This window comes from Diabrotica virgifera, chromosome 3, assembly GCF_917563875.1.
Source record: "Diabrotica virgifera virgifera chromosome 3, PGI_DIABVI_V3a".
In the NCBI taxonomy this organism is placed as follows: domain Eukaryota; kingdom Metazoa; phylum Arthropoda; class Insecta; order Coleoptera; family Chrysomelidae; genus Diabrotica; species Diabrotica virgifera.
This window is the reverse complement of record NC_065445.1, coordinates 112,888,407-113,010,302: the sequence shown is the minus strand read 5'-3', so window position 1 is coordinate 113,010,302 and position 121,896 is coordinate 112,888,407. Positions and strand designations below refer to the sequence as shown.

General features: G+C 33.1%; 1 protein-coding gene and 2 long non-coding RNA genes across 5 annotated transcripts; all 3 read left to right on the top strand.

Annotated features, from left to right (window-relative positions):
• Nucleotides 1-3,324: 3,324 nt before the first annotated feature.
• On the top strand, nucleotides 3,325-4,406 carry LOC126882044 (uncharacterized). The gene is made up of 2 exons (XR_007697097.1): nucleotides 3,325-3,827; nucleotides 3,916-4,406. It is a non-coding gene; the product is annotated as an uncharacterized LOC126882044 (long non-coding RNA).
• Nucleotides 4,407-10,270: 5,864 nt separating this feature from the next.
• LOC114327449 (glutaminyl-peptide cyclotransferase) lies at nucleotides 10,271-94,386 on the top strand. 3 transcript variants are annotated; one of them, XM_028276072.2, is made up of 7 exons: nucleotides 10,271-10,397; nucleotides 10,496-10,600; nucleotides 16,368-16,695; nucleotides 41,701-42,025; nucleotides 47,651-47,781; nucleotides 59,068-59,209; nucleotides 77,076-77,236. In XM_028276072.2, exons 2-7 carry the CDS (start codon nucleotides 10,520-10,522, stop codon nucleotides 77,176-77,178), a joined length of 1,110 nt encoding a protein of 369 aa, XP_028131873.1. In that variant the 5' UTR covers nucleotides 10,271-10,397; nucleotides 10,496-10,519; the 3' UTR covers nucleotides 77,179-77,236. The 3 variants fall into 3 exon arrangements, with proteins under 3 accessions (XP_028131873.1, XP_028131874.1, XP_028131872.1); XM_028276073.2 differs by lacking the exon at nucleotides 77,076-77,236 and adding an exon at nucleotides 94,246-94,386 and having other exon boundaries at nucleotides 10,311-10,600; XM_028276071.2 differs by having other exon boundaries at nucleotides 10,311-10,600.
• LOC126882045 (uncharacterized) lies at nucleotides 52,424-53,138 on the top strand. The gene is made up of 3 exons (XR_007697098.1): nucleotides 52,424-52,650; nucleotides 52,797-52,942; nucleotides 53,085-53,138. It is a non-coding gene; the product is annotated as an uncharacterized LOC126882045 (long non-coding RNA).
• Nucleotides 94,387-121,896: the final 27,510 nt, after the last annotated feature.

Here is a 121,896-nt window from a genome sequence, read left to right as displayed (position 1 = left end):
ACAATAAATAGTAAAAATATTTTGTAAATATTTGAACCATTTTATATTTTTATCGCAACTACAAATCCGGACCGATTGAAAGGAGCACGGAATTTTTCATTACTTATTTTGTGACGAATTCGGGGATTTTTTTTTTCTTTGAATGATATTTTGTAGCGACTGGCAACAACATCTATACTGACTTATGGGAATTCCTCGTTTATGACTAACAATTAGTCCTGTCGCCAGGGGGGGTACAACGGCCTCGTTAATTCAGATGGACTTACCCAAGTTTTTTTTATGTATTTTGACCCGTAGAACACGAATTTTTTGGGTAACAGTTGATCCGGATGTCGATAAGATTGTTATAGACCAAGAACTTGAGGAATCAAATAACAGCGATTTTTGGCAAAACAAAACAATATTTTGTATTTTTTGGGTCATTTTAAGCAAAAAATATTTCTACAAGTTTTTTAGTAGGATGCACAGTTTTCGAGATAAACGCGGTTGAACTTTCAAAAAATCGAAAAACTGCAATTTTTAAACCCGAATAACTTTTGATTAAAAAATAAAATAGCAATTCTGCTTAGCGCCTTTGAAAGTTCAAGTCAAATTATGTCGGTTTTGATTATTTGCATTGCTAAAAATTTATTGTGTTATTGTTAAACAAAGCTACAAACAACTAGTGCGTGAGTGATGTTTCTATGATTTCTCATTTAAAATCGAACGAGTAGGTAGAATAGGTACTAGTGCAATCAAGACTATTTCTACGTTACATGCGTTAAAACACATGTAAAAGCACGGGAAACCCTACGTGTTTATAGCTTTGTTAAACAATAAAAAAATAAATTTTTACCAATGGAAATAATCAAAACCGATATAATTTGACCTAAACTTTTAAATGCGGTAAGCAGACTTGCTATTTTATTTTTTAATCAAAAGTTATTCGGGTTCAAAAATTGCAATTTTTCGATTTTTTTAAAGTTCAACCGCGTTTATCTCGAAAACTGTGCATCCTACGAAAAAACTTGTAGAAATATTTTTTACTTAAAATGGCCCAAAAAATACAAAATAGTGTTTTGTTTTGCCAAAAATCGCTGTTATTTGATTCCTCAAGTTCTTGGTCTATAACAATCTTATCGACATCCGGATCAACTGTTACCCAAAAAATTCGTGTTCTACGGGTCAAAATACATAAAAAAAACTTGAGTAAGTCCATCTGAATTAACGAGGCCGTTGTACCCCCCCTGGCGACAGGACTAAATCAGCGATAACTTCTATTGCATACATCGGCAATTATTTTACTTCCGTATACGTTATTCAGTGCGTGGAACAAAGAAAACACTTTATTTGTTTGAATACGAATTGCAAGAAAAAATTGTTTAACTCGGCAGTCAAATACAAACAGATCAGCTGAGTGCAATGAGACTTGCATTGTATGATCGATTAGGTTTTTGTTCACTGCAAGAAGGTGGTTTGTTCGAACATTTAATTGGTTAGAGTTTTTTAATGCCTTTAATTTTAATTTAATGATTGAGAATAAATTTTTCAGTTGGTTGTTTTCTTATAAAAAAAATAACTATTTTGTTATGTAAATTAATTGTTTTTTCGATGTAGTCATTTTCCTTTCTTTGTTTTTTGGGAATGTGGCAACCGGTGCTACATGAAGTCAATGATGCACAAAAATATTTACAGAAAAAAGAACTTGACTGTGCGCTCAAAAAGTGAATGCAGATGATATGCAGAGAGGAATGGTCAAATGGTGCTGTAGGTTATGCAAAAAATATGTGTGAAGAACTTGAAATTTCTATAAAACCTCGGAGGCGCATAACAAGAAAGCATATTTTTGATGACGGAACTAGAAATGCTAACTTGTCTTGTGAAAATGAGTTGAAACGAAAGCTGTTTTATTCGTTAGAAAGAGTTATTGTAGAAATTCGTGAGCGTTTTCAACAACTACAGAATTTAACGGATAAGTTTGCTTATCTAACGCCGGCTATATTATTAGCTCCAGACAACACTGAATGTAATCTAGACTACGCATCTGACGAAATTGACGAGCAGGATTTCAAGCTGGAAATACTTCGACTGCAGAATTTCGTTGCTGCTACAGACAACGAAAATAAATTGATTAATGAATTATTTAAATTTATTGTTAAATCCAAGCTGAAAGATACTCTGCCCAATATTTTAATAATGTTCCGAATATTTTCACAGTTGCTATAAGCAATGTCAGCTGTGAGAGAATTTTTCAAAATTGAAATTGATTAAAAAATATTTAAGCTTGACAGTGAGTACTCTAATACTAACTAATTTGGCTATTTTGTCTATTGAGCAAGAGGTGTGTGATGCGACAGACATTGGCGGTGCAATAAAAGACTTTGCTCTTAAAAAAGTAGACGTATAAATTTTTAATTGAAGACTAATTAAAAATTAATTTTAATTAATCTTGTCGATCGTCAAGGTGTACCTAATCTTAAGTGATAGGTACCTACCTAAGTTATACCGATGTATCTAATTGGTTTTTTTTTCTATGGAATTTATGGTTTTGGTGAGAACCAATTAGCCAGACTATGTTAGATTGTATAAATAGTTTGTGTAAATTGTTTCATAGTATCAAACTTGAGCATGATGTATTCATTTGTTTTGTTAGTAATATGTAGCATTAGTAAAGTGTAAGGTGTTTAATTTTTTTTTCCTTCCGCGCTAGAGCATCAACCCGGTTCAACGCAGCGGAGGTTTTAGCCCTCTTTGTGTGTATGTTTTTATTTTTTTTTTGTTTTCTTTTTTTTTTGTTTTTTTTTTGTTTTTTTTTTGTTTTTTTTGTTTTTTTTTGTTTTTTTTGTTTTTTTTTAATTGGTTTATTTTTTTAATTGGTTTATTTTTTTTATTATTTTTTTTTATTTTTTTTTGTATTCACCTTTTTTTTTCTTTAATGCTTTACATTTAGTTTGTTTTGCAGAATTGCTTACAAAATTGGTTAGTAATTTTACAATTTTAGTTTACAGTTTATGATGTGTTGATGAAGTACATAAAGTATATTATTATTTCCTGAAAAAATAATACAATTTAGGTCTATTGGAAGATTTATCTTGTAGTGAATTAAGTTTTTATATAGATTATTAATGTTTACAATATTTATTGGACATTCAAGTAAAACATGTACCAATGTACCCATTTTACCACAACTACACAGTGGATCGTCTGTAATTTTTATTTTGTGCTTATAATAAGGTGTTAGTGCATGGTTTGCACGTATTCGATTTATTGTGGCGACAAAGTTTCTGTTTGGTATTTTGTGAAACCATGGTTTTCTGGGGATCCTTGGCTGGTGTTTACAAAAGTTTGTTCCGGTTGATTTTATTTATTATTTTTTTTAAATATTTTATAAATAATATTATTTTATTACGGTTGAAAATTTAGTAGTAACGTTTGTTGAGTTTTGGTTGTTTATAACCGATTATTTTGTCCTTGGAGGATGTATAATTTGTATGTTTGGATGTATATGCTTTTTGTGTGAGTCAGTGAGAAAAGATTTTTGTTGTAGAGTTTTTTGTTTTGAACGCCTTGTTAGCAAATCAACAACGTTCATTCTTTTCAATAAATATTTTTGAGAAAATACTTGAAGCCTGGTCGGCGATTTGGATTCCTAGTTTTTTTTAATTGAAATGGTACTTTTTCAATCCTTTGGTGGGATGTACTGGGAATTCTCTTATTGAGGTATCCGTTGGTGTGCTGGAAATTTGGGGCACGTAAAGATTTGTCTTGGAAAATCCTCTAGAGATTAATTCGATGTTTATTAATGGCCAGGCTGAGAGTCGTGTAATAGACCCTTTTGTATGTTAAAGGTAAGCTGAAGTCATTTTTGTTCAGTTTATTGGTTCTCAGTTTTAAGAAGTTAGTTCAGTTATTTTTATTTTCTTTTTCTTTTGCTAGGGTGTTCCGGTATTCAGTAATTGTATGTATTTATCGATCCTGAGGCTTTAAAGAAGTAATAGAAGTACATTTATTTACCAGATTTACATTTATTCAGTATATTGGAAATAATACATTTGGCAGATTTATTTAGAAGTTCGATATTTGACGTTTAACCTTTTGACATTTTGACACAATTTAAGGAAGATTGCAGTGTGTTTATCCAGGCAAATGATTTTTTTTATTGAAGAAAATAAGGACGGTAATAGATTTTATTTTATTTTATGGGAGAAAACAAGAAAGAACAAGGTACAATTTAGATTGGGTTAAGGGGTCTAAAAAGGGGACTAAAATACAATGATTTTTATATTTATGTGAAGGAAACAGCTGGTTCTGGTTTATTTTTTTAATTAATTACTTACTTTTGTTCTTATAAACTATTGAAATCAAAATTAATATTTGTATGTAAAAAGGGACTTAAAATTTTGTTGACATTATATTCTCTATAGTTATCTAGTGTTTTATTTGAACTATCATGTCTCATGCTCATCTAAATCAAACCAACTAATTAAAAATAATAATTCCGACTGAGAAATAGCTGTGGTATGTTGATGCACTGTATAGGTTTTGCCATATCTCATTTATTTTGTTCCTTTGATTTAAGAATAAATCGGACGGGGGTAGTTTAAGATTTAGTCTTCTCCTGATGTTGGAGCTGTTTTTGCTAAGGCATCCACCATTTCATTACCTGTTATGCCTGCGTGTCCCTTTACCCATAGATATATGACGACTTTATTCTTGATGTGTATCTCATTATGTAAATACAGGATTTTTGCTTCAATATGATTAACTGATCTATTTATTTTAACATTTTTAAGTTTATCTACTGCACTTTTGCTGTCCGTACATATTATAAATTTGTCGTGGTTAGAGCCGAGTACGTATTTCATAGCTTGCACTATTACTGTTAGTTCTGCAGTGTATATGGAAGCTTCCTTTGGTAAAATAAATTTTTTGTCAGTATTTTTCTCAAAATGGTAAAAGGCACAACTGGTATATTCTTTTGACTTTGATCCATCAGTGAATATAGAATCATAGTTTGGCCAGTATTTGTTTTTTGTTTCGTTGAACTTTGTTTGATTGATACTTGCTACTTCTTCACTTTCAAAATAGTAGGTTCTAATTTCACGTGAAAAAATTTGTTCAGGTGAGTAAATTAAAACTGGAGGGAGTTGGTTGGAATAGAGTATATCTGTAATGTCAGCTATTTCTGAGAAAGTTTCTACTATAAGGGGGGTTTTCTTGAAGTGCCAGTATCTATGGGTCCAAACTTGAACTGTTAGTGACTGTACACTATTGAGGTAAGAAGTTTTTTTTGAAATGGTTTTTATCATGAATTTTCTGCTCAATAGTTGTCTTCTTAGTTTAAGAGGAAGTTCCACGGCTTCAGCTTGTATAATGTTTATGGGCGTTGACTTAAGATATTCCAGGCAAACTCTTAAGCATTTATTTTGTTGCATCTCGATTTTATTTAGATGTGTATCTGCTGCTGTTCCATAGAGTTGACTTCCATAATCCATTATTGATCGTACCATTGTTTTGTAGAATAGTAAAGTCGTGTTTGGGTCTGCTCCCCACTTTGCTCTACAAAACGCTCTTAGGATATTTATAGAATTACTTGTTTTTTTGATAATTTGGTGGATACAGTCCTTCCATAATAGTTTTCTATCTAGATGCAGACCAAGATATTTTACAGAGTTACTAATACAGAGTTTATATTTTCCTATTGTTAATTGTCTTTGATAGTTGTTTCTGTTTCTAGAGAAAATACATATATTGGTTTTGGACTCGGATATGGAAAGTCCCATGTTGTCTAGGTATTTTTGGATTTTTATAAATTCAGTGTTGATATTTTCTATACATTTGTCCTCTGATTTGCTACTGGTGTAAATAACAACATCATCAGCGTATTGAATAATTTTAGACTTTTGTGATATAACATTTTCTATATCCATTGTGTACAGGCTGTAGAGGATTGGGCTCAGGATACTACCTTGTGGTAATCCAGATCTACATATTCTTGATTCCGAAATTTCTTGATTTATCTTTAAGGAAACTGATCGATTAGAGTAAGCTGATTTTATGAAGTTGGCAAAGGAGGTTGGTAGACCAATATTGATGAGCTTCTCTTCTAGTATATTTATTTGAACATTATCATATGCTGAAGTTATATCCAAAAATGTGGCCAAAGTGCTGTATTTGTGTGTGAATCCTAGATAGATGTCATTTACTAGTATCGTTAGGGGTTCCAAGGAAGATCTTCCCTTTCTAAAAGCATATTGTGAGTCAGGTAATATTTTTTCATTTTCTAGCCAATATTCAAGCCTGTTCTTTATCATTCTTTCCATGGTTTTAAATATACACGATGATAAAGCTATGGGTCTATATGAATCTGCATTTCCATTCTGTTTTCCAGGTTTTTTGATAGGTACTATGATGTATTCTTTCCACATCGGTGGAAAAGGAATCCTATTTATCCAAATCGAATTGAACAATTCCAACAGGGCTTTCTTATGGTCTAAGGGCATTTTATGCAACCTATTGTATGAAATGTTATCCGCCCCGGGAGATTTATTATTTGTTGATTTAATGCAATGATCGAGTTCCCATAATTGAAATAACGATTGTAGGAAAGAAGTGTTCCTATTTACAGTAGCTATTTGTTGAGTAATGTTGTTTTCGACCCATGGAGGTGAGATTTTTATGTGGAATTCGCTTATCCAGTCTTCTTTGGGGTCCATTAGGGGTTTATTCGCTTGTTTTCGGTTTTTATATCGGTTTACTTTGTTCCACACTTCTTTAATTGGTGTATTTTGATTTAGATTTTGGCAGCAATTTATCCAACTTTTTTTCTTAGTTTCTTTAAAAGTTTTTTTAGCTACTGCATCAAGTCTTTTATATTCTGTTAGATTATTAAGATTTGGAGCCTGTGTGTAGGTTAAGAAAGCTTTTCTTGCTTTAGCAGCTATGTTACAGGTTTCGTTCCACCAGTCCTTTGAGCAATGATTTCTATTTTGTGCGTTTGATTTTCGTAACGGAATTGCTTTGTCGGCAGCTTTGTTAATATTGTCGATAATGCCCATTAGTGATGATTTTGGTTCTGTTGCTTCAAGGGTAGCGGTGTATACATCCCAATTAGCAGCCTTGAGTCTCCATATATTATGTTTTGTCTGTTTGATTTGCGCAGGTGGGATATTCCTTCCAAATTGTATGTGTATTGGTAAGTGATTAAAGCCATAAGGTTCTTCTAAAGTACACCACGTAATTAGTTGTGTCAGATCCTGTGTACAGAGGGTCAAGTCTACAGCTGACTTCTTATTGTTTGCTAATGTAGGTGATCCGTCGTTTATAATTACTAGGTTGCATTGTTCGATAGCTTCCAAAAGAATCTTGCCATAGATATCGTCATATCCATCGTTTCATGCCAAACTATGTGCGTTAAAGTCGCCCCCAATGATGAATGGTTTTGGAATTTGTTCCAAAAAGTTAATCCACTGTTGTAATGATATTCTAGTTCTCGGTTTAAGGTATACTGAAACGAAGTAAATTTTTTTATGTATATATGGAAAATTTACCGAGATACAAGTATGCTCAAAACTGATTGTAGTTGGAATTGAGACTTCTTGGTATATTAAGTCTGATTTTAATAAAATGGCAGAGCCGCCGTACCCGTCGTCCCGGTCACAGCGAATATTGTTGAAGCCTTTAAAATTATAGTATTTTTCTGCTTTAAACCATGTTTCCGATAGAAGTGCAACGGAGTAGTTGCCCCTATCTAGTAGATATTCTGTTATTTTTATTAGAAACTGCCGAACGGCAGTTCCATTGAAGAATATTTATTGCATGGCTGAGGTCTGAGAATGTGATGACGTGTTTCCATTTATAGTTAATTTGACTAAGTTTTCGAGTTCTTCCTTATTTATATTTATACTTTTTGTTACTAAAACTTTTGTGACAATTTCTATAACTAATTCTAATATTGAATTTATCATGCTCAAGTCTGAAGGAGATGCAACTGGATTATTATTAATATTTCCCTTATAGTTAATGCTGTCTAATATTCCTCCCGTAGGTAATTGAGATCTAGGGGAAGATATAATTTCATTATGCAAAATTAATGTTGGATCTCGACTATTTGGTCTCTGTCTTTTGAATGTTCGAGAATTTGTACTATTTGAATTATTATTGTAGAATATATTATTAGTTGACATTTTGTTAATTGGATTTGATGGGAATTGGGTGGGTGTATGATTATTGGGATTTAATGGAGGGAAAGTTTTGAGGCAGGAGAGGTTTGTAGTTTGTTCCGTATTTATGGATGTTACTTTTGCATAGGAGTTTCTGGGGAACTGTTTGTTTGCGTCTTGATAACTAATATTATTGGAAGACATAGCGTCTTTAATAAGTTTTTGACACTGAAATTCTTGACACGCGCTTAAATTTGTAGTAAAATGATCCCCCGAACAGTTAAAACATTTTGGAGTGAGATCGGTCTTTTTACATTCTTTTGAGTTGTGGGATTCTTGACATTTATCGCACCTAGCCTTGCTCTTACACTGCCCACCTGTATGTCCAAATGGAAGACAATTAAAGCATAATAGCACCTTTTGTTTGTATGGTTCGACTTCCTTTAGTACCTTGTTGATTGTTATATATTTTGGTAGCACTTGTGACTTAAAACTAACTACGCATGTTTTTGTTGGAATGTATTGAGTACCGTTTTCATCTACTTGCCTTCGATTTAATCTTGTGACTTGAAGGACTTCAAATTTACAGTGTAAATCGTACATTTTTATTCTGTTTTTAACATACTCTACTGAAAATTCTGTGGAAATATCTTTTATTACGCCCTGTCTAACTAAAAGAAACTTAGGAATGTATATGTCTAGATGATTATTTTTTATAAATATTGCTTCATTTTTTTTTAGATATGATATAGTTAGCCGATTTATAATCTTTAAATTTTATACGTATTTTATTTCTTCCTACTGCGTCAACGCTTACAATTTTTTCATCAATTTCTTTAAAATTTGTGATAATAATGTCACCTATCCTTAACGCGTTTAATCTGCCTTTAAAATCGGGTGAATTATTTTCTAAATATGCGTAAAAAGGTCCTAGGTCGTTTTGTCGGTAAAGAAATTCCTCCCTTTTTGTTCCTACTTCTTTGTTTATGTTATTTGTTATTGAAGTGTGTACATTAGCAAAGTCATTATCGATAATGGGTTTATTATTAACAAGTTTTGTGGTACATTTTTGTAACTGGAACAAGATTTTTAAATCCTAACAGCTCCTCCTTTGAAGATGTTGCATGTTCTGTATCCATTTGGGTTTCTAAAACATTTTTATCGGGGGCGTCGCCCCCGCTAACTGCACTCATAACTTTTTAATGTTTTTATTCCGATTTCGCTTTTTTATTTGGTGTAATTAATTTACTTTTAAAGTTCACAAAATATTTATTTAAATATCTAATTTATAGACACCGGTTTTAAAAAACAAGCTTCTTTCCTACGCACGTCTGACTACCACGACGAATGGAAGCTAAGTGATCTAATTGGTTAAAGTAAAAGAATTTTTGTATTAATAAACGTGATTGTAAAACTTAGATAAACTTTTTTTTTTATTTAAAATCTAACCTGTATAATGCAAAATAATGACGACTGTTCTCGCCGAAAAGTATATATTAAATTAAAATACCTAAATAAGAGGGCGGCAAAATTGTCTTCCGCCCCGGGCAGCCGACACTCACGCTACGCCAGTGCGCATTAGAAACATAATGTTAATTAAAGGAATAATCTCAGAAGATGACTTATCAACACAACAACTTATCTAGTTCGGACATATTCAAAGAATGGGTAAACAACGAATACCAAAGAAAATACTAAAAGGGCAACCAGAGGGAAAGATAAAACGAGGTAGATCGAGAGAAGGAAACATAGGAGGTCCTCTAGAGGACCTATGGAACAATCAGACGAAGTGGCAATTGGAAGTCGAAAAACGCCGGAGAACGTTAATACACCGACATGTAGTAGTCGTAGATAAACATAAAATTCACTAGTTTATATTATACCTTTCTGTGAGATTTTCCCCATCTCAATTGTATATTACAAATATTTCGCAAAGTAATACTTCTAGTAGAATCTATATATTATATGTTTTGTTACATCAATTCATATGAGAACAAGTATATCGTAAAATAACATTAATTTATCTGATAAAAGTTATGAACTTTAGTATTTCTTGGTCTTGGAAATAGACTATTCCACATTACACTCCCTCTTGGTTGATTATACACATCCTAGTTTTGACAGGAGAGCAAGACATTTGACTCAACAGCTGACGTTTTGACGTAATTCCTTGTTTTGACGTGGTTTTGACATTTTGATTCAGAATAAGAAGTAAATTCAAATAGTGTGTGTAGTTCCTGAAATGGGGGTTTTTAGGTACTGGTGGGGCTAGGGATTACCGTTTATAATAATTTTTGCTTTTCAGCTTTTAGTTGTCATTAGACATCAGTAGGTAAAGTGTTTATTTGTTTTAGAGGACAACTTTTATTTTTAAGATTATGATTTCCACAATATTAAAGTCCCTGATTGTGGCAACAGTTTTTTTTGAAGGAAACTGCAATCAGCTGAAAAAAATTCAAGTAAGTACATATAATTAAGATAATTGTTGCATTAGCCCTTGAACATGCATTACAATCACTTCTTTACTTTTTTTGTTAACAATTCGTATCTGTAGTAGCTGTTCATTTTGGGTTTTATTTAGATTTTCGTTTCTAAGAGCATAATATGCTTTTATCCAATGCAAGGGGATTTTAACATAATGCAATAATGTTAGATCAGAGGAAAATATAATAACCAGGGTCATATTTTACTTATTAGAAGCCTTGGGCTGGCCTATAATAAATAAAGCACTAAGTATTTTGTTAGAATCGAAAAAGAAAATAAAATATATGCAAAGTTTTAGCTTTATTTTCATTCCTTTACAACAGGAATGGCAAAAGCTGGCCACAGGCCAGATCCGTCCCTTTGGCTTACTTTATCCGGCCCATTGAAAAATCCCTCATGCACCTTTTATTAATCTCATTCGTGCGATTTTGATGAAATCAACAGTATTAGTAATTCTTTGTCCAAATGGTTTAAAATGACACTTTTAATATTTTTGTTAAAAAATTTCTTGGAGAGGGAAAAAACTCCACCAAAAACATTCAGGTGTGCACAGATGTACGCTGTAGGGTATAGTCCTCCGGCCCGGGAGACATTTTGAAATTTTCATTTTGGCGCTCGCTTAAAAGTATTTGGCCACCCCTGCTTTAAAGGCCTGGATTCCATGTACCAAAAAAAGTTGATTAATAGCAAACTGAAAATTTGTTAATAGCTTAACTGTTCTAGTCAGACAAACTTTGATGTATGGGACCACTGGAACAGGGGAAGTTTTAATTGTGGAACAGTTTAAACATTTGGAATGTCAGACTATGAAAACATCTCATGTATTTTGTCGGAGAGAACTTCCAATTGATTTTGTTGCTCTTTCATTAAACTCTCATCCAAAAATTAGACTGCTATTTATCACCACAACATAATTCCTGCCATTTGACACATTCTATGTGTAGGACTTACTAAAATGCCCAGTGGGTATAAATACCAGTCTGATTTTTGCATGAGAGTTTAATGAGAGGGTAACAAATCAATTGGAAGTTCTGTCTGGCAAAATACATGGGACGTTTTTGTAGTCTGATGTTCCAAATTTTTAACATGTTCCACAATTAAAACTTCACCTATTCCAGTGTTCCCGTACATCAAAGTTTGTCCTACTAGACACCCTTAAGCTATTAACAAATTTTCAGCTTGCTATTAATCATCATTTTTTTTATACGCGGGATTCAGGCTTATTACAGTAACATTATTTATTATGTATTCATCATCATCATCATCAATGGTGCTACAGCCCTATGAAAGAGCCTCAACCTTCCCAAGTCTATTACGCCAGTCAGTCCTATCCATTGCCAACCGTTGCCAGTTTCCATCCTTCCATTTAAGTTTTGGTCTACCCCTATTTCTACTTCCCACAGGTTGTGACATAAGGATTCTTCTAGGAGGGTTGTTATGCTGTGATCTTACTAGATGTCCTGCAATTTAAGTCTTCCTATTCTTATAAGAGATACTACATCTTTACCACCAAACATATGTTTATATCTGTGGTATACCTCTTAGTTGTACCTCCTCCTCCAAATACCATTTTCACAGATACCACCGAATATTCCTCTCAGGATCCTTCGTTCAAATATAAGCAGAAGGTTTTCATCTGCCTTGGAGATGGTCCATGTCTCCAATCCATATGTCAACACTGGTTGTATAAGGGTTTTGTATATGGTTATTTTTGTTTTTTGGCTTAAGTTTCTGCTTCTCATTTCTCATGTGTCTACTCAGTCCAAAATAGCATTTGTTCGCTAGGATTATCCTTCCTCGCTTATCCTAGGACATCTTATTAAAAATATTTCCTCTGTTGTCTATTCGGGCATCTCTGACCGCCTTTTCCAGAGCTATGTTGAAGAGGAGACACGCCAGCACATCTCCTTGTTGCAGCCCAACATTCGTTTCAAATGCCTGTGATTGTTTGCCCTGTTATTATGTATTATATTATGAATAGATAATTCAAATAATGTAATAAACACAAATTAATTAGTATCCTCAATTAGTCCTTATAAGTACCTATCTATGCTGATTGAAAAGGCAGCCTTCTAGATTTGAGTTAAGCAAAATCGTTAATCATATCTTCAAAATCTATGTTTTCAAGCATATAACATTCTATCGACATTAGCGACAAACTGTTTAATCTTACTTGAAGCATTGTACTTCTTAATTCATTTTTTATTCGTTTTAATTTAGAGAAGGGGCGTTCCCCACTGCAGTTTATTACCATCATACTTACAAAGATTCTCAGTGCCATTTCTATAGAAACAAGTCTTCAATTTTGTTCTCTTTTAAAAGTTGCTATATTTCCAGAATATTATTAATCCCTTCAGTTTAATTTTGATTAGTTTAGATAACCACTTAGATAACAAATTCAGTTATCATTTAGTAATCGAGTAGAGACTAGGGGGCCCCAATTGATCATGGGATCGTGTGCCCAGTGGAAAAGAAGGGCTTGATAATAACCTAACGATCATTAACTTACTGGTCATGCCATTTTTGTCTCTACAAATAAATTTTACTAGGTAATTTCATCAATTTTAATAGTTAAATAGCTTTTATGTCTAACTTTAGTCTAAGTAATGAAGCTTAAAATAGGACAAAACCTCGCATTCTTTACAGAATAGATCGATTTGCTTGAAAATTTGAGAATGAGTAGTGGATAGTCCAAGGATCAAAATCTATATCATGCCGAAAGGCGCTTTTACCATGGGGGTGGTTGCCTCCCCATCTCGGGGGTGGAAATTTTTTATTATATTTTAATCGCAAAAGTTAGTAAAAACGTTCATTCTAAGTAAAAAAACGTTGTATACATATATCAATGTTTTTAAGGCTATGGGTACATAATTCGCAAATATTTTACGTGTATCCCTACTTTTTCTGTCTTTACACGGCAAATTACGTGTAGTAAAATTCACACTAGTATGGATATGTAAACATTACTAGAATGTCATTCTACTTGAAAATGTCATCATTAATTTAAAGAGATGGGTTTTGAATGTTCTTGGATAACTGTTATTTTTATAATTGGAAATTATTAATTCAGTTAATAAATGTGATAATTTTTTCACTAACTATGTATTCAGTGATTGTAATAATTTATTTGTACAACAAAGACTAATACTCAATCGAAAAAAGAGGAAAAGTGTTACAAGTGATTTTTTAATAATATATTGTTATGGAACGCTTACAATTTTGAACATCTTTAACAACAAAATACTTGGATCACAGAATATATTATCCTGATGTATTCTCTGCTTGGATCTTCCACAAATAATACACAATAAATAACTTTTTATTAAGTTCACGTCTTAAATCAATTATTTATCAAATACACTATATTTCAATAATATTTAATCAATAACTCAACATTTTCCCGATGCAATGTCAAATATTTAAAATTGTCACTGATTGTCAGTGTCTGACTGACAATATATGCTGACAATATTATATTCGGCTGAGTGCGTTGTAAGACAAAGATATATTTGGAAAATATTACCACGGCATTGTGTTTATTTTTTTCGAATCCTGAAAAAACCAATAAATATTTTTGAAAAATTTAAACGCGGAATGAAAGACTAAATTATTACCGAGGGCCGAAAGTCCCTTAGAATAAATAAAAAGTTTATTTTGAATGATATATTTGAAATTAAAAATCACACTAAATTTTCTCTTAGTTTTTCACCCCTGTAACTTATTAAAATAAACATTATAGAAGTTCTCAGGGACTTTCGGCCCTCGCTAATAACGTGATCTTTCATTCTGCGTTTAAATTTTTCAAAAATACTTATTAGTTTTCTCAGGATTCGAAAAAAATGAATCCCCATTTGAATAGCATTGCAGCAGAAAATACGTACCGATCCTCTTAATATGTTTTCTGTTAATAACTCCAAAAGTTCTCGTTTTATCAAAACAACTTTACTCAACAAAAATGTAGCTTATAAAAAAATAAACAAAACCGTTTTTTAAAATTTTCTTTAAGACCAATAGTAATCGAGCTATACTTTATTATATGTTGCCTCTTCTTCAGTCAAAACACGGGCAAACTACGCATTTTTCGAGGACAACTTGTTCAAACTAAATTAAACTACTTAAAAAAATCTATCTCTAGAAATCCAAAAAAAGTCTCTAACTCAAAAATTAAGTGACTTACAATGAAAAGAATGACAGTCTCTATTTTTTTCAGCGAAAAAGTGATCGCAACCAACCTCCGAATCACCACCCTAATTAAAATTAGGCATTGACCTTATTTGGACTTTTTTATTTATGTATTAATAGGTTCTAGAAGTTTGACCGGCTTATAATGATTAGTTTTTAAAAAAATGGGAGTTAAAAGCGAATAACGAATTTTTGTAGTTTGGAAAAAAATGACCTTTTCTTCAGAATAGCAAGATTAGCATCAGAGATACGAAAAAATGTTTACATATTAAATTGTAGCTTATTTAATTCCTAAGAACCGGGTGTGCGAAAATTTTTTCTACGGCAAAAATTGAGTGAGTTATTGACAACTAAAGCTTGTAATAATATGCAAAAACCACCTTTACCAAACCTTTCAAAGTCTTTTGCAACTGAGGATGTTAAAAAGATATGCTAATAGGCTTATAGACCTTGTAAAAACCTACAAAATTATTTTTTAACAAACTTTCTAAGATAAATAATAAAAAAGTTACGGTTAAAAAATCAATATATATTTTTTGAAAAAAAAAGGAGAAATCCAATTGGAAGCATAATAATGTAAGTTAGCGGTGTTTTTAGTCATTGACCTTATTCATTCTTATTTATTTATGTATTATTAATAGATTCTACAACTTTGAATGGCTTAAAATTATTAGTTTTTAAAAAACTAAAAGCGAATAACAATTTTTTGTAGTTTGGTAAAAAATGCCATTTCCTTCAGAATAGAAAGATTAGCATCAGAGATACGAAAAATTGTTTCAATATAAAATTGTAGGATATATAATTCCCAAGAACTTTTTTTTTCTCTGATTCTGGCTTTGGTTTAGAACTAGAACCTTTAGCCACGTAATTGTATAACTTATCACTAAGTCAGGGGAGTAATGTGTAGTGTGTGTGTTGAGTAAGTGTCTTGTTACTTTGCAAAGTCGACGTCATTGTCTTTGCAAAGAGACGCTAATTGTATCTGAACGTCTGCGGTCCCTCCGGTGAGTACCGATCCCACAAGGACAGAAACTATTTTTCATTTATTAATTTATAATAAATGAAAAATTTCTGACCCTGGTTGGATTCTCCCAAGAACTTGGTTTGAAAAAAATTTTTCTACGGCAAACATTGAGTGAATCGTAAATGCGAAAAACATTGAATTTTTCTATACAAAACTAACACTTTCGATAGCGAATAAATCGAAAACTATTAATTTTATCAAAAAAATGTATAGAATATTTTTTACTTAGAATGAATGTTTTTATCAACTTTTGCGGTCAAAATATAATAAAAAATTTCCACCCCCGAGATGGGGTGGCAACCACCCCCATGGTAAAAGCGCCTTTTGGCATCATATAGATTTTGATCCTTGGACTATTCACTACTTATTCTCAAATTTTCAAGCAAATCGATCTATTCTGTAAAAATTGCGAGGTGAAAAGCTTCGGTTCCTGGCCTACTTGGCAAAATAGGTCTCTTTATCAGAGAGACCACTGTTTTTTTCAAATTAAAAATAGAATAACAGTGAATAAAACTTTTTTATAACTACTGTTACAGATGAGCCACCAATCTACTCAGCTTTCTGAAAATGCCATGAGGTACTTATCAAAACTATCAAATGTTAAGTACACTAATGAAGTTCTAGATAATATTTTAATACCTCGTGTTGTTGGAACATCAGGGCATAAGAAAGTTTTTGAGTATATAAAGAAAGAGCTTAAAAACCTGGACTGGAACGTAGAGGTTGATGAGTTTGAAGATGATACTCCAAAGGGTCGTCTGATATTTAAAAACATTATAGCCACATTGAATCCAAATGCTGATAGGTATCTAGTATTGTCTTGTCACTATGATAGCAAGTATTTTGAGGATATTGTTTTTGTAGGTAAGTTTTTATTTATTTTTTTAAATATAGTGAATACTGAATGAGTTTAATGAATTAATAAAGTAATTTAACCAATTAAGTACATATTCTAAAGCAGGGCCGCGTTTAGGTCAATTGACGCCCTAGGCAATTCTGTAGTAGCCGCCCTTCAAGCATGTACCATTTTTGCGAAAAAAGAATTGCAAGCAGATTTTTTTATTTAAATAAGAATACATAAACATTTTCATTCCAATTCGATCACATCAGATTTCTTTCTTGATTTTTCTTTGGAAAAATTATCATCTTAATGTCGTCATAATTTATCGCCTTTGTTACGTCACTTTCTATGGACAAAATCGACACATTGTTAAAACGTTTTTGCGTCATACTTGATCGGAAATTATTTTCATGACTATTTTAAATTCTTGACATTTTCAAAAATGATCTTTCAGCGGACACGTTGGTTGGCAACTGGGAGGCACAAATAAATGCGCAAAGCAATATCAAAATTAGAGAAAATATCTTTCAATCCACTCTTCTTTAAATATTTAGATAATATGTCAATTATTGGAGATTGGTGATTTTATTGTGGTATCCCAATGAACCTTTAAGTGAAAAGTCATCATTCATGTATGAATGATGTAGGTATCTATTAGTGCAGTCAGTGAGGGTATTTGGCTCCGAATTCCATCCTACTGCATCAATTTACTTGATATTTTCACTGTAAGTAGGGAATAGCTCAAGAAACAAAGTCTACGCTATATCCTATGGCGCTTTTAACTTAGTGGTGGTTCCCACCCGTTCTCGGGGGTGGACATTTTTTTTATCAAACTAATACCGGAAGTGACCAGAGAACCTAATTCTAAGCAATAACTGTTTTATAAATTTTTTGAAAACTCAATACTTTTTAAGTTATTCGTGGTTAAAAATTTGCCATTTTCATTGAAAAATGACACTTTTCGGAGACTGTTTTTTTGGGAATACCATAAAAATTGTGCATTTAACGAAAAAAACTATATAAAACATTTTTGTATTTTATGAAAAGTCATATAAAGATTCATTTTTTCATAAATCTTCTAATTTTAATAAAAAAAGAGATGGTAGGTGAAAAAAGATTTTTTTGGTGCATGCTCAAATCGGTGTATTCAACTTAAAATAACAGAAATTGTCGATTTTAGGGGTATAATGCTATGAATACATTTTGTAGTGCTTGAAAAGACCTTTAAAACGAGAACTGTTAAATGTCGGTTACATTCAAACTAAGCGAGATATGGTGCAAAAAACTTATGACTAATGTATTTTAAGGAAAAATAGTATAAAAATAGTTAAAGTATACTTAACCCCCCATCCCCTATCCACCAGAATTTAAATGCATCGTTTTTCTTCTAGAATACCTTTTACTATAGTGTTATTTCTATATTCAAAAAGTTGAACGGGTTTAAAATGAATGGTTTTTGGAAAAGAATAAGATCAAATTATAGAGCGCATTTTTAAATTTTCCTAAAAATCTTCGTTTTTCTCCATGTAACTCGAAAGTGATAAGAGATACGTAAAAAATACCTTACAAAAATGTAGGTTTTCTTTTAGATAACAATTTTATTTTTCTTTCATTACTGTATCTCATTATCATTTTCGAGTTACATGGAGAAAAAGGAAGATTAAAAAAGATTTAAAAATGCTCTCTATAATTTGATCTTATTTTCTTCAAAAACCATACATTTTAAACCCGTCCAACTTGTTGAACATAGAAATAACACTATAGTAAAAGGTATTGTAGAAGCAAAACGATGCATTTAAATCTGGTGGATGAGGGGTTAAAATATAAATACTTCGCATTTTATCTTAAAATAAATTAGTCATACTTTTTTGTTGCACCATATCTCGCTTAGTTTGAATGTAATGGAAATTTAACAGTGCAGTCGTTTTAAAGGTCTTTTAGGCAGTACTTACAAAAGATATTGATAGCATTATATCCTTAAAATCGACCATTTCTCTGTTATTAAGTTACACACCCATTTGAGCATGCACAAAAAAATTCTTTTTATTTACATTTAAATTTTATATACAAATATTTTTTATACAGTATTTTTGCCGCCCTCTCATAATTTGCCACCCTAGGCAACTGCCTATATTGCCTAATGGATAAAGCAACCCTGTTCTAAAATATTATTCGAAAAGCTATATTAGAGGCAAAACATACCATACTTACAAATTCAAGTACAGTAAAACCTCGATAGAACGGACCTCTATTTAACGGACTTCGGATATAACGGACAAAAAATCCTATCAAAAGTAAAACAATTTTGAATGTACAAAAATAAGAAAAATCGAATTCTGGAAGAAAAATCAGCAAGGACAGGATCTCGGCACTGCTTTGTGCTAACGCCGATGGATCGTATGGATTGACTGTTATAATTGTTGGCAAATATCGTAAACACAGAGTTGTCAAAGATATAATGCATAATCTGTCTGTTTCATAATATAACTCTAATAAGCATGGTTCACCACAGATATTTTCAAAAATTGGGTTTTTAAAGAATTTTTACCTGCAGTGAGAAATTTCAAGAGAAGAAACTGAAAATATCACCGAAAGAGGTAAAATGTTTATTAGACAACGCTCCTGCTAATACCCCTGATAATATTCGACATTCAGAAGATGGCAACTTTAATTGTATCTTCTTACCAAAAAATTCATCGCTTATTCAACCCATGGATCAGTGAATAATTTTGGCAACCAAACGAGTATATTGCAGAAAGTTTTGAGATGAAGTAGAAAAGTAAATAAGTAGTAAAAAAACTTGATTCCTTTTTTAATACAGATTTGTACACACTATCTAAATACAGTACATATTTAAAAAAAAATTGATTGATTTTAAACCTATTTTTATACAACGAACTTTCGGGTTTAACAGACATACCGTCCCCCCAATTAGTCTGTTATATCAAGGTTTTACTCTACTAATAGAAAAACCACATTCAAGTATTCATTGAGGTGATGGAGAAAACAGTATTTGTGAAATTGTGAAAGAAAGACATTGGGAGGGATATTGGGATCTATCTGCTACAATGGTATGTGAACTAGGTATAAGGTTCAACCATGAGATACCAATATTACAAAGAGCGCTCTATAGCACAATATGCAAAAATACAAAGATTGTGCTGGCCAGGTCACCTTATATGAATAGATAACAACAACACTTAATAATAGATAATATTGTAGAACACTTAGTGGAACTATGGTGAGATGTCAGCCAGTAGGAACACCAAGTAAGAGGTGAAGAGATATTAGGGATGGATAACTGAAGGAAAGTAGCCATGGAAAGGGATGCGGATGCTGGGAGAGGGCTGGGGCTGACTAGTCCCTGGTCAGCTCCTCGCATAATCCCCTCTTGCCAGTCACTTGAACCTATATTCGAGTACGGCTGTAAAAAAATTCGGAAATATAGTATCACCCTGTATAATTCAACTTTCTATCTGGAACTTTTTGGTGTCTTCATCAAGTCAGGTAAAAGCTATACCTACCTCTTTCAAGCTTAATCAAGGTAATATCATCATTATCACAGCCAGTGGATTATGGCAATGCCGGGGGTGTCCAGTTCGTGATTCTATTTATCATTTCTTTTGGTGCTCTTCTCATTATGTGTCCTGCCCGGTCTAGTCGTCTTGCTTTTAGATATCTTGCTATGTTCTCACCTCCCATTTCATAGTTTCTCAGTCGCTTGTTCATTTTGGTCCCAATATTGATCTCAATATTTTTCTTTCTACTATTCTTAGATTTTCTTCATCTTTTTTTGTCAGTGTCGTGGTTCCCATTGCATACGTGATAACTGGTCTCATCAAAGTCTTATAAATTCTGATTTTTGTTTGTCTGCTGAAGTTTTGGGGTCTAAGTAATTGCTTATTCCTTTCAACAGCTTGATTACCCTTCTGGATTCTCTCCTGTATTCTGTCTGTGCTGCTTTTTCCTATTGTTACACCTTACACCAGGTAGTTGAACTTGGTTACTTCTTCAAATCTATATTTTCCCGTTATAATTAGCCCCCTTCCAGCTTCCTCGCCCAATTTCATGTACTTGGTTTTGTTTTCATTAATTACCTACTAATCCCGCCTTTTTTGCTTCTACATCCAGCTTGTTGTCAAGAATGAGAATTTTAGTTCCCAGCATAACCGAAGTTCAGGGATAAACCTCAGTCAAGTAAACTGTAGATTAACTTAGTTATGAGAAATCGGCCCTAATAGAAAAGTGCATAGAATACAAGCCTATCTTTCTTATATTCGTAGAGTATGAAAAGGCATTTGATTCTATAGATCCTCATACAATTTTTCGAACATTGACTGATTTACTACACGGCAGCATTTACTACCTGGAGAGTACACGCCACTCCGCGCGGGCCATAAATACCTAGAGGGTTTGGCCCTTGTTTAAGGATCGTAAATCACAAATCACAAGTTAGTGCCACAATTATAGAAAAAGAACTTCCTGTAATGCTGTTCAACAAGAATACCAATTGGGAACAATATAGAAACCAAATTAATGCAGAAATTGACTTAAAAATATCATTAAAAACAAAAACAGAAATTGAAACTGCAGTAAATCAATTAATAAACATCATCCACACTGCTGCGAAAAATGCAACACCAGAAATGTCAAATCACAAAAAAAAAACAACACTGCCCAGTAATAATAAAAAAGAAAATAGCTGAAAAAAGAAAACTCCGAAGGATTTGGCAGCGCAATAGATACCCGACAAACAGGATAAATTATGACAAAGCTTCTAGAGAATTGAAAGAGCTTATTAACAATATAAAGAATGCATCATTTAACGAATATTTAGAAAATCTGACAAGTACAGAAGATACAGACTATTCGTTATGGAAAGCGGTTAAGAACTTAAAAAGACAAAATGAACAAATTCCTCCGATTCGTAAAAGAGACCGAACATGGGCACGCACTAACGAGGAAAAAGCAAATACCTTCCGAGAATATCTGAAGGAAGTCTTTCAACCTCTTCCATCGCAAAATACGCCTGAAATAGAAGCTAAAATCAAAGAAACTCTTGAAGCTCCATATCAAATGTCCCAAATTCCAAAACTCTTCAAAGTCAAAGAGGTACATGAGACAATCAGAAGAAACTTAAATCCAGATAAGGCTCCAGGGTTTGATCTGATCAAAGGCCGTCTTATTAAAGAACTCCCCAAAAAAACTCAATTTGGATCCCCCGTGTTGGGAAATTCATTACATTACCTTAGGGCATTATCCTAGTTGCCATGTGACCATCATAAGGCATTTTATTAAAGTATGCTCTTTTAACGCATCTATGTTATATTTAAAGGGTTTTTACCCGAATATTTTTCTCTGGTGGCTCAGCTAGCATCCAGTTTGTAAGTATAACCAACTTGCTCTAACCTTAGTCAAAATTTAAATACTTACCAACTTTACATTCATTAAATCGGTTATACTTATTTTTAGATCTAACATTGATGATGAATTTTTATACCTTTTACAAAGAATTTTTTCCAATTTTAAATATTTTCTATTTCTCAAGGCATGCCACACCACGTTCCGTTGGATGCCAGCTTAAATTGCCTATATATAGGGACAGCCTTTCGTACCTGGTATTAAAATTTATTGACTTTCTTTACTGAATTAGCAAATTACACTGCGCGTCAGAGAAAATGGGTCATTTTTTATTTCTCTAATTTCTAAACCTGTTGTCCGATTTAAGTGATTTTTTAAATTATGTTCTAGCCTTATTCTTTAACAATATCGCGGTAATAATATTGATGCTAGACAAGTAAATTGACATTGTATACCGGGTGTACTAAGCAAACTGTGTTTTTTTCTCAAAGTTCACCAAACCCTGTGGAATGTTCTAGCATTTATAAAATACTGAAATTAAAACCCAACTATAGCCTCAGGTTTTCTTAACATTCTGTTTTTTGATTCATTCGCTTATACAGGGTGATTGATTAGTGGGGTAAAGCTCAATAGATCCGCTATAGTAATAGATATCAATAAAAGTTAATAACAAAAATTGTAGCCAACTTTGAGATTCATATTATAAAATTAGTTACATTGTTACAGGGTGTTCAATAACCTAGTGACAGACCAAACTTATGTTTTTTTAAATGGAACACCCTGTATTTTATTTTATATTCGAAATCTCCTTAACTGCCCCATCACAAAAATATAAAGGTTTGTTATGTTATACAGGGTATGTACCAAGTTATAACCAATTTTATATGAAAATGAAACAATTTCAACATCCTGTATAAATAAAAATAAGCACAACAGAAATGGTTCGTTGGTGCCATATTTTTTTATTGACCGTCAAAATTTTCAAAAATGATTGATGCTACTAATTTTCTTTATATCAAATACAGGGTGAGTCAAAACGCAAGTACATCTTTTTCTCAGTAATTTTAAATGGAACAACCCTGTATTTTATATGACTATTGAAAAGTACCATTACTGTACTTTAATTTTTATATAATATTCCGTATGTCCAAATTTATTAGTTTTCGAGAAATTATCATTTTTCAGAGCAAATTATTAATTAGGTGTCTAAATTTTTCCAAATTTTAAGTAAGCCATGACTGAACCGTTTTTATGAAACGTAGCTTCATCTCCAAATAGTACATTATCCAAGAAATCTATCTGTTGATTGATTTTATCTAAGGCCCATTCACAAAATAATATTCTCTTTTCAAAATCTTCCTGAATTAATTCTTGGTGCATTTGAATGCGTTAAGGGTGGATTCTGTTTTTTGAAAGAATTTTTTGCACAGAGTAGTAACTTTGTTCTTTTTCTTTGGAAATATTTCGAATACTTATATGTGGATCTTTAGTAACTGTCAGCAACAGATCTACAGTCGGAAAAATGAAAGAATACCCATGAACGAACATATAAAACACGCTGTATTTTCCTGTTACCGTGTCACAAAGAAAATTGCCCAGCGCAAGTAGATGTAACAATAATTATTAGATGTACTTGCGCTGGCTAATTTTTTGTGTGACACGGTGACAGGAAAATACAGCGTGTTTTATATGTTCGTTCATGGGTATTCTTTCATTTTTCCTACTGTATTTCGTTTTCCTCTGTTACAGTACTTTTTGCTTGTTCGTGTTTTTCATACCTAACTGAACCAGTGCGATTAAACCGATCCTTCAATCTTTCAAAAATTGCTTTTGTAGGTTGTCGTCTTCCAGGGAACCGCTCATGACAAAATAAACCGCTCATGACAGATTTACCATTTCCTCAACAGTAAAATTCATCTCAACTATTTAATAACACAATAACAGTTTTATCACGATGAACTGCCAGTTTTCGGCCACTCAGTCATGGCTTACTTAAAATTTGGAAAAATTTAGACACTCATTAATAATTTGCTCTGAAAAATGAAAATATCTCGAATTCTAATAAATTTAGACATAGGGAATGTTACATTAAAATTAAAGTATGGTAATGGTACTTTTCAATAGTGATATAAAATACAGGGTGTTCCATTTAACATTACTGAGAAAATAATGTACTTGCGTTCTGACTCACCCCGTATTCGGTATAAAGAAAATTAGCAATATTAATCAGTTTCGAGAATTTTGACAATCAACAAAAAAATATGGCACCAATAAACCTATTGTGCTTATTTTTATTTATACAGGATGTTGAACTTGTTACGATTTTCATATAAAATTGGTTATAACTTTGTACATACCCTGTATAACATAACAAACTTTTATATTTTTGTGATGGGGCAGTGAAGGAGATTTCGAATATAAAATAAAATACAGGGTGTTCCATTAAAAAAAAAACATAAGTTTGGTCTGCCACTCGGTTATCGAACATTTATACTAATTTTGTAATATGAATCCCAAAGTTGTCTATAATTTTTGTTATTAACTTTTATTGCTATCTATTACTATAGCCGATCTATTGAGCTTTACCCCACTAATCAATCACCCTGTATGTTGGATAATACAAGGTGTCCCAAAAGTAGTGGAACGGTCGAATATTTCCTGAACTAAACATCGGATCGAAAAACTGAAAAATACGTGTTCAATTATTTTCAAAAATCTATCCAATGACACCAAACACCAACCCCCACTACACCCCCTGGAGGTGGGGTGGGGGGTAACTTTAAAATCTTAAATGGAAACCCCCAGTTTTTCTTGCAGATTTTAATTCGTTACGTAAAAGTAAGCAACTTTTATTCAAGACATTTTTTCGAGCTGTGGATAGATGGCGCTATAATTGGGAAAAACGATTTATCCTGATACCATAGGTAAATTATAGAAACGGTCTAATATCTCACCAAATACACTTCCAAATGAGAAACTAAAAAACAGATTTTTAATCTTTTTTGAAAACCTTTCGAATAACATCAAACGTGACCCTCCAACCCACCCCCTGGGGGTGGGGTGGGGGTAACTTTAAAATCTTAAATACCAACCCCCACTTTTATTACAGATTCGGATCCATCACAAAAAAATTAAGCAACATTTATTCGAAACATTTTTTGGAATTGTTAATAGATGGCGCTTTAATTGGAAAAATACGATTTATTAGCGCCATCTATCAGAAATTTTAAAAAATGTTTCGAATAAATGTTGCTTAATTTTTTATGGCGAATCCGAATCTGCAATAAAAAGTGGGGGTTGCTATTTAAGATTTTAAAGTTACCCCCCACCCCACCTCCAGGGGGTGGGTTGGAGAGTCATGTTTAGTCTTATTCGATAGGTTTTCGAAAAAGATTAAAAATATGTTTTTTGGTTTCTCATTTGGAAGTGTATTTCGTGAGATATTAGACCGTTTCTATAATTTACCTATGGTATCAGGATAAATCGTTTTTCCCAATTATAGCGCCATCTATCCACAGTTCGAAAAAATGTCTTAAATAAAAGTTGTCTACTATTACGTAACGAATCCAAATTTGCAAGAAAAACTGGGGGTTTCCATTTGAGATTTTAAAGTTACCCCCACCCCACCTCCTGGGGGTGTAGTGGGGATTGGTGTTTGGTGTCATTGGATAGATTTTTGAAAATGATTGAATACGTATTTTTCAGTTTTTCGATCTGATGTTTAGTTAGCGAAATATTCGGCCGTTCCGCTACTTTTGGGACACCCAAAGTTAGGTACCAAGTTAGGAATTAGCTATGTTCTTCATCAATACAGGGTGTTTCTAAATAAGTGCGACAAACTTTAAGGGGTAATTCTGCATGAAAAATAATGACCGTTTGCTTGATAAACATATGTCCGCAAATGCTTCGTTTCCGAGACACGGGATGTTGACTTTTTTCTTACAAACTGACGATTTATTTATTGTTCTAAAACCAGTTGAGATATGCAAATGAAATTTGGTAGGTTTTAAGAGGTAGTTATTGCGCATTTTTTGACAAAGAATTTTATATTCACCATTGACGTGCATACGGGTAATATGACCCGGATGCGGGCCAATGGAGAATATAAAATTCTTAATTACATGTCAAAAAATGCGGAATAACTCTTAAAACCTCCCAAATTTCATTTGCATATCTCAACCAATTTTGGAGCAAAAAATAAATCATCAGTTTGTAAGAAAAAATTCAACATCCCGTATCTGGGAAACGAAGCATTTGCGGATATAAATATGTTTATAAAACAAACGGTCTTTATTTTTCCACCCTTTAAAGTTTGTCGCCCTTATTTAGAAACACCGTGTAGTGATGAAGAATATGGCTAGTTGTTAAGTGATGAAGAACATGGCTAGTTGTTAAAGTACCTAACTTTTGTATTATCCAACATAAGCGAATGAATAAAAAAACAGAATGTTAAGAGGGGCTGAGGCTATAGTTGGGTTTTAATTGCAGTATTTTATAAGTGCTAGAATATTCCACAGGCTGTGATGAACTTTGAGAAAAAAACACAGTTTGATTGGTACACCCGGTATACAATGACAATTTACCTGTCTAGCAACAATATTATTACAGTGATCTTTTTAAAGAATAAGGCTATAACATATTAAAAAAATCACTTAAATGGGACAACAGGTTTAGGAAATTCGAGACATCAAAAATTACCCATTTTGTGGGTGGCCCGTTTTCTCTGACACGCAGTGTATTTTGTGTTGAATTGTATCTAAAAATATCTGTCCTATATTTACTACTGACTAGATTTTTTCTTCGTTTTTTATATATTTTTTGTATTTTTTTCAAATTTTTAAAAATATACGTAAATCTGTTTAAAGAATCTTTTGTGAGTAATCATTTTGGTTAAATAATAAATACCATCGTAATGATCGACTTCCGTTTTGACTTGCGGGTGTCCATCGCGGAAATAGACTACTTATTAAACAGTACCTACATGATAATTTTGCCTAACCTCATCCTATGAATATGTGCCAAAACCATTTTCATAACAAACGTAAATAATGTGGTTTTGCGATAATCACATAACATCTCTTAATACATCTGTGTTAATTATTATGTAAAGTCCATTAGAGTTGTGAGTTCAAAAGCTGTTTATCTGTGACATATCAACGTTTACCTCTTATCGGAATAATAAACATGGGATTAACAAAAAAGCCGAAGATAATGTTTATTTAGGGATATTAGATAACGAAAATTAGCTAAACGAAAAGTGTACCATGTATTAAAAAGTAAAAGTTAAAGTTAAATGAACAAAAATAAAAAAAAAAAAACAAAAATAAAAAGAAACAAAATTAATGGTCATTACAAAATATCCAAAACATACAAAAGAAAACGCGACACTCCATATTAAGAGTGTAGCCGCAAATATTTTACGGCTATCACTACTTTTTCTGTCTTTACACGACAAATTACGTGTAGTAAAATTCTCTCTGGTATGGATATGTAAACATTACTTGACAATGTCATCATTAACTTTAAAGAAATGGCTTTTGAATGTTCACTTGATAAAGTGACTTTTTAATAATATATTGTTACTATGGAACGCTTACAATTTTGAACATCTTTAACAAAAAAATACTTGGATCACAGAATATATCCTGGTGTATTCTCTGCTTGGATCTTCCATAAATACATGTATCTAATAAGCAATAAATAACTTTTTATTAAGTTCACGTTTTAAATCAAATATTTATCAAATACACTATCAATGTTATTTAATCAACAACTCAAAATATTCTTGATGCCATGTCAAATATTTAAAATTGTCACTGTCTTGTCACCATATTCTATTCAGCTCGGTGCGTTGTATGACAAAGATAGCGAATGTTTTTTAATTGGCATGGACTATATATGTCAATCAGCCAGTCACAACATGAATATTAAGAAGAATGTACATTTAAAGACCGTAAAGTCCATAAAATATCAATAACGAAGAAAAGTTAGTTCAGTTGAGATGTAATTTAAGTACTGAAATTAAAAAGATAATACTAAGCTGAGGTAAGCTAATTATAGCTTCCTTTCAACATCATACGTGTGTTCAAAAACGATCTACAAAAATTTAACAGCAATAACAATAATATAAGAATAATAAACAAGACGGTAAGGTCCTCAAAGCTCCATAGCAAGTTTTTTCTTTGTTGTTGTCTACCGCGGCTCCCTGCTCAATTCGAAAGCTGCCTTGCTATGGACTGTCCAAGTTGCTCACCACATTTTCTCTATATACAAATACATACATACACATATACCTACTTTTAATACTTGATACTACAAAACTTTATAGCGAATGTTCGATTTGGAAAATATCACCACGGACATGGTGTCCATTTTTTTTGAATTCTGAAAAAATTAATAAATATTTTAAAAAAATTTAAACGCAGAATGAAAGACTAAATTATTATCGAGGGCCGAAAGTCCCTCAGAATAAATAAAACGTTTCTTTTGAATAAGATATTTGAAATTGAAAATCACACTGTATTTTCTCTTAGTTTTTCACCACTGTAACTTATTAAAATAAACATTATAGAAGTTTTCAGGGACTTTCGGCCCTCGGCATAAACGTAATCTTTCATTCTGCGTTTAAATTTTTCAAAAATACTTATTAGTTTTCTCAGTAATCGAAAAAAAAAAAGAATCCAATTTAAATATTATTTGAGCCGAAACATTGTAATACAAAATATCTAGGAGCATTGGCTAGTCAAAACGCAGAACAAACACAAGAGGTTAAAAGCCGTATAGAAATAGCAAGGACAAAATTTGTGAAAATGAAACATCTAGTATGTAGTAAAGATCTCAGAATGGATCTTAGAATAAGGTTGTTGCCTTTCAAGGATTTGCCCTCATTTGCGGCAGTAAAGTAACACTTTCTTGTACTGAAAGAAGAATTTTACTTTACCTGCCGCGATTAATCGAAATTGAATGTAAGTGGTCGATCGCAGTAGGTAATCGATTATTTATTTGAGTTAACTTACAATTTATTTACTTTAATTATTATTAAAAATATTGTACAAAATGTTAATTAAATTTATGTCAAAATGTGAAATTTTGTAGTATTTTGTAATTAAATTCATATACAATAAATCAAAACTTTACCGATTTAGTAATTATTCAATATTGATAATTATCGATTAAAAATCGAAAGCGGCCATCTTGCAAAAGTTATCTGTCATCACTGCCATGAAATTATTATGACGTCTAAAATTTAAAAAGTTCTTAAATTGTAAATTGCAAGTAAGTGTTAAAACCAATATCAAATTATGTTGGCGATAAAATTTTGTATGCACCACGTCTGTAAAGACTCTTTATCGAACTCGTCTGTTATTCGCCTCGCTCGCTACACTCGCTCTGATAAAGAGTAACTTTACTGACTTGGTACATAAATAACTATTTTTTAAACGATTTCCGGCGCGGAAACCGAAACGTCAAACATTAGTTTGGTTTATTAATATCGTAAAACATAATACTACTAAAATCATAGATAAGATTAAAATCATAAACTTCCTCCAATATATTTTTAGCTCGTACGTGTTAACTTTCAATATTATTTACTTCAAAATGCATTTATTATCTCTTTAAATAAAATATGTATCTTGACTTTTACACAAAGGTCATTTTACATTCCATAAGATGCAAATTATTAATGTTAGTCCAGGCTGTATGCTCGCCCCCGTTAGGTAAATTATTCCGATCCGTTTTTTTGCACAAACTTACTCAAAAAGAGATCCTTATAAGAAATCCACAGGGTACCAGGCGCGGCGGTACCGCGGTCGGAAAATTGTTTAAACATTTTTTTAAAACAAATTCTGTTTTTAGATTCTTTGGGTCATTTTGAGCAAAAAAAAGTTCTCTTATGATTTTCTTCTAAAATTTATTGTTGTCGAGTTATACGCGATTTAAAATTTGAAAAACGCGAAAATGGCCATTTTCACGGCTTGATAGGCCTTTTCATTCACAGTCATTTGTTTCGAGCTTGTGTCATATGTCGTATATGTGCATATTAATATTATACACAAATTATACAACAAATGACAGAAGAAAACAAATGACAATCGATCAAAAGCCCTATAGCTCAGTTAAAAATTATGATTATGAAAGTCAGAAATTTTTGTCATTATTTTATTACAAAGCTGTTATTTTTAGTTATTAGCAATGAGCGCTAAGCGCGTAATGAGGCGGCCGTCCGCGAGAGAGATGCACCATTGTCGCCTCAATACGCGCATAGCGCTCATTGTTCATAATTAAAAATAACAGTTTTGTAATAAAATAATGACAAAAATTGCTTCAATATCTTGTAGAGGGAGCTTTAAACTTTGATTTGGTCACTTTCTGACTTTCATAATAATATTAGTAAAAATAATTTTGTACTAAGCAACAACATTTTTGTTTAATTTATTAATATTTTGTATTTTGACAACGACATCCAATTTAGACGTCAAAACCTTAATAAAAACCTGTTTTTCATTAGATTGTGGCTTATTTCCCATTTAGAATAATGCCACAAGGAAATGTCATCTTCAGAACAACATTCATAATAATAATAATCCACAAGGAAAAAGTTTTCCTCTAGTTGGCTGTATACCATGTAATACAAAAAACAGTAAAATCCTGCCACATCAAAATCACATAACTAGTTTTCGACTGGTTTACCAGTCATCATCAGTGCTTACGTGCAATGTACATACATGCTAACCACCAAGATATTATTTAACAAAAATATGTGGGTCAAAGCCCAGTAAAAGTAGTCCGTCAAGGAAACATTGGTTAAAATGCTACATTAAGCGTGGATGTTTAAAATATTTTCTAATCTGCCCCAGGTAACATCTGATCTGTGGATTTAACTTGTTCACATGTTGAAAGTATGACGGCATAATACATAATAATAATTTTTAGCCAAGTTATGAAGCCTTGAAAACGGCCAAATCGCGTATAGCTCGACAACAATCAATTTTACAGAAAAATCACAAGAGACCTCTGTTGCTCAGAATGACTCAAAGAATCGCAAAGAATTCCAAAGTAAAAAAATAGATTTTTTGAATTTGTTTAAAAAAATTGTCAAACAATTTTCCGACCGCGGTGCCGCCTGGCACCCTGTTGATTTGTTATAAGAAGGACCTCTTTTTGAGTAAGTTTGTGCAAAAAAAATGAATCACAATAATTTACCTAAAGGGGGCGACAATACAGCCTGGACTATCGTTTTGTCAAATAAGCAAAGAAACAGCATGGATGTAGAACTTAAGCTTCACGTCTTTTTGTTTTACTTTTACCGATAAAGTAGTCAACAACCAGAATATATACATAGATATATTAAATTAAGATACGTATCCGAATTTGAAAACAGCATTTCCTATGTGGTCAGATTTTCAGTAGGTCCAACACTTGTCTGATCCATATTTTTGGTTAGAACTTCACGTCTTGTGGAGCTTTCATTTCAAGATAGAATAGATATATACAGGGTGTTTCATTAATAATTGGAAATATTTTAACTACAGATTCTTGAATCTAAATCATTTAAATAAAATGTGTCTCCTTACTGAGTTACGGAGTGTTTTATTTAAAAATTTAAAAACTATTTGTACCCAGTACTTTAAAACTATTTGACGTATTCTTGTCATACTTGGCAGAAAGTGTAGGTACTGTACACCCTACCAAATTATGTTAAATACCTGTTACTGTTACTACCAGAGACGTACTACAGAGGAAAGTGAATGGTTGCCCCTTCCGAAATTCTACGCCACTGACGGAATTGCTATTTTAGCGCAATTTTTGGATTCTGCAACACTTTCTATGTAAATAATGTACTCCTTATTTGTGACGATAAAGTCATTATTTGTCGAGATATTTGAAGTTAAAAATGAAGCGGTACGGTTATTTTGATTAATGTATTAATTATTATGTCGGTGTTTTTGGGTTATATGATTGCATTTATTGTTTTCACCCTATTTTGAAAAAATGTGAAAACTTTGAATTATCCACGTCCGTCTGTCCGTCTGTCTGTGAACACAACTCCTCCGTCAATATACCAACTAGAATGACAAATGAATGGTGTCAAATGAAAGCTTATAATCCAAGGATGGTACTAAAGGTGAGACATTTGACCTAGGCTGTCTGTCCGTCTGTCCATCTGACCGCGAATATAACTCCTACGTCATTGTTCCAGATAGAATGACAAATGAGGTGTCAAATAAAAGCTTATAATCCAATGATGGTAATAAAGGTGAGAAATTTGACCTAGGCTGTCTGTCCGTTTGTCCGTCCGACCGCGAATATAACTCCTCTGCCGTTATACCAGGTAGAGGGACAAATGAGGTCTCAAATGAGAGCTTATAATCCAAGGATCGTACTAAAGGTGATAAAGGGCCTAGCCGGGTAAGATGATGAAAAATGCCCCCAACTCGATTCGAATTCCATATAGGTCACCGTTTAGCATATACAGTGAAACTAACTTTCTGAAATTTTTAGCCCCCTAGGTGGTCATGTGACCCACCTAGAGCCTAATTAGGCTTTTTATGTTTTTATTTTTTTATCTCAGCCGCATCGAGAACTAGCGAAAAACTTTAAATAAAAAATTTGTAAGATTTAAAAAGTTCTGTACGAGAAATTTTTTTTTAATTTATGGCGGGAAATTTTAATTTTGGAACGATTTTAAAATTTTAAATGAGTATAAAAAAATAACTAAGACATTCGTTTTCAAGAAAAAAATTTATAACGTGTATTTTTGCATAATATTTCACCCTGAATTTTTTCAAATTTTTAAAATTGGTGTAACGCACCTTCAAAAATAAAAAACCGCATTTTTTCGGTTTTTTTTTTCATTTTTTGATACAATTTTATACATATTTTTCAAAAAAGGTAACACCGTCACTGGAGCAGGTAAAAAATTTAAAAAGAATTGGGGTTTGCTTAATAAAAATTTTTTGTAACACCATCCATTTTCAAGATACAGGGCGATTTGTAAGATTTAAAAAGTTCTGTACGAGAAATTTTTTTTAATTTTTGGCGGGAAATTTAAATTTTAGAACGATTTTAAAATTTTAAATGAGTATAAAAAAATAACTAAGACATTAGTTTTCACGAAAAAAATTTATAACGTGTATTTTTGCATAATATTTCACCCTGAATTTTTTCAAATTTTTAAAATTGGTGAAACGCACCTTCAAAAATGAAAAATCGCATTTTTTCGTTTTTTGATACAATTTTATACATATTTTTCAAAAAAGGTAACACCGTCACTGGAGCAGGTAAAAAATTTAAAAAGAATTGGGGTTTGCTTAATAAAAATTTTTTGTAACACCATCCATTTTCAAGATACAGGGCGTTGAAGAAAACAAAATTTTACACATTTTTTACGATTTTGCCGAAACTACTGGCAACATTGTAATAAAACTTGGCGGGTTTTAAGAAATAGTTATTGTGCATGTTTTGACATACAAATAAGGATTTTATATTCATCATTGGCGCGCTTAGGGGTAATGGTCTGAAACGCCACTGACATATTTCAAATTAACAATCATTTTTAAATTCCTCATTCAATTTGCGATAAAAAAACTATCTTATAATTTTTTCATACGAGGCGCCGTTTTGCTGCAAAAAATAAAATATCTTAACGCTTCCAAAGTATTCGAATTAGTTTTTATAATGGACGTACGAGTTTACGTATGTAGATGTAGAAACTACTAATACAAGTTCGAATACTTTGTAAGGGTTAAGATGTTTTATTTTTTGAATAAAAATGGCGCGTCGTATGAAAAAATAGGAAGATAGATTTTTTGTCACAAATTAAACGAGGAATTCAAAAAGGATTGTTAATTTGAAATATGTCAGTGGCGTACTATCTTTTTTCTTTAAAAAAGTTCAGACTATTACCCGTATACGCGCCAATGACAAATATAAAATTCTTAATTGTATGTCAAAAAATGCACAACAACTACCTCTTTAAACTCGCCAAATTTTATTACAATGTTGGCAGTAGTTTCGGCAAAATCGTAAAAAATGTGTAAAATTTTGTTTTCTTCAACGCCCTGTATATTGAAAATGGATGGGATTACAAAAAATTTTTATTAAGCAAACCCCAATTATTTTTCAGTTTTTTACCTATTCTAGTGACGGTATTACCTTTTTTGAAAAATATGTATAAAATTGTATCAAAAAACGAAAAAATGCGGTTTTTTATTTTTAAAGGTGCGTTTAACCAATTTTAAAAATTTGAAAAAATCCACCATCTACCACCCAACGTTTAATTTAAGCGAAAAGCACTGTTTATTTGTTAAATAAATATTTTTTTCTATTTTCTTGCAGCAGTTAAATGTATTTTGAATTAAATAAATTACATACATTATTTTTTGCGTCAATTATTTTAATTCAAAAATTATTTTTTTGGCTACTCTGTATAAATAGTAATGTTAATGTTTATGTTACTGAATATAGAATAGACCTTTCTAATGAGTTACCACACGACCCTTATTCGCATTTAAAAAAATCGTCGATTTCGTCATCACGGCCAGATAGATGACGTCACTAGTATGATAAATACGCCAAAAAATTACAATTTAAAAATAAAAATCATCCTGTTTCGGGATTTATCTCCAAATCGCCCATTCTCGAGAAAATGAATTTATTTCATAATTTTGCCCCTCTCTGTATACGTTCTTAAATTTTTAACTGAGACAGACACATTGTACTTGCAGAGAACAACGAACACAGTACTTGTAAGATCATTATTCACACTTCGTTATTTATTCCTTTTCAATTAGAATTCAGGTATTGTGTTCAAGTGTATAATATACATTTTGCAATCTAGGTAACCACAAGGTTATCGATATTTCTATCATTGTTAATATGTACTGAGTACTGACAATAAATATTTGTTTATTTAAATTAAGTTTTTAATTTAATTACACAAAAAACATAATTAATTCTGATCAATTGATACAAGATACAGCTGTATGGCGTTTTTCTAATGTAGGTAGTCAGAGGCGTAACAGAGGCCCCCGTAGCCTGGGGGGGGGAGGGGGGCAAAATGTTGGGACCCATCTTGCCTTCTTATGTAAAAATGTGTTGTTGTTATAATATTTTACGCATACATACGCAACGTTTTTAAGCAGTGCAGCATTGAAAATGAAGTTGTCCATCCAAATTAACAAAATTGTAAATATATTCGCTAATAGTAGTACACGGAGAAAGTTGTTCATCTCATAGAATAATATTATGTAACATTGTAATCATATAGTAAATTTTGTTATATTTTACATTAATGTACATTTTTCATCTTTATTGGTATAGAATAATATTCTGTACCAATAAAGATGAAAAATGTAAGTTCTTATAAACAATGCTTGAATACACTAATAGCTCAGTAAATGACCATTTTGGAGTGTAATTATCAGCGTCACAACGGATGTATTTGCTTGACAATTTTTAATGAGGTAGTAGTTACCCTCCACTTTAAAGTTGTACTTGTGCTGTTGGTTGCTTTTACTTCGGTGGTGAAAGTCACTCCTTCTCGGGGGTGAAAAACTTACGTTTAAAATAAGTCCGGAAATGGATAAATTGACTAATTATAAGCAGATTTTGTTCTAGAGTTTCTTTATCTATGTCAATACTTTTCAAGTCATTTACGAGTGAAAATGTTTATTTTTCAACAAAAAACCACGTTTTCAGACGGTTTTTTCGTAACTAACTCAAAAGTAAGTATTTTATCGAATTAAATATTAGATATCGAAAAATTATCGAAAAAACATTTGTAGCACAAATGTAGCGTATAAAATACAAATAAATGGTGTAGTCATGAAGTCTATCGACACAGTAAAGGCACAGTTGAAGCTAATGAAAAATTGTTCTCATTTTTCTCAAACACTTTTCGTGGAAAACTCATTAAAACTTTTTTAAATGTTTAAAAAAAAACCTTTTTTTATTTTTTATAAAAGTTTCTAGCACCAAAACTATGCGAGTGACGCTCTAAATAAAGTTGGCCCCTTTTTTGGCAAAAAAATCGTGAAAATCTCCCCATATTTCGCCTCCCAAATAAAATTAATCGTTAGCGCTTTACCATTTACTTTAAATATTTTTTGTTTATATGATCTGTAAGTTTGACGGGTTCGAAGTTCTTATTTTTGAAAAAATTTGTTTTATAGTAATTTTTTTTATTTTGCCCTTTTTTCCCTTTGAAAAAAGGCCTTTTTTTAAAAATAGTTTAAAAAGTATTAGTGAAACGAAAAATCTCAAAGAGTAAAGAAATGTAAGTTTTGTTTTTACAAACATTTTGGCTTTATTTTGTTTTTTTGTAAGACAAAATTGGTTAAGATATGGCTGTTCAAAATATGCATACAGTCGTGATTAGTGACTCGTTTAAGTCCTTTTAACCAGAACCGTTTCAAAAATAAGAACTTTCAACCGGTGAAACTTACAGATCATATAAAGAAAAGTTTGATGCTAGAAAAATAAGAATGATACATACAAATAAAAATAGAAATAAAAATAAAATTGATGCTTTTATAAAAAATAAAAGTAAAGCTTTTTTTAAACACTTTAAAACAGTTTTTAAAATTCCCTTCGATTTGGAATTTGACGAATAAGAAAAACTTTTTATGAGCTACAACTTTGCTTTTACTGGGTCGAGTTAATTTTTTTATAAGCTACATTTTTGCTGACAATATTTTTTTTTCTATCAGATACTTAATATTTGAGCTATTTGCGAAAAACCGCTTGAAAACGTGTTTTTTTGTTGAAAAATAAACATTTTCGCTCACAAAATAACTCCAAAAGTATTGAGCTGACCACTTCGGTGGTGACACTGAAAATTACATGGTATCGTCGTATGTTACGTTCATTTACTGGGCTGTAACACATATAGGTATTTGTTACAAATGTCGCATCTAGTAATTTTGTAAAGGAGGGACCCCATTTTAAATTCTGCGGGGGGGGCTGCCGAACGGAATTTGTATGTATAAATCAATGATAATAATGTAATAAGTAAGTTTATTAAGTTTATTTTTAAAACGGGTACCTAAACACTCCGACTTCCGGCGTGGAAGTCGAAACGTCAATAAGTTCAAACTAAAATTGTGGCTTTATTTTCCAAAGAAAACAGCAAGTTATAACTTTGGTTCTTACAATAGGATCAAAGTTTATCGAACGCCATTTTGTTCATTTTTTCAAAAAAAAAATTTCATTTTTGTAAAATTTTAATACATACCTATTGGAGGGACGCCGGTGTTCAACATTCCTCCATGGAGAGTTTGGAGTAGTTCCAATGTCTCTTTCCAGCGTTTTGCACTTGCAGTAAGTTCAATGTGTCGCTAAGCCTTCGATAGCTAAGAGGAGAACTTTTAATGAACCGTAAGATGCTGTAATTCTGGCCTGTTGAATTGTGTATGTAAATAAAACACTTTTATTTTGCTATGACTGTAATGAAGTTGAAAAAAGGCAAGAAATAGAATTTTACATGTGAACAATTGAGTTACAACTATCCGTGAAAGACGCCACCACACATAATTTTACACTTTATGTACCGGCTTTTTGCTAATTGCCGCGTGAAGAATACTCTTCAAACAAGCGTAATGAAAAAGTGCGTTCTTAAGAAGTGTCGATAGTTGACTGACTGTTGCACCCTTGCATCCCGTTAACAAAACTTTCCGTTGGGGGGTGCTTTGGGTAAAAAGAAGGCGGAGAGTAACATTCTTGGAAGATTTCTTCAGGCAATGCGTAATGGAATTATTTTATGGTTGTTACAGAGGCGGCGCGGAAAATTGTTGTTGGTGAAATAGAGTTTATTTTGGGTGGAGAATACAGTTCTCCAACACCTATTATCTAATCGTTTTGGAGATACAATCATTAAATCAATTAAAGTACCCCGCACAAACCTTATGGAAATTAAGTCCCAGTGGATTTACTTCATACTTTGGGAAAATACTATTTGAAGCATTGTGATGAAAAGTTTTCATGGGCACAATTCGATCGTGTGGAGGATTTTCAAGATATAGAGGCACAAACTCGGAAAATTATAAGATTTACTGGGTATTCCAATTCCCTGAGTTACTGATTATCTGGCAACATATAGAAGTTTGGATCAAAGAAAAGTACTGGTAGTCTAGGATTTTTTCCTGGCTATCCAATGGCGATCTTTACTTTGACCTTGACCTTCAACGGACGTCATCTTCTAGAGTTTCGAGGGTTTTCGGCATTAAATTGATATAAACAGATTACTCATCTATTTTTGGGATCGCTAAACACGAATATGGCATCAGAATTGACCTCCGCAGGACGTGTTGGCCAGGGTCACTGCAAGGGACGTCATCTTCCAGAGTTTCGATGGTTTTCGGCATTTAATTAATGCAAATGAATTACTGAACGGTTTTTTGAGGTCGCTAAACACGAATATGCCACCAGAACCGACTCCCGGAGCACCTGGTTTCCAAGTTCGATGAAAGAGGCTCCTGGAGTTTCGAGTATCTTCGGTACTACATTAATGCAAACGGATTAGTTATAGAGTTTTGGGGTTGCTGAATACGAATACGTGATCAGCACAGACACAGCAGCACCTGTGTCTAAGGTGCCTAAGACAGGTCATCTTCTGGAGTTTCGGAGGAATCAAATGGATGACTCTTAGGTTTTTGGGGTTGCTGAACATGCATGCACTATCAGATCCGACCCACGAATCACATTGTGCCTACGGCACGTCATCTTCTGGAGTTTTGAGGGTTTTCGGCATTAAATTAATAAAAACGGATTTCTCGTGGCTTTTCTGGGTCGCTGAACGCTAATACGCCATTAGATCCGACCTACGGAGCACCTGGTTCCTAAGGGTATTCATCTTCTCGAGTTTCAAGAGTTTCGGCATTAAATTGATACGAATGGATTGCTCATAGATTTTTTGAGTTGCTTAACACGAATACGCCATCACAACAGACACCGGAGCGCCTAAGGCCTAAGGCACGTCATCTTCTGGAGTTTCGAGAGTTTTCGGTACTAAATTGATGCGAACGGATTGCTACACATCGAGTACTAGGTAGTTTTCTGAGTTGCTGTTGAAAGAAAGCGTACAAATTGGTGAAAAGTTTTTTTTGCTATTTGTAGATTTTTATTAAAATAACTATGTTGTGCTATTCAATTGTTTTAATTATTTATAAATATAAAATAAATTTATATCTGACAATGTTTTTCCTTCATTTATTCTAAGATCGATTTACTATTTTCTATTTTAATAGTGTTATTCATCGTGGTCACTAGATACTCCAGAGTCTTTTATATGAGTCATATTCGTGTTCAGCAACCCCAAAAACACAAGAGTAATCCGCTTATATCAATTTAGTACCGAAAACTCTCGAGACCCCAGAAGATGACGTGCCATAGGCACCAGGTACCCCGGTGTCTGTTCTGATAGCGTATTTGTGCTCAGCAGCCCCAAAATCCCATGAGCAATACCCATCTGCATCAATTTAATGCCGAAACTTGTCGAAACTTCAGAAGAAGACCTGCCTTAGGCACCAATTGCTCCGTGGGTTGGATCTAATGGCGTATTCACGTAAAAACCTGTGAGTAATCAGTTTACAGTAATTTAATACCGAAAGCTCTCGAATCTCCAAAGCATGACGTGCCTTAGGCACCAGGTACTCCGATGTCTGTTCGGATGGGGTATTCGTGTCCAGCAACTCCAAAAACCTACGAGTAATCCGTTTGCATCTATGTAGTACCGAAGACCCTCAAAACTCCAGAAGCCCCTTTCATTGAACTTGGAAACCAGGTGCTCCGGGATTCGGTTCTGGTGGCATATTCGTGTTTAGCGACCTCAAGAAACCGTTCAGTAATTCATTTGCATCAATTAAATGCCGAAAACCATCAAAACTCTAGAAGATGACGTCCCTTGCAATGGCCCTGGCCACCACGTATTCCGGAGGCCAATTCTGATGGTATATTCGTGTTTAGCGATCCCAAAAACCCATGAGTAATCTGTTTATATCAATTTAATGCTGAAAACCCTCGAAACTCTAGAAGATAACGTCCGTTGAAGGTCAAGGTCAAAGTAAAGGTCGCCATTGGATAGCCAGGAAAAATCCTAGACTACTAGTACTTTTATTTAATCCAAACTTCTACATGTTGCCAGATAACCAGTAACTCAGGGAATTGGAATACCCGGTAAATCTTATAATTTTCCGAGTTTATGCCTCTATATCTTGAAAATCCTCCATACGATCGAGATGTGCCCATGAGAACTTTTTATCAGGATGCTTCAAAGAGTATTTTCCCAAAGTATGAACTAAATCCACTGGGACCTAATTTCCATAAGGTTTGTGCGGGGTACTTTTTAATAATAAATTATCTTACGGGTCCTGCATAATAATAAGGTATAATAGGGTATAATAAGTCCTGCACTGTTGTTTGTGTATATTTGATTATTGAATTCAAAATAGTCTTGATTGTGGGTAATCCTCTAAGCCCATTGCTATCAGATATATTTATGAACCAACTTGAAACAACAATTTCTAAACATCCCGTATTTAAACAGTTCTTATATTGGTGGAGATACGTGGATGATATACTAGTATGCTTTACAGGAACTAACAGACAACTTGACCAATTTCTATCATATATTAATTCACTTCATAATAATATTGAGTTTACAATAGAAACAGAACAGAATAACTCCATAAACTTTCTAGATGTAACGATTTCCAGACTACACAACAAACATGAGTTCTCCGTATATCATAAAAACCTACCCATACTGACACAACTATACACAATTCATCATCCCATTCTACACAACACAAATTAGCAGCCTACCATAGCATGATACATAGACTGACAGAAATTCCCATGACAAAAAATAACTTCGAGATAGAACTAAACATCATTAAACAAATAGCAGTAAACAACGGCTATAACGAACAAACAGTTAACAAAATTTTAAACCAAAAACTCCATAAGAAAGCCCTGAAATTAGTGTATCCACCACCACAGAAAGAACCCAGTACCTTCTGCTCTCTCACATATACTGGCAAGATAACAACAAAAATAGCCAGATACATAAAAAAGAAAGGAAGAACACCAGCTTTCAGAACTAACAACAACTTAAGCAAATATATTAAGAACAATAAAAGCCGAAAGAGAAAGCAACTACAGAGTGGTGTGTACAAACAACTTGTGGTGACTGTTCGAAAACGTACATCGGTCAAACTGGCAGAACTTTTGACAAACGGATAGCAGAACACAAAAGGGCATTCAACAATAGAAAAACAGACACTTCTACATACGCACTTCACCTTCTAGATCATCATCATTCTTTCAATGAAGAGTTTCAAATTCTGCATATTCAAAATAAAGGCCTTAAGCTATCTTTTTTAGAATCTATGGAAATTAATAAACTGAAAAATACAGATATAATTCTGAATGACCAACTCGAGATAAACAGCTCCCCACTCCTCAACCTCTTCAGTTGAAGACTTAAAAAGGCAAACACATTGTAAACTATATCACTTGAGAAAGGCACTCTGCCGAAACTGCTGTAGTCACTTAGTTATAATAAATTTTGTGGAAGTATAGAAAACAAACGTTTTCAGTGTTTTATTGTTAGATACCTTTTTTTTTTGAAAATTTTCATTAGAGATTTTAGTTAACATTTGTTTTAGGGGCTATCGACTCAGCAGTCCCTTGCGCTATGATGTTAAATTTAATCAAAGTAATGGATAAAGAATTAAAGTCAGTACAATCAAACTCTTTAAGTTTAAAACTTATATTCTTTGATGGAGAAGAAGCTTTCGTTGAATGGGGACCCAAAGACTCTATATACGGTGCTAGGCATTTAGCACAAGTGTACCAAAACAAAATAGAAACAAGTCGTGCATCTGGTGAAAGGATCAATGAAAATCAGAAAATAGATATGTTGATTTTGTTGGATTTGATTGGACATAAAGCTACAAGATTCTTAAGTACATCACGAGAAACGGAAAATTGGTAAGAACAATTTATGTGTCTTATTATTTCATCACCGTTATAAGTATTATCACCAATTTTAAGTTTAAAAGTCATCACCACTACGGTTGGTCCCTTTTTAAAAATTGTTTATATTAAACAATTCAACTATTCTTTTAGTTATATATACATGTTGTTTTTCTTCTCCTTCAAAATCCTTTTTATAAGCAATTCTGTTTGTTCATTGGCGGATTGATACCTCTATGAAAGCTGAATACTTAATTAGAATTAAATAAAAACTATACTTAAATCATATTGTTGAAAAAATCAAATATCGCGCAATACCATAAAAGTGATAGTGAACGTATAAAATTACATGCATACTTTTGATCACATACAAAGTCTATGTTGTGAGAATAAATCGCTAACGAATGCGCTTTGGTAGAAGGAACAGTACTAGATGGAAATAAGAAAAAATATTCGAGAGTGGAGCCGAAAAACACAAGAAAAATCAGTAGAAAGAAAAGATCCTTAAACAAAATCTAAAAGAGAACCAAAACTTATTTAAACTCAGTTTCACACTGAAATCCATAGCTAGTGAAGCTGCAAACAATGAAAATGCACGTGATGAAATAGGAATAACTGAAACTGAGGGAAACATAGCTTCCGTAACTGAAGAAGATGAAAAACATGTAACGGCAGCTCTATTCCAGTTCAAGAAGTTAAAGAACCAGAAACCGAAACTAAGTTAGAAATTCAAGTTAAAGATAAATTGAATATATTTTTACGAATTGGATTACGGAATACAATGACTGAAGAAGTACGAAAATTTTGAATTGGGAAAGGTCTTTAGAATGTAAAAACCTTGATGGAAGTTTTTCAGCATCAAAAGGAAATTTTGTAGGCATTACAAGATTTTTACACAATCTATGGTTTTTCGAAAACATATCAGTGGAACAAAAATTAAAAGAGATTGGCTAACGTATTCTCCCTCAAATGGAATATCGTATTTTGGGTTTATTTAGTCCGTGTACAACTTTTTTTCAGCCTCTACCCACCGTTGGGAAGTTATGATCAAATGCTTAAATGAAACTCCACTAAGCGATCTCATTCACCACTATCTAGACCTTAAAAGAATAAGCAGCACAAAATGGACTGCACGGACACGTGCAACCAGACCTTTGTCTAAAGGTTACAACGCTTTCAAATCTGCTCTTCATACTCTTGCTGAAGACTCTAATCAGAAAGCTGAAACAGTTCATGAAGTGCTGTTGAAGTGTTTGTTGAGAGAAATGTCAAAAAAAAGAAACTTTCATAATTAATGAGTTTTGGGCAACAATTTTAGAACGTATCTGTAAATTATTACAGAGAGAAGATATTGAACCTAAAACTGCAGTTCAGCTTTTTAAATTCACTTTTGGAGTTCTTAAAATTCTAAAGAGATCATTTTGCTTACTACGAGCAGAAGGTCTGCGATCTACAATACTCTGCCGACGAGAGCAAACAAACGCGAGCAAGAAAACTACATTTTGATGATGCTAATTCCAAAGAAGTTTTTCTACAGGATGGTGAAAAGTTAGAGGTTGAAACGAATCTACCAATTTTGGATAAGCTAATTATTGAGCTGAGTCGTCAGTTGACAGCGTATGAGCCAGTAACTCAGTATATGGTGTTTTGTGTGTTTTTCCAAAACAGTGATACTCAAATAAAGAAATGTGCTTCAAAACTACATGAAATCTATACTGATTATATTGAACCTGAAATTTATGATGAACTATTGCAGTTCAAATATTTTATAGTTCATTTTCAGGACTGATAGCGAAAATAATTGCTTCATAGTCTTTTTGGGTTCAAATCGAAGTTTCGAAATTTGTCAGTAGCTTGTAAGATTTATCTTACGCTAATGATTACAAATGCAACAGTCGAACGATCATTTTAAAAAATGAAAATTATTAAAAACTGTAACCGTTCGACAGTGGCACAAAATAGGCTTAACACAGGAATACCTCTCGGAGATGAAGGGGTTATCCGAGGTTTTGGAGGGAAAAGAAAGAAGTTTCTTAAGGGTCTCCTAGCTTGGGTTGCCTAGGGGCCTTAAGATTCGTAATCCGGGACTGCAGTGTCACTCCATCTTTTGCTCGGTCGGCAAATACTTCTTCTACCGATTGGTAATTTATCCCCTTGGTATTTTGACCACACGTGGCTCTCCCATTCTGTTTATGTGGTTATTCCATTTTTTTTTCTATTTAGTGTCCATTCGTTTATACACTGTACGTTACATTTTCTTCTAATGGGTTCACTCCTCTTTCGATCTCTCAGCGTATTTCGTGTAGTTTTTCTCAGTACTCTCATCTCTGCCGTTTCCAGTAGTCTTTGTGTTGGGGCTGTGTCGAGTCTTGTTTCTGATGCATATATTTTTGTTAAACTGGCTTTATAAATTTCTGACTTCGTCTCAGTGTTAATTTGTCGGTTTCGCCATACAGTATTAAGGCATCTTGCCAATCTATTTTCTTTTTTTACTTGATTTCTCCCTTCTTTATCCAAGCCTCCGTAGCTGGACAATGTAATTCCAAGGTATTTTATTTCCATTGGTTGTTCAATACTGATGCCGCCAATCCCTATTTTACATCTGATTGGTTCTTTACCGATTACTATTGTTTTAGTTTTCTGAGATAAAGTTGTCATATTTCTTTTGCTATTATGTTAAATCTGTGGACCAATCTTTGCAGATTATCTACATATTGGGCTATCAATATTGCGTCGTCTGCGTAACAGAGTATTTTTCCTTCTTTGTTTCCTATTCTGTATCCTCTTTCTTTGTTGACGCTTTTGATGATTTCATCCATTATGCGTCATCCTGTCTTATTCCGCTGCCTATGTTGTTTTTCAGTTCAGTTATTCATAATTTGAATTAAATATGTAATTATTGTGTTCTTTTAGCAGTGAGAATAACATAATATAAAATCACTAATTGTTCTTCTATAATTAATTTACTATAAAACTGATAGTTAACCGTGTAGAATTAAATATTCGGAATTACATCGTTGCACATCCGATTAGGAGACCTTTTAAATTAGGTGCCCCGTGACCTCGGTTTGTATTTTAAAAAATTGTCGATTGTGGCATTAAGACAACACTGATGACGTTATGTCCAACACATGTATAGCAATGATGGACATTCAAAAATTAAAATTGACTGAGTCTAAAAAAATTAAGATTTTTTTAAATGTCGTCTGTTTCTAAAATAATTAATTTATTCCACACTTTTGCATCATCATACTACATACATCCGCTATGCTATAGCTTTAGCTTCTTATAATTTCTATTTTTTTAAAACCTTGCAATTATGAAAATGTGTTAGATCTACTTTGGACAACTACTGGAAAAAGAGTATTGCCTAGAAAAGTGCCTTAATAATGCAGATGAGAAAAATGTTGAATTATTATATTCTTTACTATCTAGTAATCGTTGGAGTTTTGTCAGAAAGAATTTACTGAACTAAATATGTTTATACACTCACCGGCACAAAATTTCGGCTCTAAAAATGTTTGATTCAGTTTGACAATTTATAACTTTATTATAGACCTCTATTTAACGGACTTCGGATATAACGGACAAAAAATTCGATCATATATAAAAATTAAGAACCTTCTGTTAACGTTATACTTTCATGGACAAGATTCCGTAATAGATTTAAAAGAGTTGGAAGTTCCTGGTGTCTATAGGACAATACATAATAGTGCCGGAGAAGAAAGTAACTGAGAAAGATGTTTTACAATGGCTAGAAGTGGATGAAGGCGGCCCTGGATATAACATCATTACTGAAAGTAAAATAGGAGATGAAGTTATGAGCTTAAAAAATGAGAATGGAAATGAAGATAGCGAAGAAGATAAAACAACACTGCCAAAAATGAAGTTATCGTAGGTAAGATCGCATTTCGATGATCTAAAACATTTATAATATAGTACAGTGTACATATTTAAAAAAAAATTTTTGATTTATTTTAAACCTATTTTTATATAACGGACTTTCGGCTTTAACGGACACACCATACCCCAATTACCAATTTTACCAAATTGGCAAAATTACTTACTAAAATTACTAGCCAGTTGTGTCTGAGTTTAGCGAACCCACTTTACCGACATACAAACTGATACATTAATAGTACAAATAATAGAGTTATAAATTGTCAAACTTAATCAAAAATTTTTAGTGGCGGAATTTTGTGGCGGTGAGTATAGATACCATATTAAAAATCTCTTGGTATTCTTTTAACTTCTATCTATTTGTCTTCCTTAACATTAGCTATACAGAGAGGTCCTAAATTATGGAATAAATTCATTTTATCTAAAATGGACGACTATAGAGAAAAATCTTGAAACAGGTCGATTTTTGTTTTTAAATTACAACTTTTTGGCATATATTTCATACTAGTGACGTCATCCATCTGAGCGTGATGACGTAATCGATGATTTTTTTAAATGGGAATAGGGGTCGTGTGGCACCTGATTTGAAAGGGCGTTCAATTCTCTATTCAGTAATACAAACATTAATATCATTATTTATACGGGGTGACCAAAAAAATTACTTTTGAAATAAATTAATTGACGAAAAAAGAAGAATGTTTGCAATTTATTTAACTCAAAATACATTCTATCGCTGTCACAAAATAGAAAAAAATATTTATTTGGCAAATAAACCTTGCTTTTCGCTTAAATTAAATGTTCAAACTGCCAAGTGGTAGGTGGGAGGCTGTTTGTGATTTAATTTAAGCGAAAAGAAATGTTTATTTGTCAAATAAACATTTTTTTTGTATTTGCTGACAGCACTATAATGTATTTTGAGTTAAATAAATTGCATACATTCTTCTTTTTGCGTCAATTAATTTAATTCAAAAAATATTTTTTGGTCACCCTGTATAAATAATAATATTATTGCTAGCAGTTGCCGCTAGGGCATCTAAGCCATTTCGTTCGTTGCAATTCGGGACTGCACGCTGGGGTTTGTTTTGGTTGGATCAGGGAGAGCAGCATATGTGCCTCCTGATGAGAGACTAATAAGTTTCGAAACCGGTAGAGGTGCTTGCAGCGCTCTCTGATTGGACTGGAATATGGTTCGGCTGTATTTTCGTTTTGCAACGAAATTGAAAATGGTTATTCATTTTTGATTTACATTTACTCTGTGTGGAGTATGAAGGGAACCAGTCTCGTTGGAACTTTACCGCGCTGAGCAGATGTGACGTGAATTGTAAATTGTAGAATTCCCTCATCTTCCTTAGTCTCAGCATCCGTATGGCTTGCAAATTGTAGAAGCCTCGGAGGTGTAACCAGAGAAGGTTCCCATTGTTTTCATTCTGGTGGGATATTAGAGTGAAAACTTAGTCTCTTAATAATATTATTGTTTATATTACTGAATAGAGAATTGAAAACCCATTCAAATCAGGTGCCACACGACCCCTATTCCCATTTAAAAAAATCATCGATTACGTCATCACGCTCAGATGGATGACATCACTAGTATGAAATATATGTCAAAAAGTTGTAATTTAAAAACAAAAGTCGACCTGTTTCCGGATTTTTCTCTATAGTCGTCCATTTTAGAGAAAATGAATTTATTCCATAATTTAGGACCTCTCTGTATATTCACTACAAATAAAAAAATTATAGGTATTTACGCCTTGCGAACATTGAGACTCGTTTAGGAAACTTGAGCTTACTAGAAGGTTCACAAACACATTTTGTAAAAAGGCGTCAATATGGAGGTGTAGAAGATGATCACATACCATTTTTACAAAGAAGTAAGTAAATTGCTTTCTTATTTTATATTTATTTAGAAATTGAATGCATGGTACTCTGGGCAAATGAGTAAAAAACAAGGGAAAGCTATTTACCAGCAATTTTATTGCTGGAATCGAATTTTATGATTCTAATATATTAATAATATAGGTATGCAAAGTCCACAGATAGTGTGCTATGTTTTTATAAACAAATTAGCGCTCCGAAATCGTGTTTTTTTCAATTATTGCTCTGTAACTCCCAAGATTTTAAGTTTACCCCAAAAACACTTAAATGAAAATTCACCGTAATTTAATTATGCGTAGAGATATTTTTTCCCGATTTCCTTCCACGAAAATTTTCCTCGGAAAATCTGGTTTTTTCCAACAAAATCTTTTATTTTCAACTAAAATTTTAGATAAGTAATTTTGGTGACATAAATGCTTTTTTGGTATAGATTATATTATATTCTCAAAAGCCGGTGGAAATTGAACGAATAGTTTAGCATTAATTATTAACAATTTACGGTCGCAACAAAACCCATAATTAGTATACCAGAATAACTATGATTTTCGCATAAAAAGGCACTACACCTATCTAACGTACTTTATAGAATTAAAATTGAACTATTTGAGCCGCATCAGGAATGTTTTAAAGTTATAAACAATTTTTTGGCTTACAAACAAATTGAATTTCTCAGCAACTATTAGATTTAATTAAATTAAGAAAACGATATTGGAAAAGACGTGGCAGGAAGCTTCTTTTAAAAGAAAAACAGTTTAATTGCTATGGGTTCCTGAGATACAGCCGGTCAAAGTTGACCGATAAATAAATAAATTAATTTATTATAACAAAACTAAAGCATCTCTGACATTTCGTAGCGCGTTAGTTAGGTTTATTCAATTGAATTTCTCAATTGAAATTCTAATTTCTTCTAGTTTTTGATCGGGTTTTGGTATTTTTGGTATTTTTCACGCGTAATACCGATCGTTTTTATTATTATAATATATGTCATAAGTTTCTTGAAATTATGAACATTTGTATGTAGAAAGAGGAAAGGTAACGGTTCGAAAATTACCATCATATTGTTTATAACTTCGTTGCAAATGCCGGTCAACTTTGACCAGGAACCACTCATCGCAATTAAACTTTTTTTCTTTTAAAAAAAGCGTCCTGCCACTTCCTCTCGAATACCGTTTTCTTAATTTAATTTAATTTAATAGTTGCCGAGATATTCTATTTGTTTGTAAGCCAAAAAATTGTTTATACATACCTTAGGCCGCTAAAATAGTTCAATTTCAATTCTGTAAAGTACGTTAGATATGTATATGTAGTGCCTTTTATACAAAAATCATAGTTACTCTGGTGTATTATATGTTAAGTATTTGTTAAAATATATCGAATACGCCACTGTTTATGACACACTAATGTCACATCGCCATTATATTAATTAATTGTCAAACCCAAGAAGGCGTCATGTACTTTTAGAAACAGTAAAATACACTCGGGTGCAAAAAAATCGATCCACTAAAAATTTGGTCATTTTTGATGTCTCGAATTTCCTAAACCTGTTGTCCGATTTAAGTGATTTTTTTACCATGTTATAGCCTTATTCATTAACAATATCGCTGTAATAATATTGTTGCTAGACAGGTAAACTGTCATTGTATACCGGGTGTACAAATCAAACTGTATTTTTTTCTCAAAGTTCGCATCATCCTGTGGACTATTCTAGCGTTTATAAAATAATGAAATTAAAAACCAACTATAGCCTACGGTTTTCTTAACATTCTGTTTTTAGATTCATTCGCTTATGTCAGATAATAAAAAAGTTAGGTACTTTAACAACTGGCCATGTTCGTCATCAGTACAGGGTGTTTCGAAATAAGTGCGGCAAATTTTAAGGGGTAATTTTACACATGAAAATAATGACAGTTTGCTTTATCATCCGCAAATTATCATCCGCAATCATATGTCCGCAAACGCTTCGTTTTCGAGATACGGGATGTTCATTTTTTTTACAAACTGACGATTTATTTATTGCTTTAAAACCATTTGATAAATGCAAATCAAATTTGGTGGGGTTTAAAGCGTAGTTATTGCACATTTTTTAACATACAATTAAGAATTTAATATTCACCATTATCGTATAAACGGGTATTATGACCGATCATATTACCCGTATGCACGCCAATGGTGAATATAAAATTCTTAATTGTATGTCAAAAAATGTGTAATAACTACGTCTTAAAACCCACCAAATTTAATTTGCATATCTTAACTGGTTTTAAAGCAATAAATAAATCGTCAGTTTGTAAAAAAAAATTGAACATCCCGTATCTCGGAAACGAAGCGTTTGCAGACATATGATTATAAAGCAAACTGTCATTATTTTCTCATGTAAAATCACCCCTTAAAGTTTGTCGCACTTATTTAGAAACACCCTGTACTGATGAAGAACATGTCTAGTTGTTAAAGTACCTAACTTTTTTATTATCCAACATAAGCGAATGAATCTAAAAACAGAATGTTAAGAGAACCGGAGGCTATAGTTGGCTTGTAATTTCAGTATTTTATAAACGCTAGAATAGTCCACAGGGTGATGCGAACTTTGAGAAAAGACACAGTTTGATTCGTACACCCGGTATACAATGACAGTTTACCTGTCTAGCAACAATATTATTACAGCGATATTGTTAATGAATAAGGCTATAACATGGTAAAAAATCACTTAAATCGGACAACAGGTTTAGGAAATTCGAGACATAAAAATGACCAAAGTTTCAGTTGATCGATTTTTTTGCACCCGAGTGCATTTAATTTAAATCAGTTTAGTTTGTCCATAAGTACAATAAAATAAGAAACTGAAGTATCTAGGAGTATTCCCCGTGTAATAGCTCCATCATAATTATTCTGGCTATTATTGCGACCGTAAATTTTTAATTAACAATTTCATTGTTGCTAAACTATTTGTTAGATTTTCGCCGGCTTCCGGAAATAATCTACTACAAAAAAACTTTACTGTCACCAAGCTATTTAATTACATATTTTGGTTGAAAATTAAAAATTTTGTTGGGAAAACCCGGATTTTTCGAGGAATATTTTCGTCTAATGAAATCGAAAAAAAAAAATATCTAAAAAAATTATCTTCGGAATTACAGAGCAATAACTGAAAAAAAAATTGGGAGCATTAATTTGTTTAAAAATAAAATAGCACACTTTCTGCGTACTGCATACCCATAATAGGCATACCTATAATATGCAATTTTAAGATACGATTCCAATAATAAAATAGCTGGTAAATAACTTTTCCCAAAAATGGCTTTTTTTCGATAAACTGCCCAGACTATAACTTTATTTCGGTTATGACCAAGGATAGCAAAAAACTGTTTCCCTTTAATTTTTGTTTGTGTAGACAATATGTCTTCAAACATTTTAAGGACGGTATGTATAATTTGGGAATGTTTATACAGGCACCAAATTTTACCTATCTCTTTCCGTCATTTTATGTGAATTTTGCTATCATAATTATTACTACGCCAGGTATTATATACTTTTCTGCTGATTTTACGAGTACCTACATATATTTACAATGTGATCGGAATAACCTGGAGCGGCTAAAAATAAATGTTTGAATTTGTTAAATTATTGAATGGATAGAGTTAGAGCAAAGAAATTAAATATAATCCTGCAGTAAGGCAAGGGCGTCGTCTATCACATTATTTAATTCAAGTTTTAAAGATAATTTTCTATATGACAGAAATCAATGGGAATGAAAATGATTCACCTCCGACTTTGTTGAACCTTGTCATGGTGACATTGTTTATCAGTAGGAAAATAGGCATTGGATTGAATTAAAATTGCATGGAACAATGAGCACATAGTTGAATTCAAAGATACGTCAATAGTCATGAAAGAAACAGCCAACAAAATGAGAAGAATCGAAGAATCAGCCCTTACCTTACATAAAGAAAGAAGGATGTAGCAAACTCGTCAGTAAAATGTAGCTGGCTTTGTTTACTAATACTAGAGTTACGGCCGTAGCGAAGTGGCTATGTTACTTACTTAACAAGATGGAGGGCCCGGGTTCGAATCCTGGCACTGACAAAATTTTCAATTTCTAATTTAACTGAACCGCCACCGTGCTTTGGAGGACACGTAAAGCCGTCGGGTCCCGGCTACGTAAGTAGTCGTTAAGTCATGTAGGGGCACTTGCGAGACCTGAAATAGAGATGTTGAAAAAGTAACTATTCGTTACAAAGTACTCGTTACTAAGTACTCGTTACTTACGAATACCGAAAGCAACGATTACTATACAGCGAGGCAAATCGTTACTTTGATTACTCTGATTACTTCGTACCAATCGTATCAGAGCGAGTAACGACTATTGTATCTACTTTGATTACTTTGATTACTCTGATTACTTCGTTCCTTCGTACCATCGTATCACAACGAGTAACGACTATTGTATCTACTTTGATTACTTCGTTACTTCGTACCAATCGTATCAGAGCGAGTAACGACTATTGTATCTACAACCAGTACCCTTGATTACTTTCTAGCAGTCGTATCCCAGCGAGTAAAAACAGATCGGTGAAGGTCGTTGTTATATCGGAATACCTATAGTAGTATACATACCTACTGAGAAATACGATTCTCGATATGATTACCGGTACTCAAATACAAAAATAACAAAAGTAATCATAGTAATCAAATAATTTTTATCCCTTAAACAGATCGGTGAAGGTCGTTGTTATATCGGAATACCTATACAAAATACCTACCTACTGAGAAATACGATTCTCGATATGATTACCGGTACTCAAATACAAAAATAACAAAAGTAATCATAGTAATCAAATCATTTTTATCCCTTAAACAGATCGGTGAAGGTCGTTGTTGTATCGGAATACCTATACAAAATACCTACCTACTGAGAAATACGATTCTCGATATGATTACCGGTACTCAAATACAAAAATAACAAAAGTAATCATAGTAATCAAATAATTTTTATCCCTTAAACAGATCGGTGAAGGTCGTTGTTATATCGGAATACCTATACAAAATACCTACCTACTGAGAAATACGATTCTCGATATGATTACCGGTACTCAAATACAAAAATAACAAAAGTAATCATAGTAATCAAATCATTTTTATCCCTTAAACAGATCGGTGAAGGTCGTTGTTATATCGGAATACCTATACAAAATACCTACCTACTGAGAAATATGATTCTCGAATTACCGGTACTCAAATACAAAAATAACAAAAGTGATCGTAGTAAGCAAATAATTTTTATCCCTTAAACAGATCGGTGAAGGTTGTTGTTATATCGGAATACCTATACAAAATACCTACCTACTGAGAAATACGATTCTCGATATGATTACCGGTACTCAAATACAAAAATAACAGAAGTGATCGTAGTAATCAAATCATTTTTATCCCTTAAACAGATCGGTGAAGGTCGTTGTTATATCGGAATACCTATACAAAATACCTACCTACTGAGAAATACGATTCTCGATATGATTACCGGTACTCAGATACAAAAATAACAAAAGTGATCGTAGTAATCAAATCATTTTTATCCCTTAAACAGATCGGTGAAGGTTGTTGTTATATTGGAATACCTATACAAAATACCTACCTACTGAGAAATACGATTATCGGTATGATTACCGGTACTCAAATACAAAAGTAACAAAAGTAATCGTAGTAATGAAAGTAACGAATACTGTGAATGATTACTTTATACAAAAGTAACGATTTGTAACGAATACTCGAAAGTAACTATAATCAATATCACTACCTAACACTAGACCTTAGCCAGAAGGTTACACGAACTTTACTTTTTACCAATACTAAAAGAAGAAGTCAGTGGTAAGAATATACCACCATTAATGGGTTAATAGAAGGTGAGACAAATCATCTACAACTAACTGCATAAGAACACAAAATCAGAATTTCATATCAATCCGAGGGTACATCACTCGCAGAATTTCAACTCAAAACATTGTCATTTAGCTACAAGACCGAGGCCAAGTAAGTCAACTGTAAAAGCGCGAATTGATAAACATCTACAAGTTTACAAAATTTCTTGATTTTTAATTTTTTTTTTTGAAAACGATTTCCGGATTGCAAATGGAAGCTTCAAAACATATAAATACAATATTTAACTTTGACATGTCAAAAGAAAACAATTTCAGAACCGATCTATAAAAAGTTTAATTGTAAAATTAAGATTTCAAAAAACATTTACCTACACAATAGTTATAAAATGGAAAACATTTTTATTGAGTACTAGCTGACCCGGCAGACTTCGTACTGCCTCAATAGATAAAAACAAACTTTTTTTTTTCTCTAATTCTGGCCTTGGTTTAGAACTAGAACCTTTAGCCACGTAATTGTATATCTTATCACTAACTCAGGTGTAATGTGTAGTGTGTGTGTTGAGTAAGTGTCTTGTTACTTTGCAAAGTCGACGTCATTGTCTTTGCAAAGAGACGCTAAAAAACAAACTTTTGTATACAATAAACTTAAAATAAACAAAAGGAATTCGTAATTAATAAACAAAAATGCTCGATGTGAATGAGGTTTTATTATTATTTTTAATTAATTACACATGTTTGAAGTAATAAAGTTTAGTTAGAAGTAACAAAATAAAATTTGTAGTGCAACAGTTACAATCTTAAATTTGTTTATCTTATAATAAATATAACAGCTTTATTTTATCTACATTCAAATAACCCTGTATTTATAATTGGGTTCGGGGTTGTCCAACTATATAGGTGTTGATTAATCAAAATAAAATTAAATTAAAATTAAATATCATTAAATAAAATAAAATTTCATAAAATTGAATAAAAGTAAATAAAAATAAATAAAACTGAATAAACTAAAAATAATAAATACATTAAAACAACAATTAAATTAAATAAATGTAAATAGAATCTAACAAAAATATTTAAAATTTAATAAAATAAAATAAAATAAACACTCAAATTAAATAAAATTAAACGAAATTAATTAAAATTAAATAAAATTTTATCATTTGCTGCTTGTTCTTTTCGTGTGCTCAGAACTTTTCTCCGGCTTGCCGTTCGTCAGAAAATTTCGGTTTAGAGATATTTTTTGAAAATTTCTAAAAATTTAAAAAATCATATTTTGCCCAATTTAAGTCCAAAAGTTAAAAAGTTGCACTTTTCTTCGATGAAATTTGTTGCTCGTTCTTCTTCTGTCCTCAGAATATTTCTACGGCTTAAGATATTTATTTCGGACGCCGATTGTGCTAGAGAAAAAATTTTAGTACGGTTCTGCTCGGAATTCAGCAAGGAGTATACCTACTTAATTTCGTATTTTTCACGCCATTTTTGTGAGAGTTATGGCGTCATGGGTAACCCCCTTATGACCTACGGATATGAAATATAGATAACAACCTACTCCCAGACCGGTCGAATATATCTGCCAAATTTCATAAAAATCGGCCAAGTCGTTTCGGAGGTGTATGGCAACAAACAGAGGCGGCTTTACCTATTGTGCAGGGTGTGCGGTGCACACGGGCGCCGGGATGTTGGGGGGCGCCGAGCGCCAAAGAGCGGGTCCTTTACTTTGTTTCAACATAAAATATGCTTTAAAACGATTAATGAAAAATTACATTGACACTTAAGCGCGATTTATAGATTGCCACTCGCCCGTCCAGATTAAAGATTGCCGTCCATTCCTAAAGCTTGAAGTCTTTTATTTTGTCGGTCTTTTACTTCCCACACTTCCGAGTTGTACAGGACAATTCCTTCCACGATAGTTTGGTAGATTCTTTTCTTTGTCTGATTTTGCAATCCTTTACTCCACCAAATGCCAATCAGCTGTTTTATAGCTTTTCTTTCTTGACTTATTCGATATTCTATATCTTGATCGCATGTGGAGTTTTTGTCAAAAATAGAACCTAGATATTTAAATTTTTCACATCCTTTTATGTATTCCCCTTCTAATTCTAAGTCTTCAGTATCACTTCCGACTACAAGGTATTTAGTTTTCTCAATGCTCATTTCCAAACCCCACTTTCGTTACTCCTCTTTCAATTTTCTAATCATGTAACTGGCGTCTTCTTTATCAGCAGCAATCACAACTTGGTCGTCAGCAAATATCAACGTATACAAATAAGAATCTCCTACTGGTATGCCCATTGTGTGGCATTTCCTAGTCCAATATTCTAACACATGTGTAAGGTAAATTGTAAATAAAGTGGGCGACAGACAGTATCCCTGTAAAAGGTCTTTCGAAGTTTTAAAGGTATTTGAAAGTTCCGTTCCAATTCCTGTTGTTGCATTAGCATAGAGATCTTTTATTGTTTGGATCTATTTTCTATTTAAAGTGGTTATTTGTAATACCTTAAACATTTTTTTCTCTGGGAACGGTATCGTATGCTTTTTTTAAGTCTACAAATACCATGTGAGCTTCCAGATTTCTAGCAGAACGTTTTTCTAGTAGTTGCCTTATGCAGAAAATGTTATCTGTGCATGATCTTCCTGCCCTAAATCCACTTTGATCTCCGGACTCTTGCGACTCCTTTTCTATCCGTTTCTTTATTATACGTCCGTACTGTCTTCCAACTGAGCTGGTCACACCAATGCCTTTGTAATTACTACAATTTTTTCTACCACCCTTTTTGTATGTAAAGGTAGTTATGGACTTTTTCCACTCAGAGGGCAGGTCACTATTGCCTGAAAAGCATGAGTTGAATATTTCAACTAAAATTTCTTTTGCTTGTGTCGTGCTGTGCTTGATGAGTTCAATTGGAATACCTTCGGGACCAGGAGTTTTATCGTTTTTCATTTCTCTTAACGTTAGTTCTAGTTCTTCAATTGTTATATCTTCTAGTTGTTCCAGTTTTTTCATTCCAGGTTGTTTGGGTCGATGATAGTTTGCCTTACATATTCCTGTCTATTCTCTTGCAATAGGTTTTTAAAGTATGTTTCCCACTCGTTTATATTTATAAGGGATATCTGGCATCTGTCTTATACGTTTTGTCTTGTATTTGATATTGTTCTCCAAGCTTCTCCGCTTTTTTTCCTCCCATAAGAGTGTCTAATTCTTGACATTTCTTCAGCCACATATATTCTTTGGTTTTAATCACTTCTTTTTTTGTTTCCATTCTTATTCTTGCATAGGTTTTTCGGTCTTCTGAGCAATTGGTATTGAGCCATTTTTGATATACTTCTTTTTTCCCTCGTCTTTTGTTTTAAAGAATCTGTAAACCAAGGGTGATGAGTGTTATTTGAGGATTTTTCTCCTAACGCTTCGAATGCAGCTTCATGTAAGCACTTTTTTAGCCGATCATATTTTTAAAGGTTCATTTTAAAAAGTTCTTTTTTAATTAAATATTTTTAACAGATTTGGGTAGGTTGTTCTGATGCCGTGAATACATATTGGCTCCCGACATCATTTAATATTGCATTATTTGCATCTGGATTTTTGTTTGCATTATAAGCGTACCTAATACCCTCTAATACTCTATGTACTAGTACTAGGTAGGTAATACCTATTCAACTATTCCATTAATTTTGACTGCGCGTCTACCAAAGGGCGCCAGGGCATCGACTGCACACGGGCGCTACATAGGCTAGAGCCGCCTCTGGCAACAAACATTGTAAAAAGAGCATTTTATACATATAGATGTAAAATTTTTGGTGGCTACTAAAATGACGATCTAAAACCGTATAAACCTTCCCTGAACTTCCCCAAATAATTCAACATCAAAATTAGCCAAATCGGTCCAGCCATTCTCGAGTTTTATCGAGACTAACGAACAGAAATTGATTTTTATATATAAGATATTGATTTTTGGAAGACAAATTATTCTTCATAAGCGCCTTGCATGACATAAAACTAAAAATGTAACCAATCCACGAGGAAAAATTTCCTATAGTTGGCTGTATACCATTACAAAAACATAAAATCCTTTATAAAAGGAATATTTTTTAAAATCCCCATACAGGGCTACATTAAAGACAGAACTAGTTTTCGATCGGTTGACCGATCATCATCAGTGCAATCTTAGAATCTACATGCTAACCACCAAAGTAAAAATATCTGGGTAAAAACCCTTTACAATTGATCCGTCATCGGAACATATGAAAAAGATGTGAATTATAACATGGATGAATAAAATATCCAATGTTTTTCGCCCGAGGTACCAATGAGCTCAGATCGTCAGTATCGTCAGATAGAGCTCATTGGTACCTCGGGCGAAAAACATTGGATATTTTATTCATCCATGTTATAATTCACATCTTTTTCATATGTTCCGATGACGGATCAATTGTAAAGGGTTTTTACCCAGATATTTTTACTTTGGTGGTTAGCATGTAGATTCTAAGATTGCACTGATGATGATCGGTCAACCGATCGAAAACTAGTTCTGTCTTTGATGTAGCCCTGTATAGGGATTTTAACAAATATACCTTTTATAAAGGATTTTATGTTTATGTAAAAATGTAACCGTTGGATATACATTTTTTATAGACCTGGATCCCGCGTACCAAAAAAGTTGATTAATAGCAAGCTGAAAATTTGTTAATAGCCTAACGGTGTTTAGTCGGACAAACTTTGATGTACTAGAACACTGAAACACGGGAAGTTTTAATTGTGGAACAGGTTAAAAATTTGGAACGTCAGACTACCAAAACGTTCCATGTATTTTGTCGGACAGAACTTCCAATTGATTTGTTACCATTTCATTAAACTCTCATGCAAAAAGCAGACTGGTGTTTATCACCAACTGGGCACTTTAATGAGTGGAACACGAAGAACATGTCAAATGACAGGATTTATATTGGTGATAAATAGCAGTCTGAATTTTGCATGAAAGTTTAATGAAACGGTAACAAATCAATTGGAAGTTCTGTCCGACAAAATACATAGGGCGTTTTCGTAATCGGACGTTCCAAATTTTTAAACTGTTCAACAATTAAAATATCCCCTGTTCCAGTGTTCCCGTATATCAAAGTTTGTCCGACTAGACACCGTTAAGCTATTAACAAATTTTCAGGTTGCATTAATCAACTTTTTTTTGGTACGCGGGATGCAGGCCTATTAGACGTATACGAGGTGTGTCAAAAAATGCAGAATTAGTTAAAAACTAAATTAGTTTTATTTTTGACAATTCTGAACAACAATTTGACAAAAGGTAACAATCAAAGCGTTTTCCATGTGATTTTAACTTGCTGAGGCCTACTATTCTACTGTTATTAACTATTTAATTAATTTATTTTTTATTAGTTAAAATGATTTTTAATTTTTAGACGTACCGATTCTCCACTTAATATCAATACCTTTCGGATCAATTTGGCACACGGAATACGACAATCGAGATGCAATAGAAATGAGTGTAGTGGAGAATATCAACAAAGTGTTGAGGATCTTCGTGGCAGAGTACTTAAACATGTCAGTACCCAGATATTAGTTAATAATCTCAGTACCGAAAAAGTCTATATGAGAAGTATAAATCGTATAGGCTTGCATAGTTATTTTTAGTTTTCTTTCATACCCTTGGAGTAATTTTGAATATTTATTACTTCTATATTGTGGTTAAATGACAAAAAATACTTAAGAATCTCAGAATAATCTCATAAAAAGTTGAGTTAACGCTGTCCGTTTGATGATATAGATTTTGGGCATATTTTTGGTTGTAGTTAGTGATACTCTTTACAGTTTTGATTCAGAAGTCAGGTGATGTAGTAATTAGGCAAATACCATGTGCTTGATACATTCCTCTAAAACCTTGATACATTCCTCACAGTTCAATGCCCTAAATCCAGACCGATTTAGGTAGACTACAAAGGACTTTTCCGCACTGCGACTGAAAAGATTTTTTATGTTTCTTTTTTCAGTAAACTTGAACATACATACTTTGTTTTGTCTATTCGTACTCTCTTATGCACTGGAATGCACGAGCTCAACATGCTCCAGTTATTATCAAGTATACAGGGTGTCCCCGAAAATAGTTCGTTCCTTAAAGGTATAGATAGAAGGCTCAATGTAGAACAAAAAATTCTTATAACATTTTTTTTCTAAATTCAGCCGTTTGACCAAAAAACGAAAATACATTTTGATATGAAAACTGAAGTCTGGCAACAACGTGTAATTCAAAGTCAGTCACAATAGTAGGTTTCTAGGTCAGTAGTTGTATCTGGTAGGTAAAATAATGTAAATATCAACCAAACCTTCTGCAGGGGTCTATAGTGTTTACATTTTTTAACCCTGTCCGTGGTCGTCCCCTTCATCAAACAAACCAAGAATTTGGTTTGTTTGATGTTATTGGCATTGAATATTTGGCATAATTCGTTATCTCGTTTTATTCTGAAACAAAAGAACGGGTATTTCTTATTTCTTAACAAGTAGGTATTTTGGGTATTAAACAAATATTATATCCATAAGGATACATAATGGGTAAAGTATGCAATATTTTATGAATTACCCAGAACACTAAATGGAGAGGCCTATAAATTTCTTGTAAAATGTTTTGCCAGTACTTCTTGAAGTTCCTTTGCAAACACGACGTGAAATGTGGTTTCGTCACGACGGAGCCCCAGACATGTGAAAAATCTTCAGGATACCACGTTTAAAATTATTCCAAATTTCAATAGATTTCAGAAAAACATTACGTAGGTACAAATAATTTTTCCTAGGTGCATTTACATTTTAGGAATTAAACCATAGTTACTTAAGTAAAAGTTATAATTTATGTAAAATTTCGAACCCTAATTATAAAACCTTAATTAATTCAGATAATAGCAAAAATGCCAAATTATTAAAGCAAGAAATAATTATTTTGCAGTTAGATACCTACCGATGTCAACAACCCCAAAAATCACACCTAAAATAGTAAATAAACAAGGGGTTCCATTAGGTTAAATTTTCAACAGTCACAACAAGTTCTTCTACGCTACGTTGCCATGTCATTTAAATTCATGAAAATAAAAATTCTCTTATATGGAGAACAATGTAATTTTTTTCTTGGAAACGGTTAACGTTAGAAAAAAATGTTATAGGACTTTTTTGTTTTAAATTGTGTATTATAGCCATACCTTAAAGTAAGGAACGCACTATTTTCGGGGACACCCTGTATATATAAGAAATAAATATGTCGAAACATAAATATATTCGAGATTACCTCGAGGGTGTGGAAAATACTATATATTTTTTATCTTCGATAGAATTAAACATTTTTGATAAAAAATTATCCTAATTGTTGGCACATACCTACCTGTTCTTTACTAATAATATTATTTAGCATAAAGCTTAGAAAGAAGCTTATTAGCCAACCAAAATTATATTGAGGATTCGTAATGTGCTCAGAATGACGTATTTTATTCTCTTATTTGCTATCTCTATGCGATGTTCATTTTCAAAATAACCTTGACAATACTTTCAAGTTTCTTCTAGTTATATTCTGTATAAACATGTTGTATTGGTAGGTCCCCTACCAATACGTAGTACAATCAATCATATTTCCTTTTCAATTGTTGGTAAATTTCTTTTGTCACTGCCATCTCTAAGTTCGTCGTAATGAGTCATGCGTATACGTGTGTTTGATCAACGTGTATACTTGACTGGCTAGAGAGAAGAAACGAAGAGCATTACTGTAGTTAAACATCCAATTAGATGTAAGCTTGTAGTGGAGAACAAGCCTATAGAGCAGGTCAACCAATGCAAATACCTCGGTGTAGGTTTATCCAATTACCATGACCCAGTTAGAGGCCCAAGACTGCAGATAAATAAGGCCGCAGTCAGATCTGGATGTTTAAGAGATATTGTCTGGAATAACCCATATGTGCGAACGGACAGCAAAGTTAAAATTTATACGATTTGTATCCGGCCCGTAATGACTTATGGGTTAGAATCATCAATCAGATCAAAAGTATGCTACGTACAACCAAAATGGAGATCCTAAGAGCAATACGAGGGAATACAAGAAGGGACAGAATAAGAAACATCACCAGTGAACAAAGCGGTGTACAAGATGTAGTGAGATGGGTTAAGTAAAGATGAAGAGAGTGGTTTAATCGTGTAAAAAGAGGATGGAGGAGCATAGTATACCAAGAACTACGCTAGAGCGAAAACCAGCTGGCAATCGACTACCGGGGAGACCACCAAAGAGATGAGGATATAGCTGGCAGTCTACTTGTCAAGGAATACTTCAACAATGGACTAAACGATCTTCGGATCCACAACAACAACACGAAGAAGAAGATACAATTGATGTACCTGGTTTTTTAGTAGTATTTAAGTTTACATAAGCACTGTTTGTCGACTCGGTAGCCCACCGAGCCGACAGCGTTCAATTCACTGTGAGGCGGTATAGCGGTAGATGGCTCTAGTCATACGTCAGCCAGACATTTTGCTAACGTGTAGCATAAAATACAAATTATGTCCGTGACTTTGAATTGCATGTCAGAAGTGAAAAATTGGGTCTGGCGAATGAGGAGTACAATGATAGATCTTTCCTCGATGAAACTCATTCTTGTACCCTAGAAGTCAATGGCCTCAATGGTTTTTAGCACTCCTGTAGCATTGTAAATTCTGTTTACCATAAAATTTTGTCTATGTTTAAAACGGGGGTAGAAATGTGATAGGGTAATGGAGAATTGATGAAAGGATTAATAACTTAACCAGTTGAAATATAGATTTTTTTAAACACAGTTAATAATTTTCAATTGCATTCTTTGAAATTAGTTTGTAGCCTTTTTTCTTTTTAACACTAAATCATCGTATAGAAGTGATTTCATTGTAATTTTATTATTTTTATATGAAAAGGGAAGTGTCAACATTTAAATATTTTGTTGCTCATATTATTATTGGAATGTTTAAATCTATTGATATTACTAATATAAAAATAATACAATATAAAAAAGGTATCGATATCTTATTTATTGGTGCACATTTTTTAGAATTTCATATTGATAACCAGTGATTACCAGTGATTAATAATAAATAAATATAATTGTAATATAATGAAAATGTTTGTATATATTTGACTATTTAAAAAAATAACAGATTGTTTTAGGCATGTTGCATTTTAGCTATCGAAGCTTTAATTTCTTATTTATACTTTGATAATTTATATCTAAATTAGTGAAACACATACACTTTTTAATACTTCGCTGATATTTATTAAATTACTTAAGCACTATATATGTTTATATTCAAAATGTCAATCAGTGACTATTATATTCTTTTTTGAAGCAAGTTATTTAATTTAATTTTCTATTCTAAGTTATTTTAGTTATTAACTAAGCAAGTATTTTAATATGTAACTTAGGAGAAAGGAAAAAAGGAACAGAATTTTTAAACACAAAGTAACGACCGTAACAAAAGTGTTTTAGATCAGAAACTAATTAAATGTTTAGGGTCTGGCTCTACAGTAGGGTCAAGTTTTCTGTGTATAAAATGTTTTTATACCGAGTGGGTGTCAAATAAACCAAATCTTTATACTATTTGTATGTAGTTTTACCGCGTACTAAAGTTTAATATCTAAAGTGGTGAATGTAGAGATTCCCATTAAGGGGATGGGTACGTTTTCGGCTGCAATGCCATTCAAATGGGGATTCATTTTTTTCCAATCCCGAGAAAACTAATAAGTATTTTTGAAAAATTTAAACTCAGAATTAAAGATTACGTTATTAGTGAGGGCCGAAAGTCTCTGAGAACTTCTATAATGTTTATTTTAATAAGTTGCAGAAGTGAAAAACTAAGAGAAAATTTAGTGTGATTTTTAATTTCAAATATCTCATTCAAAATAATCTTTTTATTTATTCTAAGGGACTTTCGGCCCTCGGTAATAATTTAGCCTTTCATTCTGTGTTTAAATTTTTTAAAAGTATTTATTAGTTTTGTCAGGATTCGAAAAAAATGGACACCCATGGTAATATTTTCCAAATCTATCTTTGTCTTACAACGCACTCAGTCGAATAGAATATTGTCAGCATATTTTCAGTCAGACAGTGACAATCAGTGATAATTTTAAATATTTGACATGGCATCGGGAATATTTTGAGTTGTTGATTAAATAATATTGATATTAAGTGTATTTGATAAATAATTGATTTAAGACGTGAAATTAATAAAAAGTTATTTATTGTGTATTATTTGTGGAAGATCCAAGCAGAGAATACATCAGGATATATTCTGTGATCCAAGTATTTTGTTGTTAAAGATGTTCAAAATAATTGTAAGCGTACCGCGTACCATAGTAACAATAAATTATTAAAAAATCACTTTAACACTTTTCCTCTTTTTTCGATTGAGTATTAGTTTTTGTTGTACATATAAATTATTACAATCACTGAATACATAGTTAGTAAAAAAATTATCACATTTATTATCTGAATTAATAATTTGCATTTATACAAATAACAGTTATCCAAGAACATTCAAAAGCCATCTCTTTAAGCTAATGATCACATTTTCAAGTAGAATGACATTCTAGTAATGTTTACATATCCATACCAGTGTGAATTTTACTACACGTAATTTGCCGTGTAAAGACAGGAAAAAGTAGGAATAGCTGTAAAATATTTGCGAATTATGTAATGATGGCCTTAAGGCTATCCCTACTTTTTCTGTCTTTACACGGCAAATTACGTGTAGTAAAATTCACACTGGTATGGATATGTAAACATTACTAGAATGTCATTCTACTTGACAATGTCATCATTAACTTTAAAGAGATGGCTTTTGAATGTTCTTGGATAACTGTTATTTGTATAATTGCAAATTATTAATTCAGTTAATAAATGTGATTTTTTCACTAACTATGTATTCAGTGATCGTAATAATTTATATGTATAACAAAAACTAATACTCAATCCAGAAAAGAGGAAAAGTGTTAAAGTGATTTTTTAATAATATATTGTTACTATGGAACGCTTACAATCTTGAACATCTTTAACAAAAAAATACTTGGATCACAGAATATATCCTTATGTATTCTCTGCTTGGATCTTCCATAAATAAGAAACAATAAATAAGTTTTTATTAAGTTCACGTCTTAAATCAAATATTTATCAAATACACTCTCAATATTATTTTTTGCACGATTGATCATTTTTGACTGTTTACCGTGACAGATTTTACGTCAGTAGGTGACATTTACTAGCAACTCGACGGTAAGTAATCCAACTCGACGGTAAGTACTCCAACTCGACGGTAAGTAATTCACTTACCGTCGAGTTAAAAAATCTCTTAATTTTAATTTATTTTTTGAAAGAATAAAGAAAACTAACGAATTATTTATTAATATTGATAATATTGAAACTTATGGTACAATTTGTTAAATTATTTAATGAAATCCCACTTGTTTGGGCTGTGGTTTCACTTCTAACAGAAACTCCTGCAGAATCGCATACATTAGTAGTATCCAACATTTTTTCTCTTCAAATACGCGATCAAAGTTGAAAACTTGGAAATATCAATGCCATCATAAAGAAAAACGGTGGATTTAATCATTGAATATTCTACCCAGAGGCTTCCAGGAGCTTTCAACTGCATATGTCTTTGAACGAAATATGCCAATAGAGTCTTTTCTTCGATTCTTAAATTCTTGCCTTCGCACCATTTTTTAAAACTTTGGTAGGTATTTTGATAACGGATTTTGGATTTTTCGGGAATAATTGCGGAACACCCTTCTTCCCAAGCCCGTTAAATTTCTTCAAATTCACTTTCGCTCGTATTTTAATTTATAGTAATCAAAATTGTACTTAAAAATATTGACAACTAAATAAAAACTCAATTCTCCATTGTTGTTATGCACCCTAGTTACTACCTAACAACCAAAGTATCTATCTTGATAAAATGAATGAAACTAGTCAATATGACGAAAATGTTTAATTTTATAATTTATAATGGTATCAATCGTGCAAAAAACGTTATAAGCATGTCGAACGTTAAGGGTAACCGATCTCAGACAATAATTGGGGTCGTCGCTCCGCTTCTCCTCCAAACAATTGTCTTCGATCGGTATAAAACCCTTACCGTTCTCCATACTTGATATACTATAATCAACAACTCAAAATATTCCCGATGCCATGTCAAATATTTAAAACTGTCACTGTGTCTTATCATCATATTCTATTTGACTCAGTGCGTTGTATGACAAAGATAGCGAATGTTTGATTTGGAAAATATCACCACGGACATGGTGTCCATTTTTTTCGAATCCTGAAAAAACTAATATATATTTTTAAAAAATTTAAACGCAGAATGAAAGACTAAATTATTATCGAGGGCCGAAAGTCCCTTATAATAAATAAAAAGTTTCTTTTGAATGAGATATTTGCAATTAAATATCACACTACATTTTCTCTTAGTTTTCCCTGTAATTTATTAAAATAAACATTATAGAAGTTTTCAGGGACTTTCGGCCCTCGGTAAGAACGTAGTCTTTCATTCTGCGTTTAAATTTTTCAAAAATACTTATTAGTTTTCTCAGGATTCGAAAAACATGATTCCCCATTTGAATAGCATTGCAGCCGAAAATACGTACCCATCCCCTTAAATATTATAGGCAATCTAGAAATACCTAAGACATAGAAACACTGGTCAAAACTTTAGCATGACGAATAATTATAATTTTGAAGTAAATAAATTTATACACCTGGATTTCCCCAATCTTCTTCTTCAAGTGCCATCTCCGCGACGGAGGTCGGCAATCATTATAGCTATTTGGACTTTGGAGACTGCTGCTCTGAAAAATTCATTTAATGTGCATCCGTACCATTCTCTCAGGTTGCGCAGTCACAATATTCTACGTCTCCCTATGCTTTTTTTCCTTGAATCTTTTCCTGAATAATCAATTGGATCAAGTTGTATCTGTCTCCACGTGTAATATGTCCGAGTTATTCTAATTTTCTTGTTTTGATGGTATTTAAGATTTCCATTTCTTTATTAATGTTTTTCAGAACCTCTTTGTTTGTGACGTGTTTTGTCCACGATATTTTCAGAATTCTTCTGTACACCCACAGCTCGCATAATTCTAGTTTTCATTGATGCCGCATTCAAGGTCCAAGCTTCCATTCCATAAAACAGAGTCAAGAAAACGTAGCACATAGCCAATCTAACTCTTAGCTCCAGCGTCAAAGCTCTTGTGTAGAACACTTTTCTCATTTTGTTAAAATTTGCTCTGGCCTTTTATATTCTGATTTTGATTTTCTGGAAGTAATCAGCTGTGGAGTTAATCATTGTTCCAAGATATGCATATTGGTCTACTCGTTCGACATTGGTTCCATTTATGAAGAGATTCTCATTATTTCTTTGAGTTTTTGATATTCTCATAAATTGTGTCTTCTTGACGTTCATTGCTAGACCGTATTCTTGTCCAAACCCCGGTATTTTGGTAACCAGCCTCTGATAGACTGGGAGATATTATACAGAAGTTCAGCCACGATTTTCTAAGTCCTGCCTTTTGCCATACTGAAGGGTAGACGATGTACTTACAATCTGTGGAAACATTCACAAATTTCCTGTGACATTTTCCTGTAAAAATTAGATTTTCCCAAAAAATAAAAATAGGGTTTTGCGATGAATTTCTAAGTCCTGCCATATCCGTAGATAGACAGGATACTATCGATTTTATGAAGAAAATTTTTTGGGCAGGAGGGTTGCAAACGGGGTAACGGAGTATATATGTATACAAACATGTAAGGAAAATAATGAAATTTTCATGATTTTCTAGGTCCTGCCAACTAAATAAACTAAACATATTTATTTCAAAATGCTCAAAAAAAATATTGGCATGACGTCACCTAATGTTTAAGTATACTTGTCCCTTGGAAAATTCTGCGGAAAATTTTCACCCTGATTCCGTGATTTTCTTAGTCCTGCCTTTAAAAAGTTATAATACGTAAATACAATCAATACCTTTTCGGTACTCGGCAGGAAGGTTAAACGGTTCTTTTAAGACGGCAGGAGTCCTAGATTTGTAAGAAAATTCGTGAAAAAGTCAATGATTTTCAAGTCATGCCATTTTGCATATGTTTCAGGAATCTTAATATAAGTCTATTTACAAAGAGGCAGGATGGTTTTATGGTTATTTTGTATACAGGGTGGGGCATTAGTGTGACAAAGTCAAATTACTCGTTTGTCGTAAGATATACGAAAAAAGTTAATTAGGTAAAACATGGGCCACAGATAGGACTGTGATTTAACAGTATTTTCTAATATACAGGGCTACCCGTTTTGACAGGGTGACACAAACTTATGTTTTTTTAAATGGAATACCCTGTATATTTTTACATTTTTGGATTCTACTCGATGTTCTCTTTAATAAAATATAATGTATTGAAATATTATACGAGGTAGTTTAAAATATAATTACGTTTTTTTGTTAATTTTGTAGGAACATTCACACCCTATACATATTGTTAGTGATATGATATCCAAATTTCTATTAATTTATGTTTAAACGATTTTTAATATAGTCTACTATTTGTCAGTTATTAATAGTATATTAAAATGTTTAATTTTAGTATACGGGGTTGGTTGAAACTCGGAATGAGTATTTTCTGAGTTTTCTTAAATGGGACACCCTGTATTTTAGTATTATAATAAAATGATATTTTATGGTACCTTTTTATTTGTTAAGCATTTTCTATACCATATTTATATACTAATTTCGGCAGTAAATTGATACAGACAGATTACTCAGGTGGTTTTTGGGGTTTCTGAACAAGAATGTCACATTAGAACAGATCTTTACCTAGTGCTCGGGGTGACTGATATACACGCCATATTCTTAAATTTCGAGGCTTTCAGACACTAAAGTGATACAAGTAGATTGCTCGAGGAGTTTTGTGGTTGCTGAACATGAATACGCCATCAGAATCGACCTCCAAAAACCCTCTAAATTCGAGATCAGTCACCCTGGGCACCAGGTGCTCCGAGGGTCGGTTGTAATGTCATATTCGTGTTCGGCCATCCCAAAAACCCTCGAATAATCTGTTTGCTTTAATTTATTGCCGATATCGCACGAAACTCCAGAGACGTGCCTTAGCAGCAACTCTGGGCACTAGGTGATTCGGAGGTCGGTTCTGCTTGCGTATTCGTAGCTCCATAAACCTCCCAAATAACAAAATTTTGCCATTAATACACTGATTTTGACAGGTTTATGCATTTTTGGATGCATGTTATGCACTTAAATGCAATTTCCACCCATTTTTATATTGTACACCTTTACCTGATGTTATCCTGAACACAATGCAAAAAGTTGCAAGTAGATAGGTGCTGTATTTAAAAATCGATTTATTCTGGTGTTGTTAGTGTTAGGACATTTTGCTATCAAATATAGGAAACAATATCAGGACAATATCTACAATCCTACAATATCAGGAAAACCAGTTGAGTGCGGCAACTTAGCGCCTGTTACTCGTACATGCGTGTGTATTTTGTGTTCGAACAAGTAAGAAGGCGGAATAAAATTGCTATGCAACAAAAATATATTGATAACAATAAACAACGTTTCATGAATATAAAACGGGCAAAACAAATCTTAAAGTCCGCCTACCAATGAAAAGAGTGTGATTCATGCTCATAAAACATTTTTATTTTCGGAGAGTAGCATAAATGGCCGGACGTCTATTTGTTTATCAGTTTTATTTCCATGAAACGTGATTTACGTTTCATGTTTCTTTGATGTGCCAATAAGTTATGAGATAAAAAATATCCGTTGATCTACCCAAGACGGATGCCTATGACCAGTACTAGAAATTCACAATTGATAAAATCGATTCATCTCTGGAAGAGAAATAAACGTAGCAGTTTTCGTTTTCCTCAATAGAATTTTTCTAAATTCTTTTAAACTCAAAAAACCAAAAAACGAAAAATTTTCAAATCGATTTTTCTAGAGAACTGCGTATTCTTCTGAGTTAAAGCAAAAGTACCTTTTAGTACAAAACTATCCCAGAATTTAATAATCCAGTGTCAGAAATGCTTAAAAGTTAGACAGAAAATTTATTCGATAAAATATCCGTTTCCGTAACCAAAACGGACCCCTATGACCGGTACTAAAAATTGACAATTGATAATTGACATTTGACAATTGACCTCTGGAAGAACAATAAGTGTACCAGTTTTCGTTTTTCCAAATAAAAGCGTTCTGGAGCTATTTTAAAGAAACTAATTACAAGACTTCGATATGCTTCTTCTAGACGAAGCATATCGAAGTAAACGTCGTCCGCCAACCAGATGGTCTGATGACATCAAACGGATCGACAGAAACTTGATGCAGACAGCACAGGACAGAAATGCATGCAGAAGACTGAGGGAGACCTATATCCAGCAGTGGATAGATCCGGGTTGAATTATGACGATGATGAATTACAAGACGCCATCTTTAAAGAGCTCTAGCTTTCCACGGAAGCATTTTTGAACTAGGTGAATTGAGTTAAATTTTCTTAAAATTATGTGAGGAATCTCCGGTTTTCGTTTGTTATGAGAGTTTCTGGACACCCTGTATAATATAATGGGTAGGTAAATTCCCCACTATAACCAATAAATTGTAAAAATTGTTTATTTACTTTTATTGCGTTTACTTAGATAAAAATATGATCTAATCACTTAAAATAAAGATGTTACAGTTTGCTATTAGATTTGAAAAGTGTGTAAAACTTCCGAGACATTATTCAGGAAAATAATATTTAATAGTATTCGATTGTTTTAATGATATACAAATTAATTTTTTGTATTATTCATCTTTGCGGTTATCCTGCCAAGTTTTAAACGGTTTTAGATTAGTGTTTTTTAAGCATACTCGACATGGCATGACTCAGAAAATTGTGGTGATATGAATATGTTCGTATAACATTCTGAAATAATTTTACAGACACACAATTTATTTTTTTTATACGAAATAACTATACAACCATCCTGCCTCTTTGAAAATAGATTTATATTAACCTTCTTGAGATATGTGCGAAATGGCATGACTTAGAAAATCGTGTAATTTTTCACGAATTTTCTTACACATTTTTTAACTATATATAGTAAAAAAGGTGTAACTAAACATCCTGTCATTTTGAATAATGTCTACTGAAATTATTTATTTTATAACGAAATTTATTTTATGACTTAGACAATCACGGAACCAGAGTGAAAATTTTATACAGAATTTTCCAAGAAACAAGTGCAGTTAAACATTAGGTGAAGTCATGCCAACTTTTTTTTGGTCATTTTGAAATAAATATGATTAATTTATTAAGTTGGCAGGACTTAGAAAATTATGAAAATTTCATTATTTTCATTACATATTTGTATATCTGTATACTCCCTTAGTCCTTTTGCAACCGTCCTGCCAAAAAATTTTCTTCATAAAATAGATAGTATCCTGTTATTCTATGGATATGGCAGGACTTAAAAATTCATCGCAACTCCCAATTTTTTTTTTCATGGAAAATCTAATTTTCACAGGAAAATGTCACAGGAAACCAGTGGATTTTTCCACAAATTGTAAGTACCTTCTCTAACCTTCCAGTATTGCAAAGGGCAGGACTTAGAAAATCGTGCTTTTTCTGCTAAAATGTTAGGGTCATCCGCATATCTAATGTTGTTAATGGGAAATCCATTTACCTTTATTCCGGCTGTTTCATCCTCAAGAGCTTTTTTCAAGACGCTCTTCCGAGTAGGCACTAAATAGAATTGGCGACAACACGCATCCCTCCCTAATTTCCCCAATGACCAGTGATAACTCTACAACGGAGGTCATAAAATAGGATACTATTAGTGAATAGGTGTAGCGGTGAATTAAGCAAACCTCTAGAAAACAGAAACAGAGAAATAAGGTTTTTGTCGGGACACTTGACCAGCCAGGTTGCAAATGGATTTTTGGGTACTATATACCTAATGCATTATAAATACAAAAATGCCCGTCACAATTCGGACGAGAATTTTAGTTATTAACAAATAAGTCTTAAAAATGGCAGTTTTTTCGTTTAAATCGCTACAGGTAAAAATAGAGTAATTAAATATCTTATTTAGACTATTCATCTTTTAATAGATGAGTAAAGATTTAAAATGGCAATTTTTGAATTTTGGCCCGATCATTTGTTGCTTCGCTAATTGCAAAATATGACTGAAATTTAGAAAATAAAAAATTTGCTAAAACTTTGGCGAAAATGAACTTAAGACTTTGATATTGCATAAAAAGTTGAGTCAACCAGTATGTATAATGCACAAAAAATTTCAAGATGATTCGTCAATTAGTTTAAATTTTATTTAATTTGTGTATCCCAAAGAGCTTTTTTTTGCAATGTTATTGTTCAGAAAATAATAATAATACAGCAATTCTGTGGAAACCACATGAAAGAAAAAATACATATATTTTCAAAGTACATATTTAAAAATATCAATAAAACGTCATTTTTGTCATTCCGAAAACATTTTACTAACGTAGCGTCAGTTTTGGCTTATAAACAACTTGAATATCTTTGTTAATATTGACTATAGAGTAAATCTACTTTGGGATTTCAAAATCTGGTATTTTTACACGAATTTTCAAAAAAAAAAACTTTTCGCCTAGGTTAATTACGGTCAAAGTTGGCCACTTTTATTTTTTAATTCACAGTTACTTCTATATACATAAAATTCTCCTGTAACAGTGTTAGTTACCATACTCCTAAACGGCTTGACCGATTTTTATGAAATTTTACACGTATATCCTGTAGGACTGAGAATAAGTTTCAATCTATTTTTCATACCCATAAGTTATAAGGGGAGTTGCCCCTAACATTTTATTTTATTTTTTTGGACAAAATTGTCTAACTTAATTTTATATGATGTAGAAATCAAAAATACATACAACCCTTAATTTTCACTCTGCTATCACCAACCCTTTTTTTAATAGCCATCTATATATTTACATCTTTAAAATTCTCCTGTCACAGTGTTAGTTTCCATACTCCTCCGATACCGCTTGACCGATTTTCATGAAATTATATGTGTATATTCCGTAGGTCTTAGAATCGGCCGTAGTCCATTTTTCATATCCCTGAGTGATAGGGGGGTTCCCCCTAACATTTTGTAATGTTGGGTGGGGATGTGTGTACATAACGTACTCTATAAGACTACGAGTAGTCATACAAATTAAAACAATTGTGATTAAAATCCATCAACAAGCTCCAGAAATATTAATCGCAGCATATGTTTGAAGAATCAATTTCATTTTTGGAGTGCACGGATTTTAATAATTCCCCTCCACCGACCACGAATCGATTTCGTTAGGACGTCATTTTTAAAGATTTATTAACCACTCCGTTGAAGTTCAAAGTTTACTGAAACTTTCACACATAAACTATATACGCTGTGAGCTCGTACGTAGAGGGGATATTTACAAATTCGCGAGCGCCAGTAGTGGCAAGTCGGTAAACGTTTACCGGAAATTTGACATAAATGTCGAAGTGATTAATTTAAAATTAAAATTAAAAACATTAATTATAAAAAATATTAGTTGGTCAAAGCTGTGGTATATATTTTTACCTTAAATATACTTACGTTTTAAATACTGAATTTAAGTTTTTTCAATGTTCCGTAATATGTAATTATAATTTAATCTAAAAATCTTAGCGCCATCTACACGATAATTGTAAAAGTATCCGAAGTAAGAAATTCATATTTTATCAATAGAACGTCAAAATGACTAGCAAAATCTTAAAAAAATCGATTACAATTTAATTACTTTTTTGCGTTGTAAATGTTAAGCGATAACAATTAAATATTAAATTTAAAAATTACCGGTGAAAGTTGAATTAGTAATCCGTTAGGAGCGCCACCAGCGAAGCTCAGAGCGTATACATTGAACTTCAAAATGGCGCTAATTAGGTTGCTTAATTGTTATAAACAAAGTAGCTGTGAATTAAATAAAAAAAGTGGCCTAACTTTGAACATAATTAACCTAGGCGAAAAGTTTTTTTTTGAAAATTCGTGTAAAAATACCATACCAGCTTTTCAAATCCCATAGTAGTTTAAGCCTACAGTCAATATTAACAAAGTCATTCAAATTGCTTATAAACCAAAAATGACCCTACTTTAGTAAAATGTTTTCGAAATGATAAAAATGACTTTTTAATAATTTTTTTAAATACGTTGAAAATATAGCTATTCTTCTTTCATGTGGTTTCCACAGAATTGCTATATCATTATTATTTTCTGAACAATAACATTGCAAAAAGCTCTTTGGGATAAACAAATTGAATAAAATTTAAACTAATTGACGAATCATCTTAAAATTTTTTGTGCATTATATGGACTGTTTGACTCAACTTTTCGTGCAATATGAAAGTCTTAAGGTCATTTTCGCAAAAGTTATAGCAAGTTTTTTATTTTCGAAATTTTAGTTTTATTTTGCAATTTCCGAAGCAACAAATGATCGGACCAAAATTCAAAAACTGCCATTTTAAACCTTGGCTCATCTACTAAAAGAAGAATACTATAAATAAGATATTTAATTACCCTATTTTTACCTGTAGCGATTTAAACGAAAAAACTGCCATTTTTAAACCTTATTTGTTAATACCTAAAATTCTCGTCCGAACTGTGACGGGCATTTTTGTATTTATAATGTATTAGGTATATAGTACCCAAAATACCCATTTGCAACCTGTCTACGCAAGTGTCCCGAACATGGTATATTTTTGCCTTATTTCCATGGCGTATCTTAAGAATAAAAAAACTTAGGATCATCTTGAAACATCTGGAGAAGTTTCTCATCATGTCAAGTTTCTCCTCTAGCTGCTGTGTATGTTTTGGCGGCGTTCTTTGGATTCTGTCACTCCTGCCGAACTTGTACTCGCCATTGCTCTCTCTATCTCTTTTTTTTTTTGTTTTCATCTGACTGGTAGTCTATCTCCATTCTGCATTAAGTTAGACTATATTTGGCTGTGTATGCGGTAAGTGCAAAAATCCGAATCGACTTCTCGGAGATTCCTGCCCTTCCCAGACTGGCCTATTTGAAAGGGTATTTATTTCTTCTTTACCTATGTCCCAGTTCTTTTTTCAGATTTGGCAACAGAACCTGAGCTAAAATCCATAATAATATAATAATAATACAACAAACTTAGGATCATCTGTGAAACATCTGGAGAAGGCGATGTAATAACTTTGAGGATAATAAGAAAAATAAAGAAATAACAGATGATTGGTAATGGCCGAAAACTTCTGGCGAAATAACTGCTGGGGAAAGTCGAGAATTATGTAAATGGAGTTGTAATAGTATGTAGCGCTGATGGTAATAATGAATGATAACTCAACTTGTATATTTATCAATCAACGGTAGTAGCGCGAAAAAGTTTAATCGCTGTCATTGACCATTACTTCACAATATCAAACTATATACATTATGGATAAAACTAACATTAATTTTTATTAAGAAAAAAATGTAGGATCCTGTTTTATCGAGAATTTAATCCTTTTATTTTCTCAGCCTTACATTTTAACATAAGTGCGAAAATCTGTTCAGTATCTTTTTGAACACTACTATTTTACTGAATATTTTACTGATAACCAAGTTTATGTACTATTGCAAAATATTCTTTTAAGCTGGTTTCAACGATATTGATACACCCTCGACATATTTTAAAATATTTCTTATTAAAGAGAATATTCCATGTTTTGATAGAAGGTACAAAGCAATTTTATGTTATATACAAATAAAAATTATAAGGTAAGATCTTAAGATACGAATTAAATCTAAGTAGCTCTCTTTTTGTGTTTATCAATCTACTTTTCTGGGTGCATCTTGGTACTAACCCAATTTTCTATTAAATTATTTTCACTATTTGACGATACTATTATTACTTTTCATTTCTGTATTCATTAAAATTAATTCTTGGATTTTAACGAATGCAGAAACAATAATTAAAACTGTAAGACTTTGAGATCAATAACGGACATTGATAAAGGTAGACAAAAAATAAAACCATACAAGAAAACGTATGAGTGTAATACGTATTCTTTATATGGCTGAGTGATTAAATTTCTGAGCCACAAACAGCCTATGTTTTCTTTCCTACAATTTATCCCATGTTAGGTATGGTAGGGGAGCAAAGTATGCTAAATGTGCAGTCACTCGAGCGGTTTGGGGACTTATTGTGTTGTGAAGAGTAGGTTCTAAAACCAAAAAAAGTTAAGTAAAGTTTTCCATTTTAGTGGGGACTTGTCCATTTTTAATTTAATTTTCCATTTCCAACAATCGTTTTTTTAGATTATAGCGCCATCTATCCATAATTCGAAATGTCTCGAATAAAAGTTACTTATTTTTACGTAAGGAATCCAAATCGGTAATAAAAAACAGGGGGATCCCATTTAAGATTTTAAAGTAACCCCCCACCCAACCTCCGTGGAGGTCGTGTTTGGTGCCATTCGATAGATTTTTCAAAAATATTGAATGAGTTTCAGTTTTTCGATCTGATGTTCATTTCGCGAGATATCGCGGGATTCGTATTTAAAAAATTAAATTTACCCTCCACCCCTCTTCGTGGGAAGTCGTGTTTGGGTATCATTTGATAGATTTTTGAAAAATACTGAGTACGTATTTTTTAGTTTTTCGATCTGTCATTCATTTCGCAAAATATTCACTTTTTTCTTGTGAAACTTTGGGACTCACCCATTTCCTTACGCGCCCCGTTCAAATCGTCAGATTTTTGAAATATAACTGTTTTGTATGCACTTAACTTACCTTATCTTAATCTGACGATTTCGAGTTTTTCTAAGGATAGATTTTTTTTCGGCCCCCCCTTAACGAACGCCCCTGCATTAAGTGCCAATATATGGTAGAGGTACATTTTCAGGATAAAAGTCTCCCCATATGATAATCTGACTCGCTCGAGTAACTGCAAAAATCCCCGCTTGGGCTCCCTTACCAGTAGGATAATCTTTAAAAATATCGTGACCATTTTGAAAATTACGAATCATTCGAAGATACAAAAAACCAGCTGTCAATTTGGCATAAACCGAATGGGACAAATTCATTTCCACATACTATACGTAATTCAAAGCATGGCCAAGAAGATGAGGAACGATTTGTCCAACAAAAATTGTATTGAAAATATCATATGATCAATAATTTTTGACCAATGGATAAAAATAGCAATCGCCGTACTCGTATTGTTTAATAAATATAATAGTAACTTCTTTCAATAGTGAAAATATTTTATTAATTTTAATTTTGCATGACTCAAATGGTATATAACATTTTGGTATTTTAAATATAATTAATTAACACAGTACACAGAACATTATTTAATTTTTTGTGTTTCCCATGTTTTAGATATTCGAGGGAAAATAATTCAGCACAAACACCAGTTAAATCACGTTTTATAAGCACACTTTTGTTATCTTCTGTTGTCATAGCTTTAATAAACTGCATTTGAAATGAACGTAGATATAATATTTACTTGTTGTGTTGACTAAATAAACCAGATTTTATTTTGTGGAGTTTTAATTCCGGGATCCTAACGAAAAAAATTGATAATATATTTTTTGAACTCAACAAAACATTTAAAGGAACTTATTCAATTTAAAGATGCGATGGCGAGGAAAGAATAAGCTATTTGCACAGTATAATGCTAACGAATCAGTAGGGCCACTCTCGATTTTGACGGTTCCAATTTTGCAATTCACTCCTGAGATCAATTTTTTTGAATGTGTGACGATAACGGCCATCACGGCAAATGCGCGACGGTAACGACCAATCGCGGCAAACGTAGGATGTCGTTAACTGTTAGGCCTGGATCCCATGTACCAAAAAAAGTTGATTAATAGCAAGCTGAAAATTTGTTAATAGCTTAACGGTGTCTGGTCAGACAAACTTTGATGTACTGGAACAGGGGAAGTTTTAATTGTGGAACAGGTTACAGGTTTCGAACGTCAGACTACGAAAACGTCCCATGTATTTTGTCGGACAGAACTTTCAACTTCAGGTCATGTAATCAGGCGAGAGGAAGATGCCATAGTCAGAAAAGTTTTTGACCGAAGATAAAAGTTTTTGATTGGACAACGAGCAAGAGGAAGACCGAGACTTAGGTACCTAGACAACTTAGAAAATGATTTGAAATCTATTGGAATTAGAGCATGGAGAAGAGTTGTCAGAGACAGGGGCGAATCGAGGATTGTTCTGAAGAAGGCTTTGGCTCAAGAGCTGTAACGCCACTGATGATGATGAACTTTCAATTTATTTGTTACCCTTTCATTAAACTCACATGCAAATCAGACTGCTATTCTGCCGTCCTTAGGAAAAACGCCGTATCTGCAGAGAGATCGCATTTGAGTAAAATCGGTTTTTGTTTAAATGTCTAGCCGTTGAAAACTATTTAGAATTTTTTTTTGTTTTCTACTTTATATACATAATAAATATCATAGAATTCATATTTATACATAAGATTGGCAAAATATATTTTATTTACTCTAAAAACTCATGTTACTGCGTTCTTTCTAAGTATACTACATAAAAATTAACTTCTTCCTCCTTAGGAAGAGTGCAGTACTGCGTTTGCGCTAAGCATTTTCTTATTTTATAATACAGTAGGCTCTCTCTATAACGAACACGGTTATTACGAGGTTTCGCTTATAACGAGGTACACTAGATGTCCCATAAAATTCCTATTGAACTGAACATTTCTATAACGAGGAAAAATGAAATCGTAAAATATGTATCTTTATTATTCTTTATCTATTTTTAGCGCTGTAATGGCTATAAGTAAATAGCCCAACTACCTAGCTGTATACATAAATTCCCAACATCTGTGCGGTTCTCCAGGGTAGTACTTAATTAATACTCCGTGGCGTTACAACCCTTCGTGGGTTTTAGCCGACTCGACAACATGCCTCCACTGTTTTCTGTTGAGGCCGACTCCACTGAAGATATCGAGGGTAGTGCTTTAATAAAAATCCACGCCTACCTATAATAAAGTTCTTCCTGCTCTGTTTATTTATTGGCCGATACTGAATATTGTAAAAAAATTTATAATTTATGATGGCGAAGCCTTATTGTCGAAGAAACAATATTTAGCCACTTACATTGCTCCGAATGGCATCACTATATAATAGAAAGTTAATATTTTAGACAACGATATAGGTATGTATGCACAATATAATTGTTTTCTGATATAACGAGATCCGCGTATAACGAGGTAATTAGTCTGCCATTTCAGTTCTCGTTATAGAGGGAGTCTACTGTATAATAAATACAATATAACGATGAAAAAGGAGAATAAAAAACATTTTTTATAAAAGTGTGTCATGAAAATGGATAAAAAAAGTGTTGGAAATAATTTTGGAATTAATAAGTTTGCCGCTAAGGGGCGTTTCTTGAATTTTAAAATTAAAAACATTCCAGAAACGATTAACATTTACGATCAAGTTTATTTTTAATTATTAATTATTATACATTGATTTAACTATGTACTTTTATAACACATTTTTTATTTGGAAATTCTACGACGTACGGCGATCAAAATACTTCGTACCAATATTCCTATTTCGAACAAACTTTATAAAATTTGCACTGTTTAAAATAAAAATGCCTGATGTAACGTAATAATACAATGTCGCATCAACAACAATATTCATACACATAGGAAACTCCGCTATACCTCACATTATTTCTTGATCACCAACAACTCAAACATATGTGTTTAGATTTTCTATTGATAAAGAAAAAATAGCCTTCTGCAGTATTAACTTTGTTCTATTTTCTATTTGACATATTTAAAAAATTATATCAAACAACCGTTCACGTTGAAAAATGGCAACAAACTAACCTTATTAAAAATTTTACACATGCTGTAAAAATCTGTCAAATGCTTAGGCAGAACGCCGCATCTAGTGCCTGCTTAGGATAAACGCGGCAAGTGACCTTTAAATACGGCGTTTTTTCTAAGTATTTTTCAGATGACGCATTTATTCTAAGTATCCATGAACATGTTTGCAGATACGGCATAAAATGCGTTGTGTTTAATGTATTTTGGCTTAACTTACGTCATTTTTAGTAAGCAAATAAGATAGATATGCACATTTGGGTTAGAAAAATGTATAAATCTAATTTTTTCAGATTTTTGCAGATACGGCGTTTTTGCTAAGCACGGCAGTATTTACCACTAATATAATTCCCGTCATTTGACATGTTCTACGTGTTGGACAAGCATTTTTTCATATATTATATAAAGTTTGCTATTGAATAAACTTAAAAACAACCTGCTAGTTTTCACAATCATAAACTTGTCAGGATGATACGTTCCACAATTAAAATCACGTTCCACAATTAAAACTTCCCCTGTTCCAGTGTTTCCATACATTAAAGTTTGTCCGACTAGACACCGTTAACCTATTAACAAATTTTCAGCTTGATATTATTCAACTTTTTTTTGGTACGCTGGATCCAGGCCTATGTCATTCATCTGCGCAAAGGACTAAAATTTTTGATGAATTCTGTCGCATTGTCTTCAAAATGGAACTAGAGAACAAAGGATTTTTCGCGGAGTGACCCTACTGATTAATTAGCATTATACTGTGCTATTGGTCATTTCCTAGCAAATTCAGTATACGCCAACTAATTTGACGTTGTCATTTTCTTACAACGTACCTATCGCTATTGCCAGAATAGTCGAAAATATATGTACAATGACAAAAATAATGAATTATGGTTTTTTCACTACAAAAATATGCTATGTCATTCAAGATTTCTGACATCAGAATTCCACAGCGTTGCCAAAACATTAGAATAGTAAATAAATAAATGTGAGGTATTTTCCAAATGTCAAGTTGGCAAGTGACCGCGCTTCCCCAAACAGAATCGAAATTCATCGTTAAAGATATTCCTGATTTCCCATTTCATTTCTGGTACTAAGCCAACCATTTTCTGCGCCATTCAAGACGATTACGTCGATGTTCAGGGATAAGAGGTAGTACCCAGTGTGGCAGAAAAGAAAAAAGCTTAAAACTACGAATTTGACGATAAATTGCTTGCATCTCAATTGGTCTTCAATGTTCTGCAAACCATTATTTGCTTGCAATAAACCTTATAGTAGAGAAGCGGTCTATTAAGGCACGTATCCACTACGTTCGAAAATCTCTTGCGCTTCGCGCTCCATGCAACTGCTCCAGTGGATACGGCATGCGCTCGTCCACATATAAACCGCCACCGATTGGTGCGCCGAAGCGGAGCGAACACTGTTGCACGATCCGGGAACGCCAACGTATTCACTACGTGGAGCAGGAGCGCGAACATAGTGGATACGTGCCTCTAGGTCGATCAACCTTGGGCGATGATCTTGACGCTCTGTGACCCTCGAGCTGCGTGATCCACCTTCTTAACTCTATGCCTTTCATAATCTTAATACAGTATCTAATCTTCTGTGAATCCTATTTAGTCCGTTCGCTGACGTTAAAATATTGCAAAACCTATAGATTTTAAAGAATCGCTTAGATTGACATGAAAGGCATACACATAGGTAACATGTCAAAGAAGAAAAGTGATATTGTGCCTATGTGTGCTTTTGCCATGGGGGTTAGTTTCATCTCTTCTCGGGAGTGAAAAAATATACATTCAAAATAAGTCTGGAAATGGATAGATAAGAACACGTTTTTAAACGGTTTTTCGCAAATAACTCAAAAAGTATTTTATTGAAAAAAATATTCTTAACAAAAATATCGACTATAAAAGAGTGAAATAAATGGTTTATGTATGAGGTCTCTAGACCTAGAATAATCAAAGTTGTAGCTAATGAAAAATAGTTCATATTCGTCAAATTCCAAATCGAATATTTCAACGTGAAATAACCAAAAAATGAAGCACTTTTTGGGGAAAACTCATTACAACTTTTTTTAAAATGTTTAAAAAAGCTTTATTTTTCTTTTGTTAAAAAAGTTTATAACAAAAAAAAAAGCAAGTGATGCTCAAAATAACTTTGGTCCCTTTTTTTGTTAAAAAAATCGTTAAAATCACCCTCGAATTAGCATTCCAAATAAAATTAATCATTACCGCTTCACAAGTAACTTTACTTATGTATTGTCTATGATCTGTAAGTTTCATCGGTTCAAAGTGCTTATTTTTGAAAGGGCTGTAGTTGAAAGGGCTTGTACATTGAGCCATATCTTAACCAATTTTCGACTTATTAAGTTATTTTGAAAAAAAAAATAAAAGTTAAAAAAATTTTACTTTAAACCAAAGTTTTTCAAAAATAAGCACTTTGAACTGATACAACTTACAGATCATATAAACAAGACATAAGTAAAGCAACTTGTGAAGCGGTAATGATTAATCTCATTTGAGATGCTAATTAAGGGGTGATTTTCCCGTTTTTTACGAAAAAAAGGACCCAATTTCATTTTGAGTATATCTTGCTTATATTTGATGCTAGAAACTAAAAAAAAAAAAAATACAAAAATAAAGCTTTTTTAACACTTTAAAAAAGTTGAAATGAGTTTTCCCCAATTATGAGTTAATTTTTTGGATATTTCTCGTTGCAATATTCGATTTAGACTTTGACGAATATGAACCTATTTTTTATTAGCTACAGCTCTGTTTCTACTAGGTCTAGAGATCTCATACATATATAATTTTTCCAACTAATTTATAAACTATATTTTTCTCGATAAAATACTTTCTTTTTGAGATATTTGCGAAAAACTGTCTAAAACGTGTTTTTTTGTTGAAAAATGAACATATTCACTCGCAAATAACTCAAAAAGTATTGCCTTAGTGAAAAAACGCTAGGTATAGAACAAAAGCTTCTTATGATTAGTCAGTTTATCTACTTCTGGACTTATTTTGAACGTATATTTTTCACCCCCTAAAAGGGGTGACAGTCACCCCCAGGTCAAAAGTACACATCTGCACAATATCACTTTTGTTCTTTGACATGTGTTTAGTGTTTGCGAAATTTCATGTCAATCCAAGCGGTTTTTGTAAAATTCAGAGCAAAAACCGTGAGTAAATGAACTACATATTAGTGAATTAAAAAAAAATTGGACTAATAATTTTCTGAACAGAATTAATTTTTTCTGGCAATTATGGAAATATTTTTGAAATGAATAAATCTTGTAAAAATAAAACCGACATATTGGTCAAAGCGGCGGGCACATTAGCTACCTATTAGCAATTATACCCGATTGGCTATAGTACATATATAATGTCCAGCCATTGTACATTTTTTTTTCTAAATTTACTACACAGTTGAGACAGATCAGCGTATCGAGTGTACTACCATTTCAATAAATATTAAATACATTCTAAAACAAATATGCGTAGTCTAAAATGTTTAAATATATGTCTAAAGCAATCTGATATTATGACCAGGTAAAAATTTAATATCTTACATTTTTCGTTCAGTGAATATTTATTAATATATCAATTTTTTTCTGGAAACCATCTTATTATAAACTGGTCAACGATCGTACTCCAACCAATTGGCTTATTGCATATCTTCCATTTATTTATTATACCCATACCAGAATTCTGGAACATATTTGGAATATTTTTGTATTAGTCACTTAGTAGTTTTCAAGAAATTTTTGTCGCCTACAATCTAGTGCCCCGTGGTCATGCAAAATATGTTGTTTCATGTTCTCTTTTTTACGTGCGCGGACTGTGTTGTTTGGTCCTCCTAAGGCTAGCTCTGGATCGAAGTAATTATAGCTGATGTTTTTCTGGCAAGTTCATCAGCTCTTTCATTTCCGGATATACCTCGGTGACCAGGTGCCCATACCAGTGTAACACAATCTTGTTCCTGGTGTAAATTTCGACAGCCGACCCTTATACAAGTTTAGACATGTCCGTATACCAGGTGCTCTCATGTAGCCTAGGTTGTGTGTTACCTCTGTCGCATCCGTCTCGGCGTCTCGTGAGCATCCACCTGGAAAGGTGCTTTAGGCTTGTATCTGGTACCACACTGCCTCATACGATATCCCAATTATGTTACTCAGATTTTCTTGCAGTCTATTTCTCGCATTTCCATAACGATGTGCAGAGGGGAACCTCCAGTAGCTCCTCAGAGCCCCTGTAATTTCAACTTTCAACGCCAGTAAGTCTTTGCACCTTGCTTAATTTGGAAATGACACTTGTTTGCTGTAATTTTGGATACCATACTACATATTGTTGGCTTTATCACCACGTTTCAAATCCAATATAGGTAACATGTCTGCTGTTAAATACCTAAAATTCTGTGCATTGGCATACTGTATATTCGCTCCGTGCATGACTGGCGCGACACCTAGCGCCTTCACCTAACATTTTTGGCGGCACAAATTTGAAGTTAAGCATATGATAAATACATATTGTGAATGGATAATAAACCAACGGAATGCTTCGAGAATACAACATTGTGGAGATGAAATACCTAAGGAGAGTACTTGGAGTCTCCTCCAGGAGGGATCGTATCAGAAACGAGGAAACCAGAAAGCGCTTGCAAACAAAAGCAGTTCTGGATAGAGTTGAAGAAAATCAGCTGCGATGGTTTGGCCACCTGAATCGAATGCCAAATGAGGGACTTTCCAAAAAAGTCTGGGAGTGGAAGGCGCAAGGCAAAAGAAAAAGAGGCAGATGAAATGTAAAATTTGATTTTCGACACTGGCGTCAGCCGGTAAAAGAAATAAAGATTATGTATGTATGTAAATACATATTGTGAAGTTGCAAATTATTAATAATAAGTTTTTAAACGATATTTTTCCAATTTATGTATAACATGGATGTAATATTAAGAACTGGGTTTCTTAAAATTCATCACAATTTATCTATTCAACCCCAAACGGAACAAAAAGGGAAATATAATCGTTTTTAAACTAGGAGGAGTAATTAAAATGTATTTTTTGTGATTTCTGAGTTATTTCTTTAATTTTTAAATTTTTAATCTGCATTTATATAAAAGAACTGTTGTTTTTAGAACTTTTTAACAAATTGCTATTAGTCTTATAAGTTGTCCGATACTGATTACTGGATTACCGTCGACACGGTCAAGCAAAAAAAAGATAAATCTGTTGATCATTATAGTGACATTATTTGGTGTAAATCTGTCTTTTAAGTTTATTCCTCCTAGTTTAAATCTTTTCTCTAATTTATTTGTCATTATTGGAGATCTATAGAAATTATACTTACTTTTTTGGCTATTATTAGCATAATTAAATACTTACGCAACATTTATTGACCACTTTTGATAAAATTTGTTATACAATGACACTGATATTACAAAAAATCGCCAAAATTATCATATTTCGCCGCTACGGACGTTGGTATCGTTTCGTGTATCCCACCATGGTAATGCACGGAGCGAATAGCATTTGGTGCATTTCTAAAGTCCTAAAACAAATAAGTATCCTAGTCTTTGCTAGTCGCTAACTAAAATTTATATTTCTATATAGGTCATTTATTATTACATTTAGTAACATTGTTTTTATGTAAAATTTCAACTTAATAAAAATACTAATAATTCTATTAAAACGGGATAGTTCCCGGGAGTTGGCTGTATACCATATCACAGGCGTAGCCAGGTTTTAGTTTCAGGGGGGGTTCAAAAAAAATAAAACTACATAAAATAACCGTTATATCCATAAGAAAAATTTGAAAGATGATGTAAGAAACATATCAATAAAAAAGCTCCTGGGCGAAATTAGGGAGGCTAAAGTACTGTTATATTAAGTAAGCATTACAGAAATAATTTTCTGTTTTTATTTTTAAATGTATCCACTACTTCATTCGAATCAATTTCTATGCCATAGTGAATGTTCATGAGAGCCAAGCCGCTCAGTCTGTTTTCACCTGTTATGTTCCGCAAGTAATCTTTAAGTCTTCATAGCTTGAAAAGGTCCTTTCTGGGGTAGCAGTAGAACAGGTATGGTAGCCAATATTTGCAACAATATATAAACATTTAGATATAGTTTTTGATCACACTTTTCTAAGCATTCTAAAGCTGATTTGAGAGTAGAGGAGGTGGAAGTAATAGCTGCTTTCCACACTTCAAGTTCTGGTTTGCAGACAGATACACTCGGGCAGCATTGTTGAATATGTATATATACAAAATGCGTTTTCAATTTCACAACCAGCCGCAAAATTTGACAGTAACACACCAGATAGTGCCGATACTACTTTACGGTGTTTTGTAAACCTCTCAATTAAATGTTGAATTGTATGGTCAAGAAATGGGACGAATAAATTTATTTTGTAATATGTAGATATATCTGACGCAGGAGTGCTAGAACGATTCAACTGCCTTCCGACGATAGGTACGTGGCATAAGTAATATACCACCATTTTCTTCGAGCAATACCTCTGCTCCTTCATAGAGATGAAGGTACTCTTCGTCAGTTTTCTGTCTCAAAAGTTGTAAAGCGTTAATAACATTATCCACGTAGCTGAATGCTGTTATGAGGTCTCTATTAATTGCCTGCAGTTGCTTTGATAGCGACTATGTACAGAGTGAGGCAGATAAAGGGCCTATTAGAAATATCTCGAGAACTAAAGATAAGAAAATCATGAAAATTGTTATACAGGGGTTTTGAGGTGTGAACTATTTAATCAAAATATTTTGGTGTCTTTGCTACTTCCGGTTATACCGGAAGTTGATTGTAACTTCGTTTTTTTAATGGGACACCCTGTATATTTTTACATTTTTGGATTCTCCTCGATTTTTTCTTTCTTTAAATATAAGGTTTTGTAATATTATACAGGGTAGGTTAAAAGATAATTACGTTTTCTTATTAATTTCGTAGCAATATTCACACCCTGTAGGCTTGTAGTAGTTTGACATAATAAACTCTATTTATGTTCAAATGATTTTTAATATAGTCTACTATTGTTAGGAATTATTGGTATGGTTAAATTTTTCGTTTTAGTATACAGGGTTGGTCGAAACTCGGAATGAGTATTTTCTGAGTTTTCTTAAATGGAACACCCTGTATTTTAGTATTGTAATGAAATGTTCTTTTATGGTACATTTTAATTACTTAAGCACTCCCTATACCTAACTGCTTTAATTTGTGAGTTATTGGTAATTCAAGCAAAACATTAATTGCAACACAAAATATGTGAAATTGTATTAGGTTGGCCATGAAAATATTCAATCACAAATAATTTTTTGGAAATAAATACATATCTAGACTGATACTTAAAATTGCCAATAATGGTTGAACTGTCAAAATACCATCGAAGTTAAGATTGTTGGTGCGATTAACAATTAAGCACAAATTAAAGCAGTTAGGTATAGGGAATGCTTAAGAAATAAAAAAAGTACCATGAAATATCATTTCATTACAATACTAAAATATAGGGTGTTCCATTTAAGAAAACTCAGAAAATACTCATTCCGAGCTTAGATCCACCCTGTATAGTAAAATTAAAAATTTAGCTATACTAATAATTGTTAACAATAGTAGACTATATTAAAAATCATTTGAACGTAAATAGAGTTTATTATGTCAAACTACTACAATCCTACAGGGTGTGAATTTTGCTACGAAATTAATAAGCAAACGTAATTATCTTTTAACCTACCATATATAATGTTACAAAAAATTATATTTTAAGAAAGAAGAAATCGAGGAGAATTTAAAAATGTCAAAATATACAGGGTGTCCCATTTAAAAAAACGAAGTTATAAGCAACTTCCGGTATAACCGGAAGTACCAAGTAGATGAAAATATTTTCATTAAATAGATCAGTCTTCAAAACCTCATTATTCCAATTTTCATAATTCAGTTACCTTTAGTTCTCGAGATATTTCTAATAGGCCCTTTATCTGGCTCACCCTATATAGCTCAGGACTTTTTGAAGAATCACTAGGCACATAACAAAATTCTAAGATCGAAGTGTGTTAAGCATTTGGACGGCTTGTTAGGATGTTTCTGTATTGTAGCTACATTGGAGTTCTTCGAGAGCCTCCATAATCGTTGGATAAATTTCCTTGAATCTTATAACGGCTTCATGCTTGTGAACCCACTGTGTTTCACACATCGCCAGTAGATTTTTTTGATGATCAGCCGACAACAGATCCCTAATTTTTTTTTCAGAACGGCTGTGCGTTTTTCCGAACGTGCAACGTAGGAACCAACAGACTTCACGATCCCAAAGCAATTTCGCATATCTGCTTTTGAACATGAGTCGGCAATAGCAAGGTTGAGAGAGTGTGCACTACAATGTACATAAAAAGCAAGAGGAAATTTTTGACGAATATATGCTGCGGCACCGTGCAAATACCCACTCATAGCTGCAGCCCCATCGTAACCTTGACCAACCACATGAGAACATTCAAGTCCACACTTTTCAGAGCTATAATTATGAGATTTGCAATGCCGCACCCTGTCACGTCAACAGTTGGAATATACTGTAAGAACATCCCAGGCAACCAACTGACGTCATATAACGTCGAGGAAACGTCAGTTTTGGTTGAATATATACACGTATTTGAAAATTACGTCATATAGACGTCTTTTGTAGGTGACTTTAAATACGTAAGATTAATGACGTTAAAGTAACGTTTAAAAAACGTTTTCTTTTCAGACAGTTTAAGTCTGACGTCACAAAATTGGGAGGAGCTTGTTTGTATTACTCCAAACAATTTCGTTAAATAATTTTCATAATAAATTTCTCATTTATTGTTTACGTGGTTTGTGTCTTGTGTGATAAAATAAGACTTTTCGTTTAGATATTTAGTTGAAGAAACGTGTTAATTAAGAGATTTGTATTCGTTTTTGCTCAGTGAGTTAGTTTAATGCAGTATTCTTCTTGACAACTGTTTGAGGTTATGTTTATTTTCTGTTAATGAACTAATTATGTGTTATCGACTTTTATCGAGTAATTTGTTAATAAATTATTTATTAGTTTGTATGTTTTTTCAGTTTTGACACAGTAAGTAGGTATACTTATATAAATAGTGAAAATTCTATAATGCGAGGGCTGCTACAATCATGCAGAATCAATGTTAGATTACTTCTAATGCACAAGCGATCTTAAACAAATAGTAGTATATCTTCATCGACACATGAGACGTAGACCTATAGGTTTCATGTTACCTATTTTTTATATACTACCTATTTTGAAACATCTGAAAGAGGTCACTTTTTGAAAGTATTAAAGACGTGAATATTACCGACGTATAAAAGACGTCACCTTTTAGACGTTTTAAAATCGTCACAATTATGACGTCAAATCGATGAGACAAATTCACGTGATTTTCAACGTCGATACTACGTCATAGAAACACGTCAATTGGTCATTTTTATGACGTGTTATCTACGTTATAAAAACGTCGTTTGGTTGCCTGGGATCTCGTTAACTTTATGTTGTTTAACATCTGTGAAATCAACATATGGCAAGAACAGCGATATTTGCTCCATATGGGCAATATCAGTCGTCTCGTCGGCGAGTATCGCAAAAAAGTTAGCCTGCTTTACTTTGCCGATGATCTTATGTTGAATAATATCACCACAAATGTCAATTATTTCATTTTGGATTTGAGGGATCGTGCAAAAGCATTCTTCGGAGAAGTGACCATATGCTCAGAAAGATCTTTATCCCCAGATTCGGCTGCATAGCTCAACAGGACTCAAAAATTACCATTATTATGAAGTGGTTATTCAGACTCTGGTGTAATGTGATCCGCCCCAAATCAGTTTTACCTTGTTTGCCGCAAAAAATTATTATTATTTTTACGATAGGGATTTAGTCCAGGGCGCATCTGTTTTGAGATGGACGTTGAGAGGTGACTCAAATCTTTTTGCAGAAATGGCTTGAAAATAAATCAAATAATAATATTTGAGTTATCCTCCCTCTCAAAAAGGTCCGGAACATTGTTTAAATAATCAAAATGTCAAAAAATGAAGGAAAAATTCGATTTTTTTCTTCCTTTTTTTGATTATAACTTTAAAAGTATTCATTTTCGAGAAAAGTTTTACTAACATAAAACTTGCGTAACTAAATTTCCTATAATACAGAATTAGTAAACAATTTAAAAATTAGTCACCCTTGTTGCCAAATAGCCATAATTGCGAAAAAACCATACAAAAACAAGTATTCGCATTTTACGTTTTTCAACCATTTATGCTGTACTTAGGACCTTCATATTTCACCCAGAAAAACTTAATGATACAGTAAAACAATACTGTAAATTTAATTAAGATCGATTCGATAGATTTTGCAAAATAAATTTTGCAACCCAGCTTTCGCAAAAAAAAATAATTTTTTCAAAATGTTACAGGACTGAAAATAAAGCAGATAGCAAGTTGAATTTTTGTTTGCTTATAGAAGTGTACTGTGCCTTTCATTTTCAATTTGCAAAATTTAAATCAATTAATTACCACGGCGTCAGGAAATTTTTTAAATAAACATTAATTTTTGGTGCTACGCGCAGGACAGCGGTGTTCGTTTCACACAAGTTGATTTCCACCAAAATTTCTTCCAATCTTTATCTAATATATTATTTTCTTACTCTATATTTTGTTGTATTTTAATATTTTAATTCCACAAAAATCAAACTAATTTTATTATTGTTTGTGAAATATTGTTTAAACAATTGCATAATATGTTTAAAAATAATAAACTTTTATTCTCTAAGTTAAGATATATGAACAATAAAGTTTTTGCTAAAAAAAGTGATATTTCAAAGTGTATGTGTTTTTATTTTGCAATAAACAAATTTATTTATTTATATGGAAACGTAATAAAAATTAAAATGTATCAATCATTATCAAAGGTCATTGGAATGCCCAATAAGAGCAAACTATCCGCTGTCCTGCGCGTAGCACCAATAATTAATGTTTATTTTAAAAAATTCCTGACGCCGTGGTCGTTAATTGATTTTAATTTTACAAAATTGCAAATGAAAGGTACAGTAAAGTTCTATAAGCAAAAAAAATTTCAACGTGCTATCTGCTTTATTTTCAGTCCTGTAACATTTTGAAAAAATGAATTTTTTTTGCGAAAGCTGGATTGCAAACATTTATTTTGCAAAATCTATTGAACTGATCTTAATTAAATTTTTAGTATTGTTCTACTGTATCATAAAGTTTTTCTGAGTGAAATATGAAGGTCCTAAGTGTAGCATAAATGGTTGAAAAACGTAAAATGCAAATACTTGTTTTTGTATGTTTTTTTCGCTGTATGTTGCTATTTTGCAACAAGGGTGACTATTTTTTAAATTCTTAACCCATTCTATATTGTAGGAAATTTAATTACGCAACTTTTATGTCAGTACAACTTTTCTCGAAAATGAATACTTTTAAAGTTATAATCAAAAAACGAAGAAAAAAATCGAATTTTTCCTTAATTTTTTGACATTTTGATTATTTAAACAATGTTCCGGATCTTTTTGAGAGGGAGGATAACTCAAATATTATTATTTGATTTATTTTCAAGCAATTTCCGCAAAAAAATTTGAGTCACCTCTCAACGTCCAAATGTACTAATATTTTTACAGATGCGCCCTGGTCTAATCAGTTTTTTTCGGTTTTCCTTTTGCTGTCTCTTCCTTTCAGAAGACAACTGTTCATTGACTGACAAATACTGGTAGACATTTCAAAATGGGTCACTTCTTAGCTGGCCGACCCGTTGATGGTCCTTTTACCTTTATCAAGTGAACGTCTCATTACGACACAAATTCTACAGTATGACTAGTGTGACCAACTCCAATTCAGTCGAATCCGAAACAAGGCTGAAAAAAATACCTGAATTTCGGGACTTTTCAATGTAAATCGGGCCATTTTTTTCAGCAGACGATCATTAAAATACAGAAACGAAAAAAAGTCCATCGTTTTAGTCCAACTACATGTATAATACCTAGATATAAAATGCATGCGTTTTGGATGGGTAAGACAGATCCACATCAATAAAAATTTGTGTGTGTGTGTGTTGTATTTTAAAATACAGAAAAAATATTTGCGGCACAAATTTAAATCTTGTCAAGTATTTTTACGACGTAAATATTTATTTTGTGTGTTGTACGGCCGAACCCCCTTAGCGACAAGTGGATAATCAAGTCCACATTAACACTTCTGTGCGGCGAAAATGTCTTTTGAAGTCGACTGAAAAACCGATAGAACGCCGGATAACGTGTGTTACGAAAATATATTTCGTGTCACGAAAATATTTTTGCATAAATCATTGCGGCGCACAGTCCACATCAACGAAAACTTCAACGCACACGATCAAATTTGTGTCAAATACAACGTACAACATAAATTTTTATTGATGTGGATCCGGCTTTACACTCTAGAAATTGTCGACTTTTTTTCGTCCGATTTCGACCAATTATTCAATTTGGTGTGAATTCTTAGAAGAACGTATTCATAATTTCAAAATAGAATTTTACCAAAACGTTGAAAATTCGGATAGCCCGAAAGCCTTGTCCGGGACGCCAGGACACGACTTCGTAATTCGGGCCATGTCCCGGATTTTTCGGACTAGTTGGTCACACTAAACATGATCCACTTTTATATTCAGAGTATGACAACCAGAAAAATATTTTCATCCATTTCCTTTGGAAGCACAAATTTCGTTTTGTAGAAATGGGAAACTTATAATCTTTAGGTGGAGTTCAATGCTCTTGTAAAATTTGAGTTCAGTGATGCCACTCCTCACGATTTATCTTGAGATCTTAATAATTAAAGACAAATCTCACGATTAATGTCTTAGATTTTATGATTTTGTAAATTCTTAGGATGTTGCTAAATCGCTCCAAATTTATTCAAGGAAGTTAAATTGAAATGTTTAGAACTTTATATTGAAAGTTTTGAACAAATCATAAAAAGATTTCCCTGGCGCCTGTCCTTATTTTAATTTTATAAATGTTAAGATCTTAACTTTTCGGGGGGGTTTGAACCCCCGAAACCCCCTGGCTACGCCCGTGTACCATATAATTAAATCACTTTTAACATGAAGTAAAAAATCCTTTTTTTAATTGGAATAATTTAATCAAGAATTAAAATTCTAAAAAATCCAAACGTTTTCGGACCTATCAGTCCTTCTTCAGTGAACTCATTGTACTTGCTAAATATTGCGAAATTTACTTTACAAATTTGTAAAAGTCATACGACTGATGAACATGGATAACTTTCCGGAAACCTGAGATTACTCTACCATTACATTTTTCCTATACCTACGCTGTGGACTACATTCGTCTGCCAACTACATTCTTTTGTACGTCTGGACTACATTCGCACAGCGTACGGGAAAAATGTTATAGTAGAGTAATCTCATGTTTCCGGAAAGTTATTCATGTTCATCGGCTTGAAGTCGTATTATTTTGGATTTAATGTATACAGGGTGTCCCAGACTAAATTACCCAAGCTATATCTCTTAAACAAAGAGAGATTTTTGAATGGGACAAAAAGTCATCTATTCTACTTGTATCACACTTTAATATGGCGTACAAACAAATTATCCTCTAAATATTCATCCCTTAGTTTCAACCCCTAAGTTTAATTTTTTTAATAGCACCCTGTATATTTTTTTTATAGTTTTGGATGTGGTCTTTTATCGTCTATTCAACACATTATTTGAAAAAAAAATCGTTTCGTAAATAACCAAGAAACTATCAGTTTATTTTTGTTAATTGTGTGTCCCAGACTAATTTATCCAGGCTATACTTCTTAAACGAATAGAGATTTTCGATTGGGACAAAAACTGATCTATTCCATTGGTTATACACTTTCATATGGCATAGAAAATATTCATCCCCTAAATATTTATCCCTAACTTACAGGGTGCTATTTGAAAAAAAGTCAGGGGTTGTAACTAAGGGATGAATATTTAGGGGATAATTTTTTTTCTACGCCATATTAAAGTGTATTACAAATGTAATAGATCAGTTTTTGTCCCATTCGAAAATATCTATTTGTTTAAGAAATATAGCCTGTACAAATTAGTCTGGGACACATAATTAACCAAACTAAACTGATATTTTCTTGGTTATTTGCAAACCGATTTTATTTTCAAAAATGTCTTGAATAGACGATAGAAGAACACATCCAAAACTATAAAAAAATATACAGGGTGCTATTAAAAAAATTAAAGTTAGGGGTTGTAACTAAGGGATGAGTATTTAGGGGATGATTTTTTTGTACGCCATATTAAAGGGTATTACAAGTAGAATAAATCACTTTTTGTCCCATTCGAAAATCTCTCTTTGTTTAAGAGATATAGCGTGGGTAAATTAGTCTGGGACACCCTGTATTTCCCATTAAATCCAACCACTGTTTGGTTTTGGGGCTATTTAGCAAATACAATGAGTTCACTGAAGATGAACTGATAAGTCCGAAAACGTTCTGAATGTACCTAACCCATATGGATTTTTTAGAATTTTATTTCTTAATTAAATTATACCAATTACATAGAGGAGTTTTTACTTAATGTTAAAAGCTATTTAACTAATAATAATTCTGTGTAGTAGTTATGTTGTAGAAATAATCCATTTTTATAAGTTATAAAACCAGTTATTTATAACCAGTTACTTCTTTAGAAATGTTGAAGAAGACGAAAGCGAAACCATCCCCGATAAAGAGCTGTGATTCGAATTCAAGAAATAGTTCAGTGACCGTCCAAGAAGACTGGCTTTTTTATTTCTATGTAATTACTGTATAATAAAAGTAAAAACTGATAATTTCTTAAGTTTTTTGTTCATCATCACCGAATATCCTTAATTCACCCGATCCACCTCCATCTGCGGAGTTGGATAAATTAATCAGCCACTGTGGGCGGAAGCACCTGCAAATGCTGATAGGAGCTGACTCTAACTCTCATAACGAGGTGTGGGGCAGCACTGATACGAACAAAAGAGGGGAGCACCTGTTGGAATTTATTGGCTCATCTGGGCTAGTTATTCTAAATCAGGGCAAAGAACCTACCTTTGTTACCAGTAGGAGGAGGGAGGTAATTGATATTACTTTAGCATCTCCCCTAGTAACCAATAACGTGGCACGGTGGTATGTGTCTGAGGAACCAAGTTTCTCGGACCATAGATACGTGGTAACGGAGTTTTTGGGCTCGGAGAGGGAGGTTACCACTTACCGTGATCCGCGTAAAACAGACTGGGACAGCTATGGGGAGGAGCTTCGTCTTAGGGTCGGGTAACTGGCCACTGAGATTAAGAGCCCCCCAATGCTGGAACACGTCTCGAAGGCTTTGCAGGAGGCCATCTTAACCTCCTATCAGATGAACTGTCCGCTGACCAGCCGCCCCGCTACCAAGAACAGGTGGTGGACTCGTGAACTGGGCAAATGGCGGAAAAAGACTCGGCGCCTCTTTAAAGAGGCGAAAAGAACAGATGACTGGGCCGGATATGCCCGGGCTCTGACCGAGTTTAACAAAGCTGTGAGAAAGGCTAGGAGAAAAGATTGGAGAAAGCAATGTGAGGAGATCGCCACGGCTCACGCTGCTGCTAAACTCCAACGGATACTCTCCAAACAGCCGGCTAACCCACTGGGGACCCTCAAGGCCCCCAGGGGTGGCTTTACAGCAGATGGCAAGGAGACACTGGAGCTTATGCTCCAGACACATCTCCCTGACTCGGTGGTAACCAATGAGCCGGATGCTCGGCTGGGTCAAGAGGGACTGGAAAACAGAACCTCTAGAGCTAGCTGGGAAACGGCAAAAAAGGCTGTCACATATGCTAGGGTGGAATGGGCCATACACTCATTTTTACCCTATAAAGAAAACCCTCATGATTGCTCGTAGGGCAATTGGCAAAACTTGGGGCTTAAGCCCGGGAATCACTAAGTGGATTTATACTGCTATAGTGAGGCCCTCCCTCACATATGCTAGTGCTGTGTGGTGGACAAAAATGAACCAAAGTTGTGCAGCCAAAGAACTTGGGAAAGTTCAGAGGCTAGCACTACTTTGTGTTACCGGGGTAATGAAAAGTACCCCGACGGCAGCCATGGAGGTACTCATGGGACTCCCTCCCCTGCACCTTCTGGTGATGGCCGAGGCGAGGCTAGGGGCCTACAGGCTGCAGTTAAATGGTGTCTGGAGGCAAAGGTCATACGGGCACACCAGGATTGTGGGGCATATTCGTGACCCCATCCTGGATATGGTGAGTGACTGGAGTCCGGTCACTCACAAATTTGATCCTCCCTTCAAGCTGGGGTTAAAACTCCCGGTGGAGGGGGATAAAAGACCGCAGAGTGAGCTAACATGGTTCACGGACGGTTCAGTGATGGCGGGCGCTCTGGAGCTGGAGTGTATGGTGTGGAACCCGAGGTGTGCATATCTATGCCTCTTGGGCACTACACCACTATATTCCAGGCGGAGGTGGCTGCTATCACGACTTGCGTCGTAGAGAATATCCGAATGGGTCTTGAGAATAGGACCATACGTATTCTCTCGGACAGTCAGGCAGCACTTAAGGCCATTGCCAGCTGGAGAATTAACTCTAAGCTTGTGCTGGAATGCCGACAACACCTGGAAACCCTGGCCTACCGAAACCGAGTGGAACTCGGGTGGGTGCCGGGACATACGGGGGTTGAAGGAAACGAAAGAGCCGACTCACTTGCGAGAGAGGGCTCGGCTGTCCCCCTTACTGGGCCACTGGAAAAATGATCATTTGCCATAAATGATAATGTATTTTTATTAATAAAATATATACAAAGAGGGGCTAAATTATCGAATAAATTCATTTTCTCTAAAATGGACGGCTTTGGAAGAAAATACCAAAACAGGTCGATTTTTACTTTTAAATTACAATTTTTTGGCATATACAGTGGAACCTCGATTATCCGTCACCTCTGTTAACCGTCAGGGTCCATTAAGTTATATTGTATACACAAGTAAAAATTGAGTCATCAATTCATTTTGTTTGAGCATTGCGATAAGCCAAACGAAATTCATTGAAATGTACACGTGCAGTTATGCCATCACCTCATTTTTTTATGTAAATAATTTTTGTTCTTATTCAGGGCTCTGGATTAAATTTCAATTTAAATAGGTAATGATAAATGATACCATACTTTTAGAGTTCTATTTTTAGAATCGCAAGCCGAAAATAAAAATGTACATCACACAAATTATTAGTTAATATCTGTGTGTCGCCATAACAGTATGATTTTTATTTTTTTAATGTTCTGTTAACCGCCTTCTCGATTATCCGTCATACCCTTGGTCCGGTGCCCTGACGGATAATCGAGCTTCCACTGTATTTCATACTAGAGACGTCATTCATCTGAGCTTAATGATGTAATCGATGATTTTTTTAAATGGGAATAGGGGTTGTGTGGGATCTCATTTGAAAGGGTGTTCAATCCTCTATTCAGTAATATAAACAATAATTTCATTATTTATACAGGGTAGCCAAAACAATAATTTTTAAATTACATTAATTGACGCAAAAAGAAGAATGTATGTAATTTATTTAACTCAAAATACATTGTACTGCTGTCAGTAAATAGAAAAAAATGTTTATTTCACAAATAAACATTTCGTTTCACTTAAATTAAATCACAAACAGCCTCCCACCTACCTCTTGACAGTTTGAACATTTAATTTAAGCGAAAAGCAATGTTTTTTTGCCAAATAAACATTTTTTTCTATTTTCTGACATCATTAGAAAGTATTTTGAGTTAAATAAATTGCATACATTCTTCTTTTTTCGTCAATTAATTTAATTAAAAAAGTATTTTTTGGCCACAAATGAGATGCCACACGACCCATATTCCCATTTAAAATAATCATAGATTACGTCATCACGCTCAGATGGATAACGTCACTAGTATGAAATATATGCCAAAAAATTGTAATTTAAAAATAAAAATCGACGTGTTTCGGGATTTTTCTCCAAAACCGTCCATTTTAGAGAAAATGAATTTATTCCATAATTTAGCCCATCTCTATATAAGAGAAAAATGTTATGTATTGTTTTAATTTTATTTTAGAAACGCATCATGTCATCTATGATATATTTTAAAAACTATCGTAAAATAAAAGTTTTTAAAAGACATAAACTACACAATTTTAATGAATATGCATTATGTTAAAAAAACGAATTCATGGTTAAAAGATAATGTACGTACCTGTCCATTGATCAAAATGTTCGGATATTTGTACCCATGCATTGTCCTTTTTCTTGCTATCGTGATAACCTGGGTCCGATGCATCATACAAAAATGGGTATTCTCTGACACTCTCAATTAAAAGTTCGTCCATATTATTTCAAAAGAAACAACGCGCTTTCAATTAAAAAATCAACAATATAATATTTTATAACAATTATGACACACTGGCGCCGACTGGCCGTTCAGAGGCCGTTCGACTCCAACGGATTTTATTCTACTCGGAGAATTTCGGCCGTTCCGTTTGCGTGCTGGCCTGTGCCGGGCCGGGCTGGCTGCTCATAATGGGTTACGTTGCATTTAAAACTATACAAATGAATTTGGACTGTCCTGTGCCGTGCTGGCTGTTCATAATGGGTTTCTTGCTTGAGCCTACTCAGGCTGCAGCACGGGCCCCATGGCCACCCGGTTCGATCTAACAACCAAAAAAAAATATCCTTAATACGATGACAATAATTATTATCGTATTAAGTATTTATTTCCACTTTCAGTATTTAATTATACCATGTTTACAGTAATAAATACACGCATAAATAATTAAAGATGGGACAAGCATGAACATCAAAGGACTGGAACTACAAGAATAAGAATAGTTGATAATATATTTACAATATTACCTACTTATCAACAAACAAAAGCACTAATACAAGTAATCCAGAAGAAGATAGACTACAAATTTATTCAAATGACGAAATAAAAGGGACGCCAGTGATCTTGCAAGAAATTATATTATGTAGTCAAGGCTGTATGAGACTATGCATTTTCTTGTATCGTTTCTGATATGTCAAAAAAATGCATAGTGTCATACACAGATATAAGAAAAGATGTCAGAAACGTTACAAGAATTTGTGTCAGACACAGATTCTTGTACAAGAACTGCACCAATTTCTGCGCAAAGAGCAAAAATTTTAAACCAGCTAAAACGTAAAACATCTAAATGTAAAAGAAAATGTATATAACTTTCTAATATCAGAAACGATATTAGAAATGATACAAAAAAATGCATAGTGGTATTATACAGCCTTTACAAAATAAGAACTAGAGCTAAGACAGAATACACAGGCCAGGGCATCAGTGGCGGCTCGTTACCTCAGTATGCGGGTAGGCGACATCTATACACAAAATCTATTTTTTCTAACTTCATCATTATATAACTTATTAGATAAAGAAATATGCCCAGCTAAAGCACTGTCAATAGTTCGATTATTTTTTTCTAACCTTTCTAAACCTAAGCAATTGTTTAAATGTTTTTCGAAGATTCATGTTTTTTGACACTAGCGGATAAATTTTTTAAATCTGAATATCCCTGACTCATCCAAACATTACTTTGCTTCAAATTTGAGAGCAACAGACAAGGCCAACAAAAAAGTGAATTTTTAAAATAACTTCCGCTTAACCATTTATGATTTTCATACTACATATATTGTTTTAAACGATCTCGAAAATGGTCGATTTTCTATTACAAAAAATTTACAAAAAATATTACACTCATGCGCGAACTACTTTCATATTAGCATTCATCCTCGCGTTTAATTTTGTTTACATGTAATTAGTTATATTTACGTAATATATACCTACGCCAGAGTATAAAGAGGGACAGTAGAACTACTTTCCGAAAAATTGGAAGTAAATTCTGTAGTCGCGCATGGCGACCGCGCAATGTTCTTAGTCGCTTTTGCCCCACTCTCGCATTGCTAGTCGCATAGAAACGTACGGGTTTTAACAGGGAAAACCCGCATCCACCACTGGTGAATTACCAATTGCGTACTGCCGGTATTACTTCTTGAGATCAAAGCGCCGACAGAGGAGTGATTTTACTGTGGAACCTCTATATACTGTGCCTACGCTTAAATAAACGGGTAGTAATTCCAAATTACTGTTGTATTAATTAGATATTATGTCAACCCAGACTCGTACTTTAAAATAACCATAAATATAAATATAACCATTAAGTTCAACTATGTGACGTCACGGGTTCTTTGAACTATTTTAAATCACAGAAGATTTTAAATTTGTACTCCTAAGTTATTATGAGTTTTTGAAGCGTGAAATTTTGGAAATCTCATTTTTAAACAAAACTGAACATTATTATGTAATAAAAAACCAATGTGCAAGTTCCCCATGACGCTACACCGGCTGTGCGAAGTGCTGTTGATTTTGAATCTTAGTTAAGACATAAAAATAACATTCGCACCATTTGAACCAATTTTAATTACATACTTGAACCAATTTTAATTGTTCATGGGAAAAAATCGGACCATGCAGAGAAAAGAAATACCTTTTAAGCTTGAATTAATAGGGAGTTAAATCAAACAGTTTTTGGTTAGTGTGGGAGTCAATACATTTAGTCTATATTTAAGGTCTAGAAGAGAACGGACGTGTGTTTGGGATAATCGAAAAAGACGCGACTTAAAGAGACGCTTTAAGACGGGTATTATGACAAGCCGGTTATAATATATTGATTAGACGCGATTATTTCCAATTAGATTTTACTTTGTAAGAACCAGTAAATGTAAGTCGCAATTACACAATTAATTTTACATTTCGTCAACTTATCAGTATCTATAATTTAGTTGTCTATTTTATTTGAAGCCTGTCAAAATTTTGAATGTGTTTTAAATGTATTCATTTTTTTCGAATCCTGAGAAAACTAATAAATATTTTTGGAAAATTTAAATGCAAAATGAAAGATTTCGTTATTACCGAGGGCCGAAAATCCCTCAAAACTTCTATAATGTTTATTTTAATAAGTTACAGGGGTGAAAATAAAAGAGGAAATTTGGTGTGATTTTTAATTCCAAATATTTCATTCAAAAGAAACTTTTTATTTATTCAAAAGGACTTTCAGCCCTTGGTAATAAAGTAATCTTTCATTCTGCGTTTAAATTTTTCAAAAATACCTATTAGTTTTCTCAGGATTCGAAAAAAATGAATACATTGGAAACACATTGAACATTTTGACAGACGTCAAAATTTTGCATTTTGATCCGTTCCCCTTAATTAAAACTGTTCATCATAAGGACTTTTATTACGAGTGTCTTTAACGAATCCTACATGTATAATGCTTAAGAGTATTGACAATTGGAAATTAAGACAAAATAGAATTTTATATTATTATTTTCCTTTGTCTAAAGAGATAGGTAATGCCATTTGGGATTTCTGCAACCGATATATTTGGCAGGGTTAGACACGGATGAGCGATTATTATATAACAATCGAAACATAGTTACCTATTAGCGCACTCATTTGTGAAAACTAGCTGAATAATTCAGGAAATCTAATTGTTCAGGCTTCTGGATATTGTATTAATATAGTAACCATACCCTCTAGTTGTCCATGGAAATGATGAGGCTAATTTAAGGGATACTGGGGATGTTTATCCAATGGCTTATTGTCAGGTAATTAGTTACGAAAATTATGTTTTGTACCTACATGATATAATGAGGAAAACAGTAACAATATAATATATAAATATAATCGTAAAAATAGGATGAAGACAGCAGCAAATTTTAAAAATATTAATATATAATAATACAAGAATAAAAAACCGCTAAACGCCGTAAAAATGAGTGGCGCATACAATATTCCAGCTACAAAAAGAGCTGATATGAGTATTACGTGGCGCTAAAATGTATTTTCATTTTGATGCATATAAAATTCTAGTTTTATTGTGGACGATTTTTTCCATAATATTTGCTAAATTTGAAGAAAATCCACAAAAGAGTAACTTTGATACAGTTTGCATATTGAGGCTCTTTTGTGGCGCGTTTTACTTCAAATTTAGCAAATATTATGAAAAATCTTTCAAAATAAAACTAGAATTTTATTTTCCATCAAAATGAAAATACATTTTTGCACCACGTAATACTCATATCAGCTCTTTTGTAGCTGGAATATTGTATGCGCCACTCATTTTTACGGCGTTTAGCGGTTTTTTATTCTTGTATCAGGAGTTTTTTATAAATTAAATGTAGGAAGTTGAATGTAATGTTTCTCGATTACACGTTAAGCTTTATAAATGGTCGCCTTTGTCGCATTCTCTCCCAAATGATCTAGTAGTTACGACACCAGACTTGTGATAAGACAATCCGAGCTCATAGCCCAGCCATCCTAATAATTTTGGCCGGCAAATGAACTCGGATTGTACGATCAATCTTAGCGTTGTAACCACTACAACTACATAAACCATTTCGGCGATAATGGTTAAATGGATTATACTTTTGGGGCTCGATTACTTCTGAACGGCTTAACCGATTTTGATCATTAAACATGAGTTTGAAGCGTATTGACAATTAGTATCTGATGCATAAAAGCTTAAGTATGATAACGGAAGGTATTACGGAATTATTAAACTTGAAAAACCTTTTTCTCCATAAGAAATAGATTTGATCATAATGAAGCCTATAACTTAAAAATTCGAATTTTCCCAGATATGAGGTATACACCCTTAGACGCGTCTAGAGTCCTCCTACAAACTCTCAGGTATTGGCGTAATTCGTAGGTTGAAATTTTGAGTAATTGTCAAAAAACCAAAATTTTCAAAGTTTGGTTTTTCAGTTTTTCGGCGATAATAAGCCGTGTGTATGCCTGATCCTAACCGCTTAGGCCCCATTTAAAAGCTTAACTCAACGCTATTGATTTGGTGTATTTGCGGTTTTCCTTTCTCTCCTTGAACCTAAGATATATACGCCCAAAAAATATGCCATTACCAGAGAACGGCAGTTCTCGCCAGTGGCGCACACCTACACCCCCTACAGGCGACACTATATATACACGAAATTTTCGATTTTCTAAATCTGACTGAATTGAAAATTGGGCCAACTCCCATCTTAAAGTTCAGGAAAAGACTCACCCATTAATATATCAACCATCCATTTTGGCCCAAGGGTGTGGATTTTACGGCCCTTCCTATTTAGGGTCTGTTTTTTCGTTCTCGTCCCCAAAACTCCCAAAAACTTCGAAAATTTAACTCCGAACTTTATGGTTTCTAATAGAAGCGATCATTACCTTTCCAACGCATGTCTAATTTTGAAAATCGGTTATACCGTTCAAAAGTTACCGAGCTCAGAAATATGAGTCAATGTTTATTTAAAAAAGGGAAAATGTTTGTGGATATGTATGTATGTATGTGTGTGGACAAGTTAAACCGATCTGAATTTTTTTTCTGTGTTTGAAGAAGGGATGAGGGCCGATTCAGAACCGGTGTAGTTTGTGAGTTTTGACTACCCATAAGCCAGCTATAGGACTTGGTAGGTACAAAACGGTATATTTTTTGGCGGTATATATCTTCGGTTCAAGAAGAGATAGGAGAACAGTAAATACACCAAATCAATAGCGTTGAGTTAAGCTTTCAAATAGTGTCTAAGCTGTCAGAATCAGACATACACACGGCTCAATATAGCCAAAAAACTGAAAAACAAAATTTTGAAAATTTTATTTTGGTTTTTCGACAATTACTCAAAATTTCAACCTACGAATTACGCCAATAACTGAGCGTTTGTAGAAGGACTCTAGACAAATCTAACGGTGTATACCTTATATCCGGGAAAATTCGAATTTTTAAGTTATAGGCTCCATATGTATGGTCAAATCTATTTCTTATGGGAAAAACGGTTTTTCAAGCTCAATAATTCCTGTAATAGCTTCATTTATCATACTTGACCTTAGATGCATAAGATACTACTTGTCAATACGTGTTAAACTCATGTTTAGTGAACAAAATCGGTTAAGCCGTTTAGAAGTTATTAAGCTACAAAAGTATAATCCAATTAACGATTATTCCCTAAATGGTTTATGTAGTTGTAGTGGTTACGACGCTAATTTGATCTGGCAACGGGCAATCCGAGTTCATTACCGGCCATCCCAATATTTTTTTCAATCTATTTCGAATAGAAAAAAAATCTAATGTACATTCGATGGACACTAGATCATGTGGGAGATAATGCGACAAAGGCGACCATTTATAAAGCTTAACGAGTAATAGAGGAACATTCCATTCAACTTCATACATTTAATTTATAAATAACTTTGAAAACTCCTGATACAAGAATAAAAAACCGCTAAACGCCGTAAAAACGAGTGGCGCATACAATATTCCAGCTACAAAAGATCGGATATGAATATTACGTGGCGCGAAAATGTATTTTCATTTTGATGCAAAACAAAATTTTAGTTTTATTTTAAAAGATTTTTTCATTATATTTGCTAAATTTGAAGTAAACGCGCCACAAAAGAGTTCCAAAATTCAAACTGTATCAAAGTTACTCTTTTGTGGCGCTTTTTACTTCAAATTGGGTAAATATGAAAAAATCTTTTAAAATAAAACTAGAATTTTGTTTTGCATCAAAATGAAAATACATTTTCGCGCCATGTAATATTCATATACTACATTCGCTCTCGCGAGATTTTTTTTGACACTGACGTTAGTAATTTCTTTTTTGAAAAATTCAGTTGTCAGAAGTGACTGGAAATTACTACAAAACCAACGCACCTGCTCATATCCAATATTATTAATAGTAAACAGACATAAAAATAACATAAACCTTACGCCAATCAATATTTATTTATTTAAACCATTATAATGTATTGATAGCAAATGAGAAAATTATTTATTGTACAAAATAAAAATATTTTGTAGAAATAAACTTCCCAAAATTTTATGAGATTAGTAGACACTCCCACTATTTCTAATAATTCTTCTTTTTTTAATGAAAGATTAAGTTGATTTGAGTTGATTTTAGCAGTTAATAGTGTGAGGTAGGAATTTGTGTGTTGTAGGTTTCCTATTCCGAATGTCTCAAAAAAAATCTCGCGAGAGCGAATGTAGTATATCAGATCTTTTGTAGCTGGAATATTGTATGCGCCACTCATTTTTACGGCGTTTAGCGGTTTTTTATTCTTGTTTTGTATATACCAAGCCCTATAGCTGGCGTATGGGTGGTCAAAAGTCACAAACTACACCGGTTCTGAATCGGCTCTGACCCCCTTTTCAAACACAGAAAAAAAAAATCAGATCGGTGTAACTTTTACACATACATACATTCCTTTTTAAATAAAAATTGAGTCATATTTCTGAGCTCGGTAACTTTTGAATGGTATAACCGATTTTCAAAACTAGACATGCGTTGGAAAGGTAATGATCGCTTCTATTAGAAGCCGCAAAGGCCGGACTTAAAGTATTAAAATTTTTGGGAGTTTTGTGGACGAAAACGAAAAACAGACACTAAATGGGAAGGGCTGTAAAATCCACACCCTTGGACCAAAATGGAGAGTTGACATAGGGATGGACGAGTCTTTTCCTAAACTTTAAGATGGGATTTGGTCCGATTTTCAATTCAGTCAGATTTAGAAAAAAGAATGTGTGTACTTTGTACGCACGTAACAAGTTATACTTCTATTATATGATTTCAATGAAATCAATATACTTTAAACAGTTTATTTAAGTATATTTAATTTAACTATTAAACTAATTTTAATAGATACTTACGACTTTCCAAAATTATTTATTAAAACAATACCAAAAAGAAAAAAAAATAAAAGAATAAAACTCACACAAACACATTGAAAAATGTCACAAAGAAATGATTTCCTCCTGGAACCTTGATGGGACTCGAACTAGATGCTGGTATTGGTAGTTAGATTCTCTTTTACAACTCCCAGTTATATAAAAGTGGCAAGGGACGGTTTTCTCTCCACACCAGTAACTATGCTGATTGCAACAGACCAATACCTGGACATCGGTGTCTTTGAAGATTTCTTCCACCATATTGCGTACAACCCTCCAGTCTAATTGGCGGCATTCCAACTTTGGCATGGCTAATTTGCATACCGGACTCCAACATGTGCTCCCTCAATTGGAATAATGCATCCCATACATCTTGGTAGGTAGGTTGGTCATGGACAATGTCTTTTGTTACCAGACAGCAAAGGTAACGTGATGCATCTTGGAGTTTCAATGCTTTGCCAGGAGCTTGCAGTTGACATTAAAGTTTTGCAACTCGACCAAACTTCCTTTGAAAGGCGGATGCCAACCCTCGCGCGTCTTGGATACTGTCCGGGATGGTATGGGCAAGTATGAATAGTCATCGGGAAGTACGAGTAGATCTTGCTTTTCTTCAGTGGTAACACCATGTCTCAATGTCTCGCTTTACCGGTACCTCCATAGGCCCCCATGAACTCTTCAAACGTGAGGTTAGGTACTTCTCGGACTTGGTTTACTTCCACTTCTTCATCTATGTCGTGGTCTCCCTCGTATGGCGCGAACCGATTATGGTGGACTATCATCGGCTGTCCCCTATGAATCTTTTCCCCTATGAGGTACGGACCTTCCCAGAATTGCTGCAACTAGGGAAAACAACCCGTTCGCTTTTTTTGGATTATAAAGCCAGACTTTGTCGATTTCCTTGAAACGTCCCTTTTCGGCTTGGTTATCATACCGGTTCTTCATTCGGTCGCTAGCGATCTGAAGATGAGAACGAACCAACTGGTGTATATCGTCCATTCTTATTCGCAATTCATTAACATAATCCTCACCAGCCACATCTTCTCCAGGTCGACATCCAAACTGTAGATCACAGGGTAGACGCATCTCGCGTCCAAATAGGACTTTTGCTGGTGTTTAGCCCGTTGATTCATTAACAGCAGATCTATAGGCCATTGCGAAGAAAGAAAGATGCTGGTCCCAGTCTCGCTGGTGATTTTCCACCATCTTTGTCAGATACTTGCCGACTGTCTTATAGTAGGGCAGGAAAGTATGTTAAATTTCCAGTTAGTCGAGCGTTATGGAGACCGATTGGGTTGTGAACCAAAAAAATTAAGTTAAGTTTTCGACTAAGTGGGGGACTTTCCATTTTTAATTTAATTTTCCATTTCCAACAATCGTTCTTCCCGATTATAGCGCCATCTATCCATAATTCAAAAAAATGCCTCGAATAAAAGTTGCTTATTTTTACGTAAAAAATCCAAATCTGCAATAAAAATTGGGGGCTCCTATTTAAGATTTTAAAGTAACCCCCCATCCTACCTCCGTGGGGGGTCGTGTTTGGTGCCATTCGATAGATTTTTAAAAAATATTGAATACGTGTGCAGTTTTTCGATCTGATGTTAATTTCGCGAAATATCGCGGGGTTCGTATTTAAAATTTACCCTCACTCCTTCAATTCCTACATTACATGCATCCGTATCTAAGATGAACTCTCCTTCTGGCAGTGGATACCTTAATATTGGCGCCGTGATTAAATGTCTCTTCAAAAGCAGTTTGGCAGTCTCTACCCTAGCAATAATCCCTTGCTTCCTCTGTGAGTCGCGTTAATGGCTTAGCGATATCTGCAAACTTTCTTAATGAACCTCCGATAGTAAGTACATAGTCCCAGAAAACTTCTTTCTTCGCATCGCGATGGTTTGCTTTAAAAGAGGCAGAATGTTTGTATTCCCTTCAGAGTTGTGACTGCATAATCTTCACTGATGATGCATAAGGATGCTGAAATAGTTACTATATGGAGATGGTAGTCCGACTCTGAATCGAATATAAACAAAACCTGCCTTGAACCCTTTTTTATCTTTTTCATTTTTACTCAATTTGTGAGTATTTAGAAACTGTCTTTCGGTCCTTTTCCTAGACGAAGAGAAGGTAAATGCGTGGCCTAAGTGTCCTCTATTTGCTTTCTCCTATTTCGTCGTCTCTATGTGATTATATATTGTAAAATCCGGAGATATGGGATGCAGCCAGAAAGCAGTTTATTAACGAAAAGTCTTGGATTTAAAATATTGTTTATTATATTTTTATTTCAATTATTCTAATTGTTTAAAAAGTAGTAAACTTTGTATCTAGGGCTTTTCGTTTTCCTCGTAATACGAGAGATGTCGCTGTATTGCGTCTCAAAAGGCGGGTTCATCGCATCGCGATGGTTTGCTTTAAAAGAGGCAGAATGTTTGTATTCCCTTCAGAGTTGTGACTGCATAATCTTCACTGATGATGCATAAGGATGCTGAAATAGTTACTATATGGAGATGGTAGTCCGACTCTGAATCGAATATAAACAAAACCTGCCTTGAACCCTTTTTTATTTCTTTCTTGGTGTTTGTCATTCGGTTCAGGCAATTCCTTAATGGGATTTTTCCTTTATCCACGGCCACTCCCTCTTTGCTGACTATATGACCTAGATAATTGACTTTACTTTGAAATAGCTGGCACTTATTGGTGTTTAACATTAACTGGGTAGCTTTAAGTCGATTAAACATGTCTTCTAAATTCTTCAGATGGTCTTCAAAAGTCTCCCCCAAAACGATTATGTCGTCTAAATACACCAGGCACGTTTTCCAAGATAACCCTCTCAACACATTTCCATAAGCCTCTCAAATGTCGCAGGAGCATTCTTCTTCTTCTACGGCAGTACAGCCCAAGTTGAGCCTTGGTCTCCTTTATTTTTGTCTGCTTCCACCCTTGTTTGTCTGTGGCTGCTCTTCTCCATACATGGACTCCTAAAAGTACTTGTGCGTCACTGTTTACTGTGTCTTCCCAGCGCGTTCTTTTCTTTCCAACTGGTCTCTTTCCATGCATTCTAGCGTTCAGTGCTCTTTTTGGTAGCATATCCTCTCTCATTCTTATCACATGTCCGGCACAGTGCAATCTTTGTATTCTAATGAAGTCTGACAGGGGTGTTTCCTTATAAGGTGGAATCTTCGGTGGTCTAAAAGCATCAAATAGCGTCACAATATATTAATATCTTTCCAATTTAAAGTTTCAAATTTAGAATAAATTATTAGTTATAGCTATAGATCCTGATACTATAAATAACACTGTTATAATACTGTTATTTATAGTACCTATCATGTTATAGATATATTACCTATTCCTCTACTAAAAGGAGAAGGACAAGCGAAATGGTCAACCAAGTTTTTAAGGTGGTTCAGAGCTACTATCTAGCGACATTGAGAAAGATACACCTACCTTCTTACTCTCATTATTCGTGTTGATTCAGTTTAGACAAAGTATATAGGGACCTACCTACTATTTTATTGGGAAATAAGCCGCCATTTAAGTTATACATGAAATTGATTGACGTTTGGACTTCCACTTTGGAAGTCGTTATAGAAATACAAAATATTAATAAATTATAGAAATTTTGTTTATGTTGCTTAGTAAAAAAATCTTCTAATAATTTGATTTAATCTTACTCATTCATATCGACAATTCAGACATAATATATTATACATTTTAAAGTAGATGACTTTAAAATGATATTGCCAATATTTATGAGTTGCGTTCCTGGGTGACTTTATTGAAATATTGTTTATTCTATTACATGAAATCAACTTTAACTTAGAATATCCGTCACAACAATCATAGCATGCGATTTGTCTTCAAAAAGACAAACACATGCAATGGTGACAGTAAAATTCTCGTGTTAGTGATTCCATAGCAAATCACGAGGAAAAACTAGGAAATAACTTACCAATGTACCTATTTTTGTAATATCTTCGTATGCGATTCCTACTGGTAAGTCTTTAGAAGACCGGAAAACAGAAAACAGTTAGTGACATATTTCCATGCCTTGAATACCATTAATATAGCGTCAAGAATACTAACTTTCGTATCGCCGTTATTTTCTTTTTTCTCGATGATTTTATACATAAATAATTCTTTTCGAAAGGGTTTTTTGCGACTTTCTTTAAAGTCTCGGTCCATGGGCTGCAGCAAAACGAGTTTAATTTGTTTTAACCTGTCAACTGGAGAATGGGATAGGCAATTGTCGACAATTAGAATTGTACAGGGTGCCCAGAAACTCTACCGACAAACGAAGACAGAAGATTCTTCAGATAATTTTAAGACAATTTAGCTCAATTCACCTAGTACGAAAATGCTTCCTAAGGGAGCTAGAGCTCTTGGAAGATGGCGTCTTGTAATTAGTTTTTCTTAAATACCTCCAGAACGCTTCAATTTAGAAAAAAAAATCGGTGCGTATATCTTACAGAGATAAATCGAGTCCATCTATTGCGAATTTCTAGTATCGAGCATAGGCGTCCGTTTTGGGTAGGGCAACGACTATTTTATCACATAACTTTTTTGTCTTTAAGTTTTAAGCGTTTTTGACACTGGATTATTAAATTGTGAGGTATTCTAGTACTAAAAGGTGCTCTTGCTTTAAGTCGGTAGGACACACGGTTTTCTAAAAAAATCTGTTGCCCTACCCAAAACGGACGCCTATGACCGGTACTAAAAATTCGAAATACATGAAATTGATTTATCTCTGTAGATATGCAAGATAAATATGTGTAGCAATTGTTGTTTATCCCAATAGAAGCGTTCTGGAGTTATTTAATAAAAACTAATTACAAGACGCCATCTTCAAAGAGCTCTGGCTCCCTTAGGAAGCATTTTCGGACTAGGTGAATTGGATTAAAATATCTTAAAATTATCTGAGGAACCTCCTGTCTTCGTTTGTCGGTAGAGTTTCTGGACACCCTGTATAAAGTAACGCATAAATTCATTATTTCGTAAACCAGCGACTTTGAGAAGAAATCCCGAAACAAGTCGATTTTTACTTTTAAATTACGATTTTTTGACATATATATCATACTAGTGACGTCATTCATCTGGGAGTGATGACGCAATCGATGATTTTTTTAATGAGAATAGGGATCATGTCGTAATAGGTGGTAATAGCTCATTTGAAATGGTATTTAATTCTATATTCAGTAATATCAACATCAACATAATTATTTATACAGGGTGTGCTAAAAATTAATTTTTAAATTAAATTAATTGACACAAAAATATGAATGTATGTAATTTGTTTAATTCTAAATAAATTTTACTGCTGTCAGAAAACATAAAAATGTTTTATTTAAAAAATAAGCATTGATTTTTGATATTGATATGTAAAAGTTGTAAAAACAGTATGTCTTTTAACAATAAAAAAAATTGCAGCCTCATTATAGAGCCTTAATGAAAATGAAAAAAAAAGTCATAATTTCATGGCTATTTCCAAACGAGCAGAGGAATGAGTCTTTACTATTTTGTGACAATTATAATCTAAATTAATGACACTTTTATACCCGTATATAATGCTTTTTAAATAACTTTCGTGTTTCTCTAATTACAATTTCAATTTACTGGTGTCTTTTTGCATCGCTGGGAAAAACCAGTTAGGTATTTGATACGGGATTACACGATATCTGTATTCTCTTTATTTTTCGAAACAATAATCTTAATTTGATTTTTGTTCTATTATAGACTTCTTGGTTATGGAATTTTGGGTACCTAGATATTTTCCTGAAATTTACAATTGAACCAACCAAGGATGAATCTTTTGTCAAAGATAAACAAATAAATCTTTAAATGATGCATGGAAAAATAAATATTTCGAAACCTTCATCTAAATAAGTCCTTTCAAATTTGTGGGGAAATTTTACTACCCAATTTTCGGGAAAAACTTATTAACATGTTTTAAAGTGTAAAGCTTTATTTTTATTTTTTACGAAAGTTTCTAGCATCAACAATAAACGAGTTACGCTGAAGAAATAGTAATCCCCTTTTTTGGTAAAAAAAATCGTGAACATCTCCCTCTATTTAGCACCCTGATGCTTCCTCTCACTCACTTCCTAATTTTAAAATCCTACCTCCATAACCGTTACTTTTTTGTACAACATAGAGATGAGCGCACGTCTCTATTTCCAGTTGGATCCGGAGTTCCACAGGGCAGTGTTCTGGGACCAGTGTTATACCTATTGTACACAGCGGACTTACCAACAAACTTTCAAACCACGACAGCTACATATGCAGATGACACAGAAGTGATGTCAGTACATCAGGACCCACGGATAGCTTCTCAACTTCTGCAAACCAGCCTCAACAAAATGCAAACTTGGCTAAAACGGTGGCGTTTTCAAACAAATGAAACAAAGTCTGTTCATATTACCTTCACAAACCATAAAGGTCACTGCCCGCCTGTATATATCAACAACCACCAACTAAAACAGCAAGCAACAGTCAAATACCTTGGAATGCACCTAGACCAAAGATTAAACTGGAGAACACACATTTTTATGAAGCGTAAACAACTTGGTCTCAAATTACACAATCTATACTGGCTGATTGGTCACAAATCATCACTATCGATGAAAAATAAGGTACTTGTCTACAAAGCAATTTTGAAGCCAATATGGAGTTACGGGATCCAACTTTGGGGTACTGCATCAAACTCCAATACCGAAATCTTGGAGAGGTTCCAGTCGAAGGTTCTTGGAATAATCACAAATGACCCATGGTATGTTACAAATAAAATTATAAGACGCGATCTAGAAATTGCAACAGTAAAAGAAGAAATTACTAACTTCGCACAGAAATACGAAGACAGACTGACACAACATCCAAATATACTAGCCAGAAACCTGATGAGACAACCAGTCAGACGTGCTTTACCATCGCGATTTTAGTTATATGTGCCGTAATTCCCAGAGACAAACAATTTTATATCTATGTAAAATATTTGTAAAGAAAATGATTAATGAATCATTTTCTCCAAGTCACCTACACTAGTGGTCACAACATTTACTCATTGTAACTTGTTTTACAGATTGTAAATAAATTGGGAGGTTAAATAAAAAAAAAAATAAAATTTAGCACCCTAAATAAAATTAATCGTTACCGCTTTACCATTTACTTTAAATGTATGTGTATTGTTTATGTTATGATCTGTAAGTTTGACCGATTTGAAGTGCTTATTTTTTAAAAAAAAATTGGTTATTATTAAAAAAAATTTCTAAAAATTTTGGAAAAATTTCTTTTTTTCAAAGTAACTTAAAAAGTATAATGATACGAAAAATCTCAAAGGATAAAAAAATGTAGGTTTTGCTGTTATAAATATGCTACATAGTTATGTATATGTTAAAGTACATGAGTGAAAATTCAAAAGAAAAATTCCGAAAACTACTAAATGAAATAATCACAGCAAAGGAAATACCATCTGATTGGAAAACAGATATAATAGTACCACTGTTTAAGAAAGGAGACGCAAGAAATTGCGAAAATTATAGGGGTATTACATTGACAAGCGTTCCTGCCAAAATATTCAATTGAATAATTGAAAAAAGGCTAAGGGAAAAACTAGAAATAAAATTAGAAGAATCCCAGCATGGCTTCAGAAAAGGAAGGAGTACCCAAGATCTGATTTTCATATTGAGACAAATAGGAGAAAAACTATTGATGAAAGGCAAAGAGATACATACATGCTTTATTGATCTGAAAAAAGCTTTTGATAGAATAAGAAGGGAAGATATATGGAAATGTTTAAAGAAAAATGGAATAGAAAAGGATATGATAGAAATAATTAAAGCCTTATATAAAAATAATAAAATAAAAATAAGGACGCACAATCAAGAATCTGATGTATTCCAGGCAAAGATAGGACTAAAACAAGGCTGCGTACTAAGTCCAGTACTTTTCTCAATGGTACTAGATGACGCAATAAAGCAATGCAAGGAGAAATCTAAAGACATGATATTGGGAAAATGGAAAATGAACAATGTATAAATACAAGAATTACTATTTGCAGATGATATGGTATTGTTAGCTGACACGGAAGAGAAACTGCAACAAATAATAAACACTTATACAAAAGAACTAAGAAAATTGAACATGGAAATAAACACCGATAAAAGTAAAACAATGGTTATGGCAACTACAAAAAAAGTGATAAAAATGAAGGTAGAAGGACAAGTGTTGGAACAAGTAAACAGCTACAACTACTTAGGTACAATTATCGAAGAAGATGGTAAAATAGACAAAGAAATAAACAATAAAATAGGAAAAGCAGGGACAATTTATAATACATTAAGAAATACGTTCTTTGGAAAAAAAGAGGTACCCAAAGAAGTCAAAACACAAGTGTACCAAAAAGTGGTTCGACCATCAATCGTCTATGGGAGTGAGTCGTGGACGCTAACAAAGAACAACAAAAGAAAAATCAAAGCTACAGAGATGAGATTCTTGAGAAAAATAGAAGGGGTCACACGAAGAGACAAAATAAGAAACGACACAATAACTCAAGCTCTAAAGATAAAACCCATAGAGACAATTATAGGGGAACGACAGTTAGGATGGTTGGGCCACATCCATAGACTAAACGACACAAGAATAACGAAAAAAGTATATGAAGTCAGAGTACAAGGGAAAAATAAAGTAGGTCGCCCAAGAATGAGATGGGAAGAACAAGTTAGACAAGAAGCAGAGAAGAGAGGACTGCAATGGAGTATGGCAAAACAATTAGCTCAAAATAGAACAGCATGGAAAAGAAGTATCAAAAAAGCACCACAAGATTAAAACATATGGACAGAAAGATGGGTCAAATAAGTAATTTATATTCATTAAAATTGTATTGTTAAAATAAGTATTGTATAATTATTAAAATGTAATGAAATGTAGATATTGAACTAGTTGTAAACAGCCCAACACCGAAAGATACGAATGGGCTTAACTGATTAAATAAATAAATATGCTAGTTTCATTCTGTCTATCTGTAAGAAAAAAAGTTTTGTCTTTATATTTAGTTAATAGCATTCAACAAGACTCAATACTTTCATACTGACTGGGTAAAATATGTAGAATTGACTATGTATTGCATATGTGTTGACACATCATCTCCAACATTCCACGATAAAGAAAAGAAATCAGAGCAAATTTTAAACAACTGATCTTTGGAGGAGACTTCAAACTTAAGAGCCAGCCAAGTAACAAAAGCTGATTCTTTGTCCATTATTTTCTGAGAAACGTTGCAACTGACAGCACTAGTCATCAAACTGTATGCGTAACTATGTGCTTTTTTATAAAAAATAGTTTTGGCTCTATACTCTTTCTTTTCAGCTTCAGTTGCTGTTTCCGTAATATGGTTAGGCTTCATCAACTTGCCATCTACCAGATCTAAGCAACATTCCACACACATTTTGCTTTGCCACATTGGCCATTTCCATTTCGTCCATTTCCTGCAATATTTGCTTCAATATTTCTTTCAATGTCCATTACAGAATGGTTAAGTACTAAGTATAGTCCATACTTTTATACGACATGGAGACATGGACGTTAAAAATATCTTTCATTAATAAGTCGGCATGAGGGCAAGAGAGGAGTAGGTCGCAAACAAATATTGTGGCTACAAAATAGAAAGAACAGGACAGGCATAAATAACACTAGAAAGTTTTGCATGCCCCAATAGACAGACGTTTGACGAACGTCTTGATAATTCTCCAACGCACTATACCATAAGAAGAAGACACAATCCATTTTCTTAATTTTCCTTTTTCAACCTTGGAGTTTGGAGATATATTCTTAATAAAAACTTCTTGCTATTTTTCAATCGATAAGTAGGTATTCTATCTACAAAAATATGATCTCCCATAACCTTTTGTGAATTATGGATTTATTTCCCACTTTATTTCCCACATTGGACATCGCACACATCTTATGGAAAATATAATGTCACTCAAATTCAATAAAATTTAAACGAATAGATTCGTTTTAAATTAACTCTTAATTATGATTAATTACGGCGCAAATTGCAATTAAAGTTTATCGAAATCACATTTTTGGAGTCAGTAAAACTGTCAGTTACAATCACTATTGCTCTGGGTGCTATTCAAAAGAGCTTAAACCCCGCTGGGCCTAAGCGGATTAGTGAAACTAATCCGCTGATTTATGGAGTACCGACAATTTGGGTATTATAAAATATTTTTTCTCTCTCTAACTTATGTACGTATCCATTTGATTTCAGATTTATTTATATCAATTTCTGCTCTTATTATTGAAAATATGGAGTTGGCGCAATAATAAGATTTGACCGTTAATTTAAAACGAATCTATTCGTATAAATTTTATTGAATTTGAGTGACATTATATTTTCCATAAGATGTGTGCGATGTCCTTTCAACAAATTTTAGAAGTTTTAATTTCTCAAATTTTTGTAAAAAGTTTACAATTCTACATCCCCTCTCCCCTCCATTTTACAAAAATGGAGGGGAATACCCCACTCTCTAAGGTTGAAAATATACATTCAAAATAAGACCGGAATTGGATAAAATGGCTGATTCTAAACAACTTTTGATCTATAGAGTTTTTCACTAAGTCAATACTTTTCGAGTTATTTGCGAGTGAATATGTTCATTTTTAACAAAAAACAAAACATGTTTTTGGACGGTTTTTCGGAGATAACTCAAAAAGTAAGTATTTATCAAAAAAACATTCTTAGCAAAAATATAGCAAAAAAATTGAAAAAAATGGTTATGCATGAAAGCAGTAGAAGCAGAGTTGTAGCTAATGAAAAGTAGGTTCTTCTTCGTCAAATTCCAAATCGAATATTTCAATGTGAAATAATTCAAAAACGGAGCACTTTTCGGAGAAAATTCATGTTAGCTTTTTTAAAGTGATCGTGAAAATCACCTCCTAATTAGCATCACAAAATACATGCAAGTAGGTATTCTATCTACAAAAATATGATCGCCCATAACCTTTTGTGAATTATGGATTTATTTCCCACTAAATTTCAACAAACTTTAGAAGTTTTAATTTCTAAAATTTTTGTAAAAAGTTTGTTGAAAATATACATTCAAAATAAGACCGGAATTGGATAAAATGACTGATTCTAAACAACTTTTGATCTATAGAGTTTTTTCACTAAGTCAATACTTTTCGAGTTATTTGCGAGTGAATATGTTCATTTTTAACAAAAAACAAAACATGTTTTTGGACGGTTTTTCGGAGATAACTCAAAAAGTAAGTATTTATCGAAAAAAATATTCTTAGCAAAAATATAGTTTATAAAAAATTGAAAAAAATGGTTATGCATGAAAGCAGTAGAAGCAGAGTTGTAGCTAATGAAAAGTAGGTTCTTCTTCGTCAAATTCCAAATCGAATATTTCAATGTGAAATAACTCAAAAACGGAGCACTTTTCGGAGAAAATTCATGTTAGCTTTTTTAAAGTGTTCGCGAAAATCACCTCCTAATTAGCATCACAAATACATTTTATCATTAGCACTTGACACGTTACTTTGCTTATGTATTATTTATATGATCTGTAAGTTTTATTGGTTCAAAGTGCTTATTTTTGGAAAAGCTGTAGTTACAATGGCTGGAACGAGTAACTAATCACGAGTTTAGGCAAATTTTGAACAGCCATAGCATAACCAATTTTTGTCTAACAAGAAAACAAAAAATCAAAAATATTCAGAAAAGCAAAACGTACATTTTATTACTCTTTGAGATTTTCGGTATTACTAATAATTTTTAAGTTAATTCCATAAAAAATTTCATTTTTTTTACAATAAAAAAAAAAGTTTTATTTTAAACCCATTTTTTTTTCAAAAATGAGCACTTTGAACCAATGAAACTTATAGATGATATAAAGAATACATAAGTAAAGTAACTTGTGAAGCGGTAACGATTAATATTATTTGGGAATCTACTCAGAGGGTGATTTTCGCGATTTTTTTACCAAAAAATAAAAAGGACCAACAATATTTTGAGCGTAACTCACTTACTTTTAATGTTAGAAGTTTTTTTAAAAACCAAAAATAAACCTTTTTTTAAACACTTTAAAAAGGTTGTAATGAATTTTCCCCGTAAAGTGCTCCGTTTTTGGGTTATTTCAAATTGAAATATTCGATTTGGAATTTGACGAAGAAGAACCTACTTTTCATTAGCTACAACTCTGCTTCTACTGGGTCTAAAGACCTCATGCATAAACCATTTTTTTAAATTTTTTATAAGCTATATTTTTACTAAGAATATTTTTCTCGCTAAAATACTTACTTTTTGAGTTATTTGCGAAAAACCGTCCAAAAACATGTTTTTTTTTGTTAAAAATGAACGTATTCACTCGCAAATAACTCGAAAAGTAGTAACTTGGGGAAAAAACTCTATAGAACAAAAGTTACTTAGAGTTAGTCACTTCATCCAATTTCGGACTTATTTTGAACGTATATTTTTTCACCCCCGAGAAAATATTTTTCATCCCGTATTTACCAATTTTTGTAAAATGGAGGGGATGTAGAATTGTAAACTTTTTCTTATAATACAATAATAGACAATTTCAACTACCTATTCCCAAATTTTCATCCTTCCTTTATTTTTTTTTTCGAAGTTTTCGTAAAATTTTGTGTTCTCTGATCGTGCTTTTTGATTTATGAGAAACATGACCTTTAAATGCATGAAAAGAAATAAATATTTTTTTGTTATAATTACTATAAATATTTGTATTTAATTATAGAATCAAATCTATAAATAATAATTATATGAACTTGAAAATAGTCCTTAGATAAGTTTTATTATTATCTATACTGAAAGAATAAGGACAACATAATATAGTTACTATGTGTTATAAAAACGAACGTAATAATAAAGTCTGTAAATACCCTTGGATCTGTGCGCATATCCGAATTCCAATCTCAAACTCACCGGCTACCAGTGAATAAAGATCAACACCAAATCTACCTGAATATGGTTCAGGTAAATTCAATCTCGCACTTAAAAAACTGGTAGCGCCATCTATTTCTAAAACCAGGGATGTCGTACATAAACGCCCGTTTAGTTTGGTATCTTCCAGTATATTCATAAATCAACGAAAATACTGTAAATTTCATTAAGATCGGTTCAATAGATTTTGCAAAATAAATTTTGCAATCCAGCTTTCGCAAAAAAATTCATTTTTTCAAAATGTTGCAGGACTGAAAATAAAGCAGATAGCAAGTTGATTTTTTTAGAGATAGAAGAATACTGTACCTTTCATTTGCAATTTGCAAATTTAAAATCGGTTAATTACCACGGCGTCAGAAATTTTTTAAATAAACATTAATTTTTGGTGCTACACGCAGGACAGCGCTGTTCGATTCACACAAGTTGATTTCCATCAAAATTTCTTCCAATCTTTATCTAATATATTATTTTCTTGCTCTATATTTTGTTGTATTTTAATATTTTAATTCCACAAAAATCAAACTATTTTATTATTGTTTGTGAAATATTGTTTAAACAATTGCATATGCTTATAAATAATAACCTTTTACTCTCTAAGTTAAAATATATGAACAAAGAAAGTTTTTGCTAAAAAAAGTGTTATTTCAAAGGACAGAGTATGTGTTTTTATTTTGCAATAAACAAATTTATTTATTTATATCGAAATGTAATAAAAATTAAAATTTATCAATCATTATCAAATTTCATTGGAATGCCCAATCAGAGAAAACGTATCCGCTGTCCTGCGCATGGCACCAAAAATTAATGTTTAATAAAAAAAATTCTTGACGTCGTGGTAGTTAACCGATTTTAATTTTGCAAATTGCAAATATAAGGTACAGTATTCTTCTACATGTAAAAAAATATTCAACATGCTGTCTGCTTTATTTTCAGTCCTGCAACTTTTTGAAAAAATGAATTTTTTTGCGAAAGCTGAATTGCAAAATTTATTTTGCAAAATCTATTAAACCGATCTTAATTAAATTTACAGTATTGTTTTATTATATCATGCATTTTTTCTGGGTGAAATATGAAAGTTCTAAGTGTAGCATAAATGGTTGAAAAACGTAAAATGCGAATAGGTACTTGTTTTTTATGGGTTTTTTCGCAATTATTGCTATTTTGCAACAAGGGTGACAATTTTTAAAATTTTTAACCAATCCTATATTGTAAGAAATTTAATTGCGTTACTTTTATGTCAGTACAACTTGGAAATGAATACTTTTAAAGTTATAATCAAAAAACGAAGAAAAAAAATCGAATATTTCCTTAATTTTTTGATATTTTGATTATCTCAACAATGTTCCCGACCTATTTGAGTCGGATGATAACTCAAATATTATTATATGAGTTATTTTCAAGAAACTTCTGAAAAAAAATATGAGTCACCTGTCAACATCCAAATGTACTAATATTTTTACAGATGCGCCCTGGTCTATCCGGCTAATAGCAACATATGGTGTAGAAACGTGGATCATGACAGAAAAGACAATAAACCTTATTAATACTTTTGAAAGAAAGATATTAAGGAGGATACTGTGACCCATTTGTGACAATGGTATATGGAGAATAAGGTTCAACCACCAGCTATACCAATAGTACAGAGAACCCTCTATAGCAAATTATGCAAAAATACAAAGATTGCGCTGGGTAGGTCACCTTATAAGAATGGATAACGACAGAACACCTAGCAGAACGCTTAGCGGAACTATGGTATGGCGGAGATATTGAGCGCGGGCAACTGGAGGAGAGCAGCCAGAGACAGAGATACTTGGAGGCGGATATTTGGAGGCCAAGGTTCGACTTAGGCTGTAGCGCCATAGGAGAGAGAGTCATTTTAGGCCCAAAATAAAACGTTGTTCAAATATTTTTGGTTATTGTTGTTTATAAATTGTTCATTTTCCATTTAAGATAAAAAGTAATAGGAATAAAGTTGTAGACAATTTAATTTTCTACAAATGATGCCTGATAAAATTTGCTAGCACTCCGCGGTTTTTTCATATTTGGGGATCCATTGAACATATGAAACAATAAAACGCCTTTAACGTTGTAGTTTCTTTTAGCCCTCTTTATAATCAATAGCCTATTATGTACACACAACCAAACTTATATGGAATCACCATGTATTTCAAAGTAATATTTATTTCTTTTGAAAAAACTTGTTAATGTTGCGAAGAATAAAGGTTTTTATTGAAAATAAACAAATCTATAAGACAATCAGATAGTACAGCTCGGTACGATATAGGTTTTTTTATTGAGTTGCAAATTAAACGAAAATAAATAAACTAACTTTTGCGTCCAAAAACGAAAATATGCCTCATGTAGGGTTATAGAACTTACAACGGGAAATATTATTGATCTTGTGGAGGAAGTGATGTTCTCAGAGGGACATAGCTGCAGAGCTAGGCGTAACATACGGCGTTCTGTCCAAAACCTATGCTAGGTAACAGGAACAAGGAAAGCTCAAAAATAAAGGAAAGGAAAGTCGCCAAAAAGTAATAACAGCTCGCCACGATCGTTTAATTGTCCAATCAGCTGGAAGACACCCAACCATTTTTCACCTGCAGCTCCAACGGCAGCTTTGGGAAGCTACAGGTGTAACTGTTTCAGTTGAAACGATAAGAAGAAGAGTTCGTGCCAAGAAGTATACAGCAGGATACGGTTATAGGTTCCCGAGTTATCCAAGGCAGCACAAGATTGATCGCCTAAAATTGGTGTCTTCGCCACCAAAACTGGAACATTGGGAATTGACAAAATGTGCTATTTTCAGAAAAAGTCAGGATTTTGTAAAATCAGATGACCCACGAAATCGTGTACTTAGAGGTCGAGGAAGACAAGCAAGAACGAAAACTGTCAGACCTGTTCACAAATATAAAAGGGGAAGTGTAATGTTCTGGAGAGGAACTGTGATCCGTAAAAAACTCCTTTAATTTTCACCCAATCAACTTTAACTGCTCACAGGTATATTGATTAGGGACCGTTCAAGTATTACGTAACGCAGGTTGGAGGGGGGGGGTCAAAAATCTTCAAAAATTGCGTTACGTAATAGTGAAAAGCCCATTACAGTGCGTTACGTAGGGGGGGAGGGGGGTCAAAAATCTTCAAAAATCGCGTTACGTAATACTTGAACGCTCCCTTACCTGTAGTAAGGCTCTGGAAAGGTCCAACAGGAGAAAATTTAATTTTCATGCATGATAATGGACCTCCACATACCATTAGAGTGACTAGAGACATCATTAAAGCAGACGGTATCCCTTGTTTGGAGTGGCCTGCTTGCTTACCCGACCTTAACCCTATAGAGTATTTGTGGGATATGCTTAAAAGAAAAATTAGAGCTCGCCGGGATAATCCTCAAAACACAGCACGGCTAGTAAAAGCTGCTCTTGAAGAATGGAGCAACCTACCACAACAAAATGTTGATAATTTGATTAGGAGCGTGCTTACGCAAACTGAAGCTTGCATAAGGACTAGAGGTGATAACACTGACTACATACCACAAAATACAAAAAAATAAATAAAAATAATTTAAACATTATTCGTTTTACATTGAAATTTTGTATGCTGTTG

Bases quoted from the DNA above. Each gene is read 5' to 3' on its own strand.
- LOC114327449 (XM_028276072.2), top strand. From the start codon at position 10,520: ATGATTTCCACAATATTAAAGTCCCTGATTGTGGCAACAGTTTTTTTT. The intron at 16,696-41,700 runs GTAAGTTTTTAT...CATTTGTTTTAG, and splicing joins TGAGGATATTGTTTTTGTAG to GGGCTATCGACTCAGCAGTC. The intron at 59,210-77,075 runs GTCAGTACCCAG...CCCATGTTTTAG, and splicing joins GTGGCAGAGTACTTAAACAT to ATATTCGAGGGAAAATAATT.